Genomic DNA, 144179 nt, shown 5'->3' with positions numbered 1-144179 from the left:
AAAAAAAAATCCGGCAGAGAATCGCGACCTATCGAGTATCGAAAACTTGACATTTAAAGTGAGAAAAAGATTCGTTCTGAAAATTTGTTCTTTAAATAAAATTTTATGGGTAATAATTGTGTATAAACTAATTTTAAATATATTATATAGTGGATAAAAAATAATCATAAAAGGTATTATTCTCATAAATAATAATTATAGTCTACTTTAAACGGTATTAGCAAAAAAAAATCAATAACATAAATATCATAATTAATGTTGTTCAACGAAACATTATCAACACAAAAAAAGAATCAGCGTCTTTTTTTTTTCTACGTTGAAGCAGGCAAAGGAGACAATACCTTTTTAGCCTCGTTGGCCTCGTCTTCCTGAAATTATCTATTAAAGAATATTTAAATAATTTATTAAAATTAAAAATGGAAAGAACATTTTATTTCGAAATTCGAATTTCGAATTGCCCCTAAGTGCGCTCCAGCTAAAAAAAATAATTTATTAATTTTTTTTTTTTAAATGTTTCGTGGAAAATGGCGCCATTGAAGAACATAGTTGTTGCAAAAATCCGCTAGGGGCGCTGATCAATTTTTCATACAAAATTTTTCGATAGCGAGTCGATAGTCGATACTCGATAGTTGTACAGAATCGCGGTACTGTACCTCGATTCTCTACCACTATCGACTACCGACAACCGAACTGTCATCGAGAAATTTTGTATGAAAATCTGATCAGCGCCTCTGACGGGTGTCGTAGGAAACATTTTGGCAGTACATTCTAAATGTCAAATGTCGATAGCTAGCCGGTTGTCGGTAGTCGATAGTGGTAGAGAATCGAGGTACAGTAAGCAATGACATTTTAACAGTGTAAAAAGAAGAGGTGTTTTTTTATTAGAAGTTTCCGGAATATATTGTATTTTTGTTTCTATGTTTATTCTATTTCTATTCTGTCGTATGTTTAGTGGTCAACCTGGTGTCAAAGTTGTTCAAGCCGCCCGAAAAGTCTTTAACATGGCTTTCTATTTTTGTTATCTCATAACTTTTAACTGGGCAGACCGATTTTGAAAGGTGATACTTCCGCATGGGATTTCATTTAAATTTCGTCCAGATTAGACAAGTAGTTTTCAAGATATTCCCATTCGAGGTGTAAAGTAACATATTGCAAATGAAATTTTTACAAAAGAAAATCGACTTCAACGATTTTCTTTTGTAAAAATTATGTAAAAAGAAATTGTTACTGAAATGGGTAAGTTGCAGTGGGTAATAGGAGTCGCGGGCTTAATTTAGTGTTATTATAGAAATACTCATGTTCATTAATTAGTAAGTAAACTGCAAGAGCTCGAGATAATATTTTAGAGAGAATGGTGCTGTGAGAAAATTAGTTTGCTAACTATGTAATCACGAAGTTTCCTGGTATTTCAGGCTTTGTTAGTTAGTTATAGACATAACACATAATACAGAGTGTGTTGTTATAACGCCTAAGAAAGATAATCCAGATCAAAATTATAACAATATTCTTTTGAGCTAATTGGAGTAGGTATGTTCTCAGACTTTATAAGAGAGAACACGTATCGAAAGAAGAAGCAAGAATAGACAAGTATCGAATACGGTTTGTTACATCCAGTAAGATTTATTTAATGACTGTCTTGATATAACACTAATTCATATTAAATTGCAGTGAAAAACGCAAAAAAATCATCATTTCGCAATAATATGACTGCTAAGAAACTACATAAAATAATTTAGAAAAATCAGTCGACTGAAACATCGTTATATTTTTATATTATACACACCAAAGACAGAAGCACGTAACTAGTAACTATAATATAAAACTCCATTAAAAAAGAAAATATCATAAAGAAAGCAAGCAACAAAAGAGCTGCATTATAAAGATAAGAAATCATTGCGAGATGTCGCTGGGACCTCTCTCAAACAAAGACGACGCGCCTCACTGGCCCTCCCTTGTAAATTAAGAATTATTTGTTTTGAAAAAGTAATATCAACTCGGCTTCTGTTTATTGAGGATGGCGGAAAAATTATGAAGAAATGAGAATATTATAACTGATTTTTGCTGGCAGTATTGCATCAAAAGTGTATTGAATTGCTTAATTGTGGTGAGTTACACTGTTTCATTGTGTGTAAGAATATCTAGTTTTCTCCTAGTTAAGTTCGCCTAGAATGTAATTCATCATAATACTAGAGGTGTTGGGTTGCCTTTCCCCGCTAACAGTACAATTTTATACACCTTGTTCCAACAGTTTCGAACTTATTAAAAAAATAATTATCCAATTTTGTTTGGTAAGTTTAGTTGTTCAAAAGGTTTTCTTATACAAACGTTTCGAATATTCATTTTTATTCTCATAGATTCATATCATATAACACAACAATAACGATATCTGCCTATCTGCCTCAGTGCATGTTCCAAGAACAAAACAATAATGACTATTAAAATTGTCTCAATAGCAAACGTCAATAAGTAGTAATAGGTTTATATTGCAAAAGAAAAAAATAAATTAGAAGAACCGCGTAACATTTGTGCCCTTGAATTTTTTTCCAAGAATAATGAACCTATGTCATTGATTGATTACTTTCTAAGATGTTCAATATTATCTAGATAGAAGCCTTATTTTGGTATAGATAGATCATGATAAATGATAGGATTAGGTCTTGTAGAAAAATATGTCTTTTGACGACTGATCAATCAATGTATGATATATTAAAGGCCTTCTGAGAAACTATGGACGATAGCAAAATAAACGAATGGGTATAAAACAAAAATATATTTCTCTTTATACTGTTTTGTGGAAATTGTTAAATGAAAATGAATGCCTTATATTTTTGATAAGTTTATTTATTATCTTTGTAGAACAAAATAAAATCATAAAATGAAACGCTCTTTATATTCGAACAAGTTCGCAGAAGGTCTTTTTTCAAGACTTGTGCCTTTTAAACGTTATCCCTTAAATAGCTGAAGCAGATTAGTCTAGCAGATATTTTAGTAACAAGATGTGGGTGGATCCAATCTTCTCATATTGCCGTGTCATCGGCTAACGACCGAGGTTTATTCCTTTCTTATCCGAGGATTACAGCCCTTCGCATCACCGGCGCGGAGAAAAACTTCAAGACGAGCGCACTAATAGCACATTTCGGTCCAATTTACCTACGTCCGGAATGTAAGAAATAAGGAAATGAAAATCGTTGAATACAATTTTCTTCTTGAAACAGTTGAAGCTAAAGTAATTGCCTCAAATAATAGATTTCGTTCTTCGAAAATATATTTAAGATACGTTCTGCTACAGTTTTCAAATTCGTTTAAGCAACTACCGGGAAACAATTGCTTAATGCAGTATTGAAAGTAAAGACTTTAACGGCTTTGGTAAGCTAATTGGGACCCTCAAAGTCTTCCGAACTGCGATTGAGTTCTAAAGAATATTCTAAAGTTACGTTTTAGCTCATTACAGAATACGCCTCGAGGAATAAAAAAACAAGAACCTTTTGCGACCTTTTCTGTCTTTATAGATACTTAAAATACGGCAAAAGGATTATCTGCGGTTGAAAAAACATTGAAAATAATAGAAGAAAGTTTTTAAAAAGGTGAATTGTTTTGAACATAGTTTCAGTTGCGCAGAATGACATGCATTTAAGATGGCCGGCTAGTCATTAATTAACTGTTTTAAAGGAACTGGCATTTAATTAAGATGTTACAAGCTTAATTTATTATACTTAGTCATAGATTGAGTAAAGTTCTAGATAGATTATAAAAAGTGAAGACTCTTTTGATTGGTTACACTTCGTTTACGATAAAGTTAATATAAGAAATTATTAAGATGTCTGATCTAAAAATTCTTTCTTAATAGATTATTTTTTAAGGAATCTAATAGCGCGTTATGAATTTAACAAGAAGGGAATTTGATGAAACATTATTAAGAACCACTTAATAAATTATTATATGTAAACTAAATGAATCGGCTGTCTATTTATGTTTTGTTGCTATGAGCAACATAAGCGGACGCAGGATACTTAAGGATACACCAAATAATGCTATTTTTAAACTGCATAATATTCACGAAGAATAAAATTCAGTTGTATCTGCATAATGTCAAGTTATTACTATCATAGAACAATTCACGGTGTTGACAGACGAAATGGAGACGTAAATCAAAACGTTGGTAAACATCGTTAAAATGATAAAACCGTGGCTTTAGGGAAACAGAAATAACAACAGACGTGACATTTGCATAAATCAAGGAATTTGTCGATATAATGGTTCCGTTTATGAAGGAAATTACAACTGTTTGTATTAATTGTAAGTACTCAAACTTATACTGGGATGTGTCTTATATAACGCTTTATTGTCCTGTTTCTAATTACATTTAGCGGTAGTTTATCTATTCAATAGCGTTTTTTTATATTAGTTTAGACGCTATTGAATAGTTGAAATACCGCTAAATGTACCTTAGAAACCAGGGGTATATCAAATGTAGAAGACCCAACCCGCACTTAGCGTGGTGGACTTAACGCCTATCATCTCCGCGTTTGAGAAGAGACGCTAGCCCAGCTGCATAGTCTATAGAAACCATCGTTAAAGTTTGTTAAAAATATCAAGTAAAACTTCAATTAGTGAGTTACCGAAATCCTTATCCCTTGCGCCATATCATTCATCTGTAGGTACCACTCTATAAATGACAAAAATACTTACTTTTTGTTCTATTTAACTGCGAGTTCATTAGTATTTAAATAGATTTTCTGGTTGATCATAAAATTTTGACGTGCTACTTCAAAAGAACTAGTTTAATTTTAACACAGTTTCTCGTAATTAGCATACTTTCACTACCACTAAAAAGTTATGAAATGGAATGGAAGAGCGCTTTTTACGAAGCGTTTTATTAATTCTTACTTTAGTCTCGTTTCTTTTACCAACCTATTCAAAAAAATCCTCGTTCTAGTAAGTGGTCTAATTTTATATTCATTTCTTAGTATAATAAGTTTTTTACTGCCTCTGTGGCGCGGTTGTGCATTCGACTGCACAGTGATATTGTTTTTTTTATCTATTTTATACTATATTATATAAATTATTCTCAATAGTAGACTAGATTTTGGTAATGTAACCGATATATGACAAGAGGCTCGCCCCATAATTCACGGGACAGACATTGTTAATGGCGATACGCGTATACTTCATATATACACGCCTGTAATGTATGTATATTATGTTTTATAATGTAGAAGCTTGATCTGGCGATAAATATCAGCCATAAATAGCTGAAATGTTTAAGCAACGTCACTAAACATCAGTTGTTCCTAAAAAAATTGCAGGCCCTTTTAGAAATAAGGCGACAGAAATCTCTCTATATCTTTTTAGGGCTTTGAAACGCTGACTACAAAGTCAGCGTTTCAAAGCCCTACAATAAACAACACTATTTATCATCCTAGAAAATACAAAGTGCACAAACACTAAAACAAACTGTGGACGGAACTGCGGGCGAAAGTTAGCGTTTAAACTTCATTGACAAAGTGGAGTTATATGACAGGATGTAGGATGTACGACAATCAGTCATGGAACATGTTTCCACGAGGCTCTCTGAACAATTTCCGTGATGTTCTAAATCACTGCCATGGTCAGTCTGGAGCGTATGAATCAATACGGAAGCCGAATTTAGTTATGAATTGGCTTTGTCACTTGCAGTGAAGAGGAATTGAACGAGAAGAAAGGATCGTTTCACGTGATTCATGGTGATTTTTGTAAGTAACAAGTGGCTTTCATTAAACTTACTTAAGTACTTATTAACAATTTCAGATCAAATATTAAGTAATTTGAAGCGCATAGTCATCGAGAAGCACATAATCTGTAGCGCGATTCTCTACAGTCGGTTCGAAAAGTGCCGAGAATTTGACATTTTTAATGTATTACAAAAATAGTTCCAAAGCCGCCCATTAGAGGCGCTGATTCGATTTCCATACAATATTACTCGATAGCTAGTCGGTTTTCTGTAGTCGATAGAGGTTGAGAATCGAGCTGCTGTTTAGACATTTAAAAGATGCTGAATAGAATATTGTATGATTCAGAAAACATTGATATTAAGTGTATGTGTCGTCATTGTAACCAGCAATTGAGCTTAACCATCCTTAAAATGTACCTACAAAGTTCTTGAACTAATGATAGCATTTTTATTGGCCATACCTAAAGTAAAGTAAAAGTTATACCGAAGTAAAGAATTAATGACCTATAAGGACCAATGGTGGCTTCTGGCAATTCATAAAATTTACCTTAATAAAGTGCAGGCTTAATGTCCGCTATCACAAAAGAGCCGCTGTAAAGTTTTTATTTTATTGTCCATAACTAAAAAGGGAAGGAAGATGTTTCGAATGTGACGTTGAATGAAATCGGGCAAAAATCATGCAAAATTATGAGATGGTTCACTAAGCAAGACGTTGTGTTGTTTTGAATTTGGTAGTCAAATAGGGTGCAAGGAATAAGTGAGTGCAAAAGTTTGACGTCAACATGTGCAGCTAACGTTCCTTCATCATGATTTTCTTTACAATTTTCTATTCGGTCCCCTTCTATCCACTGATGTGTGCAGGCTTGTTTTTTGTATGGTTAGTGTCGACTGGTGCCAACCATCATCGTTTTATAGCAAGTGTTAATAAGATATTAATCCTATTATACATAACTTTGAGGAATCGAAAGTTAAAGGTTTCAGTACACTGCTATATTATACGCTGCATCTATACTAGTATTACAAAATTGTAGAGTTTGTTGGTTTGTTTGGTTGAACGTGCTAATCTTAGGAACTACTCTTGCGAATTGAAAAAATATTTTACTGTTGAATAGACATCACGTCGCGACCAATAGGAGCAGAGTACAAGCAAAAAATGACACAGAAACGGGGAAAATCATGATCCATTCTCTCTTATGTGACACATGAGAAGTTGCGCGGTCTAACTAGTATTACAATAAAGTTCTAAAAATAGTGAGAAATGAGACGATACCAATAAAAAAAGAATCGGCCCAACTTCCAAGAAATAAAAGGTTATACGGCAAAAGTAATTTGGCTCAATATGGTGACATGAAAACAGCAACAATGTTCGTTGGTTTATTTCAGCCGACACAACTATTTATTGGTGGGGTAAGTTTCGGATGAGTTGTGGCAACTTCTCGCCGACTGATTGTTTAAGTTTGCCGTCACAAAAATGTATCGTCGAACTTGTATTACCAAATTATGTTTTGGTATATTTTTATACTGATAAAATTCTGTGGTATTTTTTTAATATTAGTGCAAATATTAAGCCACTAGATACCCACTGGATAACAATAATGTTTTTACGTGTACTTAAATAACAATAAGAGGATAACAAACTATAAAAATGATTAAAACAAGAGACACTTAATTTCAGGCTATTAATTTAATATATAATATAAGCCATTAATTTCAGGATACAGTGACGCCAATATCAGTGAATAATAGCTAACCCATTTATTTAGTCAAACGCTGAAAAATAAATAATCCAGTACAGAATAATGTGTGTTCTCTTTATAAATTCAAGAAAACTAATTTAGACAACGATCACCGATAATCGAAAACAATTTTTCCTTTTCACCAACAGAAAATTAATTTCGCTAACTCGAAACTCATTTGCGACATAAAGCGCGGAGGTTTTAGAAAAAAAGTTTTAATTTCCAACGAATACGCAGTTTTTTCTGAACGACTGTTGGATATGAAAAGCGTCGCTCGAATAGAATTTCATAAAGCGGTAGGACTGTGAACCGAGATTCCAAACTCCACTTCATATGTATAAAGTACCACGTGGTCCAACAATTGAACGAATGCAATTTTGAAATAGCTCCGATGTGAGGTCTCCTCGTTGTGTAAGTGGCTTGTATTATGAACCTGGATTTTATGTACGTCGCAATACAAAATAGAGTTTATTTGTACCATATTTCTAGAATAAAGTTTTATATTTGTAGTTTGGTACATTTTAGCGAGGGATTTTGTTGGGATTGTTGCCTTTTGCGATGTACTTGGCGTGGTTTAACTCCTGTCTATGTAACTCGGTTTCTCAGTGGTAACAGATACGCGGTGAACTTTTATTCTCAGAATTGTCTTTTTTTTAACTTGCGGCTGTGTTGTTGGGCAAAGGCCTTCTAATTCAACCGTTGTTTGTTTTCTGGGACCATCCCTACAACAATGAGTCCTGATCGTGCCGCCTCATCGTTTAATTAATTCAAAATAATCGTATCGACTAGTTTGGCTCTAGTTTCTATTCATTTCATTAAATTTTAGCAGTTATCGATAAATTTTACCCAAATTGTAACCCGAGAGTCCAACTACTTGATACAAAGTGTGTTTACGACTTTTCGCTAAATAGCTCTTGCTGTATAAAGTTACAATATGGGAACGAAATAACTTAGTAAATAACTATGCCGTTTGATAAGTTTTGTTAATTAGTTTCAGAATATTATGAAAGTGACTAAGTATGTGTTAGTTAGAAAGTCTTGGTCGTGCTTGAGATAGCGGTTATTGAATTTACTTAAAGCATCTACTCTCGTATCATACCATCTCGTAATTTAGTCAAAATGTGTAAATATCTATTCATAAAGCAATACCTATCTAAAGTTACTGTTATTTAAATTCTTTATGAATAGATATTTACACATGTTTTGACTTAGTACGCCAATAATGTTGTACCTTAAAAGTAATGACCATACTGACTAAATACAATGCGTGGACCCGTGGCCCCACGTGTACAAGCCGGCCCAAAACTTGACCTGAAGCCGGAAAGAGCTAAGAGGAGCCCAGCCGGTGTAAGTGCAAAAGAAAAGATCAAAAGCCACGTACCTCGAGGTCGGTTTTAATTGAAATTCTGATACACTTTTTCATAGGTTTTTTAGACAATATTACTACAGTTTTACAGCTGTTATCGTTTAGCTGTTTTCTTGAAACTTGGTAGAACTAGAACAATTAGCGAGTCTGCTCTTCTTTTATGTAAAACTAGCTGACCCGCGCAACTTCGCTTGCCTCACATAAGAGTGAATAGGTCATAATTTTCCCCGTTTTTGTAACATTTTTCAATGGTACTCTGCTACTATTGATCATAGCGTGATGTTATATGGCCTATAACCTGCTCCGATAAATGGGTTATCTAACACTGAAATAATTTTTCAAATCGGACCCGTAGTTTCTGAGTTTAGCGCGTTCGAACGAACCAACAAACTCTTCAGCTTTATAATATTAGTATAGATAACCTGCTCCGATAAATGGGTTATCTAACACTGAAATAATTTTTCAAATCGGACCCGTAGTTTCTGAGTTTAGCGCGTTCAAACGAACAAACAAACTCTTCAGCTTTATAATATTAGTATAGATAACCTGCTCCGATAAATGGGTTATCTAACACTGAAATAATTTTTCAAATCGGACCCGTAGTTTCTGAGTTTAGCGCGTCCAAACGAACAAACAAACTCTTCAGCTTTATAATATTAGTATAGATGTATATCAGATTAATATACTTTTTAGAATGTTCGTTAGAGCATTTGCCTTATGTGAGCTACAGCTATTTGGACCTAAGTTTCATATGGTTGATATAATTCAATGCATTTTCTCAACATATTAAGTATAATCTTGTTTTGTAAGCAAATTAACACTACATAAAACCTAAGCTGAAACTACCATTTCAGAATCACACAAATGTTTGGTCGAAATATTCGAGCTCTACATGAAAGAAAATACAAGCTATCATATTCAATATTATAAGGTTGGTTTAGTAGCTAGGCGATACACCATAGAAAGGACTGCGTCTACGTTTATATTCGTCACGTACTAAGGCTGACAGCGGCGGCTTAAAATAAATCAAACTTGGGACGCTGGGCGACAATTCAAGACATGTTGCAATACATCCACTGAGAGTGTATACTGACATATAAAATTCAACATTTTGAACATCTGTATTAACAATTTCGTCAAGGAGTACGGTAGACTCAATCGAAATCTTATACGAATAATAAAACATAAAAAAATATTGATTTCAAGTCGACAGCATATTATTATATCAGCAGAATTCGGATTATTGAGAATTAAGTTAAATTCTAATGGCATTGATAAACAACCCACACTCGCCATTTTCGGTTCTTCAATCGTTGACGTTTCGCGAAAATGTAGTCGAAAATAAGGACTACCAAACTCTTCCTACCAAGACAGTGTATCAAATATCGAAATAATTTAACATAAGTAAACTATCATATGGATGGAGGACTATTTGTATTCAATATCGAAGTTAGTAAGCGTCGGTCTCTTTCGTATTCCGAGCGACTATGTTGCAGCGGGAGATTGAAATCCCACTCGGTCCACACGGATTAAACGAAATCTATCAAATAAACCACATACAAGGTATGTACGACGTATGTCTATGTAATGTTATTTTGAATATGTCTAAGGGCCTCGCATTTAAACTTTGCAGTAGAAAATTATGATTTTGATGATATTACGATCTATGTTTTATTTTCTACAATCGCATTTATAAGTTAGCTAACGTTGTAAAGGAGAAATGCCCGGCTTCTGAGGCACATTTAGCGGTATTTTATCTAGTCAAACTGTCATGTTCATATATTATGAGCTTAAACGCTATTGAATAGATAAACTACCGCTAAACGTACCTCAGAAACTGGGCGTAAAAGAATCTCATTTCTAATGATTTCACTAATCTCATTTAAAATGGTTTTATAGATTAGATCCTAGTTTCATGAATTACGGGTAAGTACTGTAGCCGCTATTAAGGTTTTTATACAAAGTTTGTCTATATTGTCGATAGGTAGGAAGTGACCCTGGACAGATTTGCTAGATTTGTAATCATAGAATTTGTGAAAGATACTCTTATAATTGTAGTTTCTCTTATTTATCTTCAGTTTAGGCGAAAATAAATGTCAGTCGATGAGTTACAAATATCATTACGTTTAAGAATGTTTTAAACTTATTTTGTTTCGGTAAGTGTTTAAATATTTAATGTGAATTAAGAAAATAACTAGACTGACTTGAACCGTCATTTATTCAGGTTGTAAGGTAGAAATAACGTGAGCGGTAAGTCTAAAACTTCTGTCCAAGTTACTGTCACTAGTCTAAGTATACTATATTATTTAGGTACTCTGTTTCACTTCTGACTACGAATTTGAATGTTAGAGTCAGTTTTCTATGAGATATAGTGTTCAAAATTTTTAAGGCTAAGATTGTTCGCATTTTTAACTGTCTGAAAAAGTAAGGTGGTCCTTTTTGATTCTACATTTCAACCTAAATATTAAAGCCCGTTTTAAAAACTTCTGAATAACCATTAGATAACTTATCCAATGGAATTTTGATCGTTGTTTTCTAACATTTGCTGTTACTTTATCTTGCTCAGAGGTTATCTGACACTTATTCATAACTTTACTTGCTATGAAACTGGTCCTTAACGTAGATACTAGCCACAATATTAGTCATTAACAGAGCTAATATGTACAGAACTTCTCAAAACCCATTTGGACAGACCATGTGACATACACATTGTAATAGCTATATGCGGTCAAACTTTGAAAGCCGGGAGTTTAGATAAGTACGTGCCTGCAATCGTAGTAGTACGGAGATAGCCGAACTAAGTCGGAGATAGCCGAATGCCTAGGCAGCCGCAGCCGCACAAGTTTGCAAGTATGTGGAGTGCGGAGTACCGACAGTTCGTAACTGGCTGAGTGGCAGTGGCTAACTAATTTTTGTTTGATGGGAATACTAAGACGGTTTATGGTTTGCTTAGATTGTTATTTATCTAATTAAGGATATTTTTGTAATGTCACTGCATTAAAACTGTCCATGTAACTGGAAGCAGAAAGGTCACTCATCGTTTAAAAACTTAATAGGCCGTACTTTAGAGCATTGCTTGAACTTGAATTTTATTATGTTTCTTTAATCCGTCGTCATTGTATTTTAACACCCAATAAAACTAAGAAACACATAGTTATTGTTAAGTAACCCATATTAATTTATGTTGCAATGTTGCAGAAACAGCATTGCGTATTTAATTCATTAGTCATTTACTTTCTGCTCTAAAAATGGTCAACACAAGTGTTGAAATCAGGTAAATGAGGTAAATCAGTTCAACATTCATTGCACTGTAAATGTCAATTTTCACAAAATTGTTCATGCGGTCACCGCGGTTTGAAACGTAAGCCCTTGGTTTGCCACCAAACCTTGACTACGTGGATAAACGATACGATGTTTTTTGTATGAATTTTTAAACTACAAAAAGGAATCTTTTTTGGTTTAAGTGGAACCATATGCAAATGTTATAGTTTTCTTTTAGAAAAGGTTTGGCAGCCACACCTTTTAATGATGTAGCTTATGCGTGGTAAGCGGCTATAAGATTGACTATTACTAGGATCTATACTGTAACACGATTAGAATCTAAGAGTATTTTCTTGTAATGATCAAATAGAAACCTAAGGTAAAGTATTTTTGAATATTAAGCTTTACATAAGGCCTTATTTGTGAGAATTCATTACAAATTACTAAGCGTGTTTAAGAAAGACATTAAAACAGAATTCAAAAACCACATTCAAACTTCGTGTAATATGGCTTGCATGACAACTTTGCTCCAAATCTAGCGAGATATGTGTGGTAGGTTTCAGTAGAAAGAAATAAAGTTAAAATGATCGTTTTCTGAGTATAACCCGATGGTGATTTTATGCACATTAAACATCCCATCTGGTTAACGAGCCGAAAATAAAACTAAACGAACGGAAAATATTTTTTCGAGGCCAGAAGATCCGTTGAATTGTTTTTTTCCTTCATTTCCGTTTGTTTTTCTTTCAATAGTTTTGGATTTTGTTGTTATTTTTTCGTCAGTGTTACGATGGAGGAAGATGGATTTTGGGAAGTACCGGTTTCTAGAGAGCTTAATGGTTTGAACGGAAAGAACCTATCTTGCGCATTCTGTTAAACATTCACAAATATATTCGCGTTTATCCAGCATGTTTCAATGTGTCGTGTCCAACATAAACTTACTTCTTACTTTTCTTGCCTTATGATAACATTAATAGTTTCATCCAATTCATCCTAGTAGATCTCAAAATCATAAAAGAAAATCCTTTTGTGTCCTATATTCCCCGAAATTTGTTCTATTCCACCCAGACTCTTCTAGACTCTTTATTCGAACAAATACTTCGATCTTAGCACACTACCGTTCAATATAACAATCCAGAGACATGATTTAATCAGTGGTCTGATAGTTAATAACTTATACCGTCGGAGCTCATAGCATTGCGACGTGACTGCGGCTGCCGACGTAGCGTCTCCTCCGTGCGTGACAACTAACTCACTGCTGTACGTACTTCGATATATGTGATAAGTTTCATCTTTGATTGGACCTGTGATTGAAGTGACTAAAACTATGTTGGGAAAGTTATAAGTTGATGAATTTGGCAGCTTTCGCTTTGCATTTATAGCAGACTAGCAGACTAGAAAGCAAAGATTTCCGGAGTAAGAAGTACCCTATGTTAATTCAGGTTATAAACTATTTATGTACAAAATCTCTAATCTAAGTAGTTTTTGCGTGGTAGAGTTACAAACATACATAAATACCTATTTATTTATATATAAAAATATTTTCATTTCAAATATTAGTAGGATATGATGGTAAGAATACACCTGATGATATACACGATTATCAAAATTTCACACTTCTGTCTCTATCATTTGTCACATAACTAAATGAGAACGAATACCTAAACATTGTCAACCTAGTGTAGTTTCACAACGACTAACAAATATTAGTGTGCTTAGGCACCAAAGTTTGTTTATTGACGACTACACACTAGCCTACGTGTAGTACACTGCTGGCCTACGTCGCACTACATTGGACCAATGAAACAGGTGCAATGAGGTTGAAGCGTCAAATAAACAAAACTGAACAGAACGTAAGGGTCGATTCTCATCTGACGAAAGACGGGTCGGGCGTAGCTTAATTATACTTGGGCCATTTCAAACGTCTAACCCCCGGTTTCTGACGTACATTTGGCGGTAGTTTATCTATTCAGTAGCGTTAAAATTCATATAAAGCAACGCTATGGAATAGATAAACTACCGATAAGTGTACTCAGAAACCGGGGGTAAGTCATGTCATTTTATCGGAGCCTCTCGCTCGCACTTACACATTGTCACTTCCTAAGATTATTTTGATTATGACGTAGTTCGCACGTTTGTAATGGCCTGAGTATAGTATGAGCTTCACACCCACGTATCATCCGTTGGGTGTAAGCGTTTCAGTGCTTTTCTATACATTTGTCAGTTCTAACGTTATGCGACCGATAATACGCGACTTATGTTCTGCCAGATATGAACCTTTAGTGCATTAGAGATCATTAGCTAAATACATCATTGAGTGAATTCCTGTGTCATAATTACATGAGGATTTGTACATACCACTTAAAACTGAGTTACATTTATACCATTAGTTTTGTTAGTGTCAGAACCGTAGAACCGAGTTAAAATTTTAATATTGGCAAGTACTACGTATACTTGACAATATTCAAACTTTATATTCTTTCCATTCTAAAAAAAACTGATTTTACGATGGGTTCTGACGTTATTTAATCCATTTTGTAATAAAATTCAATAACTTGTTTATCGAAATAAACACGCATTCACCATAGAAAGTTTATATCTCTTGTATGCGCAAACTTTATCCAACTGAAGTTGTTCATAGCTTGCACAAAATACATGAATAGACTAGTAGTAAATCCGATGGGATTTGGATCAAAAGGCCTCTGAAAGCTTCGCAGACTCATTTGTGTAAGTAACTTTTATATAAATGTACATACGGGCTTCGGGTGAATTGTCCGACGCTCTTTTACAACGCTCTCATACCTTTTTATGTAGAACTAGAAACGTTACCTAGTTTCGGACTGAATTTTCGCAATGTTACGTTGTACACTTGACACTGATATGGATTATTTTGTAAATACGTAGACTTGATCTGTCATATTTAGTAGTGGTTATTTTGATTATAATCTAAAAAAATATATTATTTATTCATTTAGGTCAGATGCATTGAAGGTAGGCATGTAGTAGGTACACGCATATACTTACACAAGTTTGTGAATGCAACAAAATGATTATGTCTCTGCAGGTCATTATCATGTACAGCTGCGACAAAAAATAAAAAGCAAATTATTATTATAAATTGTTTCAAAATATATGGTGTATTCTTGAAAAAATATAAAGACGCATAAGCAGATAGACGGGTATCATCATTGTTCTATAACTACTATTTAGTGAAGCGGGTTTTCTACTCGTCTAAAGAATCGCTTTGACAAAGCTTCATTTTTATCTGAACATTTACCGTGAAATGTCGTACTTAAAGTACCTTTGAACAAAGTAACGGACGAAACTAATTGCCAGTTACGTTACCTTTGCTCGTTATGAGAGAAAAATAATAAAACACACGTGTATTGTACTACGAAGTAATGGCCTAAATGGTCTTTTGTAAAGGTTTTTACGAAATTGCTATTCTGAAATACTATACCTAGTAGTGTAGTTTTTAGGTACCTAATAGGTGACCAGTAATGTGATTCTTTACAGTCGATGCTATCGAAAATCGAAGTTTGATATTTAAAATGTACCGCAAAAATAGTTTTTATGTCGCTCGCTAGAGGTGCTGATCAGCCTTTGGTACAAAATTTCTCGATAGCTAGCCGCCAGCCGGTTGTCGAAAGTTGATTGTGGTAGAGAATCGCGTCACTACATGTGTATTGTGTATGTTTCAGTTGACTACTAGTGTACGTCAATTTGATAGCAACAATGCAGTACGATGCTGCTTTGACACAACACATTTATCTCCATCATTTAAGAAAAGGAACAATGTACAGAATAATTGAACGGTTATACTGAGATTCACAACACTGGGATAACCAGAGAATAAATGAATTTCGACTTGAAATGCCATTGAGTGACGTGCATAAAATCAAAATAATTTCCAAAGCGCAATGCATAATTCGTGTTTGCATTGTACAGATGAGAATTTTTCCACAGTCATTTCAGAAACAAAACGTCATTAAAGCCTTTCTATATTCATAGAGATGCAACGTTTTAAACCGCAAAAGGAAATTACCGGCATAATTGCAAAACGACCACTTTTAAAATAACGCTAGCCATGAAATATGGTGGTTATTTAATAATGTGTCGCATGTGTACCCAACGTTCATTGCGTTGTGGTCGGCTAATCCAATTTCAACATCACACAGGGAGGTGGCGCTGCTGTTTTCTTTCACAGTGAGCGAAAGATAAAAGTGATTCTAATTTTGTGCGATGAAAATGTAATGTTACTATTTTAATTCTTTAGATAAAATTAGAAAGCATGGTCAAGTAAGTTGTAAAATTGCATGTCTCCAGGTGGATACAATAAAAAAAAATTAAGTTTGAAGCTGTGATGGACTAGGACACAAAATATATTTAATAAATTTTATTTTTACTTATGTAAGTAATTTTATATTTACTATTGCCTGAAATCCCTATTTTTATTATATATGTTACTGTAAAAGCTCGAACGGTGGTAAATCCTAAGATTTTCCGGTATAACCTAAGATTTACCAACTCGCAATGGTAAAAGTCCGAACAATTCTTTTATTTCGAACTTTTACCTATATTCACTTGATGATGTCGAGATGTCGCCGGAGCCCCGCTTCGCGGGGCTCCTCCTACTGGGTGGTTAAAAAAAAAACCACGAAGGCTAAGGTTAAACCTTAGCCTTCTAACCTAACCTACCCATGTCGCTGTGCCCAAAACTCCTTCTTTATAACTATGTCACAGTATATAATTATGAAGGAGGATTTTTTATATACCATAACATAGTTTTTAAACTCCGGCTTGTTCGGACTTTTACCATTGAGAGTTGGTAAATCTTAGGTTTTACCGGAAAATCTTAGGATTTGCCACAGTTCGGGCTTTTACAGTAACATATACACCAAAGTGTATCTGTATATCTGTCTCTTATTTATGTCTAATCCACTAAACCGATTCGGATAAAATTTTGTACAAAGATAGTTTTAGACCAGAGAAAGATAGTTATTATCGTAGTATAGGATAGTTTCCCAAAAATTCTACAAAAACGGGAACTATGCAGGTAGTATATATTTACCTATAGTTTATACGGACGGAGACGCGAGCAAAACTTGATAATTTATAAAACATTAATTCTAAAAAGAGTCTCGGTACGATTTTTACGCATATTTGTAGAATGAATTTTCCGTGTCACAGGGACTTAACAAGCGTATAAATAACGAACATAAATTACAATCAGACGCGAAATAATTCTTACTTTTTTGGTCGCAAAGTTTCCTCGCGATGAATGAATGTTGTGAAATGTTAGCAGCTTTGTAGTAATGAATACGTTTCCGAGATTATAAGCATTGCAAAATGTTATTTCACTTAATACTCAATAATAAAATACATAAACTGTCTTACTAATGTATCGCCTAAGCTCTAATTCGCTTGTTTTCTCAATATCAATCATTTTTGTATTTGTATATCTGTGAAAAAGACAAAAATCAGTATAACTAATCAGAACCCGACAGTTATTAGTAGGACAGATATAATGTAATTCTAAATGAATTGGCCAAGTCGGATTATTTTACACCTAACATAATATCCACTTATACATAATATCACACCTTTTTCCAATAGGGGTAGGCAGAGACCAAAGAACGCCACTTGATACGATCTTTACAAACTATAGATCCTTATCAACTCATGTCATAAGTCTATAAACATAAAATGTAATAGAAGTATCTAGATAAAGAAGATACTAACTATATTGATTACCATTTCTGTTTATAACAAAACACTGCAATATTCCGAGACAGCCGCAATCAATAAAAGATGGTACAAATCGAAATAAAATGCAAATAAGCCGAAGAACCAAATGCAAAGGTTTTTGGAATATTGATTAGACAGATTTAATGTCGCCTGCGAGAGATTTAAAAATGTATTATTCTCGAAGTAGAGACTCGCAGATTAAAGGAAGCAAAGGCCCAATTTTCTCTAGCCAATGACAAGGAAAATCTTTGATTATATCCGTGCAATTCCACGCTTTGATACGGGACGATAATTGCAATTATATTGTTCGTGTGCTTCACTTAAAATAAGCTCTCGTTCATTTATCTTTGAACTAATTTTTGACGAGTATTTTACGATATTGATACCTTGTTAACATGGCCACGCTCTTGCTGAGCAAATTAATTTTTAAATATCATTTGTTCTAGAAGAAAAACGAAGAAAAATCCTTGCTTATCTTGTTCTATTTAGCAAGATAAATTTTCTTTAACCTACTCGTTAATTAAAAGTTGACACGTGTACAGAAGTATGTCATTTTATTATGAAAACAAATCCAGTACAATTTTAATTCCTATTTATCTTTTGCGTTTCTTTTTATATCACGCACTGAACTAATTTATTTAACCGATTCACGTAACTATGTCTCCGTAACATAATTATAAGTAAGTACATGATTTCATTACGATATCTTGGTTTGAATTAAACCTAGAAACCGAAGCGATAATCCAAACATTGATATTCTAGGTAGCAACGTGTCGTGGAATATCGATACGACAGGTATCTCACCTATTTCTAAGAGAATGTTAGGCTTCATAAAATCTGTGCGTTATTTTCTTTCATCGAAACCTCAGGAACGATATTCGTAATAACAGTTTATAGTGAAGATGCCTCGCACTAGTTGATACATTTTTTACGAACTCCCGAAACAAATTGTTTGCAATACATTGCTGACTCGCAAGCAATAGTTTAAATTATAATGAAACTTAACCAGCAATGGATGCTGGAGTGTTTTTAGGGACGTGAGTACCTGTGATCTGATTACAGAGACTAGGTGTGGATTGAAATCGCAAGTGACCTGTAAAACATTCTGTCGGAGGTATGGAAAATTGCATTTAACTTTTATCACGGGAATTTGGCAAATTTTCAACTACCCGCAGAAGGGGTATCGTAGTTATTAAGTGTGTGTTGCTGAAAGATTTTATCGTGTTGGCATTTAGGTATCAGTGGTGAGGCTAGGGTTAGGAAAGGGTTATCTCAGAGGTAAAATATATTTAAAATCCTGCTTACTCGGAGGTTTTGTAATGAAAACAATTTTTGGACTCCGGTTTTCAAAAGGCTGTTTGGTATTATGGTTAAAATGGCTGACTAGTGTTCTTGCAATTCAGAAAACAAACTGGCCTTGGTTCAGTGCTAGCTTTTTATTTAAGTGAAACAGTTTATTCTAATGGACAGAGTAGGACAGAGACTACTGAAACGACAACATGTAATTTTATAGTTTGTGTACTTATTCATATTTTTACATCTAAAATGCTTTTTTCTCAAATGGTACGTGAGGATTAAATATTATTGGTATTTAGGAAAACAAAAATGTATAATTTTGTGTTTTTAAATCGATATCAGAAACACCTGTGTTTGTCGAGGTGACGTGAAAAATAGCGTGACTCAACACAACGCGTTTATGTTGAATCATAAGATTTATTGTATCATAATCAATTATTATAAGAATATATATTATGGTTTTAAGTGGAAATATATAAAAATGATTTGCATATCGTCGTTTAAGTTCTATCACCGTTTTTACATTTTGATGTCATTGGCTAGAGAATCGAAAGACGAAACGTCCAGAAAAGTTTGAAAAATGACTTACTAAATTTAACTAATTAATGAATAATTTTGAATTGCTATTCTTTTTTCCTTTATCAGTAAACAAGCCTTATAAACTTGGTGGCCAAAATGTGAACCACAATTTTGCCTACAAACTTGAAACAAATAACATTTTATAAAATTATGTCTTTACTAGCATGCGTTCACTGTACCATAAAATTGCTTTGACAAACTATTGAAACTGGATAAAATACTGGCTGTACGAGATCCCCCGAGGTAAAACCTTTTACGACGAGCGTATGATAGAAGTTAGTCATTGTTCGGTTGTGACGTCACATAACACAAAATGTCAGACGTCGTGCAGAAATTGGATTTGAAAATGGAACGTAACTAGTTTGATTGGCGGCAATTCGGAGTGGCAATGTTGAATGTAGACGGTAGCAATATAATTGTATTATTTCTATCGTTAGAACTTAGCTCTACATTGCTCTTGAGTGTATGAAACGGATGTAGTATTCCACTTATATTATAAATGCTAAAGATTGGAAAGGATGTATGCATTTGTTTGTTACGCTTTCATGCAAATACGACTGATTTTTGAACAAAATTTGATACACAGATAGTCGAGTGTGCAACCTAAATTAATAAATCTAGAATCTAGTAGTTTATAAATTTTGTAGGATAGGTTTTTAAGGGTTTGAGTTTTAGCTAAGTTTAAAAGGCTTTTTGGTTATATTATTCGGCGTGTTAGTAGATAGTTTCAACTTCATTCTGTTTATGACAATATTTAGTGACAAGGAAACTATTACTTTAGTGATAACAAGCATAGTTGGAAGCTAGTTTCCGGAAATATTTTGCTTAGAATTACTAAACAATGTGTCTAGTTATTGAATTTGGGCACTTAAGTTTGTATATTTTCTTTGCTGTATCTTAGTTTCGCTATGTCACAGACATTAAGTAAAACTTATCTTTCCATATTTATGTTTTAATGTTAAGGAACTGTGCTATATATTCTTATTTGTAAACGCAAAAAAATGTCAACATTACCTTTTTTTTTCTACATTTAATTATATTACGTCAACTACAAAGGATCTCCGACTCACTCAAGGGGACGTTTTATTTCGTACCAAAAATATCTGAAATAAAATAGTAAAGAGAACTTCTTTGTTGTTTCAATATACAAAACGCAAGTTTCCGAACTTCAAACATACGCAATGACATTTGACATAGGTAGTTTGCAAACTATACGTGAAGTGGAATGTAATTAAAGTTTGATGGGGGACAATCCCGGCAACTTTGATATGGGTATAATAATTGACACCATTGTTGCTACTGATGGTCCTATTAATCCTCGTCAAAACTCGATATTGGACCGTTGATGTACTAAACTTGTTGTCAGCTTCAGTTCCGTTTATAATAATTATTTTCCATATTTATTCCGTGTTACAGTTAGTGGCGATGTTTCATTAAAACCAGTGTGCGGCTAATTGCGTAATTTTAGTATGCAGGAAAATCTTTGAGTTTTCATAGGAACAATTGGATTTATTTTTAAATGATTTGTGCTACGACCCGTTTATCTTAACGCAGTAGCTATTGTCATTATTGCTAAGTAACCAATGTTGCATAAACTGTGCCTTTAACTCCAAGCAAATGAATGTACTTTATTTATACGTGGTTAGTTCTAAGGTCATGTCAGCGTTTATTCCTAGCTAGACACTATAATATAGCAAACTTGTAACGAAAAAGTTTTTGAGCTACAATTTAAATAGTTACCTGGAGAATTAATGAAATTGGTCTGGAGTTACATACATTTCATTAACTTAATTAGTCATGTACTAAGTACGTGAAAGTCTAAAGGTTTATCCACTAAAGCAATAATTTACGCTCAAACAGACCTTAATCCATTATTTATTCGAGATTTAGATTTTTTAGATTAGATATCCGAAGCGCATATTTGGTTAATTCGGTGTATTTAATTTATGTACACGTTCTAATATTTTTACCAACATTTAGGTAAGTGACACACAGAAAATAGTGAAACTAACTCGATATTAAAAAAATGATATATTATCTTAAATAAAGTTTATTTTTAAACATCTATTGACTGTTTGCTAATAAGGGGTTATACAGGGTGAGGCAAGTAACTTGCTCTTAGTTTGAGAAATGTTTGCATAAGGTGGGCGATGGGACGTGTTGACGTACGGAGTGCCTTCTTATTTATTTATTTATTAGGTATCTTTAAAACACAGTTATTTAGTTGATGTCATTGTTTGTTCTTTAATCGAAGGCAAAGAATTTTGAAACTCTTTCTACGTGTAATTGTCAAACAAACCCTGTCTAAATGTACCTATTTATTACGCCAAAAAATGTGCAACTCTTGAAAGCATTGGGTACAGCAGATTTACAGAAATTTGTTTAATCTGGTCTCCGCCTACCTCTATGGAAAGAAGGTGAATTTATGTATATATGTATGTATTTTTGTATGTAAACGTGGAGTCTATGTTTCAAGACATGTCCACTACGTCAATTATCCGTCAGATATCGTTTGATATCCCCGTCAGATATCAAATGAACCTGTTGCAAATCAATCAACTAAAGCTGCACAATAATTGTCAAGCATGTTGTAAGGAACTTCCTAGTATGTAACAATATGTATTAATTAGAGTTAGAAGCTATGGAATCCAACGTTCACGTGCACTGTTCAATTTAATTAATTTGCTGGTGTATAAACTGTACGTACACCGCCACGGTTTGGTGGGCATGTGACAAATTACTGAGAGATAATGAACCTCCCGCAACATATCATAATTATGCCGACGGTGAACATGATACAAGTCATCATTCACTAGCTTTCAACGCTAACTATACCACTATAATCTGTAAAAGCGAGACAGTGAGTACTGAACTATTTATATTTGCACTAGCTGACCCGCGCAACTTCGCTTGCGTCACATAAGAGAGAATGGGACAAAATTTTCCCCGTTTTTGTAACATTTTTTATTGCTACTCTGCTTCTATTGGTCGTAACGTGATGATATATAGCCTAAAGCCTTCCTCGATAAATCGACTATCTAACATTGAAAGAATTTTTCAAATCGGACCGGTAGTTTCTGAGGTTAACGCGTTCAAACAAACAGACACGAAACACGAAAACAAAACGATGGAAGTATATTCAGAAAATAGATTAAATAAATTACTGCCGCTGCGATGACGCCTCGGGTTCGATTCCCGGGTTGGACAAGGCAATATTTTTTTTAACCCGTTACTGTCCCACTGCTGGGCTAGGGTTTCCTCCCGAACGAAGGAAAATTTAAAAGCAAAAGTAAAGTACTATTGGTCTTTTGCAATGTATATGATATTATAATATTTCTCTATAGTAGTCTGGAGTTAACTACCCTGCTAACTCTGTCTATACATTAATGTATGATTGTATGTATTTATGAAGTAGATTGTAATTGGTTACTTTTAAACTAATATTATAATACTGAAGCTTCAAATAATACATAGGTGCAAGGTAAGGTAATTTCTATACGTAACAGCTATTTGTTTCCAATTAATATAAACTGGTAAATCGGTATCATACAAAATGTGGTCGGATTCAAATTAATTTTGATAATATTTGTAGTTTCATTTCCGTGTTGTTACGCGGGATCTGATACTATAATCGTTACTGATTTATGAATTTAGTTTGGAATTATCCAGGTGTAGCAATTACTTTATATTTTCATTTGGTGTTTAATATCAAAATTCAGAATGTAATTGTGTATTCGAAATGAACACCTAAACTGACGTTAATTTCCAATATTTACGACGGTAATAAAATAATTATCGCGATCTTGAAAGAAACTACGAATCATTATTAAATAAAATACGGGTAACTAAATCAAGCAACTATTTAAACTTTGAATCCTCACCCTCCAATGCAGGTGACAATAGATAAACGAAAGTTAAAAAGATAAAACTATGAGTCACTTCTGTTGAAGATCACCAATGCATGAGTCGCTTAATTATCAGCTAAATAAATAGCACACTAGCATTGGCGATACAGAAACAATCCCCTAACCAGACTTTAAATATTGCAAAGAGCGCCCAGGTAAGCAAGTTATCGATGGTAGAACGGGAATACCTCCATCACATTGTCACATTGTGACTTATTTCTGTCACGATACCAGTGGGACGCCCTTCAGGGACACCTTTTACCGGTTTGAAATAGGCCTGATGTGAGTTAATTTTGATCGAAATACATTTCTGGTTTGTTTTCGTATAATGTCATTTTGTGGGAACCTGTAGGCTAATTCCCGATTGTATTTTTTTTGATTTACGGAATGATATTGTTCCAATAATACCCTATAATTCATGCATATTGGTTTCAATAATATTTATATCCGAGAAGGGTGATTGCCTACTTAAATACTTGCTTCCGAAAACCAGCTAGCAATCAAGAAATTTTACATCAAAACCTGATCAGCGAGTGCCGTAAGAACTAATGGTCTAGTATATTTCATGTGTGAAATTCTCGATACCCGTTAGTACCAATGCTATTTAGTATCGCGCTACAGGTTCATTTCAATATATGTAGATATTCATTGACACCTTCTAAATTGACCAGCCGTCCTCCATAAGAGAAACAAGCGCGATGACTTTTTATACAAAACTTTACACAACAAAAGACTTGTTATCTTTGTTTATCTATTCCCGAATGCGGCCCCGATAACTTTACCAATTACGAAATAACATGTTAATTCTGCAAGTTTTATCATAAAACTGTGTTACTCCTGCACTAAAAAGCGTTTTTTTTTTAAATCTTTATTTAAAGGGAGATGGTTCAAATTTGAACATGTAACCCCCATAGTTCCAACAAAAGTAACAAAAACATTAACAACAAAAAAATAACAATTAAATTGCCCTATTTTTGACCCCAATTTGGGTCAATTTACAAAGTAAAAAGCGTTTTCTTTTAAGTACATTTTTCAACTGACGTATACTTCATATAAAAAAATACTACAAAGTCATATGAGATAGACGAATAGCATATGCCTCGCTAGTAAATTTAAGTTCTGCGGGCAGCCATCCAACTAAGGATAATTACAGACATCTCTGATACGCTCTCTAACTTATGTGTGTAAAGTTTACTCATAAATATTATGTTGTTTGTTATGAAGGCTGTTAGCATTCTTTATAGGGCTAACGATGGTGACTTATGTTGGCGGAGTTACGAGATGACCTTAATATGTCATAGAAGTAGGGGCTACTTATAAGTTTGCGTTACTAACCCTCGGTTTCTGAGTACATTTGGCGGTAGTTTATCTATTCATTAGCGTAGCAAAACCATATAAAAAAAACGCTATTAAATAGATAAACTATCGCGAAATATACTCAGAAACTGGGGGTAAATAGTTTTAGCTAGCTTATATATCCCTGTGGTTCAATGAAAATAAGAAATTGCCCAAGATCACAGTCTACAGAGAAGTAAAATTTTGTCTAAAGTATTTGTATTGTCAGGTGTTAGCAATGTTTCTAGCATCCCGCATTTCCTTCTATAAAACAATTAAAGCAGCACATTAACCTGTAAATCACTGTTATTTCAGCAATGTATTTCACTGAAATTTAATCTTGTACTTCAGTCGTATTACTCATTGAGCTTTGATAGGAAAATCCAAAACGAAAATGATTTATATCCTTAAAACTATGTAAAATACGTGCTGTAAATTCCTTGCCTACGAATAACAAAGAAAATCCGACTAGATTTATCGGTAGGTACACAGAACAGTAATATTTCACAGTTACAGTTGAATTACAATCGGGAATTTCTTCCGTATTTATATTCGGAGCTGCGAACGGTCCGATAAGTTTTAAACTTACCCATTTTGGGCCGACTGCTTTGCATAAAGTTTGTCTATGCTACTGGCCCATTTGATTCCTGTTATCGTTTGCAGCCATCTTGCAAACGCTTTTCAAAAACAAAATGCGTAGAGTTTTGCATGTGTTTGCATGTCTATCTATATTGTTGCTTGGTTCTATGCGGGTTTATGCTTGGTGCTACTAGTTGCTGTTACTTTTATTGGTTTTCTGCAAAGAGCAGTCGAAATAGCGTCACACAATTTTTGAGTATAATAATATATAGTTCAGCATTAGTGTAAAAAAACCTCTACTCTTTTTTCTAGACATTCTCTACATAAAATCGAATCTCCTGTTCAAAGTTCCAAAATCGTTGAACATCACACTTGCGATCATATTTATTTACCTTTTAAGGCCGCGATAATATTTCTTGTGAAAAACCTCACGCACTCGAGCGGTAGTGAAAAGTTACGGCATGCTTACGGTGGCTTAAACCTAACGTAATAACAAGGATTTAATATCCGGTGGGAGAGCAAACACCTATACCTTATACGTATATATTTATTTAGTATATAAATGCGTATGTTTAGGTTAGGGAAAGAAAATACTCCTAATATATGCTAAGCTATTTTTGGTTGACAATAATGAGAATAACCGCAGGGTCCCATGGGAGAATCAACAAATAAAATATACACGTGTGAAAGGGTCATATGTGTGCCGGTGTGGATATTTTTATAACCTCATTGGCATTTCTGTGAAATACCGAAATGATTTTCCGTGAAACGAATCCGTTATTTTCGGATTTTTGAGCGGTCATGACAAATCCTGTTAAGTAGAAAAAGGCGACACTTGTAAAAGAAAGTGATAAAGAATAACACGATACTTTGTATATTCTATGGAAATAGGCTCGCTCTCTATTACACGGGACAACAACAACAACATTGTTGATGGAGAATCGCGGAAGTATTTTATACACTTCTGCCTATACCTTATGTATACAATTATACATGTATGTAAAAACTGTGTAGGAGGAAAGTATAAGATAGTCAAGACTAGTTTGCTACGCATTATGACAAGTTTAGAAAAGATAAGCATAACAACTCTAAAATATATTTCCACTAAATATTCCTTTCGCATTTCTCTACTCGTTTGCTGTGTTCATTCACACATTTGGTAAATACTAACTATCTACAATAGAACAGTGGTCAGACGTCAGCAATTCAAACACAATACTTAACAAGTCCGTCCGCGCCGTCATGTTTCCATTCATATGACAGAATGCTCATACAATAAAACGCTTGATGAATTTAAAGTGTGCTGAATCCACGACCCTTCCCCAATTGTTTCAACTTGTCTGAATAATGAAACTGGTTAGCTCACACTCAAACGTATTCAAATTAGACTTGTGGAGCACTTTGTGATTGTCAAAGAGAATACGTGTATATGTGTCATGGTTGCAGACAAATGACGACCACGGCTTGAACGTTAATTGCGGTGGAAAAGTTGATAAACTTTATTTTTTGTTGTTAGATTAATGGCGGTTGTAGGAACGTTTTGAATGGTTTTTTATTTTCGGTTTGCTATGAAAACATATAATGATATGTATGCAAAAACATGAATGGAAGGAAGCTAAGGCCTACCCTGTAGTGGGTCAAAAAACCTGTGCATATTTTGAAATAATGATTATAACTAAAAACTGACTTCATAGTAAAAGATGTGAACGAAACATTACCATATCATGAATGCAGTCTTAGTTTAGACATTTTAGGATATCTCAGAAATTACTCGTCCGGACTACATGACCAAATAAAAGCTAACATAAAATATATGGAAAAAACTACACATGAATGATTAACCTATATTTAAAGCCGGCAAAAATACTCACAATAGAGGGCAAAATGATCCATGTATTAAAATAAACCGCAATTGGCCAGCGTGATGGACTAAGAGTCCCTAAAATCAGGAAGGAGGAGACCCTCGCTGTTGCACTGGATCAGTAATGGGTAAAAAGTAAGTAAACTTGACCCACTAAATGGCCAATATAGTTTATACTGTTTATACTTTCATAATAGGATATTTGGACCCTCCGCCGTTACATGTACGAAATCTCATACACAAAACAAATATTTGCCCTCAGCGGAAATTGAATTCGTGATCTTTAACCAGGCTACGGGACCTGATAACTATCTTTTCTAAATATTTTGTGCTTTAACTATTCTGTATTAGTTTTTCGCATATATTATAATATTTTAACCTTTTATTATAGTCAAAATCAAATCATTTATTAATTTAGGTCAAATACTGACACTTACGATGGTCGTCACAATTACTAAAATAATCTACTACTAGCTCGAAAAGGGGTCAGAGTCTTATGCAAGCTCTTCGCAAGAAACTCACAGCCACTTGATACAGTAATCGAGATAGTAATATAAAGACCGTGCCTTCAATTGATAATAGATGTATTATTTTTACATTGCATATATATTAATAAAGTTCCTTTCAATTTGATTTGTCATGTGGGAGGATATTATGTGCAACTGGCGAAGGACATAATGGCAACGGATGGGCCAATGAACTTTTCTGACTATGTATTGACTAATTTTACAAGAAACTAAAGTATAACTGGGTGTATAATAACGACAGTTCATCGCTAAAACGGTTAAAGTTACGAGCATGACGATCGTACTCTGACCAAAACTTAAGACTCTAGAACTCAAGAGAAATCGTAGATTCTGGTTAAGTAACTTAAATGTATTTTATGTCACGCTAAAAGACCCATTTACTTAAAAAAATAGTATATAATCGGAAAGTTTTAAGACACATCACAGTAGAAACTAGTGTTCAGAAACACCCACACAAGTTGTAGTCGTAATTTTCCAACAGCGTGATTTACATTGAGTATTATATTGAGACGGTACAGCTAAGGAAACCAAGCAGGCCGGTAAGTTACAACAAAGTTATAGTACTTTACATACAGTTAGGTACCGTACATAACTTACTAACTTACGAGTTTTGATTATACAATAAATAAACTGACGTGTGTTAGTATTTCAAGTTTCTCTTAGAATATAGTGTTTAATTCCAGTCTAGGTCTCACCTAACATTATATTTCAATATGCAAATAATTAATACGTCTAATAAAATAGGACACTTTATGACAAAACCATTACACATATTATACTAGTTTCAAATTTCTAAAGCAATATCTTAAATATAAAACTTTATTCACGGCTATTTGGCACAAAAACCACTTTGCCGATTGATTGGGACTTTTCAATGCGGCGGCTGCTAACCTGAAGTTTAACGTTTAAATTCCTTTTTATCGTTCTCGAAAGTAATTAGAATGTGTAACTGGCTGCCATGAGGGCGCTTTTGGCTCGCGTTCTTTTATTTTTAAATTAGAAACCTTTTTTATTTTCGAATTGCGAATAAAAGGCCGGTGAGTTTTTTGGATTTAATTGCTATTCGATTGTTTGTTAGGATTCGAATAGGGGTCTTTGAGCGAAATAAGTCATCGTGAAATATAAATAGAAAAAAGGAGTTTTATTTCTGTGCTTTCGTGTGATTTGTGGGTTTAAAAAAAACAAATATTGGAAAAACTTTACCCAAACACCGTTATTAACTCTATATTTCTGACAAAGATCTTCATAGCTTAAAAATAGAACGTCAGGAATTCTCGAAAAATATAATGAGCACATTAATTTCCTTGAGTGAACTTTTGCGAGTTAAACGAGACGATAAGCAGTTATTACCTTGTTTTTTCCGCTCCCCGGTAAACGAGGAATACTTATTAATAATGAGAACATTACTTATTAACAACCAAGAAGGATAGATCATTTAGAATTAATGGCAAAGCATATTAATATTAACATTAATATTTCCAGGAACCGCAAAACATAAATATTTAAACATTTAAATGAATATTTATAAACGGGAAAGACAACGTTTAATTCAATTTTCTACCCTAAAATATAGCTTTGTAATACGAACTTTGGTAAAGGAATATCGGGCGGACCATTGTACAACTTCCATAGCAATTTGTACCGAAGTAGAACAAGAAATATCTTAAATCATAAACAAAAAGGAAGCCGTTAAACGAATTTAACACCACACATAAAAGCAACTCGCGATTCTGCGGAAAGTCGCGTAAAAATTTCAGCGGCGCGCTATTTTGCATAAATTACATGGTACAAAAGGAGTCGGTGGCGGGCGCCGAGACGGTGTCGTTCGACCGCGCACCCTGAGTTACGACGGCGGAGGCTATTTGTAGATGCCGCCAAGAATGGATTTCATTAACAATTCGCGATAAAAGACCCGCCCTCGAGAGATTTGATGTCGGGCGTCCGCGTCACGCCTGCTTATTAATTAGGGTCCCGCAAAAAGGTGTCGAGGTCCATCGGCTTCGAGTGTGACGCAGGCTCCTGCGGCAAAGAAATCATCCAGTGTGTACCCGTCGGTCGGAGCGGCCGCTCGCGCCACATGGCGCCGCCTATATCGCCCGATCCGCGCTCGACAACGATCACTCGATTCTCTATTTCAATTCCGAATTAATTCTTATGTGACAATTCTAACGTGCCAGTATTCTAACCGATTTTAATTGATGCATTCCAAACTTTTTGTTTTATAATTATGTAACGGATTCAAACTTTAATTCTGGTATGTAATTATTATAACTATTTAATATTCACGAGGAACTTCTTATTAATGCAAATACTACACGTAGATTAAAAGTTTTAGTAATTTGGGTTCGTTTTATGCATTTAAATTAGCTTCTTCTAGTTAAGATGTAGATTATAAGCTTATTTACGATTTCGTAGGTTAGAAAAGAGATATAGAAGTGTCATAATGCGTTTTCCGGGGGATTTTCACGCGAGTCACGTCATGTGACAAGGTATTGAGGATTTAAGGCTCAACGATAATCCTGATTAAAGCCGTCATCGTGTCGAATAAATGTATCGGCCAATAAATACATCCAGGGATTTGTGAAATCCGTTTTTGTAATTAAAAAGGCTTCGTTTTCGTATATATGCTACATTAAATTATTCAAATTAATTTCACAGCATGGCATGATTTACTTGGAGACATAAATCTGACAGATTTTTGACGCTTCATTAAGACATCGTTATCAATCTTCTTTATCACAGACATTTCGGCGATATCTTAGAGACGAATCTTAATTTAGATTAACGCTACTCCTGCATTATACCCATAGACATTGAAGCAACCGAAACCATAGTACTAAGACCAAATTTTCTGATATATTTATACAACACGTTTATTTTATACAAGAACCGTAAGAATATTTGTCATAGCATTTTCAAGAACAGCATGACATTAAGCATGTAACTTCATCAGTTTCAAAATTCTTTCTCAATTCATACCAGCCTTATGTATTAGGCTTGTTAAACTCACAAAGCTTATAGCGCTCCTAAAAATTAATACCCATTACTGACTCGAAGCTCGCTTGAAACGATATTGTCGACACGAAGGCGAAAAATCGCTAGATATTATACTTTTGTAACGAACACCAGATGTGTGTGATAGCTTCTGTTTCAAGCTCTTGACAATTATAAGGGGACTTCTTCACAATTAAATAATATTTAATAATATTTTTATTATATTACCTAGTAATTTTATAGTCATATTAATGTATCTCAGGTAGTTAGGTATATGAATAAAAATATTTAATGTAGTCCATACATTTTTGCTAGCCACATTTCTTTTAAAATATCTTAGGTACTCCAAATAGAGTATGTTAAAGATACCTATCTCATTAAAAATCTCGTAGTTAGCAAGAATGTTCCATTGATGGAGGATTTTTTTTATTGTATAAGCATTTCTTTATAATAAAATAGGCTTTTATAACTGTTTTTCTATTTCGATCTAAAGGCAACGTGGGACAGATTTAAACGTGTCACAATTATCACAAAACTGGGACATACACGACGTTAGATTCCAACTTTAGACATATTCTACATATTATATACTTTAAACTTGAAGGTTAAAGATATATTCTATACAATTTTTATTTTGGAATCTTACTCATTTATAAAAATATATCTTATACCTTATTTGACCTCATTGTCCACCAGCCGACGTCGTCTCGCTATAAAGAAAAGAAATTTAATACTTATTGGGAAAATCCGAAAGTTTTTTCGCTAAGTCAGTCGTCGGCTAATTGGCATTGTTCACGATTTAATTATACCCGTAATCTCGGTCCGATAATTGATTTTAAATTATCTGATAATTAATTTGGCGGTTTCGTTGTTATTAACGTGATAAGAGAGATGAGATGATAGTATTACCCCTTTTAAATTACGTTTTGATAGTTTATCGTGCTGTATATATTTCATGTGGACTGACTCTGGGGTAGGTAGTGTATCCGACTACTGACCAATGACCATGTCTCGGATTCGATTACCGAGCCGAACCCTGTATATTTTTATTTTATCGTATGGTTAGACCATTTAGTTGTTCAAGCCGCCCGGAATGCATTTGAAGTGGCCTATCGACTGAAATCTTATTGGACGATAACCGAGATTGACTTTTTACTTGCCTTCCGAAGCAAGGTAACGCTCAGTCGAATACCACCACGCCATCTGTAGATGACCGTGTAAACGGTTGCTTAACCCAAAGATTAAGCAACCGTTTGCCCGAAATAGGCAATAATTATAGGCAAGTCCCCTATTAAATGGGACTAACATTGTTAATGACGAAACTTAAGTGTACTTCATACCTCTGCCTGCACTTTCGGGTATAACCGACAAGATATTATACATTTAATTAAATCTGTCACAGTTTTTTCCTCTGAAAATTGTTTTTAAATTTTATTTCGAAAATAAGTGAGATAACCGAAATGCATTTATGAATTAATCTGACGAATGAATACCGACATTAATTTTAATACCTGTACAAAATAAAATTACCAATATTGCGATATTTAATAAATATGAATATGATGCCAAATTAAATTTCGTTCAAAAGTTTTCTTTATTTTTAAATTTAACGAGCTCACTCACGCAGCTCCGTTCACGATTATTTCTCTCTGCAAAACCTTCCCGTGTCTTAAATACAATTTTGCAAAAACAGTAAGTAAGTGGTCGAGCTGTTCTTGAGCTTTGGCCCTAATTCTAATCAAAAAATAAATTCACAATTACCAGGAGATCATGACTACTTGGTCTTCATATACTGCACCAAGTACAAACGCGGCCAAACGAGATAACCTATGTCCGTCTCCTGGTTCTAAGCTAACTCTTCATACATTTTCAGCCAAATCGGGTCAGCCGATCTTGAGAAATAAATAGTGTACTCAACACGGCTTTCTTTTATATGTATACCTATAAATAATAAGATACACATATATGTAGTTATAAATAAAAAAATACCCATAAATTTGATCAAAGAGAAATGTAACTATGTTCTTCTATGTTGTAGACACATATGACAACGTTGAAAATTTCAAACGCAACTAAACTGTAACATTTCAAAACGTTTTATATTTAAGCACACAATGTTACCATTCACAAAAATATGGAACAAAAATGTATTCAGACACAAACTTACTTTGTTATCCAAACTGTTTGTTATAAACGTTTGCATAAAAAAAATAAAAACGCTCTTTCATAATATTTTTGTGCTTTCATTCGCTTCATTCTTTTCCACATGTATTTCGTCAAGTAGTCACTTTGGCGCCGAACGTTATATATGAGGAAATTTCTTTTAGAAACGAATAAATAAATATTTAGTTATTAAAATTATATGTTTTTCTTGTATGTTCAAAGAGGAACTCGAATATCATTACAGTCTTGAAGAGTCAGATTGTTTTCATTTTAATGTGCACGACAATCGGTCGTTCGTAGCTTCTCCTGTCTACGGCGTAGCAATACTACGGCGTAGATTGTCTACGAAAATCTGATATTACGTAGACGCTTTCTTAATTATCCCGTTGAAGTGTCGGCTTAGCGAAGTCTTAAGCGGGCATTTTACTCGAAACTCTCATTATAAGCATACAGTACGTTTGTGTTTATTTTGTATAAAATTATAGGCGTTTTACTTGACTGTGTTGATGATATTCGCAAATTGCTTTGATGTTGAGATTTAAACTTTTATTTTTAAGACAGTTAAAGCAAATTAATTTTCTTACAATACGTTTCTTTAAAAAAGCATACCACTGGCTTTGAGGTATTCAATTATTAAAGGTTATGGTTAGTTGTAATTCGGCACAATTGTAGAAATTCTCAGACTGCATAAAAATATACAACTACATATTATTTGGCCTACCTATTTTAATTGATAAAAGAGAAACTTAACTTAGATTTCCCTTAAGGTCAATACAAACAAACTATTCTACCTAACTGATGTTATAATTCGAGTTTAAATTTCTAAATATCAAAGGTGTATTAAATAGAATCATTTTCATGTAACACCGACCGTTTTACATAAAATTGAGAAACCCAATACAGTTATAAAATTAACTCGTAAAGTTTAAGTGTCTTTGGACCTGTACTCTAATAAAATAAGGTTTAAATTCATGCTCTGAGATGAACAAGCGGCTATATTGTACGTGAGAAGATTGATTAATGTTTTCTAAAGATATGCTTTGAGAATTACGTGACCCTGTTTTGGAAAATTTTGCATAATTCTGCTTAAATACTTAAATAGAAGTCTAAATAATGAAAATCAGGCACGTTTTGGATTTTCTGTTGTAGATTTCTTGATTCCAAATTTTTGGTAAGATAACAAGTGGTCCTGAAATTTCGAGGACCTACTACTTTTTTTGTTTTAAGCGGACTGCCATCAAAGTGAGTCAAATGAGTCATATTTTAAATGTCAGTTATACTGTTTCCTTAGTCTTAGGGGCAGTGTAAAAGCGATCATGGCGTCAAGATTCAATTTCCACTAAACATTGTTATAATATTCTCAATGTCATTTTAATAAAATATCCAGTATTAACCATAAGTCGGAATCCTATTATAAATTCTTACCATTGTTTAGTCCACTGATCGTAACCAACCGAAACACGTCGTAACTGTAGAAAAAAGTTAAAGAAAAACAAAAGATGAAATTATTACATTCATACATTTAAGCTTCATAAGCTTATAGGTCAATACATACCTGTGTCAAGTGGTGTAAATCCTTCATGTCAATTTAGCTGACTTGGCACTGGTCAGTGGAGCGGAAATCTTGCGTGTGTATGTAAATTCAGTCGCTTCGACTTGTTATTGTAGTTCCGGTCACTGTCTGTGACCAACAACTTTATACACAGTAAGACATACCATTATGTCTCCCTATGTTCGAAGTTTTGTTTAAGCAATTGAATACAATACGATTAGATCATCAATGGTTAATGCTGATCACTGAACTGCAAATTTTTTACTATTATATCAGACTATCTATTAGTGTCAATATTTGATCTAAATGAATAAATGATTTAAATCTAAATGATTGTTTTGATTTTAAACAGTTTCTGTTCAATCTATAATATTTGAATAATGTACGTGGTGCAATGATTAAAATGGTCACCTAACTTTATTCTTTTTTATTCGTGTGGCAGTTGTATTTTATTTATCGCCGTGATGACATACGATCACTGCAACTTTCAATCAAATTGACATAAAAATACCATAAATATCGTTGTCGGTCATATTCTAAAGATTTATAGTCATAATACAGAACTATACCAAAAACTAAGCTCTTAAAATATGCGCAGCATTCATTCTAGCTTTGAATAAAACAAACGTGTATGTAAAGTGCCATCTGGCGGCCGGGACATAAACTTTAAAGCTTAAATATACGCGGTAAAAAGACCCAGTTACTTTGTCAGTCATATTCTAAATATTTATAGCAAAAAACTGCAGTATATCAAAAAATAAGCTTTTGAAACATGCGAGGTGCTTATTTAAACTTGAAATAAAACAAACGTATAAGTTTTTATTCTATACTATTTCCTTTTGTATCCTAGCCATCTAGCGGCCGTAGTATAAACTATAAAAAATATAATGCCGCGGTAAAAAGACCCAGTTAGTGACTGATTTCTCTCAGTGTTGTCAACAGGAAAATAAGCGATTGGGATGCATGTAGGCACGAACAATACCATCCGAAATACTAATGTTGAGCCGTGACTTGAATTCCAATGAGCCTCTTCTATTTATACAAGTTAGGTAAGGAATAATCTTATTCAAATCCTGATGCTCTTATCTTTAGTAAAAGTGTTATGTTAATAAGGATTTTCTTCGACTTTCTTTCTTATGAAAATAATATGACGCATTTTTTTTACACGTGTAATTTTTTTTGTTACTAATAATAATTAGTTCAAATGATTTTCTCCAATTCTATATTTTACTGATTGACGAACGTATCTGCAGCTGTTCAGCCCAGACGCCTATATCGTTTGGACAACCATCTGCCTAACACCCTGAAAAATTAAAAGCAAGAGTTTATGCTTAAATGTAGCATTTAAATATCTTCGAAGTTCCAATTAATACTCAACGCAAACAGCAACAAGAACCAAAATACTTTAAACTACAAACTACAGAACGATTAACAAAAAACCAACAGATTCTCCAATGAAATCGGCTTGACTATAAGCTCAGATAAGTAATAATCAATTTTCGAACTAACTGCAGTTGTATTAAGAACTATAATCCGACTGTCGAGTGCTGGAATCTCATTTAAACATGGGATAAGCTGCTTTGCCGTCTTACCGCTGACTTGTGAGCCTGAGTTCAGTCAACAATATACAAGTTGGCTTAAATCTTGTAAAGGTATGTTTATACAATTAAATGCAATCGTTTTTAGATTATCGGATGAGAACTTAAAGTTGTGTTTACTTCTGCTATTTAATATTAATTTAGAACAACATTTTAAGAGGAAGGATTATAAAGATATGCGTTTGTGGGAAAAAATTTAATGACATTTTTATAGATACTTACATAACTATAAAGAATTAAATAAACACAGTTACAATCGCACTACCTTCCATTGTGAGTAACAGCTGGTTAAAAAACGTTGAAATCGTAACACTAGGAATTAGCACATGTATCTGTTGTGAAAAAACTCGGGCACAGTGAACATTGACTAACGTTTAACTTGCCCCAGTAATAGTTTGTGCGAACTTTACTTTGCGCAACTAAAATAAAACTCGCCCCATAGAGACGGACTCTTTTGTTATGTGTACGGTTACCTAATGTTCACGTTTACTTTTGTACGTAAGAGCTTTTTATTTATACGATTTTAGGGAATTTGTTTTGGTGGCTTTCTAGCGAAAATTCCAAAGTTCCAAATTACTGTACACCTAATATAAACCAAATAACTACTCTAAAGAAATATTTAGTCTTTATAGAAAACATAAGTGAACATTGAGAATTTGTACATTCAGCCTTATATCAAATAAATTTTGTTTATTGAGGGTCTAGGTGCTCCTACAATTCTGCCAAAAAGCAAAAGCCATTTGTTTAGAACGAAAATAAAAAAAGAATATTTAAATAGGCATAATGATAATGGCCACTCATTCTTTCCATTTCATGGTGTCATTCTATTCTAATTTGAAAGATTTAGAGCCTAAAAAGAATCTTTCAGAATGACACTTAATCAAGTTTCAGTTTTGGTAGTACGAAAATCATTACTCATAATTTCTTCTACATTAGTACAATTATTAATTCAGCATACTTGCCTAATATTCCCGATTCCCGTAGGTATCATTAACTAAATATTCTATAAGTAACCACAGTAAATGGTACGAATGGTTTCCACGAGCCTAGCACTTTAATTATGGGAATAATACTGAAACCTTCCCATGTGTAAACGCGAACGTTTTCTTATGTAATTAAGTAGAGTAGTCTAAATGTGTGTAGTGGCTGAATGTATTCACTAAAACATTTCTATAGGGAACTATACGAAGATATTTTTTTGTATATTACAATGTTGAATTTTCTGAAATCGTAGTTTAAAGTCAGTAGTGCTTGATATTTTAATATATTACCACTTTTAAATTGTCTATAAATATTAGGATAGATCTGGATTAAACGTTTTTGATGTTAGAAATATAGCGCAAATGCGAAAAAAATACATACATACATACATAAAATCACGCCTTTTTTCATGATGCTAGGCAGAGACTAAAAAACGCCACTTGATACGATCCTTCAAACTTTCGAAACAAATAAAACTATTAATTACACCCATTGACAAATTGGTTGGAGCAAAGGCTGCAGAGGTTGGTAACTCATTAACATAAAAATATTTATGTGTCAATTTGGTATCGTCTTTAATAGAAAATTGGTTGGATTATAACAACTTCAATGTTTGACGGATCTTACAGAATTAAGTCACCGAACCTTAAATCTTCATTTACCCGTTCTCTCAAGACAAATAGGCAAAGCTTACCGTTTGCCCGGAGGCCAAGTTCTTCATTTCTCGGTTTTCAAGCCAAAATTGAGATTAATTCATACTCAGTTGAAGTTCATTGCCCTGAACGAGGAAATGAAATACAAATTATGTTCGCTCCGTGAAATAATTACAACGGTACAACGGAAACGTAGAACATTTTATTTATTTTGTAGGAAACGTTAACGGCTCCTTTTAAATCACTTGACTTGTTTTTAATGCTATTAAGGGTCATGCGTACTGGTTTTATTAACCTCGTCTTGATTTCGTGGAACACAAATTCATGTTTGAAAAGTTAGTTTTATTGGTGAGCAGGTTGGTAAACAACTCTACTCTAACCTTCTTCTAAACTGCTGTTGAAAAGTTCCTAACATATAACGTCAATAACATTTCAGTCAAATATTCGAAGGATTTTATTCCACACAAAATTATTTTGTGTCATTGTAATTTGTGAATTCATGAATCGAAAAATGTGTACATTTTGTTTTTTTGTAAAAATGCATCCTCGAAAGTGCATATTTTTTAAACTAAATAAGAATGGTTACACTTTTTAACAAGACAAAATATGCATCGTTATTTTCCTTCATTATTCAGTAAAATAAACATGAGCGCTAAGTGTCCTCTGCTTGGCTGGAAGTGATCCTTCAGAGTCAGAGCGTTACATCACATAGACATTAGTCCATTAAGTGGTTTTGTGAGTTCGTCGCCTACGAGTACCCTAGAAACCTAGAAAACGCTTCCTTCATTGTGTATGGAGGAAGGAAATATATTTTTATTCATCAAGTTGCAAAATGTGACTGTAATTTTGAGTACAATATATTTACTATACTTAAAAGGACAATATTACTGGCTAATGCCGGCCACTCCTATCGCATTGTTTCTTTATTTTTTGTTATTTAAGTCTATATCTTTGGGGTAAAATCTATTATTGCCAACTTTCATTGAAGTTTGAAATACAAAAGACTTTGATTTACCCGTTTCTGCATAATAAAAGCTAAATAAATATACATAGGTACATTATTTATTTTGATTGTTAAAAAATGATTTAAGAGTTGAAAACGTGTTTATCTAAATTACAAGATCATAAATCTTTATTCAAGCTTAGATAATAAATCTTTCAATATAAAATATAGCTCAAATATCGGTCTATCTCCTATTAATATCTGTTATTAACATCAGATATACATAAATATTTAAAAAATATTGAGAGACGTAGTCGCGTAAATCTTGTGCTTCAATGGAAATAGATTTTCCAAAGTATCGATAACAGAAAACGACACGAAAAACTTTCGATATTGTATTTTTTGCGACACAGTTACGTACTAGTGTACTGTCGAGATAAAAACTGTTTTATACAAAGTTTTTCCACATCGAGCATGTTTGTGTGTTCGAGTGTTACGCGAAAAACATTGAATTGGTTTTTTAAATATAATTCAATCACACGTTTTGAACATTTTGACATCATTTTGAAAAAGTAAGTTTTTTTTTACCAAACCTACGCACCTACCTATAAAATACAAAACGTTTTGACGTTAAATAGATCACCGGTTGCAAGAACTAATCGTGCAGAATTTATTTATTATATATTTATTTATATTAATATTGTCACTAAAAGAACATATTCATCACTAACGGATAAGAATACTGTTAGACAGAAAACGCACTACCAGTAGTAATGGAACTCAAAAAGCAAAGCACTCACGCTTTTCAATCCAACCACATCTATCGAAACATTTTGCCGATGCCTGTCATAAATCTTTCATCACTCCATCACACAGAGGCGCGTCATGCTATCGACGACACTTTCATTCCAAACAGCTATTTATTTTGTCACTCCAGTCCTATTCTATACTCGATGTTACATAACCACTGAATGCGCAAGCTCTTACAGATACCAGTTTTGGATCGAACATTTTAAGAAGCAAAGTTCGACGAATAAAATGTATAAGTGCTAACATTTTGGTATTTTAAACTTTGGAGACTGGCAAATTAGGATGGCGTGAAGAGAAAATATGAAAGTTTTATCTGCTTTACAAGTTTTCTTCGTAATATTAGCTTTCGAAGCAAATCATTTTCTTATGCCTAGCGGCTGGTATTTTGTTTTTCCTGTCGTTTTATTACGAACTATTGAAAATGCGTTCTAGTTAAAAAAATTCTACGCATTAAGAGTTTTATTGAAAATACTCTATTTTTTTGGCCTCAGGTGGCTTTAACGTAGAAACACGCAGACTTCAATATTTTTCCTTTTAATCAAAGAAGCACGTTACTGATCAGTAACGTAAATATTTTTATCATTTCTGAAGTTTTTGATAATGTAAAGGTGGCATTTCGTTGTAAAAATAATACAAATACTTGTATGTTGATGATTATGTGTAAAAAAAAACTTCATTTAGAAAATTTACTACAAAAAGAAGGAAATAAGTTTCTAAAAAAAATATTGAAAAACATATATTCTCGTTCAAACCTATGATTGTTATGTGTTACTTACTGATACGTTTGCCCGACTGGAGAAGCCTGTTCCTGCTGAAGTCGCTTCAAAATACAGCTTGCCGTGTTATCGAGTCTCAAGTATCAACTTTCAATTGAGAAATGGGGCCGCTGGCTAATGTCCCTAACCATTAGCTTAGACTATTTATATTTTGGCACGCGCGACGCTAAATATTTGCCATATTCTGGCAAAATACTGCCAGCAAGCAAAGAACATTGCCACATAAGTTACGTGTTTTGGCTCTCTAAAATGCTAATAATATTTGCATTGCTTTGCATTCGGTTTAATTCCGTGCCTGTCATATTGTCAAATGAAATATGAATTGAAAATAGTGAGCTGTGTTTGTTTTCGGTAAAGGTCACGTTAACAATGTGTGGATGTAGAATACATTAGTGGTGTTTAGTAGTGCCAGCAATATGACCGGGCTATTAATAGGTTCCCTTTTCATTTAGTAATGGTAAATGACAACACATTAGCTTTATATTGCTTTTTCTGTAGACTTTTTTAAATGTTTATCCACTTTTTATTAATGTTTCTAATTTAAATAAAAATCATATAAACAAGTATTAAAATCTACTCAAAAATGAGCTATTTTAACGTCCATTTAATAAACAAATTCGGCGTGGAATTAACGAAGAAATGTAATTACAAGACCAAAGCACTTTCCGTAGACCGTGTTTACAAAAAAAGCACATCAAAAACTCTACACTCCCGATGTATTCAAAAGTCGACAACATTACTGAAGAGGGGTATTGTCAACATCGCTTCAACGGACCCGACCTAAAACAAACAAGAAAAAGAAATCAATGTTTTGCACACGCAAACTCCTAAGTTTACTTCGATATTAAGAGAGGGGGTGTAAGAGGGGGGAGGGGTTAAGTACAAAAGTTGCCAGCTGTTTATCTTCCCACGCACTCAGCGGCTCGAAACGCTCGTGTACCTATTAATAGATAGTAATATATTTAGCGCGGTGACATGCAATAAATCGAGCAAGTTTACAAATTAACATTTAAATCATATACGAAACATATATTGTAGGTAACCAATTTATGTGCGAAGGTAATTTTGTAATGTTAGGAATAATTTGTCGCGGGATTAGCATGATTGATTCTTTAATTAAATGTGACTTGTTAGCAAAATATATCTTCAATCTTGTGACGGTGATATTTTGACAAGTACAAAGTATTAAGTTTTGTTGTACCTGTAGTTTATTAAAATAAATAATTCATAGTAATATGGAATTATTTATATACTCTCCTGTACAGTTGCCCATTCAAAATATATCTATCTATCTATCTAATATCTATCGATAAATGGGATCGAAATACTTGCAGACGTACATAATTAACATACATACATAACGTACATAAATAACATACGATCTCTGTCTTCCGACTTCATCTGCCTGACCCTCTAGATAAAATCATACGTAAGTTGTTAAGCACGATTTAAATCAACACGATAATACAATATTATTATTTCGAGGAACAATAAACAAATAGCCATTGAAATCGACAGTTGCATACAAGATATAGCAATTGTCTGGTTGAACCAATAAATACAGAATGGATAGCCGCCTGAAGGTGTTTGAGCTGAGAGTAGAATTAATGCGATGTTGTCGATTGCAGTAACGACTAGACTACTAAGGCTGTAGTGTTACGTATTTAGGTGTGTGGCGTTTGATGAACGCTCTAACGAACGAATATCTACTTATATAAGGTGCTTTAATAAGAGTGCTCTTTTTATTTGCTTTAATTATTTTCTTCATGAAGGTCAGGCTACTTTTAAATTTTACAGCTGTTAGTGTCAATATTTTCTAATTGTACAACTGTATAATTACACACAAGAAGAACGTGTTCTCAGAACTCTTACAAGAATGAAGTAAGGAGATAAAAATATTACCAGTAAGAGAAGGAGTAAAAGATACTTCGTTTGAGATAGTAGAGTACTTATAGTTGAAGTATGTTAAAATGTTATACGGCTATCGTATTTGAGAATGTCTTTAAATAGGATTAAATTAAATTACAAACATTTTTTTTTTAAATTGTTGATGACATACAGCAAGATGGTGTTCTAGTTTTCAGACATCAGACAACAAATCTATTGGTAGTAAATTCAATCGTAAATAAGAATGTTGCAAGGCACGTCTGAACAGAACGTCAGATCTAGCTACGGAATTTTTCAACAATAGTTTTCAAAAACATATTCACGTTACGCTACATCAGAAGCCATCAACAAATGCGACTGACGTATTGGTGTTGACAAATATTCCAATTCTCTATCGCTGAACAAATAATGTGACAAATGGATGCTGTCTGCAAAACACGCATACCTCTCACATGTGTACTATATGATTTATAACTAACAGTAACATAACACATGACATATACTTTCACCAACATTTTCTACCACTTGAACGCACTTTTGGGTCGTAGATTTTTGCATTAAGAATAATCATCATCATCTTTCAACCACTAAGAGGAACGTTTTAAAAAAGTAGATGCATTCGTTTAGCTTGAGCATGATTAAGTACTTGTTGAAACGCAGAATTATCATTTTCACATGCTTTAGCTGCGTTGAAGTTTCTTTCCTCTGATTAGTTTTTTGAACACAAGCTTTATTATATGACAATAAATGATTTTAACTCGATACCTACTCTGTACACAGAGAAAAATGAACAAGCGTTTGTTACAGAAGGTACACAGGTACCGACATGATTACCAAATTACTTAAAAAAATGCTCTGTCTGTAATGACAAAATTTATTTCGAGTACACCTTACTTAAGCACAAAATTTAATAGCCGCTTACAACAAAAAATACAGAAAGGCCTCATAAACTTTAAAAAAGTCGGCAACCGTCTAAAATATTACGCAACCAGAAGTCACACGGTTAACCTTCAAAGTTTACGACTCCATAAGGTACTAGGGACCCACTAAAACATTTAAGTGTTTACATGTGTACTGAGTGTTAATAAAACGACGCCAGGGTTGGCTTCAATGAGAACTGTTCTCAGTTTGTAAGCACTTGTTGGCTCTCGAATAGAATACATTTGAAACGTTTGCTGTTTGCGTGAGTTTTGTAAACACGCTCCTTGTAATTTGACTAACACAAGATTATTAAAGTGGACCGCATTGAAACAAATGAACTCCTGAATAAGGCGTAATATTTGTTTCCCTTTAGTCGTATTTGTTTTGTTGTAAATTAAAGGCCAATGTTAGTTTTAAACTTAACTATGTAACAATATGCAAAAGGGCTGATCCAACAAATTTTCAATTAACATAAAAATAAATAATGTTAATACTGTTAATGTTCTATGTATGATTCCTATACCAAATAATTGGTCGTAATTTCTAAGTCAAACTAGTTAATAAGAAGCGGGAGTATCTAGAACGATTAAACTTGAAATTACGAATTGAAAGAACGCTTGAAATGTTTGCTTGTCTAGACTAATAACTTATGGTCAAGACCATCCCTAGACACAATTATTTTTAACTAACGTTACCCACATAATAGTCTACATGATAGTAGTTAATATCTCGTCAAAAGACACAGCCCGTGTACAGTATGTTTGGTAGACCGCAGACCTATAATTGCAAATGTTCGGCAATTAGGTAACTTCGAGTTGGCCACTAACAGTAGACTAATTAAGTACAATCACTATCTACGCGGTAGATTATACAAATATAATAGAAAATAATGTTATTTATGTGGAAGAAAGACTACTAATTGAAGACATGTGCTTGATTAGATTAGTCACAATTTACGGAGTAGGCAAAATGCCATATTGCTTCATGTTTGGCCTAGAGCAAAAATATTGTATCCAATTGCTCAAAAGAAACATGGACATTTTAAAATTGTACAACTTTCGTTTTAAATAAACAATCTGAATTTTTGTTTCGTATATGTTGTAAAGGCATATAAGTCATTCTTCTGAATAATAGAGATTGGAAAGCTTTTGCAGGATTACAAAATAACAAACATGATAAAAATTTACGCACGTACCATTCTCGAACAATATAATCCTCGTACCTATTATCAATGACTAGCTGACCCGTGCAACTTCGCTTGCGTCGCATGAGATTTTTCCCGTTTTTGTAACATTTTTCACTGGTGCTCTGCTCCTATTGGTCGTGGCGTGATGATATATAGCCTATAGCCTTCCTCGATAAATGGGCTATCTAACACTGAAAGAATTTTTCAAATCGGACCAGTAGTTCCTGAGATTAGCGCGTTCAAACAAACAAACAAACAAACTCTTCAGCTTTATTATATTAGTATAGATTTATTAACTGTGTGCGATAGGCTTATGTAGTTGTTATCTTATTCTTATTCCCACTAAATAAGCAGAGCAAGACGGCAATATGATGTTAGTATAATTAACATGTAGTCTGACATCATAATTTTACTAATGGAGTAAAATGTGATTACTTTTTTCTACCGAATTAATTACAAAGTTAACAAAATACTTTCACACGCATTTTATTTCATACACTACTCATGTCAAACGGTACAGTCGGACTACTGTATGCAAAAGTAGTTCGTACGGCGTCCATACGAAGTGCCAATCAGATTTTCGTACAAAATTTCCCGATAGCTAGCGTGTCGATAGTTAACAAGGGTAGAGAAACACGCTACATGATATATTTACGTCACAGTCAAAACCACGCTTCGTATAGAAGGCGTCGTCAGCTGTTTCTCATCCCACACCGTCGTTAGACTCACAGAAGCACACGTAAACGATATCTCAGATATCTTATACCGCGCGTATATTATTGTGATACAAATACTTTTGCTTTGTTTTGATATAGTTATAGTTTGTAGTTTTGTTCCTTTGATCTATTGTCTTAAATATAGAGTGTCATCTATACTGTAGAATTGTAAATGTGAACGTGAATTATTCTGTTTATCCTAAATAATACTTTAAAGACTTAACCGATAAAACAATGTGGTAAATTAAATATCTCTCTTAAGTACCATCTTCACATAAAAATGCGGGTTTTGATGTACATTAGTACATTTTAAAAGTAATACAGTAGTATATAATACAAACAGGGGTTCGCCGCGGCTTAAAAAATGACACCATTTTAAAATAATACAGTGTATATTATGCACTGGATTTAGTAAGTAGATTTTGAGTTTATCGCGAATAGACAGACTGGCGCGGCATGTGACTTTGCTTTAATATAACATTGTGATATTATGTATTATGTTTGTAACAATACTATTAAGATAATTAAATAGCTGTTTCGTATGGTAATATAACTTCCACCAGAGAAAAGCTATATTACTCCTCAATGCGATATCGTGTCGCCGTCCTTAAATTTCATAAATTACATTTGGCGTGTACATAATTTGATTTTGAAAGGATATTACTTTACGTTGTAACCATCAGCTTGTTAAGTATGTTGGGATCAGTTTTCAATGTCGCCTGTCACCCTTCCAAATGAATAAATAATACAGATATATAATACCCATCTTGAGAATATTTACAAATAAAATTATTGAACGAGAACAAAACATTTTGTTAAAATGCCGAGAAGCATTAATGTCAACTTATTATGATAATATCTTTGATATTCGACAGTATTTGTATACTTAACGTCAAGATAACGTTATAAGGTACATTATAATTATATTAGGTAAGAAATTTCCAACATTCGGACCGCAAACTATCAAACCTACTTCGATAATTTTGCCGCTTAATACTTTTTTAATAACCCATTACTGTCCCACTGTTGGGCAAGGGTCTCCTCCGGAAATAATGGCAAAAGCATGGCATTTAAGTGCCTAGGTATTGCCGAGTATGTTAATTAAATAAGATATATTTTCATCATTAGCCTTTAAGCTTAAAATGTATTTTTACATTTATTGCTTTGTGTTACGCTTGTGAAAAAAATACTAGATCGACTACCAATTTACTATGAAACATCATAGATCAAATAGGATCTTCAAATGAGATTTTATATCTGACAGCTGCTTAGAAAGATAAACGACCCTTCAAGCATTAGATGGACTTAAGTTATTATAACTTAAACCATGTTTAACTTAGGGTTCAATATAAATACAAACCATTACGTCAGATATACTCGAGGTGTGGGCAGGAAGTAGGAATTACGTTTGTAATATTAGTTCCATGAAATAGTAGGTAAGTCTATTGTTATATACCCAACTCTTTTAAGAAATGTTCTGACACATATATATAAGACTATTAGCACTTTGTTTAAACAGAGAATCGAACCCAAACCTCGTGATCAGTAGTAACAAGCACTATCGTCTAAACCACAGAGACAATCTAGCTTTAAACTACATTCAAAATATGTTTAAATTAACTAGTACTCAAATATACTGACTAGCGTCAAAGGCTTAAATATTTAGGAGCAACCGTGCCTTAGAGAGTATATGAAGTTGTCTTCTGTACTGTCTCGTGTCTTGGGAACAAAGCACTAAAGAGACTTATCGTGTACTAAAGTGACACGTCAAAGTGACCGCCTGGCACATAAACAGTTCAGTTTACGAGCTCCGTCGAACTAGAAATTTGTAGCTTCTGGCAATATATCCTGTGGCAATAGGTTGCTCGTGGCAATAGGCTGCTATAAGAATGTGTCGCTGTGACAATATCCGTTGCTACAAGCTTTCAGCAATGATTTTAAACCAGCTGACCCGCGCGTCACAAAAGAGAGAATAGGTCATAACTTTCCCCTATTTGTAACATTTTTCACTGGTACTCTGCTCCTATTGGTTGTAGCATGATGTTATATAGCATATAGCCTTCCTAAATAAACAGGCTATCCAACACTAAAATATATTTTCGATTCACACAAGCGGTTCCTGAGACAAGCGCGTGTAAACAAACAAACTCTACAATTTTATAATATTAGTATAGATAAATATTGATGTAATGATAAGGCCAAGTAACCAAATCGTAACAATATTATTTTATCTGAAATAAATCAAAGTATAATATTATCTTACACAACAAATTTTATGTTAACTGGCATTGCAATTTTAAACTGAAATGTCAACGTAATTTTGATAGGATAAATACTACAGAACGCTTCTAACCACAAAAGATTTCCCTCTTTTGATTCAATTCATTTGTAATGTTATTTTACAAAACACCCCCTTTAAAATGTAAAAGGTCATTGCGTTCATTTTTGGCTCTGTTTTTACAACTCTTTACATTTCTAGAGAGCATTTGTAATGAAATGTCAAACGCAAAACGCCGCCGGGAGTCAATCCGTTGCGGAAATAGTCTTACAAACTCTGTAGCATTGACTTTAACGATGCCGTCGCTTGGAACATGACTGTGTGAAACAGGTCACTGAGGTCAGCTTAACCTGCAAGAGTTTTGGTTAAAGAAAATTATCTTGTAGGTGTTCAGCAAAGTAGTGGAATAAAAGATTTTTTTGTCATAGAGTGTGCGCTATAATTTGAACAGGCCTTTAGAATTATAAATTAGTCGAACTTTATTAACTGTATGAAAGTTTTAAATTGTAAGCAGAAATGCAATTACTAAAAAAAATCATGTGAGAAAAATATATCATAACAACATAGCTATCTTTCTATATTCAAAGCACACTAGTTTATTTATTGAAGAGGATACTTGCTATATAACAATAGAAAGCATATTACATTGATTTAAAATGATCCTATGACTATTCAAATCATAGGACTTTAAGATCAACAAACATTTTCATTTGTACTACAGCAGTCACTAATACAATCTTCATCAGCTCCAAACTAATCCACCCGACACTACGTATTTAATTACCCACTTATAAAGGCTGTCCCTTCCCATCACAGGACAGATTGGCCAACTGATACGTCAGCTAATATTTAGGGCACACCAAATGAGAGTGATTTTAGAGTAATTAGGTTCCACATTGACCCTTTAAAGGGTTTTGGGAATAGAGATATCCCAGCTTACAGTTTCAAAAGGGTTGTCATTGGGCTCTTGATAGGGTTGAGAGTTTTTACTCAAATTTATTAGACAAATGTTAAAAAAGGGTAAAATGAGCATATTTGAGACGCAGGTAGGTATTGTTTTATTCTTTAAAATGTGTGCCGTGCGGTCGAAATGTCAAGTAAGACTAGGTTAAGTTTTATTATTTCTGTAAAAAAATATTACCTACATTATAATACATAATTTGAACTAGACATTCACTTTTGTTCCAAAAATTGGTCATTGGGCATACAGAAAGTTGACACGTCTTAAGCAATTTTTTTCCAGAGATTATGTCGGATTTCTTTTTATCATGATAAAGTAAATCGTTTATGAAGAAAGAAAACCCGATTAAACCCAATTACCGCAACGGCGATGAAATATAATATCAGCTAATTACATTGAAGCAAAGTTTCTCGATCATTCCATTATTAAGTTCCAAGGTAATGAAGTTCCACCTGTCGCCATTTGTCGGGCGGGTTCCGGCCTCGGACTGTAATTGAGGATTTATCTAAAACCATTAAGGAAAAAGTTAATTATACTTAGGGGTCAAGGGATTAAACTCGAGCAAGCTTACGGGACCGTATTTGCAACCTCTTTCTTCGAAGTCACGCTACGGAACAGAAGGAAAATATTTGCTGCGTAAAATAATGATGAACAGTAAAAACGGTCTAGTTTTCTTAATAATAAACGTCGTTCAAGCCTTGATAAAGGAGTGTATTGTCTTTTTCACTCACATACAGTTTCAAAATCGTAAATCAGAGCTTAACTACACGACGTGTATACCTACGTCTTATACGACTAGCAAGGCGGTGACAATATTTTAAAAAGGGTAATGAACTGTGTAAATATTTTGCCAAAATCTATAAGTTAGCGTTAATAAACCAAGATTTTATTTCCGCTTACATTAATTACTTATTAATGTTCTAAAAAAGTCTCCACGACCCATGGTATTCAACGAAATGGTACATTTCTACTGTACATTTTACGTCCATGCAAAACAACATCTTCGCGAACGCCACCCTCTTAGAATATTTCATAACAGTCAAGTCGTTTAAAAAGCCGCACACTTCGCGTTCGTGTTTATAAATATTCTGTGTTTTTCCACTTTCATCAAAGAAGATATTTTTCATGATTTCACGAAATTTTACTGAGCCTATATCCTGGCGCGGCTGAGGCAGCCTCATGCAAATACCCTGGCACCATATTGCACTGAAGCGTCGGCACAAAGGGACATATTTCGCATAATCTCACAAAACACGGCCTTATTATAATTTCATAACACGTACTCGACTCTGTACAACGTGCACTCTTCGTGTTTCTACGTTGAGGCATTTACACTTAGGTCGTTTACTGACTAGTGGTATCCAGTTATTTGTGGAAAAAGTGCATCTGCTTCTGTTTACGACAGTGATTGAAATTACACTGAAGACCAGTGATAAGTAAATTGCTGTACAGTTTTAACGTTTCATTGTTTTTATAACACAACAGACTGCCATGGTTAATGATAGTAGAGTTTGTTGTTTAATTGCCTTTATGGCAATGATTATCTTTAAAAAATCCTAGTACTCAATATGTAAACAACATCTAAACATAACATTTATTTATCCTATACTGTCCCATTGTTGGGCAAAAGTCTCCCCCAAACTCCTCCACCGGTCTCTATCCTCAGCCATCTCTTGCCACCCTTCCGGATAGGTGTCCAAATCGTCACGCTAAACATAACATATGTAAACAAAATCGTTCCATGATTGCGATGGCAAACCATACAAAATTCTCAGCACACACAAAATGACTAGCAAAAAACCACACGTAGGAAATTACGCAGCCGTTAACCGTGACAAACGCAGGCATGATTCTCTGTTAATATAAAACGTAACCAGGCAGTGAGTACCCCTGCTCACGAGGCGGAACCGCCGTGGTGTTCGTGATAATTAAGTGAGGTCCAACAGTACGGGTTATTTACGACGGACATTTGTTACCTCCACCATAATTAGGACCGATGTAGATGACAACGGAGTTCTTATATTTTTAGGGTTGCGAACCCTTCGCACGAATTTTTCCCGTAAGACATTCTTTATACCGGCTACCTGTCAGGTTATGGCTATTATGTATAGTGACGTATACAAATGGTGAGGTCAGATTTCCTTGAATGATAACGTTATTTGGAGTAAACGAGCTTTTGTATGGGAGAAAGGAAGATTCCTTTTGAGTTATGATGTTTAATTTTTTTCCTTTGTTGTTCTTTGTACAATATAGCCTGCAAAATGTCTTTTAATAGTTAAGACATCATTTTGCAACGGCGTAACACATGCTGCTAGTAAAATAAGTTGGCAGCAAAACCTTAGAAAGTATGTCATTATCATATTAAGCAGCGTGGTATAAGACCGTAATGTTCTGGTAGCATACTAAAAGAATGCTTAACTCAGAGTGCTTGTAGAGAATGATATCAATCTCCATGAAGTTAAACAGCGGGCTGACATAAATTAGCATGCTCATTAGACAAACCGCGCGCGCATGCGTGCACTAACCCGCTGCGGTTTCACCATATTTATTCAGCGACTAAAATGAAAAGCCGCCTTTAGGCACCTGTCCCATTGATCGCGAATTAGCGATTAGCGGGTTAGAGCTTTTTCCGTTCTACAGTCTTGGACATAGACTTAAAATGGCATGTGAATAGTGCTAATATTTTTAGAATAATTATTTTGTGTCTGATAATTTTTATTCATGAAGCAGAACTTGAATGAAAAATACAACTTACAGTAATGCTGAGTATGTCTTACTGCACTTTCTATGGATTTCCGTCAGTTTTTTTTATATTTTTTTTTCATCAGACTCTCTCTCATCTGAGGATAATAATTATGACAACATTTTTTTATGTAATATTTAACCGCTACACGTGAACAATGGGACCGGTGCCTTACGGGCACTATTTTACAGATGCTGCGATTTTAATGCACACACGGGTCCACATTATCCGGATACTGGTTTAAAGGCTTGCTAACACAAAAATGGGCAATATTTTTTTTAAGAGCGTATGTGAATATTAGCTGTAAAATAAAACAAGATAAAGCCATGATACAAAATATTGATTATCATGAGCATGTAAGTGTTTATATTTACATTTTAATATTAGATGAAAATATAACAAAAAAGAAAAGAAGTAGAAGTTAAATAAATGATGAAAAAAGTATCTTACGGTTCAATTGACTCCTAGCCTTTATTAATCTGATTGTTAGTTGGTAACTCTTCGGAATAAGTAGCGATCATCAGCTTAAATTAAACGTAGAACCATAAACAATTATACTTAACAGGTCTTAGAACGAATACCTTCATAAAATAATATAAGATTCAAAGAAGAGCGTAATAATCGTAACGTTTAGCTAATTAGTACGATTGCCAACCTAGATAATGACCACCAAACGATTATTACCGGTAAAAATGTCGGTTTTACGTCCCACTGACTTTAATCCCGACAATATTTAGCGATTCGTATGATTTATCTTATTACCTCAATTAAGATTAGAGTAGTAATTGTAAAATTTTGGGATTATAATGATGAGAATTTGTCTTGATTGTCGAATTAATAAAATTAGTACGCTTTAAGACTTTGCCGACCTTTAGGTATCCGCATTTTATTAGACCTATTATTATAATGTTGCTTTAGGACGTAGATTTGATAACTTAAGTTAGGTTAAGAGTTGTTTTAAAAGAAACTTAGAGTTCAATAATATTACAATAAAAGTTATGACGATATTCAACGGTTACACAAGTTTTGACAGTAATATAGATAAGCAATACTATTTTTGGGAAAGATTTTAGTCGCCAAATGCTCAAAAGTATTATGTTATCAAATCATAGGTAGGAATAAGACTCCCTATCATAATGTGTTCAAAAATCACGCATTAAGACGGATAGTATATGTTCGTAGGTAAATGTAGCGGCACAAATCGTATAGTGAGAATTCCGCTATAAATTTGGTCAACGACTAAAGGGAAGTCCATACATCAGCGTCTTATAAATAAAGTATATCATATTAAATGTATTACCACATGTTTTAAACAAAAAGCTAAGATAAGGATAGGTTCAAGAAAATTTGAGCATAAGTAAGTTGGGATATTGATTATTATTTGTTGGAATAGAAATTGTAGTAGCACTGAAAAAAGGCGTTAGGTTTATTTAGTGATTGAAAAGTTTAGCGTGAATTAAAAACAGAGCACTTTATTATTAATCGCATCTATTGTTGGAATGTTTGGTTATTCGGAAATGCTAATTTAAATAGCATATTAATCAATAGTTTTTGTTCTACGATATCTGTAATTATAAGTAAGAAGCTAGAAAAAAATAAATTTTGTCAACATACGGTCCAATTTCCACTGTTTTAATAAGTATTGTTCTTAACTCGAGAAACTCATATGAATTTAAATAGAAAAAATAGCAGAGAGCGTCCTGTCAAAGCAATTGCGGGAAAAGTATGACAGAAACTGACATAAAACTAACATTCCCTCGTTGCAAAGCTCGCTAGAAAATTGTTGGTATAAATAAAACTGAATGCATTTTAAATGGAGACTTTCAGCTTTATCATGAATATATTTGAACGAAAATATCCCTGAATTTGGCTGCATACAATAAAGTTTCCATAAAGTTATGAACGCTTGCATACGGAAATTATTCTAGGTAACATTCAAATGCTTCCTCTGAAATCAAATTGAAATTCATTTGCTTGTTAATGAACGTTTCATTATTCTGACCGAATTCCTTTTTAGCAACGCTAAATTATAATTCTTAAATACATATATGAAAAGAGGTACTCATTTCGAAAAGTAAAAGAGCGAAAGTGTACCTTAAATCCTAACATACGAAAAGTCTAACTTGTGGTGAAACACTGAAATATGACTTAATCTTAATATAATACTTAAACTGATCGAGATAGTATTTACCAGTGACACAAACAGTCTTTAAAAAACGCCGCAATTTTCTCGGGATTCGCTCCACCTACCTATTGATAGAAACTGCATGAAAATCAATTTAGTAGAGTTCATGTTCATCATGAACAGAGAGATACTGTCTATCTCTCTGTTCATTATAATAATAACATGGCTTGGGGATATATATTATAATAATAACATGTAGTGATGTAGTGAAGCATCAGTAATAAAACTGCACCTATAGTCAACTGTGGCAACTTTATTTTGTTATGATAACTTTTCCAGTACATTATTAAATTGCAAATAATAATATGTTTAGATTCAAGATAAAGCGCTACTAACCCAAGAATTTAATAAAAAAGATGGTTTATGAAAAATATACATCTGCCAAATACAAATACCAGAGGAAATTCCTATATTTTATTCATTTGGTATAGTAAACATGACATTTGATGGTTCTAAATCCGGTAGTAAGAAAACAAATAGTAAATCTCTTCTACAACGTAGTTACAAGTCGCTAATACAATTAAACGTAGAACTGATTTCGATGGCGTTGGTACGTTACTAATGGCACACATAGTTTCCTTGGAGCGTATTAATTTAATTCAAAGCGAGATTCTATCACGTAAATACACGAGGCTTTAACTGTTTCCATGTTTACGGGAAGTTGTGGTGAGATTGATTTCCTCAAAAATACGTATCTTTAGATCTAGATGTGTGAATGAATGACGCAAAAGAAGTATATAATTAATAAAGTTTGTTACAGGTGAATTGCTTTTGTCTGTGCCCGGGAATTCCTAATATTCAATCCATAGGAATAAGTTGGTCAACAGTAAAAAACATTTTATTTCCTTTAGTTCTTGAATAAACTTGGTCTAAAGTAAGTCAACGTAAACGGGAACGATGTTGACAGAGAAGTCTTTGGTAGTGTAATATCTTCTTAACTCTTGTAAGACTCAGGGTGACACCTAGTTAGCAGAGGTGTGGATGCCTACGTTTTACGCTATTAGTTGTAAGCTTATTTCTCGGACAAGAATTTGGACGGTAATGAACAATTTTCTACTAAAACTGTGGTCAATGTATTGTTCTACATTATTGAGGCATACATTATGATGTTGTTTACGATAAACTGACTCTTTGTTCTAGTCTCTATAAAATGGAACCACAGTATATTACATAGATTTATTTAGCGTCCGAAATAATACAGTATTCTTTCTACGGCAATATTATGAAATAGCGGCCGACCGCGTGAGCTTTAGTTTTCCCGTTATTCAATGTTTATCCATTCCGAGATGTTATATAGGTATAATTCTTCAATAAAACCAATATGTATTACAATAAATCAATGCGAACCCGTAGTTCTTGAGATTAACTCATTCAAACAAGCGGCATTTATATTTTAAGTATATTTGTTGAAAAGTTATGGTTAAAAAATGAACTGCGAGTGTCTATTAACCTAGTGAGTAGAAAACTTGGCAAGATTATTTCGTTAAGAATGTAAAATGGGTTATAAACGTCCACTTATTTCAGTAAAATAACTATGGCAATGTATTCTGACTAAATATGTCTAGTAAATTTAATAGAACTAAAGTAGAGGGATACTTGATTCACCAAACATCCAATTTTGTTGTTTTTAATCAGTCGTTTTTATTCATTATATTTGGTGCTGACAAAGTTTTGGACCGATTGTGTCATGGTTTAATGTTTCCAAAAACTATTATCATTGAGATTAAAAAAAGTTAGCATTTCAAACATAACAAAGAATAATATCAACGTTCTTAAAATACGTAAAGTGTCCGTCGTCAGTTCTTAACTTATGGAGTTTAGTAAGTAAGTTAAGTAGAGGTAGGTATATAAAATAAAAAATAAAAATGTGTTAGATTTTTCTCATATTTTTTATCACCAGTAATCAATTATAGTAAGACCATTGAACCGATTAACATTATCCAATCTTTATTGCGGTTTTACCACAAAATAGCGAATAATAGGCATGTTATTGGAGACGATATTCCGAGTCATTGGCGACGGGTGGCCGATCGGTACCTGGCAATATGCTATCGTTATCTCGGATCAAACGTTTGGAACAGACACAGCGCTTACGTAGCGATCATTACTTACAAATATTGGTAGATATTATTCTGACTCTACTTCGACTGTGAATCAGGATAGAAAAATATTTTTGTGTTATTTTCTTGGGATTGTTTCGAAACTCTTGTTGGTATTTTAGCGAATTCGGAACAATCTGAAAAGATACAGTGATTTAAACAAAGAAGAAATAAGACGTAAATACATCCGTGATTCGCAAAGCTATTTATGGTTTGCCGGTGCAAATCTAAATAAGGATGTTTTGCGTCTAGAAATTTAAAAATATTTAACGGCTGACACGTGGGTCAAATTCTCGTCCTGTACTTTGTCCTGATAATTACAATCACATGAAAAAATAATTACCCAATTTGGTGTAGTCATTCAAAAAATATGCGCGTACCTATATTCATTTTTAGATAAACAAAATTAAAAACGACAAAGAATTTTCGTGTCCGGGTTCCAATATTTTCTTCAAAATTATTTTTCATTTCGGTACACCTAAGATATATTATTAAAAGCTTATGAATAACACAGGGGTTGCTCCCAAGTGGGAAGAATGAGAGCTCGAGGGGAAAAAATCATATACTCATGATTTACAATCAAAATGAACTTATTCTCACAGGAGATTACGGCCTTGAGATACTAAGGTAACGTGAGGGTTATCGAAGCGGTGCTTTTTCAAGCATGCGAATAAGAACTCGTTATGATGTGTAAATAGAGAAAGATGGAATTTATGAGGATTGTTATAGCTTAGATACTACGAAGTGTGAGTGCAATAACACTTTTGGAAAATGTTATTATAATGGCAGTTTTTGTGTTACCTTTTGATATTAAAAGATATATGTTAATAAATATGTAGGATATTAGTAGATATTTATAAGTTTAATTATTTTCCCTATTTTTTTTATTTTTGTGGTTGTAGTCCTTAATATTTTGGGAGAAAATTCAGAAGGCCAATGATTGTAGGAGGGTAATAATACTACGCTTAGTGTATGTACTTAAGCATCACATACATAAGTGGTAAAATAAAACTCGAAAACGAAATCGTTTCTTTATTGGTGCCGCTCATAAACCATTTTACAAAAGGCAAAATTGTCTCACTAAGTTACTAGCATAAATGTGGGTTATTTGTCAGGCAGCCGTTACATCTATTTAACGTACAGAATATTCGGTTGGTGCCTAGTTTTTGTGAAATGTGTGTCCTATCTAGACATTGTGCGACAGAGCGTCGTCTATTCAGTGTAATGTGACGTACTCATCGTCTGTTTATCTTCCCTTCATGTGCTCGCTTTTTGTGGGACTTTACTTTTTGTTTCGTGTTCTGTGTGTATTGAGTCAATATTTTGTTGGCCTGTAGATAAATTGCGGGAAAATAAAGTGATTATATAGATTATTCTTTAAAAATTAGTATCGTTTTTTTACTTGCGGCATAATTGTGAAATATTTGGAGCTTAGAGGTGTACGTTTTATTTGGGATCAAAATAAACGTGAATGGCAATTTAAAAAACACAAGTCAACCTAATCCCAAAAGTTTAATTAAAAATTAATACGTTACACAACAACACAAGCGATTATGTTTATAATTTACAATAACTTATGTTCTTAATTATGAAAATAATCGCTTTAATTCTTAATTTTTAATTACAAATTAAAACCAGGTAAGCTTTATAAGCTTAACATGTTTTTCGTTTTTATTCTATTCTACACGAAAAATATACGTATTTTCTAGTAGTAAACGTTTTTTAAACCTAGTTTTAATTAGTTTTTGGTGGACAATAATTGCGGCCTAGTTTAAAGAGAAACTTTCAGTAATAACGCTCAAGGGAGTGTACGTTTTAATTAAACCGTGCTACGGAATTTGGTCACGCGGCCGACATGATTCCGATGGCGTAACTCAATTGACGAAAAGTAATTTGGATGAATTGACTTCTTTATTTCTGTTAATTGAATTATTTACACGTATTTTTATAGGACCTTAAAATAGATGATCATTGATGGAATATTGATGACAGTTATATTTAATGTTATATTTATTACACTTGTACATAAAAGGTATAAAAGTATCAAGTAGAAGCCAGGTTGACTTTGTAACTATAAAACACATTTTTGATCAAGCCGTACTCGTTCCCTTTTATATTGCTTCAACCTACGGTTTATCGGAGTATTTAAAACGACTATATAAGAATTGAATTGGTGCATGATACAGTGTTTACTACATTTTATCATATTAAAAAAAAAAACAAAGATATTAACTGTTAACAAAGCAAAGATTCTGTAGTATACTCTCTCATACTAATAAAACAATTCCATTACACTCACGCACTTAGCGAGCATGTAACGCAACCGCCCGGCAATTTACCGCGTACCGCTTGCGAGTTACTGCCGATAGGCCGTTGTCGTAAATCTAAGCTTGTTGCAGTTTACTCCCTAATCCCTATGTACCAATACTGAGTCTAGCCAGAAACAACGTGGGAGGCTTTGTTTGGCTTACATATTAGGTCTTGGTATTGGATTTTGTTTCTTTTAGACTTCTAGGAACAATGTTGCTTAGCTCTAAATCTATACTTATATTATAAAGCTGAAGAGTTTGTTTGTTTGTTTGAAAGAATCTCAGGAACTACTGGTTCGAATTAAAAAAATATTTTTGTGTTGAATAAACCATTTATAACATCACGCTACGCCCGTTAGGAGCGGAGCAGCAACGAAAAATGTTACAAAAACGGGGAAAATTATGACCCATCCTCTCTTAAGTGACGCAAGCGAAGTTGCGCGGGTCAGCTAGAAAAAGCTCCTTAAAGAAATAGTAACATTACGTATAACGTAAGAACGTTATTTATTTACTCGTATTTGGACCAAAAGAGTGATGTTACTTTGCTAATAAATACGGGACCAATTTTTTCTGCAAGGTATCCACTACTACTATCTCTACCAACTAAGACATAGTTTCCGTATTTTCCTACAGGAAATAAGCGTTTTCTTCATTGTCTTCTCTTATTTACCAGACTTACTCATACCCATCTATACTATACTAATATTATAAAGCTGAAGAGTTTGTTTGTTTGAACGCGCTAATCTCAGGAACTACTGGTCCGATTTGAAAAATTCTTTCAGTATTAGATAGCCCATTTATCGAGGAAGGCTATAGGCTATATATCATCACGCTACAACCAAAAGGTGCAGAGTACCAATAAAAAATGTTACAAAAACGGGGAAATTTTTGACCAATTCTCTCTTATGTGACGCAAGCGAAGTTGCGCGGGTCAGCTAGTTTTTTATAAATATCGCTCTACTTTAGACTAAATTACTTGGGTTTTGTCACGCCTCATGAAAAAACATAACACCTAAACATTCTTTTTAAAGAACACATCATATTATAAACCAAAATTAATCCCTAGCGTTCGTTTTTCCTCACCCAAGATAATATAAATTCAAGGAGAGCCATACTGGATTAAAGATTGGTTGAATAATTAAGTAGGCGGTACAATTACTTCCTTAATATATTAAGGGAGGATCCTGTTATCCCAAAGAGGCTATTTACGGTGTATTTCCCTTACTCCTTGTAATCCTGTGGTTTAATGTACGCCACCTAAGCCTCCAATCCCGATTTGATTCTGAAGTAATATTTGATGATGTTTTGGATTTTTTGATCATGTATTTTGAGAGTGACTTTATTTTTGAAATGGCCTAATATTATAAGATTGATAGATTTCTTAACAATAAAAATATATTATATGCAAAAGACCCCAGCCTGCACTTGGCCAGTGTGGTGAACTAACCCCTCCCTTGATAGGGAGGAGACTCTTGCCCAGCAGTGCGACATTATTAATTTGATTCTTATCGAGATGCTTGTCAAAGTGTAGATAAAATAACTGAAGATTATAGACACTTATTTTCATTGAAGTTTCATTCAAAGTGACCGCTACTATTTGCTACTTCATTTTGGGTATTCATTTCAAACATTATTTTTGAGCATACATATATGTACATATAAAGAATTTTATAAAAGTATTTCGTTACTAAACTTTTCTTTATTATGAAAGGAAACTTAAATATAAAAGTTTCTTTTCTTCAACAGCTGCCTTTTAAAATTGCAATAAGACGTTTGAAAAACTATAATTCAATGCTGCAGAAACGATTGCCGGCTTTAATTGAAGACTTGCACCTGTTCACGATATATCGTAATAGTGCTTCTAAAGAATAAAATTGATTTTGCTTCGTACATTATTTTGTAATGTAACTCGGATAACGGATATGAGGAATATGTTTTTATTAATAACAATAAAGGAATAACTTCGTAAATATAATACGTTTTTTAGCGTAGGAATATTTGGGTTCCTTATTTGGGAGATACGATTTCATTGTAATGTTCGGTATCGGAAGTACTCCACCCACTTTTCTTTAAGTGTATTTTATTGGTAGTATTTTTTTAAGGTAGCAAATAAAACTGTTATATAATAAGTCTTACATATGTATGTTTTGATACAGTATGATAGAATAATAATTAATATTTTCTACCTCATAATAACATTACTATTCGTTAATTGCTGCTGTTTTAATATAATCTAGTATCTACATATCTTTTCACGGCCAAGGGTATTCTCGATATACTAGTTTACCAATGATTATGTTGCTTTATGGTAGTAATTTCATAAAAGGCCTATTTATCCTATATAATGATAGCTGAATAAAAAAAAGGTAGCGTTCAAGATTAAAGCGGCAACTGTAACTTAAATAGGCAAGTATAAATGCAGTTTTAAAGAACTCGTAAACTAAACGGCAACCGAGTGGATCCATCCATCACAGTGAATAGAAAACGACGCTCTTTAGGCACTAAGATAAGTGCTTGACAGAGTGTTGGGCCGTTCTTTTGAGTTAGGGTCTTACTGACGAAGGTTTTCTTTCTATGTATTTGAACATTAGTGTTCAAAAAGGCTATCTAAGCCACCGTTGTATGTTTTGTTTGATTTAGATTTTAGTATTTTATTGGCCTGCGTTAATTTTTGAAACTTTGAGCTCTTAAATGCAGTGGCTACATGTAGCGTGTATTTCCTGATCTCTGTGTTATCAAGAGGCAAGCAGTTGACTTTAAAAAAAATACTTATACATATATTAGCTCGGGCGTTGATGAGTATTTCAAAAATTAGTCGGCTGCCAACAGTCTTTAGTGATAGAAAATAGCCTCTGTGTAATCTGATAAATCCACAAGCATTTTTTTAAAGTTAAATAGAGTTATTATTAAAGAAAAACGCCCTCTCTAAATTATTATTTTCTTAAATAATAAAACTAAAAATAGAAGCAATCCTGTATGATGGAGTGGTTGGCTATAATTACGTGCCTTAGTTTAGGGTACAAAGGAAAATATGTTGCTATAAAAGTTTCCAAAATGTCCGAAACAGGAGCGTGCCGCAACGAAGTGTTAGTAAAAATACGTAAACTTTTATTTTTATAACAAAAGGCTTTCATATGAAATATGGCTTGTCACACAAAATAATAGATTACACTTTTAAAATCTGTAACAATCCTTGGGTAAAATGTGTTTGTTTCCACTTTATTGGCTAGATCATGTTTGTCTAATAAATCTGGAATAAACAAAAAGATTTATGTACAAAGAAAGATATTATAAAAAATAAGATTTTTGTATTGACATCATATACTTTGTCTTTAGCCCGTGACTGTCCCACTGTAGGTCTGGACCAGAGTCCCTGAACCCGAACGAAGGAGGGGCGAGGCCTTGAATACACCACCTGGGCGGGTAGCTTTGCATGCCCTCATACTTAGTACTTAATCGTCGTGATTTCCGTAAGATGGGAGAAATACTCCCTTTAAGCATGGGATGTATCTCTCGATTATGAGCTATTAATATTTATAACTTTATGAAGAATGAAACAGTGTTTGATTGATTTATTTATTGGTTTAAGCGTTCCATGGTTGACACGAGGCATAGCACTCCATTTCTTGTGAAAACCGTTTCACACGGGTGCTAGGTTATATCGCGGAGTAACAATCAACTAGCTGTTTTTCAAGATCTTAGTAATTCGCCTAAGGTATATACATAAGATGGTAGTTTCGTAAATATGGATTTAGGTATCAATATAAAACTATTATTATGCAAAACATATTTTGGGCAGTGTTAGTAGCGCGGCAGATTTCCCTCGTCAAGCCGGGCAGGCCGGGCTAGCCGACGTGGGCTTTTTATAGGCCCACTCGGTTTTCCGATCACGTCCCCGCTTTATTACTCAATGCGATCTCCAATTTGTTCTGTAAAATGTTTTTGGGGTATTTTAAGTATTATATTAAATGTGATCGTATGCATATTGGATTGTATAATCGATATGGTAACTCTAATTTTAAATAGACTTATCTATGAAATAGCATTGTAATTTGTAATATTGAGATATAATTTAGTAGTTTAGTTATTAGTATTTTATCAGATGTGACTATACTGTGACCGGTGACTGTGTATTTAAACCATCGATAAATGTAGCATACATTGCTTTGCTTCAACATTGACGGTTTTTCAGAAGGTTGGTCATGTTTAATGTCGATAAATATAATAATATTTGTAAGTCATAACTATGGCAGTGAAACTAAATCTGAGCTCAATATCAATTGAAACACCTGACACTAAGCTTGTACTATCTATGGAAACACTATAACATAAATAACGCAACTTCTATTTCCTCTCTCTGTAGAATAAATTCCTACATCTATGATTCCATCCATCTTTGAAGGCAAGTCTTACTTTTTTCTAAAAATAACACAAACGTTAATAATTAGCGGTCTTCGTTATTCTTACCGTTATTATGACGTCAGACAGCTCGTTGTTCTGTTAATGATCTTGTTAACGCGCTAATTATCTTGTCTAGGTTTATAGGTACTGAAACTTGAAGCCTCAGGCTTACTTAATTTTAGAATACCTTTAACCTTTGAGTATTTTTACAAACATTAAAGTAAGGTATTCTATACATACATTTTCGGTTACAACCGTAAACAAAGAATATATTGAAGACGCAATGAAATCGAATATTTCGTTTAAGATTTTTAATAAAACTGCAAACATTCAAGTAACCAGTAAATTGGAAATTCACATTCGACATTTGACAGTATTTCTTGAGATCTAACAACAAAGCAATTGATATGGGCGTAAAAAGGCGAGGCGAGAGGCTCGTCCATTCACATGTCATTTGGCACGAAGCGACGTCGTTCCATACAAGGTTACAATCCTTACAAACATACCTTCGAAATGACAGTCTCACAAAACAAATGACTGCACCGAAATAGCGTAACACCCCCTTTCACAAATTGTGAGGAATCCTTTTTATCGTCGTGTGATTTGTAGAACGTCCCTCAATTTGAATATCTCTCGGCGTCTCGTTAAATTGCAGATTTCAAGATAGTCCGCAGTCCTTTGCGGCGTTTTTTGAACGCTAATGTATCTTTAGAAGTTCTTTATTGAATTACAGAAAGACGTCACAGCTACTTCGTTTCAACTGGGCCAATTGATTTGAGCAGACAAAACTTCGATCGATAAGGAGTGTTAATAAAATCTTGATGTAATTGTTTCATCTCAAACTAAAATTTGTAGAGTTATCAAAGCTATGTATATTGTTTAGTAACCTAACACTGTCTAAAGACACGAAGGCAAACGTTTACTAAAGTCAGACATCACTAATTCTATAGAAAATATGATACGGTTTAGTTCGACCTCAATGTACTATATTCTATAGAACAATAATCAGGTCAAACGATTAACACAAAGCTGTTTTTGAACGAGCACCAAGACGTTCCCTCGACTCGGTTTATTTGATGAAGAGGGTCATTCCACATAATGACAAAAACATTTACAGTAATAGCCTTGTATACAAGACAGGACTCTCGGCTTAGCAACAAAAAGTTACACAATACAATCACAAGGAACATTAATTCAAAGGAATTGTCTACTAAGAATATTTAGGTCAAGTAAATGACATTCATAAATACGTACTTATCTCTATGTAGATCGAGAGTAATCGTAACTATAGATACTTATAAAGTTTCATGAGAATATAAATTAATGTAATAGCTTTATGTGAGACGTTCGTTCGCAAGATGGCACTTAAAGCTACGTTTATGTACCCGCGGATTCATGCGTGGAGCGTAAAATAGAGTTTTAGTAATAGCCTTTCAGGTAAAATTGTGCTGGCAATTGGTTTGGCTGTTGGAAAAGCGACTATAACCTCCGGGGGCTCACGGCTTCGTTGATAGAACTGATAAACGAAAACAAAATGTAAGAGTTTTTACCGAGAACAATAACTAGTATTTAATAAACGGTACAGTAGCGTATAGCTATCACCCGCATTACGGTTGCAATGGTATTTGTGTATTGTTCCAGTTTGAGAGAATTGTTATCATTTATTTTACCTATAAAACGTCTAAACCATTTTTTTTGTAAACTACATTGTCCTTCTTTTATTGCTTCAATTAAATGTCTAGAACCCATGTTATCAATGTGTTCGATGATGCATCGTATGTAATCTAACCACTACAAACTACAAACTTTAAAAAAAAGGTACAGGGATAGTTACTGACTGGTTCAACTGGTTCAATTCTTGAAATCTACGTGTAGTAGAAGTTTTCACAGATCCATGTTTTTACAAACACAGTCTTAGTATCATTATGTTGATATATGCTTACGTTTTGTCTCAAGTGTTCAGTAAACATGTCTACACAATACGGAGTAGAACTCTGCTAAAACTATAATAACTCATCCTCTTATCTGCGCTTAAATAATATATGTTACAACTTAGGAAGCTGGATTTACGTGCCTCGTTTAAATGTGTACTACTTGTGGGTGTTTAGACAAAATGCTTTAGCATTTAATGATAAAGTACTTGTATTTTTATTATTCATTATATGGAACAATAAATTATATTTTTAATAGAAAAACAATCAGACGACCGCAGTTTGGAATTACGAATGTATCTACTTTCTGTCGACTATAGTTTCGCCAGTAAACAAAGTTTAAAGCAATAAAAAAATGCTACTCATGTTACTATTTTAAAAGTTATACCGCGCCTCTAGCGTATTTTACAAGAACTATTTTTCAAATGTCAAACGTTCGTTTTCGAGTATAACAGTTCGCATTACAGTATATCATAGACTAGCGGCCACTTTATTATGTTAGGGAAAGCTCCAAAAATAACACATTGTTTGACCACGTATCTCTCCTAATAGGCTTAATAAAGTTTCCGCCGGATCCCTAGATAATTGACACCTGTATAAACAATTTGAAACAATCCTTTCAACTAGCCGTATAGTTACGTAACTTTAATTAAATGATTTTGACATGAATGCAGGTAGAAAAAGCTTTTTTAAACAGGTAAAAGGTGTTTTTTTTGAAGCAACGTAATTTTTTTACGGGATTTACGATAAATTAGTTGCAATTCCTGTGTTTTGCACACAACGCATAGTAGTCAATTTAAAATATCTTTAATTTTTTTTCATCAAATGGCACGATTTTCTACGACTATTGTCTATCGACATTCGGCTGGCTACTGTCTTAATATAAATAACCTGATAAGTGCTCCAAGGGGTGCTGTAGGAATATATTTATAAGTAAATAAATGACCAAACTCTTGGTACTCGATAGTACCGGCTGTAGAAAATTGTGCTTTAGATCGAAAACTACTTTAACCCGTTAACTAGCTAAAAGATGACACAATATCATACTTAACTATAGCTAACGTTCCCACAGATCGTTTCTTTTGTCAAATTCTTCTTCAAAAAGCGCCTTCATCGAAATCCTTTACTCTAAATAATGCAAGTCATGATAATGCGTCGTTTACTCTCGTATTCGTTGTTATCAAGTCTGTAATGTGTTCTAACAAAGCTTAACGGCCTCCAGCAAGTGGAATTACACGGTGACGTCACGAAGAAGGCATTAGTTCCACCATTATATTGGATAATAGCCCACATGTTCGCTAATGTGTATGTAGGGACCTACGAGCTTGAGTTACTGCCTGCGTTATGTGTAATAGATGTTTTGATCTGTGCGACACTAGCGACATCTGTGTTCAAGATCTGTAGATGTTAGTATATGCTTTTTACGACAGAGATAAACGTTCGATGGTTTTGTAGTTGGTAAACATATTCTAAAAACTGTATTTCGAAATGATTTCAGATAGCAGCGGTGTAGTAAATAATTTTAAGCAGTCTTACATCATTAAAATAGTCTTAATTTATATTTTAAATGAAGCGTGTCAACATCGCATCGTTTAAATATTCAAGAAGCTTTAGTACCTAGTATAACTATTTTATACGCAAGTGGTACTACAATTCCTTTTATACCTTTTATTCCTTTCTTACAAGTCATACAAGATTTACCTATTCTACTCGTACATAACCTACCTGACATTTTGAAAGACATCACCGATAAAATCTTGTACACCCGTCCCAATCCTATTTGAATTATATTCCAGACATGTTCACCGTCTGTAGGTCCGTTTATCTAGGTTTATCAGATTATTACCCAATGCCTCAACGGAGCCAACGTGTCTCGTAGGCACAAAGGGTCCAAAGTAAACGGTGCTCATTATTTCACGATGTTGATGGATTTAATACTGCGGTTATCCTTCAAACTATCTAACTTTGGAAGCTAGGAATTGATAATGTATGATATGGTTGGATTCATATATGTATCACAGCTTGTTTCCATGGGAGTAGTAGCGCGTTTTTCTACAGTCGGTTCTGTCGAGTATCGAAAGTTTGACATTTAAATATACCACTAAAATAGTTCCCGCGACGCCCGCTAGAGGCGTTGATTCGATTTTCATGCTATCTCGACAGCAAGCCGGCTGTCGCTGGTAGTCGATATAGGTAGAGAATCGAGCTACTGCGCTGTCTACGCGTATCTAATTGTAGCGAACGGATTTGTGTTGGTCTCTGTAATATTTAAGTAGGTACGCCAAATAGCTTCAAAGACTCCCCAATAACTAATAAATCGCTCAATATTCCTAGAATAGTTTATTATAAAACATTCAGCAAGTTCCAGTACTTATAAAATATTAAAAGCGAAAGAAAAATATCCATCAATCATCCAACGAATATCCATATATTATTTTGATAATATACCTCCTCTGATTTAAGAACGAATCCCAAACGTACGAGTAACGTACAAAAAATTTATGAATTTATTATGTCTACATAAAACCAATTTTGTTTGAGCAAATATACTAAAATTAGCAAAAAATATCGACAGTCGCGGGTCGCTAATCTTTATAAAAAGTTGTTTTTCAAATAGAAAACGTAATGTATATAGACGAGACTTATGAAACATTCATGGGGACTTGGCATTCTACGTTAGTAGCAAGCCTCCTTTGCCGTAAGAAGAAACTATTGACTTTGTAAATCTCTAGTCGAATACGATTTTTATTTCGGGAGACAAATACCACGTATTTTTTCGTCCGCACTAAAAACTTCTTCATAGCTATGTAAGGTTACCGATGTTGCTGCCCTGCTCTATTCAACACGAAAAGATAAAGACAGCAAGCTTACGATAAAAGTGAGTTTGCTTGTTTCGCTTTCACGATGTAATCAATCAACTGATTACAGTTTTGGCATACAAGTAGCTTGGTATTATAGACATTAAGATAAAGTACTTTTTATGGATTATGTTTCAATGTCTTGCCGGCTTGCTTTATTCAAATCGACTACATTAATCTCTCATTTTAAAACTAAAGGAGTCAATTAGTTATTATTAGTCAATTATTTGTTTTATTTATATCGATTCTACATTAGTAAACCTACAGAAAATATCCAGGAGTGCGATTTTTTTAACAATTGGTAGTATAGAGTATCGACAGTTTGACATTTAATATGTACTTTAAAATTAGTTCCTACAGCACCTCCTAGAGGCGCTGATTAGATTTTCATACAAAATGTCCCCACCGGTTGTAGTCCAAGTAAGGATCGGACCTCAGGTTATTGACCTTATGATGGTTTGATCAAGATTGGAGACTCGAAAGTCTATTTATTTGCGTCGTATGGTAAGTCTTGATAGGTTCGTTTCATAGCGTTTATTTCACAGACGACTTGTTGTCTCACATATTTTCATATTGGTATCACTTTCGGAACCAATCTGTAAAGAAAGTCACTGCCTGGAAAATTCTTGTTGAATATTTTGATATAAAAATATGAACATATTATATTCGTATATTTGGCTTCCTATATATACTTTGGTCACATATTGGTGCTTATTTTTATACATAAAATATATTAGAAATTACGTTAGTTAGTTCATTTGAGAATGGTCGTATGTAGAACAAGTAAATACCTACGGCACCTGTAATTTTGTTGAATAGCTTAATTATCAAATTCCTAGTCTTTTAGTATTTTTAATCTATGAAGAAGGTGGTGGTGAATTTATTCGGCGCCTTTTTTTCCGATAATATTTTAGTTTAAATATAGTTTTCACACAAAATATTTTAGAAGTCTTTTGTTTATTTCTATTGCGGTTTACTCAAAGTGCTGTTAAACATTTTACTCCCCTTTTAAGCCATTATAATATTCGTATCCAATTCATGAAATGTGTGAGTGCAGTTCTATTCAGTGAGCCAGGTTACTAGGTCGGACCGAGGGCCCTACACGGCCTACGAATTTTACCTTTACCACATTTTTAATGCTCAATTTTTTAAAGGAATTTTCTCGAATAATTTATTAAAGCTCAAATATTTAAACAAATTTTGGTAGAGTAATTTGTATTGCCCAATTTCTTTACAGCGGATTTTTGTGAATAATTTTTAAAAGGCGAAAAATGTTAAAGAAATTTAATGAATAATTTTAATGCTGTTTTTATATATTCGTGTTCTGAGTGGTGTAAGCGTATTTTGAGGTTAACGAGCCGTGTAATCTAGCTGTAATTTAATGCACATTTTTGATTAATGTAATCTGAGGGGTTGCGTTTAATTTATATTACAGTTCAACGGTTGGGTTTATAATTGTGTCACAACGTAAGTAATTATGTTTTTATTTGCTAGGTGATTAAAGATCTGTAATTGAATGCAGTCAATAAAAACGTTAAGAACTTGCTGCTTTCGCTTAATGAGTATTCAATATTATAATAACGATACGATAAACTTAATTTAGTTTCACAATGCTTTAAAGTACTTATTTGAATGTGAGCCATACTTTTATACAACGGATGCTCGTAATAATGTTAATTAATAATTATTATCGAAAATATAACAAAAATATCTTTGTATGAATATTTTTGTACATGCACGGAACGACGTAATTTCCCAAAAGGCTGCTGTCACACACTAACCGCATCAGAAGTAGGCGGTTGACGAAAATAAAAATAAACTTCCCACGAACTCTGTCGATAGCAATCTACATTTTACGCTGCAGTTTGCGGGTTGCGGGCATCCAACAAAATAAAACGTTGTGCTCGACAAAAGTGGAAAATTCATTCAAATTTTGCAGGTGTAAAAACTTCACGCCTTAAATGGGACAGCGGCCTCAATGCTTTCTGTTCAGGTCACGGAATATCCACGAATACAATTAATTATTTACTGACGTTTCAACAAATGAGATACATGTTTTCATGTTTAAGGAAATCTGGATTTTATATAAAATTGATTAAAAGGTGAGTAAAATCAATTGGTTTACCAATTGCCAGTGTAATTACGAACCAGGGTTAATGATGGCAAAGTTCAAATGTATTTAAACCGGTTGATAAATGAACGCAACACTTTATAATGTAATACAATATAAACAGTGTCATTAACGTTGGCCTGTATGAGCGTAGTTCGAGCAATATTACAACAACCAAGCCAAATATTATCACAATCCGCAAATAGCTTTCAATAGATATCAGGAAGTTTGCACAGATAATGGATCGGTAATGCCTGAGACGATGCCTCGATTGCTCCGGGATAACCAGAGAGCTTTGAATAAAACCTTTGAGCGAAACAGCTGATAGAATGTGAGGCTAATGGCATAGTCAAGTAGCGAGAGGCGGGTAACTGTTTTCTTTTTAAAAAGCTTATCACTAAATGGGGATTGAGCAAACCCTGGCCGCAAGTTAAATTTACTTTTTTATCGCTTCTGTTCGATATTGCGACGGTACTTTGTGCTACATACTTTTTGCACTTCTTTCGCGGTTATACCAACGTTTATTTATACTTTTTAATTATCCGATAATCCCCAATCCGGATTATTTGTATTTCACTCTCATTGTTTCAGTAATTTCAGGATGATTGCGTACCTGACAGGCGTAATTAGTGTTATTATTTAATGATATGAACACTGATTAAATTCGGAAACAGTTTTGCTCCCGAAATGTTTTACGTAATTAATTTATTGTTATAATGTCGACTGTGTATTATTAAATTGTACAAAATGTTTGGTATAAATTGATTTGCAATTATTTTTATAGTAAATAAGCAATATTTGTGCTCTCGTAGATAAGTTAATTAAAGATGGAACATAAAAACTTTAGTTCTCCTCCCGAATTGAGGAGTGGTTAGGTTAAGTCTTGATGTGGTCAAGAGCGATTGGGGATGCTCTGAAGAAAATAATATTCATAAAAACCCCATCGACATTTCTGCACTTACTATCATTTATCAAGCTTAGATAAGTGAAAGCAGACCATTTATCGGTACAATAAAATAAGTCTATTCGGCAAAATGTATCGCTTCTTCCGTCTTATTTCCGGAGCAAATTCAGCCTTGGAATTATTTTCACACGAAGCGACTAGAAATTCGATACGGACTGACCTTATTGAAGTGAATCCTATATCCGTTTGTTTAGGATACAGTGGCAGCTGCGCCCTCGTTGACTTTACACAGTTTTAATATTTATGTTGTACGCAACTTTGTAACAAGTACGTGGAAAAATTGATTTCGCTGTTCTAATGCTGTTTAATAATGTATTATATGCCTGCCTTGAAGATTTTGTATATTTTGGGACAAGTATTTCGCTTGACTTATAGTAGTTTTTACTGATAGACTTGAAGAGTAGAAATATTATATAAAAGGTATCAAAAGATTGAGTGCTATTATTCATTTTGAGTTGTAACTTGTGTCTCTTAAAGTTTCAACAATAGAAAGGAGATGCACGCGATTTCCAAATCATCCAAAACTTGAAACACTTTATAGCCCAATAATACAATAATCCGGATTTATAGCATAAGACGATACTTAACATAATATTACCCGTCTTTTTGTGAAACGCAAATAAATATATTACCAAGAGTTGACATAAAACGCCTATTACAAATTCAGGAACCCTTCAAAATCTGATTCGATCTCATCATTGTGTAATTCACAAACGATAAATCCGATTTAATAATATCCTTTTCAAAGGAATATATCAATATTTTTTCAACGATACATACAGAAAGGGAATATGAATAAGATGAATGTATATCTTGTTGGTACTTTATCAAGTTTGTGTACTATCCCTTACAATGTATACGGGGTACCTTCTCTATTCTAATCCATGCATTATACCGTACTGAAGGAACACAATGTGATGTTTGACAAACTCTGATGTATGTCATGCAAAATATTGTAGAAATATGTTTCCGGGATAAGACCTTCTCTGAATAGTGGAGTAGAGACGGTTTAAACGAATATTTTCTTATATAGTTTCGGTAAAAAAATAATTGTTTCATAGTTTTTGACATAGATTTCTGTGTTTCTCTTAGATTTTCTATTAGACGCTGCCTAATGCTGGCCTTAATGATTATAATTTGTTTGTAAATTGTCTTGTTCACTGTTACTTGTCATTAGTCTTGTAAAATTTGGCTTAGAATTTGTTATGTTATTTAGATAAGATAATTAAAAGTTAGAGACTTTGTGAGTTTAATATACACTTAGTTATTATAGTTAGAGATTAATTACAATTTACCTATTTATCGATAACGTATTGCGTCAGTTTTTATTCCTTTTAAAATCCTTCTTTATATTTGCTTCGTTAATTACAAATCTAGAGACCGAACAGTGCTCATGAATAGCGCGTGAGGTAATTGCTTGGATTTAGCATAATAGTAGCGGTTAGTAGTACAATGTCCTAGTTAATAGTAAATGTACGGGATATTAGATGGACACGACACTAGATTAAGAAGAGACTGTCTATGTTGCAAATTATGTAATATGAATTTAATTTTAAACATAGCCACAATTACTCGGATATATATTATATTATAAGTATGTCTACTCAAGGCGTTTTAGCTTTGAGTTATTTAAGAAAATATGAAGGAAATGTTTTTCGAATCGGTATGTCATATTCACAATTCAATGTTGTTGTTCATCTGAAATTTATAGTTTGGCTTGTTCCTGGATCCTTCCCAATATAATTATTTAGATTTGCAGATATACTCAAATTACGATTTTTCATTAAGGAACACGGTTTTAGACATAGTTACAACCTAATTTATGTGAAAGTTCAAGATGTTCGACAGATTCGGGATCCGAGCACCTTAGTCATGAACATTATAATTTAATAGGCACTTACGTTTTACATTAAAGCCGATCCGAGTCACAGTTGGCACAAACGTAATCCCAGAACGTAAAGTAGACAATATCTTACTTCGTTCCTATCAGACGGGATCAAAATTACAACGGACTCGAGCTAAACATTAAAATTTACTTTCAAATCCTTATCAAGGGTCTAAAATTTCCACCATACTTTCAATCTAAATTGTACTGCAGAATTGCCGTGTTTTCATATAAAAAGCTTGCGAAATAACAAAAATATTTGTTCAGAGATTTCAATATTTGAATGTTCAAATACTTTTTGTTTGAATATGGATATTCCGAGCGGTCAGGTTGGAACGGTATACAAGCAATTATTTGACAATTTGATTTTAAAATCTCAGCTTTATTTTGATTTATAAAAGTTTTGGAGTATAAAGCGGAGTTTATTATATTTTATTTGCTTTCCTTTCGTGCTTATGATAATATAGATTTAATTAATTTGCATTAAATGTTTTGTATTTGGAGAGAGTTAGCAAAGTTTTTGTTTGTCGTATGGTTAGTTATCACGGCCAAGTTTGAGTAATTTTAAGTAATAACATTTATACAAACGCAAGTTCAATCCACAGTCGCATGTTACAAGTACAAAATATAGACGTATTTTTCTTTCGCAAAATATCTTAGCTAGTTTTATTCTACATTTTCTTCTTAGTAACATGAAAACAAGTATAACGATAGTAGTGTTTGTAGCAGAAACAGTTTCCAGGGTTGACCGACATTTGTGATGGGGTCATCATTATCTCTGCCGCTCGCTATCTCGCGGTTTTAATGTACACTACAGGCTTACGTTAGAAGCTTTATTTAATAGTGACTAAAGCCGGTACTTTCGGTTAAGCACTTACGCCTTTATGGAATGGGAGAGCTTTAGTTTAGTTCAGTGTATTTTAGTTTTGAAAATGTTTTGTGCGAGGTTCGTTCTTAGTCTTCAGAAAAGTATACTACTTAAATGTGTTGTACAACTTTTTTAACATTCAGGTGAAATATCTATTCGAAGTTTTGTTTGCTGATTTTATGTGTCATATAAAAGTCCGTTTTATGTTTGTTATTCCTAGATGTTTAGTCTAAGATCTATGATTTCGCAGGATTGTTATGCCCGTATAATGAATTACGCAAATCGTTTTAGTTAATTATTATATTTCTTTTTAATATACAACATAAATAAACAGGTTTACACCTACCTACCGTCTACATTTTAAAGCTCTTGCCGGATAAAATACGGAGAATCCGTCTTCTAAAAAGTGTAATTTTTTTTTGATAAAAGTTACGTGACGACGCAAAAATTGGCTCTTAAAACCCAAAAACTTTGGCCTAAAATTCTAAAAATAAAACCACACAAAACCTATTATTCTCTTCCTATGCTAATGATGTAATACAAAACATTTGTTATTATAAATAACGTTATAAGTTACGGAGATTGCCGACCCTCATCAAAAATGATATCCCGACTCGACATGAATACTCCTTCTTTATGGTAAAACGCTATGGTAAGAATATAAAGCCTTCGTACTATTGAACCAGGCTTTCATTGTCGGTGAAATTATATAGAGGTTTATATTTTTCACTTATGGTTTGGGTTAAGGGTTTCAATTTTGGATATCGTATCGTATTTTTGGGGTGCCATAAATCTGTCAATATGTGCAGGGAATATGTTGGAGGAATAATAATAGGATTTTTTGGTTTACATCGTGGTTGGTTCTTTGCTAGAAATATGTAGTAGCAGACGCTAGTTATTTCTGTCCCTTCCCGAGGAGTAATTACTGTTCAGACCGTTTGCTAAAATAACATTTCTAAAAGGTAAAATGTGAAAATAATTATCTCGACCCGAAATGTAAACTTAGAATCTTTTGCCCTCAGGCAGATAATTAAAATAATTATAACATAGATTTATGCGTTACTTTTGTAACGAATATTAACATAGGAAACAATAACATACGTAAGGATAATTCGGCTCTCAAAACAATAAAATATTTTTTTAAGGTAAATCCAGGTTTTGGACGAAGAAACTTATCAGCTTTAATAGTACACGACTAACGAATATCCACTGAAGGCAATAGTTTGTACAATTACCCTACTTTGGGTCCCGCAGTTGGGTAAAAATAAAGATTCAGCTATATCGTTAGTCTAGAACTTGCCTAACACTACGAATAATTAGGTTAGGAGACAGAAAAGACGAATTTATTAGCAAGAAGGGACCTAATTAATTAGGCCTTTAATTTGTGGGCTGGCAAAAACCACAGACTACGTTTAATGGGAACTTTTTTGTTTGATAAAAGTAAAGATCCTTTGGAAGGCATCATTTAATAATATGCCGGGAATTCGGCGTATAAATTATTATATATTTTTATACGAAATGAGGAATGCTGTAGGAGAGTGTATGAAATAGATAATGGAATGTATAAGAGTGTATAAAATTGAGTACGAATTGCTTTTTCGTACAAGACATTAATAAAGATAACTATCATTTATTTACACAGATTGACTAATATTTTTAACGACTAGTTATGAACAGTACTGTGTCTAAATTTATCAGTGCTTTAATCGGTCTAATATATGTAAGATTTAGCGTAACTGTTTGAATCTATTACAATTCGTATTCTTTATAATACTTTATAACGGATCTTATTTTGGAGACCTTTTGTTTTCCTTATTCTTTCTAGCATTTTGTCCACAAATCTAAAAGCATTACGTTCTATATCCAAGTCTGGTAGAGAGATATTACTTTTCTCTCAATAAATATCCTCAGTTGCATCGTGCGACTTGGAGCCGTGCCCGCAAGATAGCAAATAGAACGCCGCATTAAGCAAACCAGGATAATAATAAGAATTTACCAAAACATCTGTCTAATCTCTTTGAAAAGCTCAAGCGTAATGTTATGTTGACGAAGAAAAAGCCACGTAATCGAGGTAGAGTAAAAATGGGTGATCTTTTGTGAATACAGTACCTACCTACTAGATTGTTTAACCCCTCAAACGTCCGTGGAGGGTATTGTAATATAATTATGGATACTTTAGTCTCCACGGACGTTTGAGTGGTTAGTTAAAAAGTTTGGTTGTTTCAAAGGTCTATAGGGAATAATTAAGGAATGTCTTAAATTAGTTATGCAAAGAAAAAACATTTAGTTCTGATTGCGAATGTCAGATAATATCGAAGCTAAATGCCAACTCAATTTGCTAGAATTAAGAAAACTAAGCGTAAGAAATACATTGGCCTGAAATTAAACTTAAAATCGATCTTGATACCAATACCTCTTATAGAAGCTATCTCGGTCGACTTACCAGGCAATCATGCCTAACGAAGAGTTGTCGACTGCAACTCAATTAGGTATTCGCAAAGAGAACAAACTGGCTGCGTACAATTCATTAGTAGTACAGTACGTTTGACAAGCCACACATTTAGCTATGCATACTCACGATATAGATCATATAGCCTCCCAAGATTGTAATTCCATTAAGTAGCTTTTGTGGTTGTTCGAAACAGAAGTTGTTTTACGAGGAAATTCGACTCGTATTCTGTTTGTGATGGAAATGTTCACATTTTGCCTCCCTTTTTCCTTATGCTGGATTTTATATGTATAACTCATGTATGAGTAATTTATACAACAGTTTTTTTAGGCTATGCATCAGTTTGTTTTATTTCTTTGAAGTAGAATAGTGACTCGTAAATTCATACGCTTAAACGCAGTGCATTCTTTTTTATCCTTATCGAAATTGCATCGAGAGATACAAGCTTCGATTTTTTGAATACTGCTTTTAAATATGTATGAATTTAGGTGACATTTTTATAAAAGTAATAGTAGAGTGATAAAAAGTATTTTACTTTGTTGGCAGATCTATAGTGTTTCATAGTGCTCGTTTAAAAGGATTTAAAAACTTTACATAAATCCAACATTGTTCCTGGAAAGTGTCAACATTCATGACGGATGGTACAGTGATATAAATTTATAGACAACTATTGTGATGTCAGTGAATAGTAACATTATTGGTGCAAAAATGCAATGGGCTGGTGGGGGGGAGGGGGGCGCTCTGATTGGCTGTCATAGTGATTCATTGCATTTGATCGTTTTAACCCACTGAGACCGGACGTCTGCTCGCCAAAATGTCAGCAGGTAACTTTACATACATTTAATATTCAAACCACGATAATGATTGATGCCATTTCATTATAATGACAAAATTCGAAACCTTATTGGATGAATAATGAGCATTGCAAATTCCAAACTTATAATATTCCAATGCAATTTAAAATAACGAATGCAATCATACCTGTCGATCGTGCAATTAAACAATAATTGTACGATCAAAATGAAAATGTAATTTGAATAATTTCTGAGTGATATTAATTTCATCTTTCAGATGACGAAACTAATAACGCAATTAAAAAAATAGGTAACTATAGTACTACAATATCTTCTACTCGAGGTGGACGCGCGATTTTCTCACAATTGGTTTATTTTTCAAGCAGGGTCAGCGGTGGCTATGATCGGAGCGAACCTTCGCTTCGGTTCCGCTGGTGCCACGAACTCATCGATCGTGAATAACACGAGGCACTGTCCGCCAGGTGGCGCCGCTAGCGCCGCGGCCCTACTAGCACTCTCCGGCCTGGGAATGTCCGCTAACTTGGCACTGATGGCCGTCATACTTAGCAAAAAACAGCTGAGGAGGTAAGGGTTTGCAAAAGGCTGTCAGAACTTTGGTAATGGGTACACTTCTAACGTTATATTTTGATCGCTGAAAAGTATTCATGGAAGGTAAATAGTTTAATTGACTGTTGCTAGGGTTAAATGTATGATTTTTATGATTTTATTTACCCTTCTTTTCGAAATATGACTGAAAATGTATCATGAAAATTTTATGTAATTTCGCCAATGTCTTCATTTAATGCGTACAATCGACCTTTGTAAAGATTTTGTCAGTTCGCCTCTAAATAATAAGCATTATAAAAAGCTCGATAACGGGCTATTCGAGCCGCCTGTGATGTTCAATAATAACGTTATCAAATATTGTCAAGGAAAAAATCTCAGAACCATAAATAACGACGTAATACTTTGGAAGAAATAAAAGCTATAAATTTTGAGACCGTTTCGATACGAAGAATGAGAAAACAGGAAAAATGGATGTTTATCATTATTCAAATGTATCGTTTTTACGAGCCGCGCTGCCCTAATTTACAACAACGAAGAAGAGCCATATGACATTGAGGAGGCTTACTATAAGGATGATGTGATCAGAGATCATAACACATAGCGGTGCAAATGTTATTGTCGATAGAGATCGACTTCATAGATTCGGCACGTTTGTATTCTGCGACACGGAATCCTACTCACCGCGCAACCAAATCTGCATTTTATATGACGCCAATCTGCCAATCCGATGAAAGTGTTATTCAGGCTGAGTCTGATTAAATCCAATTTAAAGTTAAGTCGTTGAACTTTTCGGAGCTGACGAAATTGGAAAGGTCCATACATAATTAGATAATATCGGATCCCTTCATGAAGAAAGCTATCTTTTTATCTCAGACGTTTGGAAAGGAAGTAAAAGTTAAGAAAAATGTCAACCGTTAACTTGTTTCGAAGTCAGTACATTTCGTTCTACATAATTAAATGTTTAGGGGAAGTAGCTTATAAATCTCTTAACTTTAATTATGTTTCCGAGAAAGTATTTTCACAAAGTATTTCTAAGTTGAAAGTTTTAATTATAAATATATTCTGGAACTTTGTTTTGTGTTGAATATTCAACTTTGGAACACGTTGCAGAAATGGCAACGTATTTCTAAGACTTCACGAATACGAAACGTTAAAAATACTTTTGATAAAAAATAATTAATTGAAGGTACACAAAAAAGACAGAAAAGCTAAAAATGGTTAGAAAACGATGAGGCAGAAAAAATACAAAAAGAACAAAAGAATGACGATAAAAATTGGCTTTTCGTGCTGATACTCGGACAAAGTGACAGGCCGTCACGGAACAAGGACAGTTATACCTACCCAGGAGTACACAACGTTATTACAAGACTGCTCTATTATCCAATTTTCTCCGAGTACCTTTATCCTCTCAAGATAAAAGATAAAGTCTACTGAAAATATGATTTACACCGGAGGGGATCTCAATTTGCTGCCAAATCAAATTACCGGTTCACTACCAGTTGTAATTCGATAAGATACGATCTATTTTGAATCGGATTCCAAGGTGTCTTTAGATAAAATGTTGTTGCTCCCGAATTGGGTAACATCGACGTGGGATTTTGATTCACGCGATTTCTTTATTGCTGACAAATTGTTATGGGTTCTAGTTCGAATGATGCTATAAACAATAACTTTAAAATAGGTAGGTATATTATTAGATTTTAAACTAGATAAATGCTAAAAGCTTTACTTTTCAGAAGAAAGATTTTAGTGCTTACTTCAACAGCGTCGTTTAGTCACTTGTATAAATATTTAGAGTTTCAAGCTAATTAAGTTTGTGTTGTTACTTTTTATCTTTGTCAAATGCAAGAAAAGTTTAAAATGAGCTTTGCGAAACGGTATAAAAACTAAACGAGTGTTTTTAAAACACTATCTACGCGAGGCAAGATTGCTGCTCTCTTTATTATTCGTAATCTCATTTTCAAGCACTTTTTAAAGCTGAAAAATCTTGTACGTACAAAATTGTATACCATATTACATTGAGATTAAACTAAGTACGGTCAAAAGCAAAGATCAGTATACTGTCTCATTTTAAACTTCATTATTATTAATAAAAATAGTCTAATTATTTTAAAATCATTATAATTATATGGTTAACTAAAAGTTCCAACTAAATTCTGATTTTCATACAAATATTATCTACGAAATGTAATCAAATTTTTGCTCGTCAATATATCTTACTAGCTGCTCCCCCGCAACTTCGCTTGCGTCACATAAGAGAGAATGGGTCAAAATTTTCCCCGTTTTTGTAACATTTTTCCCTGGTACTCTGCTCCTATTGGTCGTAGCATGATGATATATAGCCTAAAGCCTTCCTCGATAAATGGACTATTCAACACTGAAAGAATTTTTCAAATCGGACCAGTAGTTCCTGAGATTAGCGCGTTCAAACAAACAAACAAACAAACAAACTCTTCAGCTTTATAATATTAGTATAGATTTTAAACATAAATACACTCTTTGTTCCAAACTGCAAATTCCAAAAATCTTTCCATTCTATTTAGGTTCTAAGTCGAGATTGATAAAAGAGAAGTTAAAATGTTGTGGAGCGATCTATTTTGATCACGATTCAGGAATAAGTTATGTATGAGTGTGGATTCGGAACTAGGTCGATAGAAACTGGTGTGTTTTGGTTTAGGCATGTGTTTCAAGTTTAGTTTAGACGTGATTTGCCTTGCATTTTTAATTGAGATGCCAGCACCTGTATACAGGGTGTCCCAAAACTCAACGATAATCCGAGACAGGATGAAAGGCCAAGTCCTACCGGCTATAGGAAAAATAAAAAAAAAAATCCATATCACTTAGTTCAGCAATAATAGACACTTTTCAAAAAAGTTGAAATTCCACACCCTTGGTCGCATTTTCAAGTCCTGTGATCAACAATGTCACAATTTCGCTGTGTTTTTTTTAATTTCGTGATCTTAATTAAATATGCTATTAATCGTATAACAAATGAATGCACAAAACATTGTTAATTTAATAAAAAAAGTTAAGTTTTAGTGAGTCATCTTTCTCAAAAATATCGTTAGTCAACTTTGACGCTTCATACTGAAAAAAAAATGTACTACACTATCCTTGGCAAGTTATTTCAAAAGTTGGCGCATTAAATCAAGATTTCAAAATGGTATAACACTTGCCACTTTTCTTGCCATTAAAAATGTTATTTTTATTTGAACGAAGAGTATCCTCGCAAATGGATCGGACGCAGTGGCACAATTTTATGGCATCCTCGTTCCCCCGATCTAAATCCAGTAGGTATTTTTTACCGGGAATGCATAAAAGAAAAAGTTTATTCGAAATCAATACAAAATCTATCAGAACTTAGCCAGAAAATTGACACAGCGTCAGAGGAAATAAATGCAAGGAATTTTGATTGACTGGTGCAAAGGTCTTTTGTAAGGCGTTGCAGAGCCTGAATTCATGCTAGGGGAAAACAATTCGGAATTACTTTAGTTTAAGGAGAATAATTGAATAAGATCGATGGTTCGTTCATTGTTAATTTTTTAATTATTATTACCTATTATGTTTATTACATTAAATATTTGTTATGGACTGACTCAATTACCTCTTTACTAAAAATAATTGCTTTCCTCTGGCACGAATACAGACTCTGCAACGACGTACAAAAGATTTTTTCACCAGTCAAGCAAAATTCCTTGCATTTATTTCTTCCGATGCTGTGTCAATTTTCTAGCCAAGTTCTGATAGATTTTGTATTGATTTTGAATAGACTTTTTCTTTTATGCATTCCCAGTAAAAAATATCTACTAGATTTAGATCGGGGGAACGAGGATGCCATAAAATTGTGCCACTGCGTCCGATCCATTTGCGAGGATACTCTTCGTTCAAATAAAAATAACATTTTTAATGGCAAGAAAAGTGGCAAGTGTTATACCATTTTGAAATTTTGATTTAATGCGCCAACTTTTGAAATAACTTGCCAAGGATAGTGTAGTACATTTTTTTTTCAGTATGAAGCGTCAAAGTTGACTAACGATATTTTTGAGAAAGGTGACTCACTAAAACTTAACTTTTTTTATAAAATTAACAATGTTTTGTGCATTTATTTGTTATACGATTAATAGCATATTTAATTAAGATCACGAAATTCAAAAAAACACAGCGAAATTGTGATATTGTTGATCACAGGACTTGAAAATGCGACCAAGGTTGTGGAATTTCAACTTTTTTGAAAAGTGTCTATTATTGCTGAACTAAGTGATATGGAATTTTTTTTTTATTTTTCCTATAGCCGGTATGACTTGGCCTTTCATCCTGTCACGGATTATCGTTGAGTTTTGGGACACCCTGTATATAAGAGAGAAACTAATAAAACGTAACATATTGGTTTTATGTAGAGATAGTTCTTATTATCGTATTACTCAATCTATACTATCTATACTAATATTATAAAACTGAAGAGTTTGTTTGTTTGTTTGAACGCGCTAATCTCGGGAACTACTGGTCCGATTTGAAAAAAAAATTCAGTGTTAGATAACCCATTTATCGAGGAAGGCTATAGGCTATATATCATCACGCTACGACCAATAGCAGCAGAGTACCAGTGAAAAATGTTACAAAAACGGGGAAAATTATGATTTTCTTATGTGACGCAAGCGAAGTTGCGCGGGTCAGCTAGTACTTTATAATTGTTTCGGGTCTGGTTGTACTTTGTGTCCGTTTTTGTATGTTTGTTATAGTCCATGAGATACAAGAGGAATTCAAAGAGCAAGTTTTGGCTTAAAAAAGTTTTGGATCCCGAAAATTCTAGTCATAATATCTAAAATTTAAAATGTATCTAAGTTAAAGAGCTATGCTAGAAATAGTGCACAATTGTTGCAAACTTACATATATAAAAGAAAGACTCAATAAGATTATGCTAAAACTTTGCATTATAATTCGGTGTCAGCTAAAGTAACCCTGTCACAAACAAGATACCAAACTAATAATCCACGAAGAAACTACATTAAAAATGTAGCAAAAAAGGTGAAGTTTTGGGGTCTTATAAATAAGAAAAGTGTCCCTTTGCGAAACTTACGGAAAATAGCCAAATAGACATCACCTGCTGCATTATTTACGTGTGTGATTCTAAAAAGGCCCAACGGTATATGAAGGCACATCAGTGGTATTTTTGTTTCATTTTCGCTTATAGGTTATGTGGTATGAATGAGCGAGAGGGCTATAATTTGTAGATATAGGCTTCGGTTTCTTAGTGCGTGACAGTCGCGATGATTGATATATAATCCCCTCGATACTTTTATATCGAATACTGGCAGGGTGAATTATAAGTTCTACTTTATTTTACTACTAAGACAGGCTGTCAGACCTTCTAGGTAGTGAATGTGAGCTGATAAATGACCCTTATATTCTTTCTGTTATTTAAGTGACTAGTGTTGACATATCGTTAAATGAGTGGACCGATTTATAAAGAAGGATACTAATAATACATACTTCTACATTTTGTTATTTTCTTTGTACAAAAAAGGAAAAGATGGCGTATATGTACGCCATATTGGATTAAACTTTTCTAATTATCTGAGACAATTTTAGCAGGGAGAGGTTTGGAATTAAAGGAGCTGGTGACTGTATTTTTTTTAAATTTTTTTGTTTATTGTGCAAATAACTTCTTTTTACCTTGAGATTTGCATTTTAGTTTTGTTTCTATGACTCAACTAATCAACAGACATGATAAAATTTCCTTAAAGCATTCTGGAAATTTTTGGCATACAGTTTACGGATATGGTTCAGTGGTAATGATTAAATGTGTTATAATATATTTTTATTATTTATATCCAACAACACGTCTTTATGTTTCAGACACGTTTATCCTTAACAAATTTTAGTAGTAGCTTCAGAATAAGAGCTTACACTTACCACAAGTAAATCCTGCAGCTTACTTCATTCCGTGGTGACCCTCCATGCTTCAGCCATTAATACTTGATCCACAAGCTAGCTTAAAATTATTTTTGTTATTATCTCTTAAGACCAAGTCCTTATACTTACATGAATCCTACTGCTACTTGGACCTGAATTGATGCATACAAAAGCTACATTTACTAAGGAGATGGGATTTGATAAATGTGAATTTTTTTCGATACATCATTTTACTGCTTTGACAGATTTTTTTTTACTTTTTTACGTATGACAGTAACTTATTTGCCAACTGAAAAATTGGTTCTTAAAAAGTACAATTCTTCGGACTGCTCCACATGTCTCCGTCCCGAAGGAATTTCTACTCAACCCAGTGACACTGTAGTAGAAATGAGTTGAAAATCTCTCACTCCTCACTACCAGTGGAGACATATGGAACAGCCTTCTGCAATCACGTCATTGAAATTGCTTCACACACAAAATTCCACCTAATAATACTAAACATGGCAAACAGAAAACGTTCTAAGACCATCACCATCAAAACGACATAGTGTATTTTTACTGTTGTTGTTCTTCTCACTCAGATGGTCTCACGGTCTTCTCTTCCACCAAGCGGTAGTGGACTGCGCGCGAGCGGCCATCTTGTTGCCGCTCGGCATCGCCGTGTTCCGCTGCCAGCCGGTTTACAAGTGCTCGCTTGTTGAAACTGCTTTTTTGTTACTGGTAAGTCGAAATATTGAACGTGTTATTGCGAAAAAGGCACAAGTGGTGTCTTTAAAATGTGACATGTGCCTTTTTACAAATGCATGTTTTTTTTTCTTTGAAGTTAATATAACTTTGAACTATTAAGGGGTCAATTTCACATCGCAACTATATTTCTATGATCCGCCAATAGTTTAGAAAAAGTCCTTTTTAAAAACAAAAATTACGGCCATATATTTTAAAAGTTTGATTAAATTTGATCACGAAAGACGCGCATTAGAACCTGCTAAGTAGAACGAAAACTTCACGAGAAAAAAAAATGAACATTAAGCCACAAGTAATCTGAAATTCTCGTACCGTAGTATATCGCTGACTTTTGTTACGTCAGTACTTAACAAACTCTTGTTTTAAATATTCAAGAGTAACGTGTCTAGACGAAACGAGTGTCTGGACTGATTAGTACGAACTTCTTAAACTTAATGTGTACGTGAACCTTTCATACATACATTATAAACTAGTGAACAGCTAAAAACGTCACCACCTCAAATACATAGAAATGACTTTACTTGTTCACATTTACATCGATAAATGCCTTTTTCCCATGGCGGATTCCATTCATAGGATTAGACCAAATAACATCAATTGTTTCGTATAAACTTCTTTTGCTTCATTCACATTGATATAAAAATCCAAGGTATTTAATAAAGTAAATAAAGGTTTTGTAAAGCTGGGAATAAAACTATGAATATTTTATACGAAAGCCCAAAAAATCACTGCTCTATCTCCGAGTTAAATTTGAACAGAGATCAAAATAGATTGTTTGCACAAATCTCTAAGCTGATTCAACTGGAATATTCTATGACAGTTGCTGCTAACTGAGTCATGCTAGTGTTTCCATTAGTTTGATTGCTCAGATCAAACGGTCGTCCAAATAGAATAGGTGGAGGAAATCTGAGGGATTGTACCCGTTGCGAGTGCACAGAATCCGCTTGACGGTTTGAGCTTTCAATATAGAAGAGGCACTTTGCAAGAGCACTGTAATGTTTTGTAAAAATAAACTTTAGTGATCTGTAGAACGATTTTCTAAATGGGTACTATCGAAGATTGAGAGTTTGACATTTTATATATACCTACTACAAAAGTAGTTCCTATGGCCCCCGCTAGAAGCGCTGATCAGATTTTCATACAAAATTTGGTATCGTTTGTCGATTAAATATAAACTAGATAACAATAACAAAACCAATGCAGACATTTAAAACAGTTTATCAAAAAAGTATAACCCATCATTTTCAACAACTAAATTTCAATCTTTTAAACAATATTCACAAAGAACTATCGTCAAAATTGATTTCGTTCAAACGGAAATTAAACGCACTGACCAAAAAACGATTCAACGCTATAAACATACCATCACACCATTCCATCGAATATAACATAACCATCGACGAGACCATTGACAATGGCTTCAGGAAATGCTTACAAATAATCTCGTCGATTAGAGCTTTGACCATTGAACCATATGGAGCCATTATGTTATATGATCCATGGAATGGTATCACTGGTGTGCTGATTGGATCACCCAATTTTTCATGCGCTGGTTGTAAAATTAGTAACGATTTAGTTCAAGTTTAGATTTTAATATTTCCTCTAAATGTAAATTATGTTAAATCACAAAACCAATGCAGACATTAAAATCGGTTAATCATAAATGCATTAAAGATATTTTTAACAACTAAAAATGTCCAAACTTTCAAACAATATTTACAAAGAACTATCGTCAAAATTGATTTCGTTCAAACGGAAATTAAACGCACTGACCAAAAAACGTTTCAACGCTATAAACATATCACCACACCATTCCATCGAATATAACATAGCCAATAGCCATCGATGGAACGATTGAGAATGGCTTCAGGAAATGCTTACAAATAATCTCGTCGATTAGAGCTTTGACCATTGAACCATATGGAGCCATTATGTTATATGAACCATGGAACGATACGCGTTACTTTTTATCCTCGTAATGGCTTATGGGTATTCAGTGAGATGATTAGTTGAAGAAGGCTTTATTGCAATTAGATTTGGGTCAGTAATTTCGGTATTGGTGTTTTGAATGGGAATGGTGTGAGGTTTGGATTGGGGCGTAATAAATTAATTGAGTTTTCTTAAAATGAGAACGTATTTAAGTTTAATTTCGGATGTTAAAACTTAGTCGGAAACGGGACTAAATAAAGTTTGTAAATATGCTATTTACAGGATCCGATAGTTGAGTTTAGCCTATCTTAATAACTTATTGTTGAAGATTAAGGGACTACTCAATATTTAATGTTTATTTTCAGCACCGCATATGCAAAATAGACTAGCATGCAAGACATACTTAATGGCTACTAATCTGATTGCAAAAATTGTTATTTATCAGATAACGGTAGATTTTAAGTTACAGTAAATACAATAGTTTACCTTGATGTACTGACTGCATAATCAAAACAATGGTTGAATAAAACTGATTGGTCTATCAATGCATGAATGATCGCTAATGAACGGTTTGTTGCATACAATGTGCGATGACGAAGGCCTGCGTCCACAATTTTTGATGAACCTTTACAATGACAAGTTCATATTCCGCTCTTACAAGCTATTAAATGAGGCTTTATTAGTAAGTCCATTCTAAATTGAAAGACGTTGGTAGTAACTATTATCTCACACTTTTTTTCTATCTAATGATAGGTAAATTAGAATTAGGTTCGTATATGACTGTTATACCCGAAAGCTAAGAAAGTGCAGTAAAATTCATACATACTTCGCCATTAAAATGTTAGTCCCATGTAATAAGATCAAGTTTTTAGACATTTACCGGCCACATTATAAAATTCTGGGTTACGATTGAAAAATATTATAAAATAAATTAGAAAAGACGAAAGGCACTTTGCTTGACCTGAGTATCAAACCTGGCACGTCAGTCGCATACACTACGGACTGCACCATAAAGCTACCAATACGTTATTTATTATGGTAGGAGTATGTTTTTTTATGTCTATTCTAAATTAAAAGACAGTAGGTAGGTACTATTAAAAAACGCTCTTAATTCTGAGTAATAAATTACGCATTATCTTCAACTAAAGAGACTAAGTGAGTAGAAACGTTAGGTAAATTAATAGTATCTGGAGGTAATGGTCTCTTTTAAGATTTATTCTAGAAGGGGCGGTGAACTAACAAGAGTAACAACTTAGTCTGAAGGTGAAAGCCTCTGTAACTAACGGCAAACATAAAAAAATGACGAAGAGAATAATTTTTCATCCGAAAACAATAAACGAAAGTGTCATCACACAGATGAGCCAATAGAATGCAAAAAGTAACAGATCGCAGAAGTAGGTTTGTTTGAAAGTGGTGGCAGTTGCGAACATAAAAGTGATTTATCGGCACTTAACTTCAGTTTGGACGGACGGCCATGAGCCAAGAATAATCTTAGGCGCTTAATTTTGATGGCAACTTATAAATAAGAGTTATATAAGATTGGTGAATCATTGGACTTGTTTGTTCGACTTGTGAGATATTGCTCTTGTAATAGATGTGAAATGTTTTGTATGGGGATAGGTCGATGACCTTATTGGCTACGTTAAATATTGCTGAGGGCGATTGAGGATATAGATAAATATTCTTTACAACTATCTATTTGGCTTCTTGTATTCAAGCTAATTATCTAGTAAAACTACTAAGTAAATCGTAACCAAGTTGATTAAACAATTTAATACGTTTTAGTCCAGCACTTTCATGTACCAATATACAGGTACAAAAAAAACCTTGAATCGGGATGAAACTGAAATATTTTTCCAGGTGACGGTGTCAACAGTGAACATGCTGACGACAGTGTTGAACGACAGTCCAATTTTCCCCGAAAACGAGGAAGAGCAAGCTGATTTATCTGCGCCATTACTGATGGACAGCCCACAGGTAAAATTATGACCTAACCGTTTTCTGCACGACTCCCCAGACGTTCACGTTTTCCTCTCAACTTTAATTCACTCGGAGCGAGTTCACGAATGCCACAGATAAAAATACTCATTTCCGTTCTCCATTTAATTAACATTTTGTTTTTTACAAGCTACAAAGTGCCTCAATATAAGTTCTTGTTGCAGTGCGTCCTTTTCGGTACATTCATGATCTGGTTCGCATCGATCACAATAAATCTCGGGCCTACGTTCTTATCGGGGGCTTTGGCCGCCAGTGCCGGCTCTTACGGGTCTTACGGACCGGCGCCGTCATGTCCTTTAGTCCGAGGACCCTTCAGGCATTACGTACTTAACGCCCTCTGGATAGGCGTTAACGCTGTCTGCGTTGGATTGACACTTTTCCACTTGAAAAAGCTCCACCGGGACCTTACTAAGGTTTGTATACCATTAAATTACAACACACTCCACTAACACTCGACAACCGATAACAGATGGCATGGAGAGGTTAGTTTCATGAGAACGAAAAAGTAATTAGCTTTGTTTACGTTGTTCGCTTCATCTCCCATTGCCATTGAAGTAACTTCTCCATGTTCATCATTCGATTGCCCAGTAATATTGTGACCATAACATGTCATCCATAGCTTTGAGAAGTGATAGTAAATAGCGGTTGTTTGGAATGACATGTAACAAGTTATGTAGTGTAATGCTGATCACGACTGTGAGTGCCGCAAAACTAGAGTGCGCTCCGAACTCGTTGAAACTCACGAAGTCATCCGCATAATTTCAAGTCGCAGTACAATATTGTGCATATACACTAGTATTACGTTGGCCGGTCGAGGAATTTTTGTTGGTACCATGCCAAAACTTCTTGCGGAACACCGCAAATAAGATTTAAATTTTCGGAATCCACCCCTACTTCAAATGGACGTCGGTATTTTCGAAATGCAATGCTGAACGTCAATATTGCTTAACAACAAAACCATACTCAATGCTTGCCGTTGCCAAAGTGCGGTTCAGATTTAAGTGTTCGATAAATTTAAATCTTATCGCATGCAGGCTAACGTAGAAGCAGTTCGGGTAGCTGGTTTAGTGACCACGCTTGTCAGCATGGCAGGAGACAACCGGCGCATGGATTCACTACCCAACAGCGTCGGACCCAGGGTAAGGACTGTGATGCATGCTTATCGTACTCATCTTGTAGTCACTCTGTACTCACTAGTATTTCAACTCTCACACCCCTTGTCTGTTTTATGTTTTTTGTTCTTGTAGGGATCTATCCCATTTTACTCTTAAACTTTTCCCTCTGCTTTATAAAAGAGATTTTTGAATCTGTAATATCTGGATCTTTAATGTAACCTATTAATGGTTCTATTATTCAATCTTTTTCGAAATACTGTCCTAGTATTTGACTATCTTTATAAAGGCTCTTCACTTCTTAAACCCTTTTAGACTTGCTGTTTTGAGAATCAGTAACGTTTGTAGAATATTTCCTTTAATTCTATTTAACTCTTTTCGATTTGAAATCTCTTATGTAACCTTAGAATTTTATTGCATTTGTCTTGTAATTTGATGTCAAGGTTTTCTAAAAGAATAGTTTTTACAACTATATCTTCTCCTGCAGACTGTTGATGGAACTCTCTCTGATGGCCAGTGCTGTCCATCCGGCAGTGCCAACCTGCCTCTTGGGGGAGGTCGTCGGCTCCGAGGCTACCTCGCGCGGGTCGAGAGGGAGGGAGTGCGTCGAGTACGCATGTTCCTGGTCATTACTGCCGCCTACGTGCTGTTCTGGGGACCACTCTTCATCATCACATTGCTGCACCACCCGGCGCTTACGTCACATATTGCTTATGAAGTAAGTAGGACCAATACAAAGATATCTTGTAGTTAATGTTAACAGTGATGGAGATCAATTGGCAGACCAAAGGAAGCGACTAGCGGGACTAATGCGTACAAGACTGAAGAGAGTATCAAAAAGAGGCATCCTTGTCGGTCAAGTGAAAAGATACGACTAAATAGAGATACGTAGTACTTAACCTAACAGCCAGAATTGAAATCCTTATCTCAGGATAAGCGATGCTAGATAATTTTCCTTTTCTTCTAGATGTACTTCCAAATCACTCTACATATCTCGTACGTTCACGCGGCGGTGAATCCGCTGCTGTTCATGGCACTACACCGCGCGCTGCGGCGTGCGGCGCTACAACTGTGCTGCGGGTGCTGCGTGCACTGGAGTCAGTTTGTGTTGGCTCTTACCGCTGCCGGTGAGTATAAATTATGCAGTGAGAATGGAATGTATTATGGGAACCGAGAGGATTTATGATTGGATTTCTGCTATCAGAGTTTGATAGGCGATATCGTCAAGACAAAACTGAAATTCTCATTACCACTGAGACTGTGGTGAGATCTATTAGAAAGACTAACGTTTTCGCGTTCTTCCATAGCGCAATCGCCACTAGCGCCATCGTCATTTTCGCCGGCGGCGGTATCGCCAGAGCCACCGCCCGCGCCGCCACCCCCGATGGCACCCCCCGCGCCCCCCGCACCTGCGCCGCCCGCCCCCCCTGCGCCTCACACGATGATGGTAATTACCTCTTATATGTAAGTGTTGACACCGTAATACGTGGTTTAATCACTCGCACAGTCCCGCACGTGTACTCCTTAGATCCTCGCGAGTCGTAGACTAAGATTGCCTGTGAGCTGATGCATGACGAGGATGAGTTCGAAACTTTCTGTCGTTAGTTTCCTCTTCCGTGGTAGTGGCGTCCTAGAGCTATCCTAGCTGCCCTACTCATAGTAAACGATATCAAACTCTCGATCTCAGAGTTGGGAAGTTGAGGAGTGTGACGCTGAGAGTATGTCGAGTGCGCGTGTGCAGGGAGACGAGGATATGATGGGGGAGGCGTGGAGCGGCAGCGTGCGGCGGGTGCCGCGCTCGCCGAGCCCGCTGCTGCCCGCGATATGAGCGCCCCAGCCCTCCGGCCGCGCTGCACCGCGCGCACGCCGCGTGCCGCGCGTCGGCGCCGTGCGCCTCGAGCCCGCGCGCCACACACATCTTGCCCGACATATCCCACATATGGCCGCTATTGTCGTCCGCTACGAGATCGCTCTGTAAATATACATACGTACATTAATGTCATTCGATTGTACATAGTCTCCTTGAGGTGTATCTGTCTCGGTAGTTGTGATCCTCTAATTTTATCAATGTATAATACATAGTGAAGGGTACTAAAACATATTACGAGAATGATAAGATAATTTTAAAAATATTTTGTAGATTGTGAAACGTGGTAAAGTACTCTTAAACTAAAATGAACCTAGGTTTTGAATTGTACATTGTGTCGTTTCAATTCTACTCTTTGTGTAAGTCAATATAGAAAGCTCAATTCTAAATAAACGATGTTGTAGAGAAATTATATTAAAGCACTTTCCGACACTCGTACTCTGTAGTGATCCAAACACAAATTGCATAGAGGAACAAAAAGAGTATATTTTTATGAGAATACTAAATAAAAGATAATTAAACGACCTGTTAAATGAGACACCAAGTAGATAGGTATAAATATGAAAATATAATATAGTCTGATAAGAAGAGTAATTAAAGCTGTGCCAATTGGGTCCTTTCTAGATCACTTATTATATTATCAACCTCGTAGTCAGAGTACATTTTTCAAAAACTGTATCTAAAAACTATTTATAAAGACTGATTTTTTGTTAACTTATTTTGATAGTTCACTTTGTTTTTATCCATCTATTCGTTCTGTTAATCGTTTTAGATAAGCTTTCAAATTATTATGTAAAGAGTAAAAATATTGCACTGTTATCTAACGTATAAATCATAGTCTTTATTGGTTGTTTCAAATTATTATAATGTAATAAGAACAATTCAAAAAACTAAACTTTTGTTGAGTCCTAACATCAACAGCCATATGGCTGTCATAATTTGATGTTTATTATATTATAATAATACATGTATTGAAATACTAGATTATTACAAAAAATGAATGTTCTGTTTACTTCTATAATACAAAGGTGCCAAAGCAATTTTGTAAGCCATTTATCAGATTCTCTTGACTTAGTGTTTAAGTTTTATTAAATTTAGCGGGACTTCTATTTATTTATTGTTTTCTTACAAATTAAATGAAAAACTTTGAGATTGTTTCCACAAAACAATTCTTAGAGGACATAAATAGATATAAAAAGCTAAATTTTACGTAAATAGAAATTGGTGTAATTCTTCTTGTGTCTTTTCAAAGTTTCAATTGGAAACGACTTTTCAAATTTGTCATAAATGTGTTAGAAATTTAAAATTAACTTTTGTGCATAAAAAATCTAATTAAATAAACTTTGTGTGAAAAGAACTTAATAAAAAAAACGTAAATAAAGTCGTCCCGTTTACAATTTCATAATAATATACAATTTTACTCATAGCTAGGTTATATTTGATGTAAATTGATGTGTTATTATAATGATGGTTGTAATAAGTACCTACGGTATAAAAGAAAAAATGATGAAATAACAGAAAATTATAAAATTGTGTTCTTCAAATTATTATAAAAAGGAGAAAATAAATTATGAATAATAAAGTGATTTATTTAATGTTTTAATTTATTTCTTACTTTGACATATTTATTAACCCTACTGTGCTTTACCATAACCTACCTTAAATCATTCCATTTATCTATACTTCTATACTAATATTATAAAATTATGGAGTTTTATTTTGTTTGGTTAAATACGCTTATCTCAGGAACAACTATTGGTGCGAATTGAAAAAAATATTTTACATTAGCAATAGCGTTTACACTGACCATAAACATGACAGTTTGAATAGATAAACTACCGCTAAATGTGCCTCAGAAACCGGGCATTATCTGGGGGCACGGAAGTGCCCCCGCAAGTCGAGCAAAAAAAAAGCGGCACGGCCGTAACATCCTTTTCTCGAAGCGATTCGGGCTATTTTTGACACCCCTATAATTTCGTTGTGGATAAAACAAGAAGCCTGGATTTTCAGCAACTAATTAGTCATTGTATAAACACGGTATATTTAAAATTTCAGTCAATTTGAACCAGTAGTTTAAGAATGACAACTTGTTAAAATTTTGAATTTTGTCACTCACTGATTCACTGACTCACTGACTCACCGATCATCAAAAGTCTAAGGTACTTCTAGCAGACTTAGAAGCTTAAAATTTAGAATACAAATAGGGTTTAGTGTCTTAATCATGGGAAAAATGTAATATTTTCTAATTTCGGTCCAGTTTTCTAAATACACCAACTGCAACAATAACTTTGTAATCCCATATAAATGTATAAGATTACAAGGTTACATTTGCAGTTAATGAATTATTATTACTGTAGAAAATAAAATAAATAGGTGTAAATAGGTACCTACTATATGAGGCATAACGGGAGGGGGTATAGGGTGGGTAAGGGTGTTTAGCCCATGAAACTGAACAACATTCCCATAGGAAAATATGTTGAATTATGAAAAAAAAACGTCTTTCCATACAAATTGGACTTATGTTCGCTCTACAAAAAGAAGTGAGATGCCATCAAAAACATTCTGTAAAAACCTCAAGTCTCGCCGTAAAAAGTTGTGAGATCTATATAATACCAAGTCGATTAATCTATTTAGTCTCTACTTAAAGGACCTTCTGTCTTAAGTTATTACGTATGTTATTATCATGCCAATTTAAAAAAAAAATACCTTTAAAACAAATAGATCGACTTGGTCATCGCAAGAAAACACAAATTCGCCATTAACATTTCAGGAGCATTAACTTCTCGTCGTGCTGTGTAGTGTGATACATACTAATAATTAAATCATGCGATGGCCAGGTCGGTCTATTTGTTTTAAAGGTATTTTTTTTTTGAATTGGCATGATAATAACATACGTAATAACTTAAGACAGAAGGTCCTTTAAGTAGAGACTAAATAGATTAATCGACTTGGTATTATATAGATCTCACAACTTTTTACGGCGAGACTTGAGGTTTTTACAGAATGTTTTTGATGGCATTAGTTAATTTCGATAGATGTTTCGGTTGGAAAGTCATATCAATCGTAAGCTTATTCACAGTACAATAAATCAAGCTCACGTCTAAATGCGAGGTGATATTCTAATTATTCTAAACGTGACGTCATCGTAATATATCAAAACCGCACGACTGTCTACTGTTTCACTGACGTTTTGACACTAGGGATTTTGTTGAGTTATAATCAGTCGCAACCGGCTATAACGATATTGGCAGCTTGTTATAGCTATGACATTTAACAATGTAGGCTGTACAACAGTAGCGCGATTTTCGATAGTAGGTACTATCGAGTATTGAGCTTAACATTTAAATCATATTTTAAAAATAGTTCTCACTGCAGCCGTTATAGGCGTTAAAAGCTTGGCGATAAACGATTGAAACAGGAATTAGATAGAATATATTTTCGATTACTTGTCAATTACTATACAACCCGCTGTTGAGAGCTGACAGTCAGTTTCAAATCGTGGTCGACACAACGTGGAAACTTAAGTCAGTTAAAAACAGTTATTATGTACAAACTTTTAGATTAGTATGACGGCAAGGATTGATACTTACATATTTACTGGCTAGCTTCACCAGGTTAAAACAGTTATTTAAAAATAAAAACCTTTACAACTATTACACATAAAACTTTCTCTTGAATCTCCCTATCTATTAAAAAAACCGCATCAAAATCAGTTGCGTAGTTTTAAAGATATAAGCATACATGCATATAGACATAGGGACAGACGGCGGGAAGCGAGTTCACTTTGTACTACGTAGTGATTAAGTAAACTAGGTTTTGCTACCAATGCGGATTTTATGCTAGGGTATACCGGTAGGTGAGAACAATTTTCACACACGGTGAAGGTCACGTTCATTTTCGTTTCACAATTGTACTAGAACTTTAAACAGAAACTTCTAGGTCCCTAAGATGTACATTGGTATTCGTCCCGCGCATGCCACGCTTATTCCGGTCCGACTTTATTGTTTCAAGTTTTCTCACGATTACAACAAAAAACGTGGTTAGGATCCTCAAGACTGTTACTAAGCGCCGACTGAAAAATGGTGAAAAAGGTTAGGCAACGTTATTAGGTTAGGCACATGATGGGTGACCAATAATCAGTACTTATACCATTAACTGGCGCTATTATAGTTAGCATTAAATACTGACGCCAAACTAAAATTAATTGACTCTAAGCTACTATACAATAATTTAAAAGCAGAGAAACGTGTTTAAGGTGTATCCAGATATCACTGCGGTATCGCGCCGTATTCATACGCGATTATTACGCTAACGGCTAGATTCACGGCTAAAAACCACTGTATTATAGTAACAATGACGATATCATTTTATCATCAAAAATATAATCTCGATATCATCAAGTAACAATCCCAATAGAACCATGACTTCTTTTTAGCAATAATGTTAACACAGAATCGATCGCGCAAGAACATAGTAATATTCATTTATACGCAAAGTTTTAATAAATAAAAGAAAAAAACATGATTGAACCGAGTTCGGCGAGACCTGGCTAAGTGTAATCGCAAATAGAGAGACAAAAAATATTGCGCCAACTGTATTATTCGCTCTATTCTAACAGCCTTTCGGTTTTGTGTACGTGTCAAACACGCAATCAGATAAATCCACATACTACAGCGGTTTGGGTAAAAAACAAATATGTTTTCTTTGTAACACACATATAATTGAATACGCGCTAGATAACATTTCGATCTTGTAACAAATAAATCTCTGGCATGCTCGACACGAAGTGTTTGCTGTGTCAAAGGCTAAACAAATCGTATTCGTGAATTTGCTTACGAAAATAATTTTCGCGCGAATTTTTTTCGCAATATTGAAATAAATATTTACACACGTTATTTTTTATTGATATTGTGTTGAGTTTATTTTCATTAGAATTGCTTGGAAAATGGGACTTTGAATGGCCTTTGTCTGAAACCATTATTTGGTGCGAATGTTGGTTCAATATTATAACATACTGGGATACTTTGGTACTTTGCGACAGAGATGCGAAAAAAAAGTAATTTCAGATCGAAATAGTTATGCTTTAGACAAAAGGTGCTTATTTTTCCGTTACAAACGTTAATGGTGATAAATGTGTAAATCAATGAATATATAAATTTAAACACCATACTATCAAATGGTATAGGAACTGAGTAGGTATGGAATTAGAGAACTTACAATAATATTTTGGAAGGTTTGTGGTAATAGTCTAGAAATATACATTTGCCCAATGCACCACGTGTTGTCAAAACGTCACACATGTTACATTATTCATATTTCGAAAACATTATTTCGAAAAGCTAACTTATACAAAGGGAGACAAAGCTAACTCAATTTTCCTCGACCTCTATTTCAGACCCCGTGCTAAGATGTCGTCAGTTTCATGATATATATCACACATACATATATATACATATATACTGGTTATATATTCGCAGATATATCACGACCCTTACATTTTGCGGTTTATATTAAGGCCTCTTTGTGCCTTTCCTGGTTATATACCCCATTGATTATATAGAGTAATATGTAGTTGGAACTTTGTCATTGTTTGCGCAGTCGACTGAGATATATGAAAATCGTTTGTGTTGAGATGTATGGATATTGTTGTCGCTCGTCTTACGTTTGATGAGATTGAATATTGATGACTGGCGCAACTGATGTAGCTTCAAATAAATATGCTTTGCTTACAATATTTATAGATAGATAGAGGAAGTAGGGACATAATTTTGATTTAAAATTTTAGTTATTTGTATCATATTTTTTATTAATCATTAGAGATCCAAGAGAATAAAAAAATGCTGCATATTAAGCAATGATATACATATAAAAGATTAAACACCCTTAATTTTATAAATATTTTATTATTTATAATAGTAAAATAAACATACTTATGTTTTACACCTCGTTAGTTGAGCTGCGCAACCTGTTTAACATTGCCAATACTATCAAATCTAACAAAATAGCTTTGAATATTACTTTAGGGCAGTAACAAATTGATTCAAAGAGAAATAATATATAAGAATCTATTTAAACTTTGCTTATTTCAGGTCATTTCTACTTACTTTTACTTGAACCATTTAATGTCCTCCTAAACTTTCCTCACACAGAAATACATTTAAACCGCAACTGAGTAATGGATTCACGAGGAAATCGTAAAACCTACTTTGAAAGAGCCGTATATTTTAAGGTCACTCCCTTTTTGAGCACTAGTTTGTCTCGTGCGTGGCGATGTCCGACAATTGAATACTTGACAATAAAAACACAGTATCCATTAATGCTTGTGAAAAAGTGTGTATTATTCTAAATATTTAACCACAGGTGCACATTCATTTATCACTATTTATCAAAATTCGAGTTCCGAGGGAGGTTATACACTTTAAAAAAAAATACAAAATTCGAATAAATTTGCGTACCACTTGATTGAACAAATACATAAACATCCAAATAAACGTTTACTCCCAGTAAGCATTTCGTCAAACACCATCAAAACTTCTTAAGAATGTTACAAGTAAAAGGGCAAATGTGTACATACCTTAACTCCGTTTACGTTGAATGACACTCCACAGTAGAACCTGTCTCCTAATTGAATATCCTTGCTCCTTCATCACACATCATAGTATAAGTACGGCATATGATTTTGATACTTACTTTAAATTTTGGTGTTCGTTTATGACTGTGATGTGAAACTTCGGCCTAAATCCAGGAGGAGAACTTTGACTAGCGGCGGGTAAGTAGTCAGTTATAATACATTTTAAATTGCTTTTAGCACCAAGATCGACGTAAGTTAATTGAAATGTCGGGTAACAAGTAAGAAGGTATTGTACCTTAAAATTTCACTATGTGTACCTACAGGTCGCGATAGTATAAAAAGTTTAAAGTTTAATTTCTTCAATGATTAATAAATAATTGAAGAAATTAAATGTGTTTTCAAAATTGCATGTATTAATATTGTGTGCTGGTCGTAGACGAATTTATGGGCTTTTGTTGTGCAGTTGATGATGTGTAACGTAGTTTAAGGTTAACGAAATAATATGGAAACTTTTTTGTTGAAAGTTCTTCCAAAAATGTTAAATAATAACATAAATTTATCGGTACCAAATAAAATTAAATCAGGTTACGCAGCTTTGAAAAATAACTGTCTTTTAAATCTCTTTTGATAATATACTCGTTAAATTTATTTTATTATGCATGCCAATTTATTTTTTGGGCTTACCAAACGAATTTTTATTTTCATACTTTGCCAATTCGATGGTAAAAACGGATTATTCTAAGTAGATTATAAAGGTAAGGTCTCATTCAACCTTTTCTGTAATCCGAAAATCTGGGCCCACTCTAAATCATCCAACCGAATGTGTATTTAATCCTGCGAATATTTCATAACTTTTAGAAAAAATATTTAATATTTTTTATTTTTTTAAAAAAAAAAAGACAACTCCCGCACTAAGAATTGCTCTTGTGTCGCGGGGACTTTTACAAACATACAAACAACGGGCACAAAGCACAACCAGACCCGAAACAATTATTTGTGGATCGCACAAATAATTGCTCCGTGTGGGAATCGAACCCACGACCTCCCGACGCAGTAGTGTTGGCGTGGTGACCTAAACCACTGCGCCACGGAGGCAGTCTAAATATCATTTTATGTATCATTTCAAACTAAAGGCATGACAATTTTATTATGTTTAATGTTAGCTTTGTCTGTCTGTCCGTCGCAAACACATTTCAACACTTTATTTATTTTCATAAACTACAATGTGATTTAAAAATACTCACTCTCACTAATGCCTCTCTCTCTCTCTCTTTCGTCCTCTGCAACTTTGGATATAAAAGGCTTCAAGTTATGTATATAATTATGTCTAATAGTTACTCATTCAGTCATTACAAAAATGTATTCATAAGTTAATATTAACCCATTATTGTCCCACTGCTAGGCAAGTGTCCCTTCCCGTAATAAGGACGGGGTTATGCTTTGAATCCAAATCGTATTATCTACTGAAAATTCCTCGTCAATGAAATTACTTTCCTACTTTTCATACTTTAGTCACACACAGCAATCCAGCGTATATCACCTTTCATGATTCCTTCCTTCTTTATTCACGTAATAAAAACTATTATACGAGGTGCAGATTAATTTAGAAAGGTTTACTGTCGGTGATAAACCGTTGTGTATGAAACTTATCTCGGAGCTCATTACAACGGCTAGTTATGAACGTGAACAGAAACGTCACACTGAACCATAACGACCCTGTTTATGACACTAGCGTAATTGTGAGAGGGGTTTTTTAATATTAATATTTTAATTTACCTTGTATACTACTTAGCAGACAATAACAATTCATGCTAAGTCCCCAACCGGCACTTGGCCAGCGTGGTGGACTCAATGCCTAACCTCACTTTTGTTTAAGAGCAGACTCTAACCCAGCAATGGGACAGTAAAGGGTAAAAAATAACAGGGAGTGTAATAATATGATTTGCTTTTAAAAAACCTCTGATTGTCTCACTGCTAAGGGTTTCCTACCAAACGAGTGAGGGTTATGGTTTTGATATTATATTTTTTTATTAAAAGAATCAAATCGATTTCAATCAATAAAATATGTTTAAAATATTGTTTTCCTGATCAAGTTTATCCAATAAAATTAATCATTAAAAAATAATAGTTTAAAAATTAGTTATGCGCTGTACTCAAAACCAACTCAAACATCACGAGGTTATTCAATAATACAAACAGTCACGAACCGAAATAACCTTATTACAAGAATGTCAACTACATTTCTCTCAACCCCTTCAAGAAATGAACTTTTCCTATGAAAAGTCGAAACATTTAAAGGCCATCATTCATAGGCCCGGAATGTTTTGAAAACGCGAATGAAATAGTAAATTCAGTCGGAAATTGAACTGCAAGTCTGTATGTCGAAGACGTGTACTTGTTTATTTTAAATATGAGTACTTTCTAGGAACGTGTTGACAGAAATGACATACCTATTAAGTTTACCGAAGAGTTATTGAAATAATAAAATGTTAACTTGTTTTCAATTCTTGGAATCATTGAGAAAAAGCAGTGAATTTGTATCGGTTTATATAACTATGAGTTGATAAAAATCTGTTTGGTTATTTTGTACTCATAAAATTTATCAATTACAATAACTTTTTGACATTTTTGGAAATAATATTTGAAGTGCATGTTTCTTATTTTTTATGGTATTCTCGCTTTTCAACCGTACTTCTTATTTCTTACATTTCTTTCTTTAATAATACTAAAAAAATACCTTATTTTTTACAAATCCCCATTTTTTTAAATATTTTAAAATATGCAAGTTTGATACGCCTAAACAACTACACTTATTCGGGTCAAATCGATTCTCTCAACTCAATTAAAACACGATGATTTTTATCATCGAAGATCTTTCTACACACCGACCGCAGATAGACGATAGTATAAAATCAGAAATGTAGAGTAAAATAAAAGCTAGTAATACAGTTCTCGGCTATTCAACACATATTATGCTTATTGTTCAAGTGACTAGCGTGACAGCCGTCGAGCTCCAACGTGCGATGAGCTCGCACCACTCTACGGAACAAAATGACAATGTCGTATTACGACTCGTGGTTGCTAGTAAATAGTTCGTTCTGCTACGATATGTGAAGAATTAAACATGTACGGTAAAAACTTGACATTATTTTACAAATATGTACGTATAAATTTAACTCCTTACTGTGCTACTGCTGAGCAACGGTCTCCTCCCAAACGAGGCAGGGGTTAGACCTTAAGTCTACCAAGCTGGCCAAGTGCGGGTTGGGTATATTATAAAAATATGTTTGGATGGATTTTTGATGCTCAATGCCGATGAATAATTGAAAAGATTTTGAGTATATATCTAAGATTAAGTGCTCATTCACGTTGACTCGCGGGCGCGGTGGCGGGCGCGGTCGCGAAATATCAAACATAATATGGCGATGTACCGAAGTGTTCACGTACAAACCGTTCGCGCGGTCTAAGTCGCGGGCGAGCTAGCGGCGTCGCGCGCGGCCCGCGCGGCGCGCTCGCGCCAATATCAAACAAGTGAAGATGTTCGTGTGTGTTCACGTTGAACTAGCAGTGGCGGGCGCGATCCACTCGCGATGTCAAGTAAGTTCAACCAGTTTGAGCCAGTTTGAGCCTGTTTTTGGCGGCCAACGTGAACACAAATCGCCACGTCCCCGCGCTCGCGACCGCCACCGCGCCCGCGAGTTCCAACGTGAACAAGCACTAACACATGATATTTTTGTTTTAAAACCATGACTGTGACATTGCAAGGGGAGAGTATTTCCTAACAAGGCAGGGGTTTGTTAGAAATACTTTTTACCTTGCTTTTTTTGTGAAGGACGGTTTTTACGTAAGTCGCGGACAGTAGCCATTTCTCTCTCCATTACATACATAATTTTGAGGCGCTTTTAGCCAGTTGTGGTAACCGGTCGTCTCCGTGCTTCATAGGGCACATAAATATTGTTGTATACTAACATAACAGCCGTTCAGTCATAACAAAGACCTTTAAAGCGGTTTGAACAACCTTGACAGATTGTTAAAAGATTGTTATTTATATGTTAGCGTAATGTTGACCACTTAACATATAAATAACAATCTTTCAGATTTTATTGACCTACATTTTATGATGTATTAAATGCGACAAACTGTCTTAAAATTTTATGTATTCCGGTGGATATACAGCTAATTATTGGAAAACAATAAAATAGTTTCGGAAATAAACTATTTCTTACAACGTTTTGCACTAAAGACAGACGCATGCAGTACTGCGGAGATTGCAGCAACAATTTTACGAGTTGTTTTAAAATACTCGTATCTTTAGTCGTACTGACTTTGTTTTCATCAATGTTATTTTCTTTCTTAAAATAAACCTCATGAAAAGGAATAAGTTTGGTTTTATGTCGACTATTTTCTAAAAATATTTTCTTTATTTATTTTATTTTATCAGTTTGTGGTCAACTTAATGTCAAAGTTGTTCAAGCTGCCCAGGAATTTGACAATTATAACTTTTAAACTCTCGCGTTGCATGTTTGATGTATAATAGAATACGGGAATTAACGCGAACAGTCAGCCTGGGACCACGGCAAGTGCAACCTGCGCCGAAACGTTAGGCATTTTAAGGTAAAATGCGTGTTCGCGTTAATTCCCGTATTCTATTATACATTAAATTTGACAATTTTTGACAGGTTGCATAACCCGCAGCTTGTACATAAACATAATATATTTTAGTACAAAAATATATATAATTCGTTGATTTCATATCGCATCGGCGTCATATCGTCTTATATAAGGAAGCTCATATAGACAACGTACCAATGAAGTGGAATTTATGAAATCAGTCCCATGTAAGCCACGTAGAGTCTTTCTGAGCACGCTTTATGTGACAAAATTGATATTGCCATGGAACCGGAACCGCGTTCCGTCCGTGTTTTCTGTCCGAAATTGATATTTAATAGCAATTTCCAGGCGGGTTTTGGTAACTTCGTATTTTTCTCACTTTACCTACGAAGGCTTCGATTTTTTCAAGTTTCTTTGGCGGAATTTGCTATGGGGTGCGTAAGTTTGGCCGTTTTATGATGTCTTTACTGTTCTCATTTGAAACCCGTCCATGCAAATGTATCAAACAGCATAAAAGTGATGTCGCGAATATGTGACTAGCTGGTGTTTTGTAAAGACATTGCTATATTCAGTTTAGATATAAAAACTTTTCGTATTGCAGTCTGATTTTTATACCGGCTTTAGCGTACTTGTACTCAGATTTCACTAAATTTCTTTTCACACCATCAGGTAATTTGGTTTGTTGGTGACCAGTAGCTAGTCTCTTAGCGTTAAGCTTTCGAACCAAGGAGAGCTAAAAGTAGTAAATTAAAAGTTAAAGTACATATGCAGATATTCTTATTCTACTTCCGAACCTATATTAATTATAATACACAAATCACATAAATTAGCTCAATCAGTACATGTGTACTGTAAATCCAAGAACCTTAAATAACAAATGGTAATTTAACATATACATACCTAATATCTATATTATGTTTAATCAACCCTCAATAATAATCAAGCTACACGTATATGTACAAATTAATAGCGACTATTGAGACTATGTTAATACATGTTATTAATGTTAAACGCGACTTAAGCCTGCTAAATGACAAGGGGCAATTACGTTGACATCGCGCTCCTAGGCGTTTCCTATTTATTATTTATATGACGGCAAATGAATTTTGTATCAATCAATGAACAATTGAGCTGAGAATTTAACTGGAATAGACATTGTGAATTTATTTAACACTAGCGATTTACTTCCACAAATATTTAATATTGATTATATTATAATATCGTAGGAGCGATTTTTAACTCCTATCGAATAACGCAAACCGCGAGTGAAGCAAAAACTATTTGTTCATTAGTATTATGGAGAACCGAGAACATTTTGTCTTAAGTTCCATCCAGTGTTCATTTTTTGTTTGATTTTGCAAATAAGTAAAACACCCAGTTTTAGCTCAAATTTCAGTCCCCAAGTCCCAAATGACATAAAAATAGCGGGTAAACTAAAGTGTTTTACAGAACTAACTAAAAACAATTAGTTTAACCAGTAATGAAAGCTAGATATAAAATATATCAGCTGTTTATCTTTTTTATCGTTCCTGTGGGTGCGTTCACAGTTCATAAATTAACTTAATTATAAAATAATCTTTGAGTTTTTGGAATTGTGCCCGGTGGCCTATCATGAGAGCAATGAACTTAAAAATTTTGGAAAATCTGATCGTATATAACAATTTTGTATTGTTTTATTTTAAACGAAAGAATCTGAATTATTTGAAACCAAATTTCTTTCATGTTAAATATTTTTTTTGTATTAACTGGTGCAATATGAAACATCTGCAATAGAAAAAGTTATCAATTTGTCCAACGGAACCCAGTCAGTCTTTGATATGCTAAAATAATAATCACGTAAGTTTCATTTTGAGAAAACGTTGCGTTGTGTGCTTTGTTTTCAGTTATCATCTTATTTCTTTCTTAACCCTTTGATGCATGGGCCCATATATGGTACATTTTGAAGTCGTATTGTTTCTAAAAAACGATTGAATCCTATTTTTTGCGATACCATTTATGAACCCAAATGCGGTAGAGCCTTAAGGTGAATCAAAAATATTGAAGCATATTAATTGCACTACAGTTTGTATAGTATAAAGTGTTACAATCCTTGTCTATTCCAGTAATATTTCCATCGATGTCAAAGCAAATTTTGGCGGTACACGTCTGATTAGTATGCAGTTTGAAACTAGCTGGGCCAATAGTAATGAACGACATCAATATTCATAGGTCACGCTTTGCTAACTATAGTTACTGTTACAGACGATATTCTAATAAGATTACTACTTTACATATTAATTGTTCAATGTAATTGTAATCAATGCCTAAGACTGAAATATAGATATTAGAGATATAAAGAATATAAATAATTTTAGTGTAGCTATTTAGAGCTACTGTTGAGTAAAGTTTCAAAAGTGGGTTGCTATTAATCATTTACAGTTCTATTATTAGGTACTTGAGTCGCCAAATAACAAGAACCAAAACTAATAAATTGCCGCAGTAATAGTAAACAGATCCTAGGCTTAGTGCAAAGGACACTCGGCTGAGAGATTTAACAATCGAACGACGCAATATAGCTCATGCACCACAAAATTCTTTACAATTAGGTATAAAATCGTTCGCCATGATGCAACTGAATTACTTAAGTTGTCGACGACACCCATGTCACTAAAGGTCACGGTTGTTTTTACAAATAAGAATGCTTAAAAGTAATGTGTACACTGTACAACTGCAAAAAATCACATTTTTTTTATTTTATAAGTATATATAAGTAAGTTAGCTTAATTTCTTACTTTATTTTTAAAAAATCGACATCAAAACAATCTTAAATTGTACCCTTAAGATTCGTTTCTTAATAATAAATAACCTTCTCTGTAAATAACTAGATTTCTAAGCTCTCTCAGGAACAGAAAAACTGACTTTCCAAGGAAATTACTTTCCGGATTAAAAATAATGAAAGCCTCAAAAGCCTTTTGTTGAAAGCATAACAAGGTTTTATAAAATTCCTTGTTTGAAGTACCTTTTGTATGCTCTTTTCAAATTATAATAAGTAATCTTATGGTTCAGACAATGGAATATTACGGTAAAGGTCAGACCTCGTACGTTCTTTATATTGTGTACCGTCCAACTCTTGAGAGGTCATTATAGATGTTTTTTAAATAAATTGGTCGGCAAAAACGTTAGCCAATCACGTGCAACTAATCACGTTGAAGTTAACAATCACTTAATTGTGATGCTTAAAAGTTGGCTAGTGGTTTATAGGAGACTTTACTATAGAAATGCCTCTTTTTAACCACGGTAAACTTATCATACATAATTTCTTAATTTAAGTAAAATCCGAACAAACTCTTCACTTCCATAAGTATCAGTCTAAAAATTTAAGAAAAAAAGGAACGAAGTAATTAGGTGCTGTGTTAATCTTGCTTTAATAATTTTCTTCTTGAGGCATAAGTACGATTGAACATTACGACACAAGTGAGAAGTTACATGAACAAACTCTCTTAATAACGATATTGATGTTTCCGGTCGAAAAGTTCTGAGTCGCGGCGTCGTCAATCTGTGTCATACGATATCAAAGACGACTTTGCTTTTTAATGTGAAGTCGAGTGAAAAATTGCTTTCCTTTGTTATGGTAAAGTTTGTTTTTAAAATTACTAATAGCTTATTGTTGATGTTACTGTTCATTTCATATTGAAAGATTTTGTTTCAATCGATATAAATGTATAATGGAGTACCGCAATTCTCTACTACTATCCACTACCGACAACCGGCCGGCTAGCAAGAAATGTTGTTTAACAATTTGTGCAACGCCTCTAGCGGGCGTCGTACAAACTATTTTTGCAGTACATTTTAAATGTCAAACTCTCGATATGCGAAAGTACTGATTGTACATAATCGTGCTACTACGCTGTGTATATGGTGCTTTAGTGCTCCAATGCTTCTAACATTGAAGAAAATTAGTCCAAAGGTATTTTTAAAGAAAAGCTTTGACACTAGATTGAGTGAAGTAAATATTGAGGGTGCTGCATTTTAGTTCCTGAATTATCAAATGAAAAAAATGCGAGTATTTTTAGCGCCACTAAAATGGTCACATCAACATTTTACAGGAATTTTACATAAGTAGTCGTTTCAAAAACCAGTAAGCATATAAAATATCCATAGAGGAAGAATTTTGGCATCTACATTCAAAGTGTATCACGTCTTGCATATAGCTAAAGCTAAAATATTTTACGGTTCTTGTGCGTTTTATTTCACACTCGCCAACGTGGCAAGACTAAGCACTGGAAATAAACATTCGAAGACACATTTTATAGTTCTAGTTGTCGTTACTTTGGCTTTACGATAGCGGAGTATGGGTAAGTAGATGCGAATGGCTTTGTGCTTTTGTTTATATTGTTGCAAGCCAGTATTAAATAGGAGATAATTCTTTGGAGTAACTTAGTACTAAGTAAGTAGAAAAATATTGTTAAGGTCAGTGGTTTCGGTAAGTGTTTATATTCCACGTACTTTTATTCTAATAGTTTTTTTCTACGCTGATTAGTTTCGTATTGTCAAAAGTAAATTAATCTTTTTGAAGTTATTTCATGTTGAGAAAGTCATAGCTTAGTTTACAATAAGCATTAAAATTTAGAGTATTTTTTGCTCTTTCAGCAATCGACGGGCATGTTTTTTTTTTAAACCATAAATGTCTTACTGCTGAGTAAGGGTTTCCAACCTGTCCCGATCGTGGGAGGGGTTAGACCTTGAGTCCACCACGTTGGCTAATTGCGGGTTGGGTAATATGATATAAATTACTAAAATAAAATTGCCTTCTGTTTTCAGCAGATATGATGACAATTGAATTTTGAAATATTCAATTGTCCCAAACAATAGTATCACAGGTAATTCAGAACAGATAATTACGATGTAAATCTTTGTCACGACAAAGGGCGTCACATGCAAACCTACTCGTAAAATGGACAATGGCTGTGAAATTCGTTGGAACATGAACCCGCGTCTTTCCGGCGAAACTCCGAACACCGGAATAGGTCACAAAGTTAGGTCAGTCGGTAGTTTTAGCTTTCCTAAGTATAGTTTTTCTAGAGAAACTATTTTAATCTTTTAGTTTTAAGTTCGGTAAACATTGTGGCAGCACGTGCTTTGTGTTAGAATTTCTGTTTGTCTTTGCTTTTATATAAAGTCTGATGTCGCTTAGACTGAAGTTTATTGTTGCTGGTATCATATTAAATTGCGAGTTACTTCCACGAGTTCCAACTTTGATATTGTTTGAAGTTTTTTGTATTAACAATAATATTTCATATGAAAAATATAGAGTTCTTTTGTGTCCTTCCATCTGAATCTTAAGAGTGAATATTATTTTGACATGTGGGAATCCAATCCGATGCCCTACAAATTATTTTAACTACTACACCTTGTCACGCTACATAGTAACGTTAACACACGACGGACAAACACATTAACCACTATCAATTACACGAAATAAAATATATCATAATAAACCAATCCAAAAACACTCCATCAAAATCATTACCACCGCCCACTTTATTAACTTACACTCCACAACTCATCCACACCACTCAATTACACTTCCCGCTACAAAAATCACCCAGCAAATAAATTCATCCAACGTATTTCAGGTAGCAATTACTTACGCACCTCATATCGCGTCGATCTGAACACCCTACGAAGACTTTATCGTGAAGCAGTCAGAATTTATGCGTTCGTTCAATTCGAGTGATAGGGGTTGAAAATTGGAGGGTTAGTAATGGTGGCGTGAAGTGTATTGGTTTTTTTCGTATGTAAAAATTAAAATTCGCACAATTTTGTATGTTTTTATTGAAACTAACAATTTTATATTAAAATTGTACGTGTGATGGTAAGGACTTCTTTTGTATACATCAGTATCATAATCACATTTTCTTGCCTATAAAACATTGAATTTGAGTGACTGAAATTTACTGAGTGCATGCCTTAGGTTCTAAATATCTGTCTCATATGTTAGAGAGTTTAGGTTTTGTTTAGATATTTTATATAAATGTCTTAAAATAGTATAAGCAACAAATATCCATTTCTTATTTTTGGCCGTCCGTACGTAAAAAACAAATGAAAATTTCCCCTAGGTCGTATTTCATCAGCTGTACAACAAAGATTTAGTGTTAACTTGTACAGTGCCAAAGATAGCAACCAGTTTACGACAAAAAAAAATACGCGAACATTTTATGAGTGCGATGATTGGGCAGATCCCGCTGAGATCCAAATTAACGTCTAACATAAATACATATCTCTGACTTGCAACTTTTTTATTACAAGACGAAAATTGCGCAAAGTAATTTCAGGATAAAATTGTTTTATGACAGAATCGGGATTTACGTTCATCCTCGGAACATAACGGGTTTCTTAAATTCGTTCCTTTCCTGACACAGATACAAATGAGATCGTTTTGTAGAACGCAATTTTCTTTTTCCCACTGTATCGTGTTGGCAGCATTGGCACGTAATTTCGACTGTTTTAGGTTATAACCATTTTTGAACGTTTTTGTTAGAATTTTCTACATAATTTAAAGAGTGCTCGCTGATTTCTACTTTCCTATAGTTTGTGACTTAACACGTATAAATATTTATGTCTTATACTTATAATTGCAAACTACGCATACATTATTATGGTTGTGTCAAGACACAATAGCTATATTATCCATATAATCTACCCAAACAGCACAATACATAAGACTATTAACTAAAGTAATAATAGTGCTACCAGCTAGTTAAGCCTATTCTAAGTCAAGTAATAAAACTAAATAGTAACGGTTACGGCGTAGCACCGCTACGGCGATGCTACGACGTAGCACGACTACAACTTATGACGTCATTACAGTTCGGTTTTGGGATTTTTGTAGCCTATAACCAAAATCCTTATACAGTTTATGCTGGTTGAAAAGATTATCGAACCATTTTAAATCGTTTTGGATTTAAAAATACTTTTTAAAGGTAGAAATGTATTTTGTGCTAAGCCCCTTTAGTCAGAGATAATCGTAAAAACAGTTTTATTCTGTTGCGATACATTTTAGTGCCAAGATTATTTTATCTGAAAATTGGGACGTCAGCAGTTATTTTTACTATCTGAATTGATACTGTACTAAGTACGGCTGCTAATAAAATTACAAGATCGAAAGTTCGAAGCTTGTGTCAAATAAAATGGAACCGAGAATTAATATTTCAGTTTAAATAAATATTATTCATAAAAATAACAAAAAAAAAAAAAAAAAAAACAGTTTTGAACCCCGAGACCAAAGTCATGTCGCCCAGAAAATTATTTTCAATAACGTATAATCTAAATAAATATGTAGCTGTGGTGAATATAGATCTATTTAAAACTGGCTGACACCGCAAACTTCGTATCGCCTAACGCCTATTGATTAATAAATAAATAATTTAAAAATCTTTAATTTCTCCTAACGCCTAACAGTCGATTTTTAGTCCATTAATACATAATCCAAAATATTTTTTTTTCTCCGTTAGTACCAACACCGTACTTTAAGGTATATTGGCAAAAAATAATTAGTGAAATCTATCCAGCCGTTCTCGCGTGATGGCGTAACCAAGGGAAATAGGGACTCATTTTTATTTACAAATATATCATCGTATACATATAGTTGACCTAGTCATTCAAACAGCTGACTTTGAAAACACTGTTTCATCAAAGAACTTAAAGCAATTAAATAGTTTAAGGACTTGTCTATTTCTGTACAACAAAGTGTCATACCACTTATCTCTAATTAATGTAAGCGTCCCTCTGATAAATGTAATATGTCTCGTGGTGACATGTTTATGAGCAGGCACACGGTGTTATTTGCCTTGCGTTGTGTGCTCGTCATTTGAGCAAATTACGAGCTAAGTTTCGACGAAAACGTTAAAATTTTGTGTTTTTAATATAATAAGGCAACTTGTATTCTTAATTGTTGTAGTTGTAAAAAAGGTGTTAAGTAGATTATGTAATGAATACTACGTTTTAGTTATATCGTCAATATTTAGGCGATAATCGTAGATTATTATAGTGCCTAAGCTATTGTTACAGGATTATCATAACAGTAGAACATTCAGACTCAGTAATCAGTCATTAAGTAATTTATACTTAATTATTTCGGGAGTTTAAATGTTATGTGTCTATTTTTGTTCTCATAATCTTAATGGAGAATAAAATCAATCATGCATACACAAAATTCATCCTTTTCCCATAAGGGTAGACAGAGACCAACATATATCAAATCATATTATGATATTAAATTATTTGTATGAAATATTATGCTCATAACTATTCCCTTTATATCAGAATATTATTATACACATATAAACAAAAACTATATCGTGGGGAAAGGCTATTGTATAACAATAGAGTAGAACTACTTCAATACACTTTTGTTACACAAAATAAACAGCCCTAATCTTATAACGAGTTTTTGTTTGCTGTCAGATATTTCATTAGTTTAGTTACCGCCACAAACAAACTTTATTTAGGGTTGAAAGCACCAAAATCAGTATATCCCCGGAATTTGCCCACAATTGATCTAATCTGTTTTACCCCAAATTGTTTGAAGCTTTCCAATACAAATATTTTTGTAAACAAATGTTTCACGTTTTGTAATGTCGAAATAGAATAAATTTAACTTTTTATTTGTAAATAAACTGAAAGTTTCAACACTCGGTTCCACAATAAAAATTGTTTCGTGTTTTATTTGTGAAACTGGAATCAAACATTTATTGTTTATGTTAGTACACAACAAAATCCCAGTTTAATTTCGGGTTTTCAACACACAAGGTTACACATGCGATGTGGAGTTAGCTATAGAAGCGACAAAAAAACAAAGTGAAACACAGTAAACCATTACATAAACAGTTGAAATTGTAAATTGCATAAAAAGCCTTTGTTTACTAAACTTTGTTAAACTACAACGTAAAAACATTTATTTAGATGGAATATTCAGATTTAGATAGGATACGGGTTTTTTTAAAGACAAGTCTCGCACTAACAATGCTTCTTATTCCGCAGGGACTTTACTAACTTCAATATCGCAGACAAAAACTGTTATATATTTGTTCTGAGCCTATCTAGGTTGCGTTGGAATTGAACTAGGTGATGTTGGTACAGCGACTATACCAATATTTGAATGAAAAACACAGAAACGGGCACCAAAACCCGCATGTTCAAAACGTAAAAACTGTGACGTAAGCGTGTAAAAAATTGTCTAGTCTTAACAATTTTACCCCAAAATTGGGGTAAATTTAAAGGAGTGTTGTTGGGAGTTTGCACGTAACAAATTGTGTTAATTCGTAGATTTACAAAGGTATTGTGGGTAATTACCGATCCCTTTTGTGACAGTGAGGTAGGTGATATCAATTGTTTTGTTTTAATACCGTTCTGTTTGAAGTAGCCTGGAGTTGAAGCCGATAATAAAGGCTTGATTGGATTGATTTTTACATAAAGTAATGGATTGTTTGAACTGGGTTTCGATTTTCTTTTTCTACTCGGACATTAGTAGTGAAATTTAAACATTTGTTTCGTCTTGTATTCAATCACCAATGCTGCCATGTGGTAGTGACTTCATTCATACGCCCCTTTTAATTTCTAATTTTCCCTCTTAAAAATTGGAGTTAGGCGGGTATATTTGCTCGCTTAAATTAATATTATGTTCTTCCTTTATTCTTACGTAGACATACATAGTTTAAACAATATTTTACATACATACATATAATTATTTAAAATTCGAACGTTTTAGTACACAAAGCTAAAGTTTTACCCAAACAGAATTTACAATCCTTACCCTATAAACATGACCGCATTTAAATCAGCGTCCGACTATTTTATTACTTAAAATAATATATTATGTCCAATATATTATGTTACCAAATGTTAATCCGTGTTCCTGCTTCTACGGCTCTCGTTATAGTCCAGAAACTTGTGAAAAATCCGCATTCGGGCTCTGATTACCTCATTTTTTAAAATTAAATCGTTTTTTAACCAAAATTTCATGGTTGCGTAATGAAAATGGACTATATAAGCTATATAGCTTCAAATTGCATAAAGTTACTGCAGTTTAAAAAGAGTGCGTCAGTAATGTTAGGGCTCTTCCGTTTTTTATTTTATGCCAAATAAATAATTTTCTCTTATTGGCAACCTTCATATTATATCGAGTATTATATTAAGAAAATGTAGCAAGTAATTTATTAGTACATATTCGAAGACATGTTGCTGCCACCAAGTTAAAAGTCTTGTCCAAAATTTTAGATCTTGGTACATATATGTATAATTATACATTCACATTTTCTCACAGGGGTAGGCAAACACCAAAAAACGCCACTTATCCTTAAAAACGACGAACACGAACGATCCTTAAAAATTTCTCTTGCCTCATTCACATCCATACACAATGATATCATCTTAAAACAAAAAAGAAGAAATTAAATACATCCATCCAATTCATTCCAACTTTGATCCTCCGTCATTCTTCCCTGTTTTTGAGCGGTCCACGGGTTGCGGGAGGGAATTGGGTCAAGGCATCGAACCCACTCTCAGCTTCCACATGACATAATCAATCTACTTCAGACTCTCTTGATTTTCCGCCTCAACTAAAATGTGCATCACTGGTATTGAATTGATATTTAAATAATTTATTACATTTCCCTTTTTTAATGATAAAGTGTTCACTTAAAACTCAGTTAAGTTAAGTTCAATTGCAACTTGCAAAACATTTACTTTTTAAATTGAGTAAATGTACACAATATACACATAAGATCTTAGACAGTTGTTTTTCAATTCGTAACACCTTTTTAAGGACTGTCAAAGTTAATTTAAGTTATTGATTGGGCAAAAAATATATCATTTAAAATTTAATAGGATGGTCCTTAAAAATCACATACTATTATGATGTAGAATTAGTTCATCACCTTCTAAAACTCTAAGTGTTCCTCATAAAAGTGCTTATCTCAGAGTTATTTCAAACAATTTTTTAGTCCATAAAACCAAGATATATTCAACACAAAGAATCCCTGAGTTTATAATACTGAAATATTCAACAACAATGCTACCTGCAGCTTTCCTTCGTATTCAAAGTTGACGCGAACTCACAATAAAGCATTTAGCCCTAAGATTTGGAGGCTAATAGGCTTAATGAGAGCCACGTCTCGTGATAAGACCTCCTTAGTAACTGAACTTAGGATTAATTAGTTCTGTAAGGCTATAGTTACGCGAGGCTCCAATCTAATTTGTGCTTAAATAGCACGAGTTAAAGTTTAATATTCGCTAACAGCTTTTGGTGCAGTTTTCTAATTGTTTTTGCACTTTATAAGTGAACTTAAAGTCTGGGGATTTGTATGCATTAATAAAAAATAAAGTAAAGGAAGGACTTAACTACATTAGATTGGATGTAAATTTGTACGTATGTATTTTCAAGCATATAATATCAGGTGTCTGGTTTTCATAATGGAAGCTCAGCTTAGTTTGGAATCAGATGACTGTGTCCTAAGATATTGAGATCCAATAAAAACTAACAAAAATCAGTTTTTGAGACTTTAAGGTTCATAAATTAGACAAAATATAATATATTTCTCAATTAATGAAATAGACCAAATTTATGAATCATAAATTAACGTTAACATCAGCGTTTTTATAGCTCTAGAATAAAACATGACACAGATAATTTCATAACAAAGCATTTTTGGTCTAGTGTGTTGTACACGTTAGAGGCGTTCAAAGTATGACGAGAAACATGAAGGATTTATTAGGGTTGAGACCGCCCCTTACGGGGTACTGTTGAAAGACACTGTCATGTCATGTCGTCACAAAACCTGTCCATATTGCTATACGATCATTTCAAACAAAACATCATTTGTTTTTCTTAAAAAAAAATCAAGCTTTACGCTGTGAGCATTGCATTTTTAAAATACATAAGTTTTAAGAATATAACTATTAATGTCTCACTGTTGGGCAAGGCCTTCGAAAACAGGAAGGGTCTTCAGTCCACTGACAACAATTCTTAAGTAAGTACGATAAAAAAATAATCAAGCCATGTTGACTCCATCATTATTTAAATGTTGCAGTAATACTATAAAGAAAATAAAACTATTAAGAACTAATAAAAATTAAAAATACTCTAAAAGTACTATACCTTTTAAATATTACACAACGTTGTATGTTAAACTCTGTAGTACATCAATTATTACAAGTAAATAACAAAGAAACAATACATAAAAACGTACTTTCTCATTCGTGGTATCGAAACAATACGCTTTTGTAAACTTAAACATTACATATTAAAAAGGTAGCACAAAGATTCAAATTATAATACCAGGGAATAATGAGATCATAGAAAGTTTACACACGGTTAATTTTACAAAGGTTTTTAAGCTTGAAAGTTGGAATAAGTTGAAAGGGTAATTACTCCTTTGTTGTACGGGTGGGTAAAGGCCACGACGTAATTGCGTAGACGCCGCGAATTATGAGTCTTGTTTGCGATTCAAGTTCTATTCGACTAATTTATAGGGAGTATATTTGTACCTGATTCTTATTGTTTTTAATTGAGGAAAGTGTAGTACAAATTTCATTTTATATCGTGAAAGATAAACTTGTACAAAACGTACAAGCTGCGAGGAATACGAAAATTGAATTTTTCAGCGTTAAAATAATGACTAATTAATCGTTGTTTTTTGTGGCTATTGTGTTAATCGCATATAAAGCCTGTACGCAACTTCACTAAATAAAAAGCTTTTACGAATCACAGAAATTTTATTCCATGAATTCGAAAACCCAATGCTCTTTTAATAGTCACTTTTTTCCTTTAACTGCCCACATAATAATATATCCCTAAAATAATATTTATTCACGATTTCCATCTGAACTGTATTCCAAAAAATAAACATATAGGGTGTCCGGTGGCAGAATTTGGATTTCAAAATCAGATAATAAGAAAACTACAAAATATTTATTTTTATTTCAATGACAATAATAAAGCAGGGAAGTGCGGGTTTTATTTCTTAAAAATTATGTCGTCCAAATGTTGACCGTTACGACGGACACACTCTTGGAATCGTGCTTCAGTATTCCGCGCCACTCGCTGGAGAAGAGACGTCGGGATGCCATTCACCTCGCGAACGATATTTTCTTTTAATGCTGAGATGGTCGGGGCTGTTTCATAAACTTTACTTTTGAGGTACCCCCACCCCACCCCCCACCAGGTCGCCAGATCTTACTCCGATGGACTTTTTTCTGTGGGGGTACCTCAAAAGTAAAGGTCAGCCCCGCCGACCATCTCAGCATTAAAAGAAAATATCGTTCGCGAGGTGAATGGCATCCCGACGTCTCTTCTCCAGCGAGTGGCGCGGAATACTGAAGCACGATTCCAAGAGTGTGTCCGTCGTAACGGTCAACATTTGGACGACATAATTTTTAAGAAATAAAACCCGCACTTCCCTGCTTTATTATTATCATTGAAATAAAAATAAATATTTTGTAGTTTTCTTATTATCTGATTTTGAAATCCAAATTCTGCCACCGGACACCCTATAGTTTGTTGAAGTTCCGAAAATTCGTATGTTATTTCGTTTGTCTAAATATTGAGTTGATAACAAACGATGTTCTAGGAACCTCAACAATGTGGATATTTATTTTCAAAACTGTAGCAGATTTACTACCACTATTGACTAGCGACAACCGGCTAATGTCGAAAAAATGCATTGCAATTGATTTAAGTGTAAAAATCTCGATACTTGATAGTACCAACTGTAAAGAGATGTGCTTAGTTAGAGTCAGGTGATCTCTTGCTATCGTTGACTAGTGACAGACGACTAGTCATTAGTCATCGACAAATTTTGTATGAAATTCTATTCAGCGCCTCTAGCGGGTGCTGGAGGAACTAACTCGTAAGTTCAATTTAAATGTCAAAGTCTCGATACTCGATAGTACCGACAGTAGAAAATCGAGCTACCTTTAACTGAATATCGATTAGAACAATAAAAACATCGACACAAGCCTAACGAACGAAGCTTACCGCTTGTAAAATATTTCACGGCTATCTAACCAAACATTTTTATGCAAAACCTCCGTATTCACACGTAGAGTCGCATTTTTTGAATATTTTTCTTCATTTTCCTGCTACTCGTATGAAAAAATAGAGGAATAACAACCTCGTTTATTTCAATTTAAGATACCTTTTTTTAGTGCATAGAAGTTTTACGTTTTTGTGACGTGTCTACATTAGGGTAAGCTTTAATAAAACTTGATGACATAGTTTTGTGTTAAGAGGACTTAATTTCAACAATCACAAAAAAATCCTGCAAGAATATACCCGGGCTAAAAAAAAATTGTTATAACAAATAATTATCTCATTAGACAAATGGTAGTCGCGCAACACGGTGTAGTATATTCTAGTAGTTAATAGGCCTTGGATGTTGTCTTAATCTTAAAAGCATTTAATATTAAAGTAGTCTACTAATCAATTGAATATATAGACCTACATCTAGCAATCGACATGTATAAATCAACTAACTATGGTTACTAATAGCCGACCGAATTGCACGTCCATTAGAGCAAAATGTAGCTAGCTCTTACAGACTAACCCTTGAGAAAGGTCGAGTATTCAAGTGTGGTTACTATAGGTAGTATGAAAATATTTCACTGGCCTTTTTCGTATTGGAGTACACAGTTAAACACTTAGCGGTTTTACTGAATCTTTGTAGTGAATTAAGAATTTGAAACAAAAATAAAATGTGTTGTAATGTGTTGTAGTAAATTTTTCTTGTCACTCAGCTTCCTACTCTATATTGAACTTAGTAGTTTAATTAAGAAATACTCCAATATTATACCTGTATTTTTATTTGTGAGTCACATCAACTAGCAACCCATCCATAGGAATTTAATTTTGTACCAACAGGTGAGTGCAATTGGTAAGCATCGCCTTAAAAAAAGGATTTAAACAAAACAATACACATTACATAGTCAACTTTCACTAGAGACTTAGCGACTTTCACAGTTGCCTAGCTGGCATAATAGCTCACAACTTTATATTTCAAATTAACAGAAATATTAATTGTTGTAGCCTTCTTTTCATACTATTTTCCTATCTTAGTAACTGTTATCAGGTATACCAATGTAACTAAGCTTATAGAGGTATTTTGCAGAATACGTGTAAAGTTATATCGTTATAGTCAATTTGAGTAGCAGAATTACGTTCATTGTGATAGGGGCGAGACTCAAACAAAAGGGACAAGTCTATCGTCACTTAATTATCGACGTTTGTAGCTTTTACTAAGTCTATTGTATTGAAGATTATTTCCAATTTGCTATATTTGCTTTTTTTATCGTTAATGTGTATATATAGTTTTAATTTTAATAATTTAATGTAAATATTTAGTTAAGTTCTGTACTGTATAATATATTATGTTTCTTAATTATGTCAAAAAAAAAACAAGAAAATAAAATAATTTGCTATTGAATTCGTTTTCTATAAGGGTTTAAGTACAGTACTCGGTTTTGTTATTGAACATAATCGATATTAATTGCGACTTTGTGTAGGTATTTAGGAGCTGTGAAACCGATGTTGCAAATATTTTAGGAAGAATAAGTAGATCGGAAAAACAAAACTATTGCTGAAATAACACCGTTAGCAGGACGGTTGACAACATTTTTATAAGAAAAAGAAAAATATATTTTTCGTTAGTCCCAAATTACACATAATATTCAAGAAACAAGCTCATTTCTAGTTCTCAAAATCACAGAGAAAACTTTATCGACTATTCCAAATCTAGGCCACAGAACAATCTAGAATGTTCTAGTTCTTAAAAATAAAATAATTAAGACTTGAACTTAGTACATTTGCGTCCAGAATTTCAAGTAGTTTAGACGGAGTTGGAGACTGCAAATATTTCCGGCCCGTCAGTTTTAATGAATATTATTGTTGTTCTAGCTTAGCCAAGACTAGGAATAAGACCTAAGTTTTATGCTAAAAACCGTTCTACATGAGGCTACAGCCGTTTTGAAATGAAACTTTTTAAATTTGTTTCTGTAATACGAGAGAGAAGATGCCTATTATTGTTAAAGCACATACTTTCATAAAATACATATGTATACATCAGTCTGCTTTTGAGGCATTTTCATTAATTACTAACACTAACTAGATAAATAAATATAGACTATATTGTACTTGCGGTAGATTTAAGAAGTGCTATATTTTTTTCTTTTAAAATACAACTCCCGCACTAAGATCTACGACCGTATCAGTATACGGTCGTAGATCTTAGTGTGGGAGTCTTAATTTCCTTGTCTGTCGTAGTCGACAGACAAGGAAATTAAGACTACCTTTTACTACATTTAGTTGAACATCAAGCAATGAAATATTAAGTAAATTACTTATAACATGAATTCATCTAATATGTAGTGTTCACATCAATGATATAAATTAACTCTAATTTAATTGTACTGTACGAGGAATATACAATATAATGTACGTGGTGAAAGAGAAATTGAGATAAATTAATTAATTCAATATTCACATGATTTAATTTCCAATTAATATAAGCCTTATATGAATAGGAAATTACTTTTCATCAAAGCCTTCCTGTTCACCGTATGTACCAGTTTAATCATAAGTTGATTATATTTTATGGGTAGGTGAAAAATAATAACATTATTTATACCATTCCGACTTGTTGATATTCATAAATGTTTTCCATTTTCATTTCAATCAATATTGGTACCAACATTAAATTATATGCCAACATAATATAACAACGTAGTATGTACGATTGATGTGACTTAAAGAAAAAACTATTTCGGTCGAGCAAAGCCGAGTGGGTTAAATTCAGTTAATATTTTACATGGCGAGCAAAGCTCGATTAGAAATCCCCTCGATAATAATGGTTACAAATGCTTTTCTTCTGGAGCCTAACGATGAATTGAAAACTTCACCTTACACCTTACACTGCACTAAGAATTGCTACTTTCACAAACGTACAAAGAAAGGACACAAAGTAATTTCATACCTACATATATACGGAATTGATAGGAGAAACTTATCGTAGTAACAAATTTATTATTCATATACCATAGTCCCCCATAACTTCTATACATTAAGATCGCGACAAAGATTTATATAAGTAATTTATGTGTTGGTCAGTTTTGTCCAATCGATCATGTCTAACGAACCGCGGTGTACAGGCATAATGTTATGATTTATCTGCCTTACTTATACGACTTGTAAGAATTATGGCCCGCCTTCCAATTCTTAGTAACACATGAATATTGGGTACATATCGGTTGTGAAAGTAATGGACAGTAGGTGAAAAGGAGACTTTAATGAGATGTCTTCGTAATTTATTAAATACGTTGTGTTTATGCCTTTTGCTGGCTTGTAAGTCCTGGCTAGTAATTCCGTAATTGTTATTAAACGGCTGACCCACATGGTATTAGCTTACATGGGTTCTATTCTACAGCTAAATTAATAGATTTTTCAAAAATACTTTACATTTTTTATCTGAAATCTTTAAATATTTCTAGCTATTTAGCCGTAAAAGTGTGTGACAGATAGATAGACTTTGGCTTTTATAATATTAATAATAATATGTAGTACCGAACAGAAGCTTTCATGAAAAATGCTCAAACTAAATGTTAAAAAGATTACATAGTTATTTTGGGTTTAAGTGATAGGTAAGGCAGGTTTTTTTAAAGGTAAAATTGTACTTGTAGGACAATTGTGTAACTGTGCAATTTGTACAGTTCCTAGTGAGAAATCATGAAAATGAACATATGTATCTATTCAGTACAATAAAAGCCTTATTCAAACGTGCCTCGAAAGGCTGAAGAAAATTGTTTTATATTCGCCTATTCCCATAAGTTATTTACGAAACTTTTTCCGATCAAAGTTCGCTAATATAGAAAATATTTATGTTAGTGTACGTTACGTTTTTGTGAATTCCTAACAAACAAACGAAACTTTCCTTTTACAAAATTACCTAGTATAATATAAATATGATATGACAGGAATAAGTTTTTGTTGTACCTGTTACTTTCTACTTCAGCAATTGTTATTATATTCACGAAAGTAAATATGAATTAAATAACATGGCTTATTTTATAGATTCTATATTATCATAACATTTGTCAATGCTCGCTCGCGCTTGGATAGAAATCAAAAGATTATGTTTGTGAGGAGAGCGATTAGTTTGTAATAGGTTGTTGTTTGTCTACTTTCACGGATACTTCAAAAACTTATTCGTCGTCATTATGCATTCCATAGAAATTTTATAAAATATTGGTTTATAAGTTTGTCCAATAAAACGCATTGGTAGAATTCCACTATTATTGAGGTCTCTAAAAACTAGAACTGATATAAAAATAATTAAGTAATAGAAAATCGTCTCTATATTTATTGTGAGTTATATTACTGCAATTCACCTGTTTAGTATCCCGGCCAATAAATATTGATATGTCCTGCGCCTCGGCGCGCGATCGGCTCATGGATATTTTATTGGCTTACGTATGTATTAGCCGACGTCTCTGATACCGAACCACTATTCCTTTCGCTGAAACCGTACCTTGCTTTTATTGAGTTTGCTCACTGCTTGTTTATTTAAAGATTCCTAGAAGCATAATGTTAGATTTAGAGGGACTTTCTCCTCATTTTAAAAATCACAATTCCGCATTTTATGTAATTCTCGTGTCGAGAGATTTCTACAAGCATACCAACGATAAGTACACCGTAAATGAGGCCCAAAGTAAAGTTAGACAACGCGCATTTTTTGTCAAAACTGGTATCAGACATATGACTTCCTGGAATAGAAGTATGATGACCACCAAAACTGTTGCGTTGCATCACAAACGCAGTCCAAACGATCTAGGACTTAATAGTAGAAGTAACAACCCACAGAACCTTCCTCGTTTCTTTTCACAGCACAAAATAATTAACTTATTAATTCCTATCTCTAACAAATCACATCATGACGATCACACAAAATAAAAAACAACGCAACAATATCGACATCACATTGAAATGGATCCACTCGACCCTTCACCGTTGACACAAAACGGGCCATAAAACAAGATGGGTTCCATTCAAATGTAAGGACACACGTCAACATCATCTTGATGCTTTGAAACAGATGTCGCAGTTCAAGCTTACTTTGGTCTGAAAGGCGTGTTGAGAGTTTGATCATGTCATGTCACAGGTGAATGCACTTGCAATTGACGGAATGATGTGACGGTAACTTGCGTTTACCGGTAAATGATTAGTGAGTTAAACAATGGTAGCGCTGAAATTCTCTAGATGAGTGGCTTCATAGTTTTACTTTTGATCAGCGTCTCCGTGCTTTGGAGGACTCGTTAAAAAGTCGGTCCTTGTTTTCAATTATTATAACAGGCGTCAAGCCATGTTATTGGGCCTTAGAACGGCTTGAACAATTATGATACTGGGTTGACCACCAGTACTCCAACTATACAATGAATGAATGGATAACGTTATTTTTTTGTAACGAATCTAATTTTTTGCAAGCTTTTTTGACTACTTTCTTATATTTTGTAGGGTTGAATTAAAGTGAGACTAATCTTTTGTTTGCTTGTGACTAGATTTTAGTGGACTTCATTGTTACTGTGTTTATTGTAGTATTCAGAAGTAACTAATATTAATATGACGTTGCGGCCACGATATATTCGTGGCCGCAACATCATATTAATATGCATTTAGACCCGAAACAAAATATTTTTCCGCGAAACAATTAAAAACTCTATCGCCTTGCGAAGTAGCAACGTTGTGGGCGACCACTCTCCACAAACGCTTCTAATTTCTCAATTATTTATAAGACATTTCTCCTTTTAGACACAGTATATTCTTTCGCAAATTACTAATAAGGAAAATACCAATTTCCGCTCATTAAACCGAAATAATAACAGCCTATACCAATAGGTACCTGTAAATAAAAACGGAAACATAATACCTTTATTTTCGACTTGGGATATTATTAATAATATTGTTTTATCAACAAGTCGTTCTCATTTACTCCTGCCGTTATAATTGGACTGTATTTCCGTGGGAACATTTGCTAATGATACTTTTTCTGAGAAACAAACGTAACAAAAATATTTTTACTTGGTAGGCTTTGATGAACATCTTGTTATGGAAAAATTTACTCCTTGTAACATCTTCCTAAAAATAAAGTGCCAATTATTTCTTTGAATTGAAGTTTTAAGAGTAACGATTTGTTAATGATTGAGTTCTCTTTCTTTATTTAAGGTACATTAATTGTTCTTTTGATATAGAAAGTGCGTTGAATAAAGTAATATGACAAGATAAAAAATACTGGGAAGAACAATAGTTTGCGATCAACCGATATGCAATGCTCACTTTCTGAAATATTACTTACCGGTTGTAATTTAACCGTTTTTGATTATGGTTACCATTAACGGCGACTAACAGAATAATCGATCATATCTTATATTTATCTAAATAGTTACTATAATAACACACTCATACCTTCAACATATAAATATAATAAAAAAAAATAAAAAAAACATATCATTGGACAACTCACACACGGTCATTTGATTCCAAACTAAGCAGAGCTTGTACTATGGTAACCAAATAACTGATAAACATACTTATATACTTCTAAATACATACTTATATAGATAAATTGACATCCAGGCTCAGAACAAATACTCGTGCTCATCACACAAAGATTTGTCCCGGGTGGGATTCGAACCCGCCACACGCGGCGCCACGGTTGTTGCGGCGAGGTGACCGCTTAAACCACTGCGCCAAACGTGCAGTTAAAATAACAAACATTAAAAAAAAACTCATAACTATACTTAAAAGCCATACATTAAACTACATCATAATCCCATACAATACCCAGCACCTAATTTATACGAACGCATCGTTGGCACATATCCGGGGTGCAAACAGCGATACATGGCAATACGTAGATGTTATAAATATTAATGGCGACAACCCTTAACTAAGCTCACCACGCCTTTTGCATGCAAACGGTCACGATAACTGGTATCAGCTCGTTTTAGTATTTTTTGTATGTTCGTAAGTTGCATGTTTGTGTGTTTGTTTGTATGATTGTAAAATAATAGAGTATTATACAAATAAATACATTTATTTGCTTATATAATATTAGTCATTACTAACCCCCGGTTTCTCAGGAACATTTAGCGGCAGTTTATCTATTCAATAGCGTTTAAACTCATATAAAAAAACGCGAATAGATAAACTACCGCTAAAAGTACTCAGAAACCGGGGGTATGTGATTTTTCTACGAGTATTTTAAAGTGGAAGGTAAGTAAAAGCTAGGACGGCGAAGAGCTCGTGGCTTAGTTAATAACAGTGAAGCAGACTCCAACATAGTTGGAAGAAAGGCTAGACTAATGATGTATTAAAAAAGCAAATAGCCTTTCATAACCTGATACAAAATTATTTTCAATTGATTTTGCAGATGGTACATCCATCTACAAAAAAGGCAAGTATTTTTTTTCCTTTCCGATTCGTAGGACCATCCAACCAAAAGTATGGTTGATCAGTTGACGGTCACCGCAGAAATAAAAAAAACGCCTTTTTATGAAACTGGTGCTAGAAATTCATAAGTAAAATAAAATTCTTTACATTATTAACTAAACCCATGATAAAAGTCACTGTATAAAGCTAGTGATCGCCATATAGGGACGTCACACGGTCGATTGGCAACGAACCGGAGATTGGGAAGCAATCCCGATATGAATTATTAGTATAACCCTAATGAAATATAAGTTATGACAGAATGCCAGTGTTATTCCTACTTATGTGACCAATAACGATCGTATGAATATAGAAGAATATTGGACTAATCCTACAGGGTTTTTATCATTGAAACGATTATGATGGTACTGATTAGGGTTTCTCATCGAAAAGTCTCGATCCGGGAATTCCCGGGAAATTTGGTCTAAGTCGAGACGGGAAAAAATTGGTCGAGTACCCGGGAAGTCGAGAAATATAAAAAAAGCCATGAAATTAGTAGTTTCGAGCTGATTCCTGGTTTTATTATTACTAAAATTATATTTTTGGCAACAACAAAGATAATAAGTATTTTAATAAAACATTTTGACTGTTATACCGAGTAGATCTGTATAATCTACTACCCAAAAACCCCAAGTAGTATAAACCTCGAACTCAAAAAAAATTGTACTACGTCTTTTGATACTTCAGTTATTTAAATTTACCCCGTATCGTATTTAAGTAGTTAAATTTAAATTGTAAATTTTAAAAGTGAATGTTTGATGGTTTGCCAATTTACATTTCCTTTTAATATTTTATTCTATTTTCTAAACTCCTAAAAAATTTTAACTCTGTGATCATACGTGAGTGTGATTGTTTTATCTTTAACTTGTGTACGTCATGAAATGCACTCCCTGTCAAATTCCATTTACCTAACTGGTATAGTTTAAGCAGTCATTCAATCAGTCAGTCAATACAAGTAATTTTATACGAGTATGTAGATAGACAATAAATATTATAATTTTTGAGCTGTTTGACTAAGACTCATTACCATTCACCAATTGTGGTTTGTGAAAATGTGATTTAATTAATTTCGTAATCTTTTCAATATGTTATTAATAGGTTTTACCGAATTCTCGACTTCCCGGGAATTCCCGGGAAATAGGGCTCGAGAAGTCTCGGTATCCGGGAACAAAAAACAGTCGAGAATTGAGAAACCCTAGTACTGATATTGATCCCGAAAATAATATTTTTTTTGTTTAATGTAATATTCTCTCAAACAATATTTTTTGTTTGATTCTATTACAAAATGTTAATGGATATTTTTCTTGATTGAACCTAAACAGAATACCTTCCTTTCTCCTCGTAAATAAAATGTTAATTATACACACACGTATTTTACAAGATTAAATTGTAGTATAACTGTAAAATATAATATATAACTAAAAAAATACGACAAGTAAGTATATTAACGAAAAAATCTCCTGACGAGTATTTTTTACAATATTTATAGAGATAAACCAGCAACGTAAAAACCGCTACCACTAAAACTCACTCACTGAAAACTCGCTACAACCAATCAATTCACTGACACAAAAGGAGCTTCTGAAACGCCAATTAATTATAAACTCAAAGAAAAACGGTAAAACATTAAATAATACTGGCGCTAATCTATCGGAAAATGAGTTCCTTTTGTACGAAACAGAATCGTTATCCATCAACGTAATTAGTTAGTTAATATTCATTGTTCGTCATTATCTATTCACGGGGCAATGAAATTGTACTAAAATGATGAACACAATTTGTTTATTTTATACCTCGCATTATTTAGAGCAATTAATATGTTTTTGCTATTGTTTTACTGGGTGATGTATTTCAATTGAAACATGTATTAATGAATGCTGCAACTAATATAATTATAATGATGTATTCAAAAGTATCTGAATGTGATGATTAAGTATCACTTTTTCATGCAGAAAGTCCTTAGAGATTTGGTTCAAACATATATTATAATTCGCGGAATTTATCCAAGTGAACAAAATCGCAGGCAACGTTATAACAGAAATACCAACAGCAGTGAGGCGAAAAAAGCTTATTTTTGCATATGATATTGCGTGAATGAAGCAAAGGAAGTTTGTAAGGATTGTACCAAGTGGTGTTCTCTCTTGTCTGTCTACGCCTATGGTAAGAAGGCGTGATTTTATCCATACTCTACTACTATATACCTATTTATTATAAAGCTGAAGAGTTTGTTTGAACGCGCTATTCTCGGGAACTAGGTACTTGCCCGATTTGAAAATTTCTTATATCATCACGCTACAACCAGTAGGAGCAGAGTACCAGTAAAAACTGTTGCAAAAACGGGGAAAATTATGACCCATTCTCACTTAAGTGACGCAAGCGAAGTTGCGCGGGTCAGCTATGCGTGTATATGTAATACAAATTATTTGCTAATTTAAAATTAAATGTTCAAACCTAAGAATTAATATACAAGACCGCAGTATTCCGATATAAATTTACGTAGGCTAAAATTGCTAAATTCCTTTATCTTTCCTCTTGAATGGCTAATTGAAACTGCCTAGCGCAGATAAAGCCTGCTGCCGTACGTGTGCCGCATGAGCGAGCGCTCCTACGACCTAATGTAATCCGCCTGTCAATATGTAGACCTTCACGTTTGCTTAGGAATTTCTTCACTGTGTTATTTTGTGATGGTTTTTGGAAAGAAATGAATAGACCTTTGCCCATAAAGTCAAAGAGGCTATGGAAAATAGTCAGTGCATTCCGATAAAAGGTCGCTGTCAGACATTCCATTTTAAAGATAGTTCTTAAAAATAGAATGCGTGGTTTGTAGTCGTCGATAACATTTTTTTAGCTTTACACAGTACAGTGTTTATGACTGATCATCAATAATAATAAAAATCCAAAGTAAATTCATAATAAAAAGTTACAGTGATCGACTAATGCATTGTTTGCAAAATCTGAAATTCAGCAATCAGTTGATCATTTGTTTCATCTTATAGGAGGGTAAAATAATAATGAAAGAAGCTGAATAAAAAAAATATATATATTTATCATAAGTCCAGTTCTATTTCACATACAAAAGGCTGGTAGATCCCATATTCACCATCACAAGGCCAGCTAAGTAGTTTCAACGTTTTTATAATTACACCACATGTTATGATATCGTCATCTGGCGTAGAACCTTCGCTCCACTCGTGGAATAAGTCTTCCATTGCTTCACCTGAAACAGGAACAAATTTTAGGTATTTTGTCATGGATTTATTGGAGAGCACAGACACTAGGGTCTAAAAAAGAGGCCTAAGATTGACGGCGCGGGTCGACCGGAGCCGACCTTTATAGCGCAATGTTTAATATGTGTCCGATAATTGTGTTTGTAAGTTTTCATGACGTAAGACTACTAAGAACGGGAGTTGTATTAAAAAAAGGAAAATATTTAAATATAATATATCTCATCAGTTTTCTGATCGGTCTGTGCACGTAACCTCGCCAATAAACCGAAGCATGAGGGGCTGCCATTCATTACTGAATCATCATCATTCGTAGTTTTTATCAAATATTAATTAAACACGCTATCAGTCGGCGATTTGTCGATTGATCGATAAACTTTGTTCATCGACTGATTAACCCACTAGTGTATAAAAACTGTTGATAAACTTCAATTTATTATGAATCATAATCTATTTTATCGTCGATCCACGATCGATAAGCTGGATCAACACCTAAATACAATTTCGCACTGAAATCGAATCTAGTGTCGCTTATAATAAAAATACATACGAACAGTTAAAACAAAATATAAATATGAAATAACTGTTATAAATAAATAAATATCATTGGACAACTCACACACGGTTATTTGATTCCAAACTAAGCAAAGCTTGTACCATGGTAACCAAATAACTGATAAACATACTTATAAGCACAAATTTATAGAGATGAATTATCAACCAGGCACAGAAAACATAAATATATGTTCCATATTCCATCAAACGCGAGTAATTCACGCTTCTTGCATTGACGTGAAATCATCTACTAAATATCTTAACAACAATAGGCATAGGTACCTAGAACACTAGTCCATTTCTTTTCTTCCACATCATACTGCAGTCCCACGTGAGTTCCATACTCAGAATTTCGGAGTATATTCTTGGATTTTAAGAGTTTTCCTTCGTCTTTAGTATTTATCACGACGAGATGGCTTCCTTCATCCACACACGTAGAGTTCGCTTCCCTCCACGTTTTTTGCTCATCGTGGTACTTATAACAGCTGTTCGAATAGAATTTGTATCCTAAAAAGAAATAAATGTCGATATTATATTATAATGTAACGAGCCTTGAACGCGATCGAAAATTAAATTAGGTTAGTTTGTATAATTTACGGTCGATGCAATTCGATCGAGACGTCGGGTAAACAAATAATGACGTATACTTTTCAATCGCGTTTAAGATATTACACATTTTAATATTATGTGTTCAAGTCGCGAGAGTTTAAAATCATTAATATCAAAATGAGTTACGATACACACATACAACAGAGACTTTTGCGAGACATGTTTAGCCGAGAGTTATAGTCTGACAACAAGTAAGATTTATTGAAATTGTAATTAATATTCCTGTGTCTTTCCAAAATAAAGTAGCTGTATGAAACAGGCTACCGTCAGCTGCATAAGCCTGAGGATCAATGATGTTCTTTATTCTGAATACCTCTGCAACTGGCGAACATTACATGGAGGGCTCTGTAGGTACTAAGTTGGACTATACTTCCAACGATGTATTTTGGCGGCAGTTCTATGACGAATTCCGAAACGAATAGTTCATCGTAATTAATATATTTAAGCATGTCGTATGAAGGTATATAGTCGTATTTAATAAAACAGATGGTACCTTCGATTTCGCAAGATCCTTCAGCTTCGGCAGCGCGCTTCTCGATAACTCTTGCCGCCGTTTCGATTTCTGCAAACAAAATATTCTAAATAACATAAAACTACATTATTTACCTTATTATTCAATGCAACACTCAAGCAATTTTATCGCCAATTTTCCTTAAAACTGCGATAAAATAAAGTACGGAAATAATTATCAATATTTAAAATTATTAGATAAATTGTTTGTACTTACCAAACGCGGTGATTAGTATTAAACCGACACATATAACAGTAAACAATATTTTAACAAACATTATGAGACACTCACTTCACTGTAACTAGAAATACTTAACTGTTTTATACAAAGTAACATTTTAATCACACATATTGAAAATTAAAAATAAACATGTTCCTCATTGTGTATAAATATGCGATTACGAAATACTATCGCGCCTAGATATCGAAAACTTATCAATTTAATACGTAAGACTAATCAGCGCTCCTAGCGAATGATAATGAAACTAATTTAGACAGGTGACCAAATGTCAAACACGATTTGTATCTCTCGGAAGCTATTCCAAAATCAACGAAACTTCGAACTTTTATTTACTACAGAAACTTGGAAACCGTAGTTTAACACTGCAAGCGTATTTATAAATAAGTCATTTATAAAGATATTCTATCAATAATCCGATAAGATAGTATCAAGTTGAATTAATCGCGCTATATGTTTGTTTATAACTGTGCAATAATAATACTCCTAATGATCAATCAAGTATCAAGACTTGTTCAATGTCGTACTGTCCATAAATGAAGTATTATGTCACCGCTAACGAGCTGTTTTAAACTTCTTATGTTTACAGGGTGATTGTAAAAAATATTGTATAAAAATGATTACGTTGATAAAACGGTTTAGCATTATATTCCATCGTCAGTTGTGCATAATCTTTTTTAACTTAAGGGCGCATATAACTACTAGGGACTAATGTCCCTAGTTGTTATGTGCGCGCTTAAGTAAGCATGTGACTGTGATTGATTAAAGTGGGAGCACAAAACATATATTATGGTCTCGTCAAAAATAAAAAATATTTTACGCCAGTCAGTATTTACGAGTACAAACCATTACAGTAGATATTTAATAGAACAGCCTGTATATGTTTCGTTTCTTCGAACAGCTTTCTCACACAACATCTGAACAAAGACGAATGGACGGCCGAGAATGTTGTTTTTAAAATTACGCGAACTGTATGGTACAAATAATACATTTTTCATGGTATTGAATTTGTCTTGCGAAATATCTGACCAATAAATATTGCATATTAACCAAGAATTTTTGATAAACTTATGCTTTAAAGAAACATAACCATTGCACTACTTCTGATTCTCAACCAATCGAAAAGCCAAAGTATCAATGTTTTGTTCACATTAAATTGTCACACTAGTAACTTATACAGGGAGTGACTATCAACTAGGTACTATCGACTATCCGATAAAGAAATGATCAGTGCTCCAAGCGTATATAGCAAGAACTATTTTCTTGGGGTAATTTTAGTTGTCGGTCTCTCGGTAGTCGAGAGTACTGACTGTAGAAAATCGCGGTTCAGTGCCGCGATTCTCTATTAATATCGACTATCGTCAACCGGCTAGCTATTGAGAAATTGTGCACGAAAATGTAATCAGCGCCTCTAGCGGGCGTAGTAGGAACTATTTTGGCAGTACATTTTAAATGTTCAATCTCGATACTGTATACTACCGACTGTAGAACATCGTACTTCAGGTAAAAAAAAAACTAAATTTATTTCAATTACTCCATTACCTATATTATTTTCATTTCTATATCATAATTTTGTAGTCTTTTCGCAGATGAAGGGCTGATAGATCCCGTATTCACCGTCGCAGGGCCAGTTGATTAGTTTCAAAGTGCTCATCATGACACCACACGTCAGTATCTCGTCTTGAGGCGGAGAGCCTTCTACCCACTTGTTGTATAAGTTTTCCATCATATCTCCTGAAATTTAAAAGATAGACACTATATGTCACGTGTCCTTGTATCTAGGTAGAAGGTACTTGAAATCATGCCTGACCTTTCTAAACGGCCATAGCCAGTTGCGCTCAGCAGTCGGTAAACGATTGTGGGTTAAGTGACACTTGCCGCGGTCTGCTCATTGACGGGTGACCGCTTAGAGTAATTTAAACTGGGTATCTCTGTTCTTTGGAAGGCACGTAAAAAGTCGGTCCCAGTTATTGTCAATTAAGATAGCAGTCGTTAAGCTATATCGAATGCCTTGCGTTTAAACAAGGTTTTGACGCTAGGCTCACCACTAACAAAACAATAAAATAGACCATACTAAATACCTTGAAGACTGCTCCATTTCTGACTTTCAACATTGTACTGCAATCCGACATGAGTTCCGTATGGATTCTGAAGCATGTTCTTTCTCTTCAAGAGGCGCATTTCTTCTATATTATTGATCACGACTAAGTACGCGCCTTCAGACATGCACGTCCAGTATGCTTTGTTCCACGTTAAGGGTGTTGCGTGGTACTTGTAGCAGCCGTTTGACATTAATTTGTAACCTAAAAATAACAATATTTTAGTTTTATTTGATAACTATTGCCATATACCTGAGTAACAACTTCGTATTGAACCATGTGTGCTAGGTTTACGGAGGTCAACAACATTCTAAATTTTGAGCATCGTTGACTCTTAAATTTATGCATCTAACGTTGGCCGGTTGAATGCGATATTTTCTATTGGAGATACACAGAATGATTAATTCATTTAAGTGTAAGAATGTAAATAAATTGTGGGTGCCAGAACTCTGCCAGGCTTCCTTCTAAGTTGGCGGACTATAGTGAAAAAGTATTATCCGATGTTGTATCGCCGTTTTGACGTGAAAGAGGATCAAACATACGGACATATTAACATGTTTGTGATATTAGTATGGATATTGTACTTGTAAATAAAATTATTTAGAAACGTTTTTCACTTACCTGATTTCTCACATGATTTTTGTGCCTCGATAGCGCGTTCTTTAATTAAGTGCGCTTGAACATCTATTAATAAAAAACATATCAGATTTTACGATATAAATATAACACTAGCATTTTCGCTTATAACCTATCAACAAAATTAATTTTGCTAATAGTGTCGATTTTCAAAAAGCGACTACCTATCGACAATTTTTGTATGAAATTCAGATCAGCGCCTCTAGCGGGCGCCGCAGAAACTATATAAGAAAATTCTGAGTGTTTTCTCTCGGTGGTACTGTCTGTACCAAATTACACTACAGCTTAAGTTGATATCACTTGGTAGTACCTAAGTTTTCAATAACGATGTGTTTAAACAAGTAAACTTAATACTAGTTAACAATAAATACACGAAATACTTCACTATCGTTGTAATAACATACCTACATATGTTATAATGAATAAATAATGAAATCTTTAAAAAAACTTACTTGGAACGATTATAAAGAAAATGCACGCACATAACAAAGTGAAAACAGTTGAAAGGAACATTGTATAACACGAACACTTCATAACCACTCAATGGTTTTACTTATAATGACATAATAATAACATTATTATCCCGTTATTTGTATTAATATATATTTTCCTGTTATGCTTCAAGGTACTACGTGTTTAATTTGATTTTAATGACACACAGACACAACACGTCACCGTGTTTTCACTTATTAATGGTGACTATTTTACCGTTTCTAGATAATTTTAGTAGGTAAAATTACTGTAAAATTGAAATAATATCATCATTAAATCAGACAATATATTAAGAAGAAACTATTCTTTAATTTGAGCTACTAAACTGGCCGTCACTGTTGCACAGTTTTTATTCATCATCTTTACTTAACTTTAAGTAACACAGTAAATTATATTACATTTTTTTTTCATTTTCCTAATACTATTTGTTATAAAATACTTTGACGTAATACTTTGACCCAAAGTAGTTGTTAGTAAACGTGTTTCAACTATAAACTGCAGCCAATCATAATTGAAATGGGAGACTGGTTAGTTAATGTCTTAGCTAATTACATCAATTTCGCTTCTAATTTCACCCGGTTTCCTATGTTTTTTTAATACAAATTAGTTTTCTGTTGTATTTTTTATTGTTTCATTAATAGGTACGGTTTTGTTCCCGCAATGTAAGAGGTAAGGCTTTAGGTCATGCATCTCTTGTCAACACTTGAATTAGTTTTCTTGTGTTTATTTAATACCTATTAATTATCTTACAATTATGTATATAATGAATATTTGCATATAAAAGCATTTTGTATGTAATTTCTTAATGTGTGCGGATTATATGATAACATGATTCATAAGGGTGAGACTCATTAGGAACGTATAACCTTAGGTATAATTAACCAAGTATACCAAAATAAGGAAAAGCCCGAATGCATAAGATAAGCTATTTTTTTTTCATTCCTGTCTCGACTCCAAGGCCAGTGCGATATGAGCTTCAAAATTCATACCACATACAAAATAGAACGCCTGTTTGTCAAAAAGGTGTTGGCAGCGGTGTATGAGATATACCCGCGTTTAACCATTAACAATGTTAGTCCCATGTAAAAGGGGGCGAGCATAGTATATAGCGCTAGAGGCCGCCGGCGACTTCGTCCACATATGTATGTAAATCCCGATCCCTCGGGAACTCCGGTATAAAAAGTATTCCTATGTGTTATTCTGGGTCTTTAGCTACCTAAATACCAAATTTCATCGTAATCGATTCAGTAGTATTTGTGCGAAAGAGTAACAAGCATCCATACATACATACATACTCACAAACCTTCGCATTTATAATATTAGTAGGCTTGTATGAGCTTTAAAATTAAAATATAAATCTGCCTCTGTGTCCGTACGCTCTATACGTTCCGAATTCGCGTAACTGTGTTTCTAGCCTTACTTTACTATCAGGGGTTATCGCAACATTATTGTTTCGTTATCTGCCAATTAAAACGCGTTGGAAATACCTAATTTGTAAAACAATTTCTGCAGTGTAATTAAGATTCAATAGTAAGCTGATCATGCCAAATGTATGATCATTGAATACATTAATCCAATACAAGTTACCCTATTGACTGACCCTTGTATGAACACCTGATTAGCGCCTCTAGCGGAGGCCGTAGGAACTAAATATATTTTTAATGTCATTTTTTTTATTCTCGAAAGCGTTTTTAGAAAATGGGGTTACGGTTAAAAATAAGTCATTTTAAGATCCAAATGGATCAAAATTATCCTTGATCTTTATGTTTTTATTTTTATCATCCCATTTAATTTACTTGATTTTGAAACTGTGACAAGTTTTTAAAAACATTTGGAACCTCAGGGAAATCTATTCTAGCAACCTTGTAAAAGAGCTATTAATTTTAGTATGTTACATATTATTGCAGCATTCTACAAGAATATCGTCTTAACCAATTTACTTTTAACGAAAATAAACGCTTTACGTATTCATATAAAACTTTCGTTTTAGTGCCATCAACTTCTTTTAAACCCACGCTCAGAGAAAGCATTTTCATGCAATATTATCACAGAAATGCATTACGTTTGTCTAATGAATAAATTCTTTGACATATAAAGTCTGGCTAGTTTATTAATATTATTAGCTTATTTGTTTTAATTTAGAGCTCATGCCTTTCATAGTAGAGGTAGTTGTGCTCACTGGTCACTAAACGATCAATAGGGTAAAGCAACCGTGGCGCGAACACATTATAGATATGTGGCCGAACAGTGCTATTTAAGCTGAGCGTCTCTGGGCTTCGGAGGGAACGTAAAAAGTCAATTCGTCTTGATGTCAATGAAGATAACAGTCGTTAAGCCTTCGGATGATGAGAACAGCTTTGCAAATAGTTGACAGTTAACTAAACCATGAATAAATGAATCAATTTTTTTTTAAAGACATCTCCCGTGCTTAGGCTCTCTCTTGAGTCGCGGGGACTTTTACAAACATACAATCAACGGACACAAATTACTACCAGACCCGAAACAATTATAAGCGGATCGCACAAATAATATAATTGTTCCGTATGGGAATCGAACCCACGACCTCCCGACGCAGTGGTCGCAGCATGGCGACCTAAACCACTGCGCCACGTCACACTCTAGTATGTAGTAAGTTGGTAGATCGAACGAATATGTTCTTTGATTTAAACTCTTGTTACTTAAATACACAATATCTTTGGTATAGCAAGTTGATTATTGTTCGTCGGATGAATAACTGTAGAATCCATAGTGACTGCATTTAGATAGCCTGCTTAGAAAATATTATTTCTAACTTTGAAAATATTGCTGGTTGAGTTTAATATTAAAAGGAATATTTCGTACAAATGCACAAAGGTTCTGCTGCATTTATGAATATATCGATTTATGCTCTGGCTGTCTTGTAAGCTAGATAAATTGGCAATAAAAGCCTTTAGTTCCAAGCCATCTGGTTGCCTTAATGAGGTTATTGACCTCTGTAGTCATCATTTCTTTAATGGAAATCACGTAGTAGATATTGATCAGCTATTTATCGTACACCATTTTTGTAGTATACTTCTCTTTTTAAAACGCGATATATTTTAAATAAACTTTACAGTAGAAGGGCCACTTTCTAAAACTATCGAGCCAGCTATCGAGTAGCTCTCAAGTCAACGGCCCCTAGCGTATTTCCTGCTAAGGTAAATGCGAGAGTTTGAGATGTACGTGTGATAGCCTATTTAAAAGAAACTACTTGAACTGACATATGGATGCTTTTTCTCTCGGACAAATCTGCAGGCAGGAGCTAGGTTAGAAATCAGCATATTTGGCAAGTGACTTTAAATTATCAATTTTTACCTATCGCGAATCGTACACCATTAATTAACATATTTAAGTTCAAGGTGTCTTATTTCTTAAACGACGTTTTGACCAAAAGACAAAACTCGTAAGTATGTATAATAAGAAATCTATCTACAGAATAAACACTACTACAATCAAACCACTCAGTTAAGCCAAAACATAGCACCCTTTAAATAGTTAAAATGTCAAGAATAAACCAGAATATAATTCATATTCGACTGGCAAGCAGTAAAATTACTTCAAGACTCGGGCGCCTTATTAAGCACAGCACAGGTCGTTACAAGAATTCACGTTAAAAACTTTGCCAGCGTAATTAATTCGAGATCGCCTTAAATATTGCGCTGCTGGAGAAATTTTAGCGTAACTTTTTATGTGTAGACTATGTTGTGAACGCCGTTCCTGCTTGCTTAAATATTGTGACAAGATTTAAAGCTTCAACAGGGTTAGAAAAAGGAAGGCTTGGAAGTAGTCTAAATGATTTTCTTCTTCATAGATAAGCAACAAAGAAGAAAGTATACATTATTTTTTTCGTTTTTCGTCACCTACTGCAACAAATCTTAAAAAGAGATTGTTTATCTATTGAGCCTGCTAAATACGTATAGACAGTATCACAGTAATGATAATAAAAAAAATGTTATTTGTCGTGATATGGACTATCGCGATTAACAAATGCTAAAATCAATTACTACTTATAGTTAAAGACAGTTGGTATCACTTTATAATCAAAACCTCTTTAGTAATTTCTACGTGACACGTTGACTAACAAACAGACAAGCATTAATTTGAGAGTTTTTATATAAATACCGAAACACCTAAGGCAGGAAGTTTTAAAACTTTTCAGTGAGTTTTTGGTCGTACTAGTGCTTATAAAGGCTATTAGCGGCGGCACTAAACTTAGCGGAGAGGAATGAGTGGGGTGCACGAAAAATAATGATGTCGTTTTATGACTCAAAAGTGTGAGTATTTTTGGACCAATATATTGTTTTATTTTTAGACGTATTATTGTGACAGACTAAACTTATAGGAATAAGCATAATATAAATGATTAGAGTAACGAATAATCAAATTTTCAAGCTTCTAGCTCCTTCTTTCAAGGTAACGACTGTTTAAGATCTTTAAATACGAACGTCGGGACCCACAATATTACTTGCTTAACGGAGGAAATCGATGTGTATAATATGGTCAGTATGGTCACCCATGCAACAAACTTCTGAGCTTTATTTTATTGGTGTGGATTAATAAGCGTTATTATTAGAACAATTTTCTTAGTTATTTCAAGTTTTTATTAACTAATTTTAACTTATTTTTATTAACCAATAATAAATTAAACAGAGTAATATATTTCAAAGAAATTTAAATAATAAAACAGTAAGAAACTTTACTTTTCCAAGCTCACCTGGGATGGAAATATTCTAGCGTAAAAATGTCAATTTCCTTCCATCCAATCGTCGCCTCGTCTCGCCGGAACTGGACCTTAATTCCACTTGCAAGATTTCATTACCCACATTCAGGTAGATCTAATAAAAGTGTTAGAATCTATACCTATATCATATTAATATAACCTGAAGACGTATTCTATGGAGATGTACTACTAACCATTATTTAAATAATTCCGCTTTATAGATTTACTGGCTTTTGTCCGCGACTTCGTCCGCGTGGTTTGTGACTTACTTATGACAGAATTATCATACAGACTTTTATTCTATATTTTATCCCCCTGAAGGTAGCATAAATCAAAATCCTTTCTTAGCGGATGCCTACGTCATAACTTCAACCTGAATGCTAAATTACATCCCGATCCGTCTGGTGGTTTGGGTTGTTCGTTGATAGATCATTGTGTCAGTCAGTCATCTTTGAATTAAATATAATAATTCGATTTGCTAATACTATGTACTTACGGAAATTATAACAAGATACGTGCTTAATTATTCGGTATGTGTTGAATTTTTTTTATTATAGTATAGGTACTTACATACCAATTTTACAAAAGATTGGGGGTTGGATAAATGTTTGGTACGCAATCACGAAAAACAACTTAGCGGATTTTAACACCCACATAGTTATAATCGAAATTAACACATACGATTTTACATTACAGTTTGTGTGGCATAATGATATATATCGTATTGACATATTGAAGGAGACTCCACGTGAAACAGACTGCTACGTCACATGCAATATCTTTCAATAACGTTAGCGACTGAAATATTATGAATAATATCTCAACTCATTTTATACGTTCTATATTTCCGTTCCTGCTGTCTTATTTCATCAAATGAAGAGTATTTTAATTCTTTATATAGGTATTACCAAAAAAGTATTTTTAATAAAATATTTTTTTTTCTGGTCACATTACGGCGTTCATGTCACTTCTAACTAACCATCGAGAAGTTTTGTCAGATTAACTAACTGATTAGCGCCTCTACTATTTATTAAAGTAATTTTAATGGGATAGTGCGCGCTATTAAGAACTACCGAGTATAAGAAAAACTGAATTGAATTGTATACAAAACCATTTATTCCCTACAAGTAAAAATACTTAATTACCTGTTCTTTGATTAATTAAACCTACTTAACATACAAGACATTTCAGTAATAAATTAAACTTTAGCTATAAAAATATAGTCCTGGAGTCTTCTTAACCTATTAATTATCTTCGATATCGGAGCATCGATCTTGTTCTATCGACAGACGATAAATTATACGTGAGGCACATAAAAACTCGCATTGAGAAGGAAACACGGTCTCAAATATTTTATGTTTCAAAGTATAGTAAAAAACGCCTGACTGCTCTTTACTGCGATATTTTATAGTATCAAGTTCTACATGGCTGTTATATTGTTTAGAGATTAATAACAGATAAGAAACTTTGGGAAGACTTTTTTGTTTTGGGATAGATTCGGGTAAGCCACGTTTATGAAGCCGTAATGTTGTGGTAACCTGTCACAATGTCTAAAATATTAGTTAAAATATATATTCTATAATTACTTTTAAAAGTATCTGTGTGTAAGTGCCGTCTTTAAAACTTTATGTAAAAAAATCGTCGTTAATGAAGTTTTCACAATCAGTAAGACTTAGCCAATTGATTATTTTTCAAAAGCATACCTATTGAATTCAGAACCTTCTCTCTCAAAACGTTATCAAAGAGACTTAACACCATTTTATAAAAGTTTTTAACATCTGACACTGAAACTACTTTATGAGTCGTTTCGCTATTTATTTTACTCTTTATAGCCGACTTTAAAACTTTTATTTTTCCCAACGGCTCAAAGTGTTTGTTAAATGCAAATACCCGGTGAAGTAATCCGTTAAAATGGTGCATATTTAATGCTTAACCTTTGCTTTAACATCGGTGATATCTTGCTTTATGACTTTGTTTTATTTTTCACAGAATATTGGGGTTGTGTAAACTTTACTCAATGTTGTGTGCGAGGTTTACATGCCCTTTGTACGGTTTAAAATAAAATTTATCTTGTCAACTATAGTAACTATTGTAATCAATAGTAAATATGGTACATTAACTCTATTATGTACAGTAATATCGAGTATCGAGAGTTTGACTTTAAAATGTACTGAAAAATTAGTTATTGTGGTATCTGCTAGGGGCGTTGATTAGGTTTTGACACATCTATCAATATCCTTATACATTTGTCAATATCCAGCCAGATGTTGAAATTTGATAGGGGTAGAGAATCGTGCTCCAGAATTGTGTAACCTTGAAGTGATTATCTCAAAGAAGCGATCTTATATTTAAATTAAACCAATGAAAAAAGCCCTATTCAAATTTACCATCGCGTCGCATACTGCCATGAAAAAATATCATAATATTTATGTAGGTTACGTGTCTAGAGCGGTAATGTTTTTTTCTCAAGGGATTCTGCGTACTCATGTGTATACATAAAAGTATGTATAACGGGTATACATATAATACACAACAAAATCGTCCCACAGGGGACGTGGAATATGTTATATTCATGAAAAGGAATTTGATATAATATTTAGATCAAGTTTCATGAAAATATCTGCGGTTCACACGCGTTGTAACGATACGAGCTTGTATAAAGGTATTTTATTATTTGTTTTGTTGTGTACATTGTTTTTTATTTAGTACTTTCTCTGTTATATGGGTACTTGTACTATTTGTACTAGATAGAAAGTAGATGTAATAATATTTGAATTGAAGTCTGTAATCCTTTTCTATTTAGATACAAAGTCCTGATATATTTTACGTAAAGCTTAGGTTTTGTTCAGCTAGCTTTTGTGTCAATGTCTCCAAACATCTTTGCGATCAATTGTGAAACGACATACTTAATTGTGTCATTTAAAAACACAAAAACAATAACGAAATGCATTTCAAACTAAATTGAATTATAAATTAGCTGTGATTTATAAAATCTGTGGAATAATATGTACTTGTATGATCTATCCGACTAATTTCAGCCACGGCATCCATTTCTATTCCTAATCAGTCTTGCGCCGATCGACGCCAAAAGAAGTACCTACGAAAACAACAAAACCAAAATCATTTGTATACATTTTATAGATATTGGAAATTGATCGTAAAACTTCACGATTCACATTAAGCCACCGGTACTCGATCCAGAGCCTAGTTTGATCCAACGGTAGTAGTTTTATATAAGTAAGTTCTAATGTCTCCCAAGATACTCATAGTCCAGTTAAGCTTAGAGGCTATACAAAAGGGAAACGTAAATTACGTGATGTACCTATTGGTTATCACATGAACTTAAACCTGTACTGACTAAAGACAATTTATTGTCTATGTAGTATAAGACACATTTAGCACTTGTATGTATTAGAGTCCGAGTAACTAAATACTGGAAGGTTCGTATTATATGTCAGAAGGTAGGTTCGGGTCGGTCAAGCTATCACATTTTGTAAATATAAGCAAATTACATATTTTACCTTTATACTATCACATTACACGTTTCTTACACGTTTGTGTTATACTAATTTAACAACTAAGTATAGTTAAAAATATTAGAATGTATAAAATATACTAGACCTAGAATTGTCCTTAACTATGCTAATAGCTACGTCAAAAATAACAAATACTGTGAATGATGTATATACAAAGTTTGAAATATCCATATAAAAAGAAGTTTCATTATTCCACCACCTCATAAATGGTTAAATATTACCCCACAATAACCACATATCATTAACCATTCATAAAAACCCGAAGAATCAGTTCATGTGAAAAGATTAACACTACTAACAGAAATTTGGTACGATAAATTACAAGGTTCCCGGGGGAAATTTACTATTGGAACAGACCCAAGGAGTAGGGTCAAAGTGGGGTCAAAAGCTTGTTACAGCGGTTATCTGCTTGACCCTAAAGGTCACGAGAAAGGACCACAAATAAATGATACCGGTGATAATGTATTAATCACTGTTCTCACAAATGGAAGGAAATCATTTATATCAAAGGAATTAGTGGGAAGGAATTCTAACTGATTGGAAGAAAAATGTTGTTTGGATTGGGATTTATAGCCGGTGTTATTATACAGATACATGTAATACATATTAATGTAGAATCTTGTTTGTAGGATAATTGCTATGAAATCATATTTATTACGATTTTTCGTCTGTCTATCTTCACCCACTTATAGTTTTCTCAACAATGTTACTATATACCAGTCTTTTTTACATAAAATAAAAAGTCTACAACGAAGTAATCATGAATTCAGTAACACAATTCTCTACCACTATCGACTAAAAGCTAGCTATCAAAAAATATTGTATGAAAATTGATCAGCGCCTCTAGAGGATACCTTAGGAACAATTTTTGAAAACCATTCTACACGTTAATCTTTTGATATTTGAAAGTACTGATTGTAGAGAATCGATTGTAGAGAAGCGCTACTGGTCCCATAATCTGCAAGTGATACCATCTTGACATGTAGAGTAGCATATTTGAGCTCATATTGTGAATAAGATGTTCAAATTTTTGTGACTGACAGTTCTGAAGGAAAGGTAATGATATCCAGACGTCAAACCCAAATATAATGGTCATTATATGAAAGTTATTTTTAGCCAAAAATTCACCCACCTATTGTCAGATATTTTCAGTTTCACATACTTCTTTATTGTACCCTGTATTAGGACCCATTGACCCGAAATCTTTAATTTCGCCCCTTATTGAGGTTCAATAAAGCGGACAATAAAAGATTTTTGGGAAAGATACGATAAATGACATCGATATTGATAAGAATAAGATTAAGGTTATATGTTTTTCAGTAATTCTTATTTAATGAAGATTTCTATATACTGCAATCATTACATACGAGATTTTCATCACTTTTACCTTTCTTTGGTTAATTTCTAATTCAAGGCGATAGATACTGTTTTTTTCCATGAGGCGACCAATCCTTTCGAGTCCTACTTTTTTAAAACATTTATTTTCCCATTACTACTTAGTAACATAGAGTATAACAGTAAATTATATGTTTTACCTTCATACTATTATTTAATGCCGCATTAAGTTCCAAGTATAAATAGAATTAAATAAAACTGTAGTGAATTGCTTTACCATTCGACAATTTTTGACCGAACATTCTAACACTACATAATTTAATACCTATCGTCGATCAAACTCAGTCCCCTGCTAGTCATCGATATTGAACAAACAGGCCGTGTATGGCGTGTGTTTGCGGTCCTTTTAGCGAGGCTGAGCACACAGATCTGTCTACTGGTAACCAATTAACTGTATTTGGTTTAGTTGTCGATCAACACACTCAAAACTATATGAAGAGTGTTCGTGAATTATTACTTAGGGGTGTTTTGTTGATTTTCATGTGAAAGTGATGCAAACTTGTCTGTAGTAGAGATACATGCTTTCATCGGCAATTTTATCTGACGTTTGATTAACTAGTTTTTGTTAGAAAAATAACTAGTAACATCACAATTTTCACATACTTATTTGATTCACATAGAAATCGAAATAGTTTCTTTGCATGTGCTACTGAAAGATTTGACTATACATCTAATTCAAATAAAAAATATAATTTAATGGCAACCGGCAAGGGTGAAATCGTCATAATAATCAAGTACGTTACGTAAGACAAATCAATAACTCCATCTCCAAAATTAACTAACACAAATATGGTTACAATCAAACAAAATTAGCAGTAACTAGAACACGGTACGTGTACAGACAGTAATAATATTTGCATAAAGTCCCTATCTCACAAGCTACATAAATATAAGTGAGAAACTTTGCCAAATTTCCTGTTGCCACCCGAGGCAGGGGACGGACGGAGGACCTGCCAAGGGACTGTTTGTGTAAGCGTTTTCACGTGAAACATAGTTTTGTTAACCTTTTGCGATATTTTTGTATAATGTCACTATCAAATATAAAAATGTGGAACTGAGATCTGGGGGCACGGAAGTGCCCCCGCAAGTCGAGCAAAAAAAAAGCGGCACGGCCGTAACATCCTTTTCTCGAAGCAATTCGGGCTATTTTTGACACCCCTATAATTTCGTTGTGGATAAAACAAGAAGCCTGGATTTTCAGCAACTAATCAGTCATTGTATAAATACGGTATGTTTAAAATTTCAGTCAATTTGAACCAGTAGTTTAAGAATGACAACTTGTTAAAATTTTGAATTTTGTCACTCACTGATTCACTGATTCACTGACTCACTGACTCACCGATCATCAAAAGTCTAAGGTACTTCTAGCAGACTTAGAAGCTTAAAATTTAGAATACAAATAGGATTTAGTGTCTTAATCATGGGAAAAATCCAATATTTTCTAATTTCGGTCCAGTTTTCTAAATACACCAACTGCAACAATAACTTTGTAATCCCATATAAATGTATAAGATTACAAGGTTACATTTGCAGTTAAAGAATTATTATTACTGTAGAAAATAAAATAAATAGGTGTAAATAGGTACATACTATATGAGGCATAACGGGAGGGGGTATAGGGTGGGTAAGGGTGTTTAGCCCATGAAACTGAACAACATTCCCATAGGAAAATATGTTGAATTATGAAAAAATATAACGTCTTTCCATACAAATTGGACTTATGTTCGCTCTACAAAAAGAAGTGAGATGCCATCAAAAACATTCTGTAAAAACCTCAAGTCTCGCCGTAAAAAGTTGTGAGATCTGTATAATACCAAGTCGACTAATCTATTTAGTCTCTACTTAAAGGACCTTCTGTCTTAAGTTATTACGTATGTTATTATCATGCCAATAAAAAAAAAATACCTTTAAAACAAATAGATCGACTTGGTCATCGCAAGAAAACACAAATTCGCCATTAACATTTCAGGAGCATTAACTTCTCGTCGTGCTGTCTAGTGTGCTACATACTAATAATCAAATCATGCGATGGCCAGGTCGGTCTATTTGTTTTAGAGGTATTTTTTTTAAATTGGCATGATAATAACATACGTAATAACTTAAGACAGAAGGTCCTTTAAGTAGAGACTAAATAGATTAATCGACTTGGTATTATACAGATCTCACAACTTTTTACGGCGAGACTTGAGGTTTTTACAGAATGTTTTTGATGGCATTTATTTGTTTTAGGTTAATGTTTGTTGTCACAGTAACGTTGTAGGTTAATGTTTTTAATAACAGCCCTATTTAATTAAGACGTGAGGTAGCGCATCCAGAGGCACCATCAACTAAACGTCTCCTGTTGTATGGATTGTATCTGGATTGAGAAATAGGCCGCAACGGAAAGACTATCTAACACATAAAGTAACATTATTATTATTATATTTCACGTTCTTAAGTAGCATAATGGAAAATAAATTGACAAAAAATTCTAAGCTAATCGATTATCTATCGAGAGGTAGCAATCGACAGTAAATACTTCACTTGTAATCTGAGTTGAAAATCTTCATACTTGGCAAGCATACTTGTTTTAGCTTGTAGATTTTTATCAGTGTAAGGTGCAGCGCAGACGGCACACTTTTTGTGCGATCGAGTCTGTGTACTAATGTGGCAAAGTCTATTAAAAACTTAAACTTACCGTATTTTGTTTTTTCTTTAGACTCATACATGTCCAAACAGGAGCGGAATAAACAATACAGCACACTTCATCCCACATTTTTCTTTTTAAATGTCTATCATGATATTCTGCAGACTCGATCGCACACAAAAAGTGTGCCGTCTGCGCTGCACCTAAAAGGCACGAATAACCACACTGCGTAGAACAACATTCTTTTGTGAACTAAAATAGACGCTCTTTAGAATAACATTTGTAAATCCAATAGAATCTGAATAGTAGAGGATAAAGCTGGCACTACACAGACACATCGAGACACGGGATTTGTTCGTAAGCAGATTACGTGTGTATCTTGTATGTAAGTACAGAACTACCCACACAGGTGGGTTTTATAGAAGTGCTAGGTCAGTGAAGCAATGTCGAGTTGTTATTGAGGTCTTGAAGTTAATAATATTTATAACTTTATAATGCAACGGGTCTTAAATACCTTATTTGTCAGTCCGTGACCATGGTCGATGTAATTCGACCGAAACGTCGGGTGATCAAATAAGGTATTCTAACCTTTAATTTTCAATCGCGTTTAAGACCCGTTGCATTATAATATTATGTGTACTAGTCGCAAGAGTTTAAAAACGTTAATTGATAATATTTAGTAATCATTTTTGTGTATCTTGAAAGACCATAGTCTTATTTTACATGTTTGGCTGCTTCTGGGTTCACGTGTGATGTAGTGAATATAACTAAGCCTAGAGTTTT

The 144179-nt window shown here is 33.8% G+C and overlaps 3 protein-coding genes across 11 annotated transcripts; 1 reads left to right on the top strand and 2 right to left on the bottom strand.

Annotated features, from left to right (window-relative positions):
• The first annotated feature begins 29929 nt into the window (after positions 1-29929).
• Positions 29930-90143, top strand: LOC142972831 (uncharacterized). Of its 8 annotated transcripts, none has more exons than XM_076114163.1 (12): positions 29931-30154; positions 75668-75945; positions 76193-76225; positions 76302-76500; positions 82977-83115; positions 86929-87045; positions 87231-87479; positions 88101-88205; positions 88666-88896; positions 89146-89305; positions 89486-89625; positions 89866-90143. In XM_076114163.1, exons 2-12 carry the CDS (start codon positions 75936-75938, stop codon positions 90004-90006), a joined length of 1524 nt encoding a protein of 507 aa, XP_075970278.1. In that variant the 5' UTR covers positions 29931-30154; positions 75668-75935; the 3' UTR covers positions 90007-90143. The 8 variants fall into 8 exon arrangements, with proteins under 8 accessions (XP_075970283.1, XP_075970278.1, XP_075970282.1 ...); XM_076114167.1 differs by having other exon boundaries at positions 76299-76500; positions 89920-90143; XM_076114162.1 differs by having other exon boundaries at positions 76299-76500.
• A 35616-nt stretch (positions 90144-125759) lies between these two features.
• LOC142973332 (snaclec coagulation factor IX-binding protein subunit A-like) lies at positions 125760-128245 on the bottom strand. Its single transcript, XM_076114984.1, has 4 exons — positions 127854-128245; positions 127620-127688; positions 126800-127024; positions 125760-125955 (listed from the first exon to the last, which is right to left on the bottom strand). Exons 1-4 carry the CDS (start codon positions 127912-127914, stop codon positions 125786-125788), a joined length of 525 nt encoding a protein of 174 aa, XP_075971099.1. The 5' UTR covers positions 127915-128245; the 3' UTR covers positions 125760-125785.
• A 1140-nt stretch (positions 128246-129385) lies between these two features.
• LOC142973331 (hemolymph lipopolysaccharide-binding protein-like) lies at positions 129386-131636 on the bottom strand. Of its 2 annotated transcripts, XM_076114982.1 has the most exons (5): positions 131500-131622; positions 131062-131348; positions 130595-130657; positions 129956-130177; positions 129386-129608 (listed from the first exon to the last, which is right to left on the bottom strand). In XM_076114982.1, the coding sequence occupies exons 2-5, from the start codon at positions 131141-131143 to the stop codon at positions 129439-129441; spliced, it is 537 nt and encodes a 178-aa protein (XP_075971097.1). In that variant the 5' UTR covers positions 131144-131348; positions 131500-131622; the 3' UTR covers positions 129386-129438. The 2 variants fall into 2 exon arrangements, with proteins under 2 accessions (XP_075971097.1, XP_075971096.1); XM_076114981.1 differs by having other exon boundaries at positions 131062-131636.
• Positions 131637-144179: the final 12543 nt, after the last annotated feature.

The sequence above is a fragment of the Anticarsia gemmatalis genome, chromosome 5 (assembly GCF_050436995.1).
Source record: "Anticarsia gemmatalis isolate Benzon Research Colony breed Stoneville strain chromosome 5, ilAntGemm2 primary, whole genome shotgun sequence".
Classification (NCBI taxonomy): Eukaryota; Metazoa; Arthropoda; class Insecta; order Lepidoptera; family Erebidae; genus Anticarsia; species Anticarsia gemmatalis.
The sequence above is the reverse complement of the archived record's forward strand: the minus strand, read 5'-3'. Positions and strand labels throughout refer to the sequence as shown.

Coding starts and splice junctions, on each gene's coding strand:
- LOC142972831 (XM_076114162.1), top strand. Junction 83,116..86,928: donor AAACTGCTTTTTTGTTACTG/GTAAGTCGAAAT, acceptor ATATTTTTCCAG/GTGACGGTGTCAACAGTGAA. Junction 89,306..89,485: donor GTTGGCTCTTACCGCTGCCG/GTGAGTATAAAT, acceptor GTTCTTCCATAG/CGCAATCGCCACTAGCGCCA.
- LOC142973331 (XM_076114981.1), bottom strand. CDS start 131,143: ATGAAGTGTTCGTGTTATACAATGTTCCTTTCAACTGTTTTCACTTTG. Junction 130,658..131,061: donor TTTCTTTATAATCGTTCCAA/GTAAGTTTTTTT, acceptor TTTTATTAATAG/ATGTTCAAGCGCACTTAATT. Junction 130,178..130,594: donor AAAATCATGTGAGAAATCAG/GTAAGTGAAAAA, acceptor TGTTATTTTTAG/GTTACAAATTAATGTCAAAC.
- LOC142973332 (XM_076114984.1), bottom strand. CDS start 127,914: ATGTTTGTTAAAATATTGTTTACTGTTATATGTGTCGGTTTAATACTA. Junction 127,689..127,853: donor AATACTAATCACCGCGTTTG/GTAAGTACAAAC, acceptor TTTTGTTTGCAG/AAATCGAAACGGCGGCAAGA. Junction 127,025..127,619: donor AGGATCTTGCGAAATCGAAG/GTACCATCTGTT, acceptor ATTTCTTTTTAG/GATACAAATTCTATTCGAAC.